This window comes from Amblyraja radiata, chromosome 7 (genome assembly GCF_010909765.2).
Source record: "Amblyraja radiata isolate CabotCenter1 chromosome 7, sAmbRad1.1.pri, whole genome shotgun sequence".
Lineage (NCBI taxonomy): Eukaryota > Metazoa > Chordata > Chondrichthyes > Rajiformes > Rajidae > Amblyraja > Amblyraja radiata.
Genome location: NC_045962.1, coordinates 2,775,996 through 2,920,174, shown reverse-complemented (window position 1 = coordinate 2,920,174; position 144,179 = coordinate 2,775,996). Strand labels below are relative to the sequence as shown.

The window sequence follows — 144,179 nt, the reverse complement described above, 5'->3', positions numbered from 1 at the left end:
ATCTGCATTCAAAAGTGAAATATGATATAGAAATATAAAATGCCCGAGACTGGTAAACAGCCAAGATTTCAAGCCAATACCTTTCCATTGGTAATTCTACATTGCCTATTGTGGGATCTCCTGCATTAGTAACTCTGAACACATTCGGTAACAGCTAAAACTGCTACGTGTCATTTTCAAGTCTCTGTCCCTCTCTTTGTCGGCACTTCACTTCATTTGAACCATGTGAAATTAATTAACAACTCATTGTTCTCGAAGCATTTTGCAACCCTTTGGCATCAAGGTCTAATAATCGTCAAGTCAATATTAACTAGCTGTAATTTCTGTTCTGGTGACATGGAATTGTATTTGAGAGAGGGACTGGATTTCTAAGATTGAGATGTAGAAGCAATTTGATAGTTAGACTCTGACACACCCTTGATTATATATATGTTGGGAATTTATACTAGGTTTTCGGGGTCCTGTAGATGACTCCACCTGACACTAATTCCCCCCCCCCCTCCTACTAAATAGTTCATGTTCCTCATTTAAAAAAAAAATGCTTTTTGTATTATTATGCCTATTTTCTTGTCTCCCAGTAATATTCAATTAATTTAATGTTCTGCAAACAATTGCTTTTGAATATCCTCATTTTCTGTGGCCGTTTTTTAACCTATTCTTGTCATTTCAAATTTAAATTCTGATATTTAGTTCTGAGGAAATGATGACAAACATTATTATTTTTTTTTTAATAATGATGCCTGAGCTGTACCATGTTCAGCTGTTTTTAGTTTTCAAACAAACTCTCGAAACTTGCCAGTCCCACCCAATGAGAGTGGGGTGAGAGTTAATGGCAGGAAGCTCAGCCTAAGTATTAGACAATAGACAATAGGTGTAAGAAAGAACTGCAGATGCTGGTTCTTCAAAAGGGTCTCGACCCGAAACGTCGCCCATTTCATTCTCTCCAGAGATGCTGCCTCACCTGCTGAGTTACTCCAGCATTTTGTGTCGACCAATAGACAATAGTTCACGCATGAGAAAAATGTTGGATGTTAGTATGCATACAATAGACAATAGGTGCAGCAGTTGGCCATTTGGCCCTTCGAGCCAGCACCACCATTCAATGTGATCATGGCTGATCATCCCAAATCAGTACCCCGTTCCTGCCTTCACCCCATATCCCCTGACTCCGCTATTTTAAGAGCCCTATCTAGCTCTCTCTTGAAAGCATCCAGAGAACCTGCCTCTACTGCCCTCTGAGGCAGAGAATTCCACAGACTCACAACTCTCTGTGAGAAAAAGTATTTGCTCGTCTCCGTTCTAAATGGCTTGCGCCTTATTCTTAAACTGTGGCCCCTGGTTCTGGACTCCCCCAACAATGACACACAAGTACCAATACTATACAATGAATTAATTATTCCACAGGACAATCTTTGAAGGTACTTGCCTGTATAAAAAGCAGACACACAAGGAACTGCAGATGCTGGAATCTTGAGCAAAGCACTCGAGTGTTGGAATAACTCAGTGGGTCAGGCAGCATCTGCGGAGGGAATGGGCGGGTGAGAATTTGGGTTGGGACCCTTCAATTGGCCTGAACAAGGGTCTCGACCCAAAATGTTGCCTGCCCTTTCCCCCAACGGATGCTGCCTGACTCGCTGAGTTACTCCCGCATTTTGTGTTTTGTTTGTAAAAATGCATTTGTGTTTGCATTGCACCTTTAATTACACCTTTGGTATCAGAACATCTACAAAATGAATCACATCATGTGCCTGAGAGGAGAACAGGATTGTATAGAAGTCATGCCAGCATTTTTAAAAAAGTTACCTTTTTTTATTGGTTTGATTTTTTTTTTTTACATTCTTAAAGGATGTTTTAGAAAGCAACCTTTTCTTGAGAAAGTGCAAATTCAAATAAAAACTATGCTTTGAATTGGAGAAGGATGGTCTTGTTCAATTTCCTATTAACCTAGATGGTTAATCATAGATGAACATTTTCAGAGTTCTGAGGACTTATGAAGTGCTGAAAATGATGTTTAATGTGAAAGAATCTGTCTCATTTATGACAAACTGGAATTACATTTTCCTTTATGGTTTCCACTTTAGCTGTGCATATGTAGGCTAAATGATAAACAATCTATTGATCGGTGTTATCTATACTTGAATAGGTTTTGTCTGATGAAGAGAAGAGGAAACAGTATGATATGTATGGTGAAGAGGGTTTGAAGGAAGGCCGTCAAGGTTCTCATGATGACATCTTTTCACAGTAAGTAGTGCACTTTGCAGTCTTGATGTCAGAGCTTAGGATGCTTTAGTCTTATGCATGAAATGTGTTCTCCCTCTGTGGGGCTCGACTCTTACCATTGTGCTTTCTGTATATCATTTTGCAATTGGCATGGGAAGCAAGCTTTAAGTGTCTTTGTTTTATTCCCTATTGCTCGGGTGGCACAGCAGTTGAGTTGCTGCCTTACAGCGCAAGAGACCCGGGTTCAATCCCGACAAGGGGTGCTGTCTGTATGGAGTTTGTAGGTTCTCCCTGTGACTGTGTGGGTTTTCTCCGAGATCTTCAGTATCCTCCCACACTCCAAAGACGTACAAGTTTGTCGGTTAATTGGCTTGGTGTATGTGTAAATTGTCCCTAGTGTGTGCAGGGTAGTGTTAGTGTGCGGGAATTGTTGGTCGGCACTGAACTACCAAAAAAAAGTAAAATTGCTACAATTTACCGTTTGTCGTTAAAGCTAATTCTTGCACAAGAGTTTATCTGCAATGATCAGGATTGGGAACCATTTGTGCTAATGCAACCACTCACAGCTGAAAACTGCACCCTGACAATTCTCACTCAGAGCAGCTGTTCGTTAACACAGCAAATGTTGAACATGAGATCTCTAAACATCAAAACTGTGATTCCCTTTGAGATAACTATTTTGACCAAATGTAAAGTAGACTGAAAATTCCATTTGGAAAAAGTAACAGTAAGACACTTTTTTAGTTTTTGCTTTTTCTCGACAAATTGTTTTATTTTTTTTAATTGTAGCTTCTTTGGAGACTTTGGTTTCATGTTTGGAGGAAGTCCACGACAACAAGACCGGAACATTCCTCGAGGAAGTGACATAGTAGTGGACCTGGAAGTTACACTCGAAGAAGTGTATTCGGGCAATTTTGTAGAAGTAAGTAGTTAACAGAAACCCATCACAAACCTGTTAATTGTTGCATTTGTGTAACCACTCCCTCCTGCCCAGTTAACAAAGCGGAAAGGAGTTCAACATTGCCTTGAGAGCCAAGTCAAAAGTGCTGTAGGGCCTTATCAGAGAGTATACCAGCCTCCTGTACCTCGGAATACCTCTGGTACTCTCGCAAATACCTGCACATGTTAAAAGATGAGTGAGGCAGCGACAGTGGGAGGTGCAGCTTTTGTACTGTGGTGATCTCAGCATCAATACCAGGCTGCTGGTGATTGTGGAGCTTAGATGTGTGTATCTGTCAGCAACCTCCAGTACCACACTATCTGTGCACTATACGGTGTAGCAGCAGCCCGGGCCATGGCATTCAGCTTCCCGATGCTGATGTGCAGGAAGGAACTGCAGATGCTGGTTTCCACCGAAGATTGGCGCAAAATGCTGGTTTAACTCGGGGGGGGGGGGGGGGGTCAGGCCGCATCTCTGGAGAAAAGGAATAGGTGTCGTTTTGGGTCGAGACCCTTCTTCAGACTCCTAATCTGACCCAAAAGGTCGGGTCTTGACCTGAAACATCACCCATTCCTTTTCTCCAGAGATGTGCCTGATCTGCTGTTACTCCAGCATTTTGTGTCTATCTTGATGTTGATGGCTCCTTGCAGGAGTGAGAGCGTCTGTCCATTAGCGAGACTGGTTCAGCATCATCTGTTCAAGAAGGAACTGCAGATGCTGGAAAATCGAAAGTATACAAAAGTGCTGGAGAAACTCAGTGGGTGCAGCAGCATCTATGGAACGAAGGAAATAGGCAATGTTTCGGGCAGAATTTCGGGCCGTCTGAAGAAGGGCTTTGGCCCGAAACGTTGCCTATTTCCTTCGCTCCATAGATGCTGCCGCACCCGCTGAGTTTCTCCAGCACTTTTGTCCAAATATCCTATAGCAAGCAAGATAGATCACTCGACAAAAAAGACAGTCATGGGCAGATTCATGGGTAATTTTCGGCCCCATTTCTGTATCCGGCTTCCGTCTTCGCACCAAAGATCCCATAGGATACTAGTGCTGAGACGGAAGCCAGTTACGGAAACATCCTCGTAAAAATAAAAGTTACTTGGGAAAAATCTTCTCCTCGTCTTCAGAATTATAATTTATTAACACAAACTGTTCCCCCGCAACGCTGATTACACTACGGGTCGGGTCGGGTTATGGAAATGGATGAAAAAAAGGCCCACGTTCCGCTCCGTTGCGTACTACATGTCAGTCCATTGCATTTAGAAGGAGTGGTCTATCTTGCTCCACTATAGGGTCTTTGATTTTGATTACCTTCAGCATCATCTGTGTGGGGGCCATCTCTCCAATGAGGACCTGCTTCACCTTTGGTGGGCTCCCGGAGTAAGGTTGAGCTGCTTTCCACTGGGCCCGGTGTGTAGATAGGCTCTGTGTGGATGGGCTGGAGACACATGAGAGCAGAAATGAGAGGAATATGCCGAATAGCATGGACACTGATTTAACCCAATGTAACCCTGCTGTGGTTGGAGAGGATTTCCAGCGTAGACCTTGTAGATCACCCTGTGCAGCTCCAGACAGCCACATGTTTTCAGCAGTTTGAATAAACCGCTCCTACTGACACCGTCCTCGGTGAGGTTGATAAAGGCAACATCTAACGGCCTTCACTCTCGGCACTTCTTGTGCAGCTGCCACACTGAGGTGGTCGTCTGGGTTGTGGATCTCCCAGTTGTAAACCCACCCTGGGATTTGGGTAAGTACTGTAGCCTGGCCTCGACCACAAGGGCAATTACTCTCGCCTTGATATCCAGTGGGGAAATGTTTTGTTAATTGTCGCAATCCCTGCAGTTGCGTGTTCTTATGTAAGGTCATGATCTTGGCATCCCACCTGTCCAGCAGCACAGTGCTGTCCCTCTAACAGCTTCAGAAGTTCTTGCAGATGCTCCAGAAGCCTCGGCATCTTGTGCTAGATGTGTCCAGGCAGAATGCATAATGGACCCTTTCCCATGACAAGCAAGTTGATCACTTACATGACACGGAGACACTCTCTGGAGTCAAAAATCCTCATTAGTTATAACCATTCTTCTGGAGTACAGAGTAATGTTTCCTTCTCAACCCCCAATCTGTTCGACTGTACATTGAAAGCAGTATTCAGTTTGAAATTAAAAGGTCAGCTTTGTAAGCAGTTTGTCTACTGACATAATCATAACCCATTCACACCATTCTGATGGAGATGAAGGAAGCTTCCAGACCAGATTTATTTGTCATTTGGCACATCGAGCATGGTCATAGGCATATTTGCCGGTTGATCAATAATTGCTGTATTTGTGTATATGCATGGGTCAGCCCTCATAACACTAATTTGGGGGCATTTAGGTTCCCTGGCCTCAAAATTTTAGACCTTCCATTTGAAATATTATGAAAAGGTATTCAGAGGGCATCCATTTCTTCTCTCCAGAGATGCTGCCTGTCCCACTGAGTTACTCCAGAATTTTGTGTCCATTATTATTCAGAGGTATCTTGGTAGCTACAATATTCTCAAATTGTAAATGTGTAGTTCTGCAAAGTTACTTGTCTACACTCAAAATGTTAAAGACATAGCTGTAGTTAACTGTTTATTGTTGTCTTTGTGTTCAAATCATGGTCAAACGTGATGTACTTGGGGTTTAGAGATTCTAACAAGAAGGTCTGCAAGAGAATGTCTGTTTCTCTTCATTATCAACCAGCCTCAGGGTGACTCCGATCAAAACATGCACAACTCCTTTAACGGACTGAATCTTTTTTGTCCTAGCCCAAGTCATTCACTCCTTCCTCTATCAAAATATGGACATTCGGTATTCCCTTCTACTGCTGCTAAAAGTCTGAAGAAGGGTCTCAACCTGAAACATCAACCTTTCCCTCTCTTCAGAGATGCTGCTTGTCCCACTGAGTTACTCCAGCATTTTTTGTCTACGGTGTAAACCAGTATCTGCCGTTCCTTCCTACACGCTAAAAGATTATCGTCATGTTGAAGGGCAAATGTTGATACAGTGAGGGGAGCTTCTTTGCTGACTGGAGTTGTTTTAAGGGTGCATAGGATATCTAATAGGTTTATTACATTCAATAATTCAATCATTTATTCCTGGCAAAGTTAATCAGAAGTATAAGCTTTTAAAGGTACAAAGTGGACAATCAAGGCAGTGTCCAAATTGGGGGGTGGTTTTCACAGAGATTTAAATTAAACCTACAGCACCAGCGCCTAGTTTATGGAATGGGTGAAGACTTTTCCCACTGCTTCCAAGTATTGAGTTGCTAAATTCCACGACAAAGGATTGGAGCATGATACCTAGTAGAAGGCAGAAATTGTAGTTAATTGCAGTTTTGAAAACTTGTGCAATAAAGCATAATATTTTTGGGGTGTTTCCCTGAGTCATGATGTTAGCTGTGAAGCGGCGAGATCCGTGGAGGAGCATTGAACTTTGACGGCAGCTGTGAGATTTTTACGCCACTCATGCATGAAAATCCCCGTGTTGCTGTTAGATTTGCAACAAATTGCACTCTGCCGTTAATACAGCTGCAAATTTTGGGTGAATGTTTCCGGTTGAACATGCTGTCCTTCTGTCAACGAACATCCTATTCTTGAAATGCATTGACCATGAAAGCAAAGTAACACCAGCAAGATAGCTTTGAGAGACATGGATGGGTGAGTTTTTGTGTGGTTACACCTGTGATCTGTTGATGGGATGTAAAATTATTTCCATCAGTAATTTACGGCTCATAGCAGGCTTTTTAAAAATTTTTTTTAAAGGGGTGGTTACTGTGTCTATTTAGAATTTTTGAATTGGTGTAAAAAGTTGTAGCAATCTCTGCTTTCTGTTGATCAAAGGTTTAAATTAAAACTCAGTTGCATAATATAAAATACAAGCATTGGGGATAGGATCATGTCATTGCGAAGAAGTTCATAGCCAGTTTTCTTGTAAATAAGGAATCGTGCATTAAAGTTCACTTACTTAATAGATTGCTTAGTTTTTAATTTTTAATGTCACCAATTTTTGTTCTTGCATCTCTATTTTCCTCAAAACTTTGCTGGGAATAGTTTTATATTCACCCTCTGGGCGACACAGTGGCAAAGCGGTAGAGTTGCTGCCTTACAGTGCCAGAGACCTGGGTTCCATCCTGACTACGAGTGCTGTCTGCACTGAGTTTGCATTTTTTCCCTGTGGCCGCGTGGATTTTCTATGGGCTCTGGTTTTCTCCCACATTCCAAAGATGCGCAGGTCTGTAGGTTAATTTTGCTTCTGCAAATTGTACTTTGGGTGTAGGGTAGAACTAGTGAACGGTCTGATTGTTGGTCGATGCGGACTTGATGGGCCAACATTCATGCTGTGTCTCTAAACTCTACAGAAACGTTTTTTTACTTTTTAAGTTTGATATGTGGTGGATGTTGTCTGTGGGCATCAGGCATTTCTGGACAGTGATGAACAATAATAGTCTTTCTACCCACCACCTCTATTATCATGCGTTCATAACGTAGGATAATAATTAGGTCATTCGGCCCATCGCGTCCGCTATGACATTCAATCATGGATTATCTATCTTTCCCTCTAAATCCCATTCTCCTGCCTTCTCCCCGTAACCTTTATCCTGGCTCAATATGAATAACTCGCCAAAAATCATCCTGGTCCATTTTTCTGCTTAACCACACAGTTATACTTATCCATTAAGCCAAGGATAAGAGTATTCATTACCAATTTTACCGATATATTGGTGTTACTTTGCTTTCATGGATAATGGATTTTTAAAAATATGCAATCGTTTAAATCATTGATAACTTGATGAAGCTAAACGTTGGTAAATTTTACAGGTTGTACGAAACAAGCCAGTGGCAAAGCAGGCTCCAGGAAAGAGGAAATGCAACTGTAGACAGGAAATGAGAACCACACAGTTGGGTCCTGGAAGATTCCAAATGACCCAAGAGATGGTTTGTGATGAGTGTCCCAATGTTAAGTAAGTACTGCTTTTCATATTTTGTATTTTGTCATTGAGGAGCCTGCGGGGCCAGTAAACAAAAAATGGCTGACTTTATAAAATTTTAAGCAATTAAAATATTTTAAGCAAAAAAAAAGCATTTGTTGCTCTTGGTGTTTTAGATTATACTACGACGGACACTGTAGTTCAACAACTATCTATCTTTTGAGTTGGAACATTATGATCATCTTTGTATGACAAAATTCTCATATGAAAATGTATAAATTGAATCCTGAAGAGTATGAAGTGACAATTCATTTAAAACATAAGGAATAATGTTTTTTCGTATGAGTGAGAGTTCTCTAAATGTAGTCAATCCTATTTATTGGATATATCTGGTAGGCTTTGTTGTGGGAAAGTTGTAATCACAAAGCTCAGTCTTGACACCAATCAAATGAATGAATATTTTAAATTGTTTTAATTTAAATTTCAGGCTTGTAAATGAGGAGAGAACACTTGAGGTGGAGATAGAACCTGGAGTCAGAGATGGAATGGAATATCCTTTCATTGGAGAAGGTATGATCATACAGTGACATATTGTGTTCCATTTAGTACTAACAACAGGCTGCATGGGGGGGGGGGGGGGTTGGATAATGTTATTTAGGCATGTCTTTCAAAGTTTTGAGTAAGATACTTTATGCTCTTTGAAGTAAAAAGATAAAATTACGGTTTGCATCATCCTTTTCTTGAATGGAAGAAATCTTTTGGTCCATTTTTTTCCATCTCTTCAAAATGACGTTCTGGGGACTGCAATGTTGCTGGCTTGACTGGCTGACATGCAATAGCATCTCCCTTTCGCACATGATTATAAGATTTTTGTTTTTATTATTTTTATTCATGGAATGACAGCATCCTTAACTTTCCTTCTACTGAGTGATTTGCCAAGTCATTTTAAACGTCAACATTCCCCTGGCCACTGCATTCATGATGTCTGTCCTGCCCTGGTTTAATTTCCCAAAATACATGATATTGCATTCTTTATACATTTCAAGACGTCCAGTACCTTTGATTGTGTTAATGCTCCAGGAAGTTACTCTTCCCTCATTTAAACTCACTAATGTCCATATTATTCTCCGCAGTAAATAAATTGGAGTCTGCATTTACGGTGAAGAAGGATAAAGAAGTTAGATCATTTCCTGAACTTACGCTCTCCCTGGCTTTAATATTGACATAATCCGTTCAAATTCTCCTTTATCTTGGGTAGATACCAAATGCTGGAGTAACTCAGTGGGACAGGCAGCATCTCTGGAAAGAAGGATTGGGTGACATTTCAGATCGAGACCCTTCTTCAGACCTTTATCTTGCCTGCCAGAGATATCGCTTCATCCTCCTAATTTCCTTCTTGTATGTATTCCTATTTCCATTTTAAATTTGAGGGTCTCCCTTGAGAGAAGGAATGGGTGACGTATTGGGTCGAGACCCTTCTTCAGACAAAGAGTCAGGGGAGAGGGAGACACGGTGATATGGAAGGATAAGGTGTGAAAACGAGACATAAAGAAAATGTAGAATTTATCATTAGCTAGGAGAAGGTGACAACGAAGCATACAAAAATAAAATTTCTGGTCCCGTCTGACTCCCGACGTCTCTGGCCACCCCCGGGCTTGGGGGGGGGGGGGGGGGGGGGGGGGCGGGCGGCACTCGGGTGGGGACGGGGATGGTCCAGTGGTGGTTCGGCAGTGATTGCAGCACTGGAGACCCGGGATCGATCCTGGCTGCGGATGAGGCGCAGGTCTGTGTCCAGGGCTGCCGAGAGTGTTTTTCGCTTGTGACCTATGACCTGGGCATGCAATTCAAGCTCCGCTCATTGATCTTTGCTTCACCGGGACGTCTCCCTCCAATCATCGCGCTGAATCATCATGGCCCCTGCCCATTGCCTGCTGACTGACATCGCTCTCGTCCAAGCGGCGCCCTCGATCAGCAGTCCCACCCCCACTGTCTCGCGGAGAGTGGAGATTTCAATTGGTTTTAAAATCCGGATTACAAAAAATGGGGGGGTCGTCCCCCACCTCTCAAAACGGGACGGGGGGGGGGGCGGGTGACACGTTTATCCCTTGGCCCCTCCCTGGGATTTCCGCCCATGCTTCTGAAAGCCCAAATGAGTTTGAATTCATCTCACCTTCTCAACCAATGCCAGCACCGATCTGTTGGTGCTTTATGGCACAAATGTTCATAAAGATGAATGTATCCATAAATCAAAATATATTAAAGTAAGATTCTGCATTTTGCTATTGTAAAATGGTGACAAATGATAACTAAAATTGCCAACTTTATTGTGCAGAAATGAAGTTGTACATTCTCTTTTCTCTATAGGTGAACCACATATAGATGGAGAGCCAGGTGACCTGAAATTCAAAATAAAGGTTTTAAAGTGAGAGCTCTTTTATTTACTTTATTTAAGACTGTTGGTGGATTTCCTTTCTTTTATCTCAATTTTGTCAGCCAAGATGCAGAGAGGTAGATTTTCAATCCAATGGGTGGAGGAAATATAAATTAAATAGTACAATTTTAAATAAAAAATATAGGAACAGAGGTTACGATGTCGGGATGTGTATATCTTTGTAAATATTAGAAGGTGGAGTAAATTCACATTTAAAAAAAAAGCTTGGTAATAAGTAAATAGTTTTTTTTTAAAGAAAAAAAATTGTCGTATACTGTTGGGTTTCTGCTGGAAAAATATATCCAGTTTGGGGCACAACAGTTGACAGATAGAGAAGTTTTAAAATTATATAGAAGAGGTTTACCAGAATGATAACAGAGATGGAGGACTTGATTGTGTAGGAAAGAACTGCAGATGCTGGTTTAAATCGAAGGTGGACACAAAATGCTGGAGTAACTCAGCGGGACAGGCAGCATCTCTGGAGAGAAGGAATGAGTGATGCTTCAGGTCACTGAAGCATCTGAAACCTCACCCATTCCTTCTCTCCAGAGATGCTGCCTGTCCCGCTGAGTTAATTCAGCAGATTGGGTATCTCGACTCTGGTGCAAGCTCTATGCAAAATGGTTCTGTTTAATGCAATTTAACGTGGTAAGTTATACTAAGTAATTCTTTAATCTCATCAGTTGCTTTCTTTTACTTTAGGCACCCCGTATTTGAAAGACGGGGTGATGACCTCTATACAAATGTCACAATTTCATTAGTGGAAGCACTCATAGGTTTTGAAATGGATATTTCACATTTGGATGGGCACAAGGTATGGAGTTCAAATTCATCGTCAAACTTTTAATAGACCATTCTAACAAGTTTTGTTATACTCTTCACAATTAAGTCTGTAATTTTCTTTAAAGTAGAAAATAATTGTACTTTAAGATTGTATTAAGAAAATTTAATATTATCTCTGGAAAATTGTTTTAATTTTATCTTGCATCTTTTCCCAGGTTCATGTAGTTAGAGACAAGATTACAAAACCCGGTGCAAAACTATGGAAGAAAGGAGAGGGATTACCAAATTTTGACAATAACAACATTAGGGGTTCCCTAATAATAACATTTGATGTGGATTTTCCCAAGGATAAACTTACTGACAATCAGAAAGAAGGCAAGTATTTATTGTTAAATTGTTACATTCTGGTTTAGTTTTTGGTATAGTTGGAGATAATAATGGATGGGATTTATATAGCGCCTTTCTAATACAGCATGAAAACAGGCCCTTCAACCCACGTTAACACTATACTGCACACTAGGGACAATTTACATTTTATACCAAGCCAATTAACCTACAAACCTGTACGGCTTTGGAGTGTGGGAGAAAACCGATGATCTCGGAGAAAGCCCACACTGTCATGGGGAGAACGTACAAACTCCGTACAGGCAGCATCCATAGTCTGGATCTAACCCAGGTCTCTGGCGCTGTAAGTGTGGTAATGCAGCAACTCTACTCCTGCGCCACTGTGCTGTCCTTTACATTCCAGACATAATACTCACATTTTATTTTTCATTGTTCACTTGTCATATAAGTATTGTTGCCACTGGTGAAGGGAAGAAAACTGATGAGAAAGTAGGACATTTCTGGCATCCTTGGTCTACTCTGTTGTAGAAATTAGCTCTTCTTTCATCCGTTGTCGAAATGAGCTTTTTCACTCGACTCCATTATAAATCTACCACAAAGTGTGACTCGTGAGAATTATTAGATGAAAAATATCTACCTATGATCTATTTCGTGCACCTTTGGGATTTAATCAGTTGCATTATACAAGCATAATGGCATTGATGACCAAAGATGGTAATTAATCTGTCAGGTCGTATTGCAGTTCTGGTCATTCCTCTCTGTCTCTGCCAGATAATGAAGGAAATTCTGGGACTTTGACTTTTTAGGTCTGGACATCAATTAACTATGTTAAAGCCTGTGAGAAATAGTCACTGATGACTGAGAAATATTTAATATAACTAAGATCATTTGCTGTCAGTGGTTCTGGCTCTATCTAATTCAGAGAACCAAATACAATAAATTGTACATAAGAAATATTTAGATAATCAGAATGTGGAGCAGTCCAGCACAGGAACAGGCTCAATGGCAGGCGATGTTTGTGGTGATGATGATGCCAAATGCAAAATTGCACATCTGCATAAATTTGCCTCGTAAATCTCTTTTAGACCTTCCCTCTTACCTCATGCCTGTTGGTATTTAGTTTGGAAATAAGCCCTTTGGCCCACCGAGTCCACGCCGACCAGCAATCCCCGCATATTAACACTACCCTACACATTAGGGGCAATTTTATATTTTTTATACAAAGCCAATTAACCTACAAACCTATACATCTTTGGAGTGTGGGAGGAAACCTAAGATCTCAGAGAAAACCCACAGGGAGAACATATAAACTCCGTAGGGACAGCACCTGTTATCGGGATTGAACCCGCGTCTCTGGCGCTGAAAGTGCTGTAAAGCAACAACTGTGCCGCTGCACCACTGTGCTGCCCATTTGACATTTCCAACCTGAGAAAAAACCTTTATAACTATCTACCCTGTGTATGCCTCATTATTTTTTTTATTTTTTTTATACTTCTACTGGGACACCCTTCGGTCTCTGACATTCCAGAGAAAACAATCAAAGTTAGCCCAATGTCTTCTTATATTTAATACACTCTCTAATCAGGCAGCATCCTGGTGAACCTCTTGTGCGCCCTCGCCAGAGCCTCCACATGCTACCTGTAATGAAACAACCAGAGCTGCATGCAGTACTCGAAATGAAACCTCGCCAACATTTTAGACAGCTGCAACATGACCTTTCTGGCTTTTATACATAGCGCCATGAACAAGAAAGGCAAGCATTTCAAATGCCACCTTTGCCACCCTGTCTGCTAGTGGAACCACTTTCAGGGCACCGTGGACTTTCACCTCAAGACCTCTCTGTTCTTCAATGCTCAGAAGGGTCCTGTGATTCTCTTCTATTTGATCTCCCAATTGCAACACTACATGGTTCTCCAGATTAAATTCCACCTGCCATTTCTCTGCCCATATTTCCAACTGGCCCACAAGTCGCAGACCCCCCTTTAGAATAACACTCCTCCACCACTACCTTCTGTCTTTTATGACCAAGCCAATTTTGAATCCAGTCTACCTAATTTCCATGGATCCCATGTGTCTTAATCTTCTGGATTAATCTACCATGAGGGACCTTGTTCAAAGTTGTACTGATGTTCGTATATAGATAACTAGACCAAGTGCAGACTTGGGCGGTTGTGGGGGGGGAGGCGGCATGCAGCGTCACACACATTAACTATCTCCCCCCCCCCCCCCCCCGCACACATGCTACTTATCCCCCTTGATATTATATTAATATTATTAATTTGCTCCTTTTACTCCATAACCACCCTATCTACTAACGCATAGCCCCAAACTTGCAGTCACATCTAGACGGGGTGGGGCGCGGGGGCAGAGGGTGAGGGCAGAGAGAGAAGGGGCAGAGACAGACGGGGAGAGGGGCAAGAGGGTGAGGGGTTGGAGGGGAGGATAAGAGGGAGGGTGGGTGAGAGATAGGGGGTGCTGAGGGGGGAGAGGTGGGGAGCAGGGAGGGTGGAGGGTAGGGGCCAGGGAGGGAGGATGGGGGAGGGTGTGGAGGAGGAGAGAAAGAGGGGAGAGAGGGGGAGGGGAGGATGGGGGGAGAGGGGGGGAGAGAGGGTGCTGAGTGACGGGGAGAGAGAGGGGGTGCTGAGAGAGGGGGAGCAGGGAGGGTGGAGGGAAGGGGATAGGGGGGTGTGGAGGGGAGAGAGGGTGGGGGAGGGGGAGAAAATTAGGGGAGAGAGAGAGGGGGGGTGGAGAGAGGGGAGGGGGTAGAGGTGGGGGAGGGGGTAGAGGTGGGGGAGGGGAGAGAGAGGAGGAGAGAGAGAGTGCCTTTTTACTTCAACCCAAACCTCCCAAACAACCATTTGTAAGCATGCCTTTTTACTTCATACCAACCATATTTTCATTTTCAAACCACATTAAGGGCACTCACAGTTTAGTAGACATGTGTTCAGTGTTATTCAGAGCTCAGAGAGACGTGACCCCCATCTTGCAGAGACTGATTGAGGCACACCACTTCCTGGTTTTATAGTCCCTCCCCCTCCCTCCAGCAGGGGCAGCAGAGAGAATGGTGATTTAAAAAAACCCCATTAATATCTCTGATTTTTCATCGATGGGAAAAATCCTCTGGTTCAGGAAGGCAGACGTGGGCTCTGAGCGAGGTGGCCAAAAATGACGGCCTTAGGTGGCGGCTTTTTCTCGGAAATCGCAGCACAGTGGGCCAAAAGCGGTCAAGATCAGACTTTTAATAATATAGATATCCACTGACCTACCCTCATCAATCATTTTCATCACCTTCTTTATAAAAATAAAAAAAAGAATCAAATTTGTAAAAACTCTCCTACAAAGCCATGCTGACTATCCTCAATAAGTCCGTGCTTTCCAAATGTGAGTAGATCCTATCCTTAAGTACTTATAATAGTTTCCCTGAGGTAAGGCACATTGGCCGATACTATCCAGGTTTATCAGTATTTCTACTCTTAAACACACATTGACTATTCTCCAGTCCTGCTCCTGTCAAGGCCCAGCAATCTCCTTTTGCTCCGCTCAATACCCTGGGATATATCCCACCTCAATTCTCTTCAAGAGAACCAGCACCACCACCTTTATATCAACATGCCTAGAATATCAACATAACCCATACTGATCTCACTATCCTCCAGACCACCATAATGAATACCAATGTGAAGTACTTGTTTAGAACCTCGCCCATTCCGACTTCTCCTGATTTACCCTCCTGATTTACCCTCCTGTGTTTAATATATGATACAATAGAACTTTATTTAGCCCAAGAGGGAAATTGGTCTGCCAACCGTCATACAACACAAAATACATGAAAGATGAAATTAAAGTGATGAGTGGAGAGTCCAGAATTGGGGTTGTGCAAAGATTGTGGGGGGGGGGGGGGGGAGAGGGTCGGTCTACCCCATGACAGAAGGGGGAGGAATTGTACAGTTTGAAAGCCACAGGGGAAAAGGATCTCCTGCGGCGTTCTTATGCTGTATGGATAAAATGACGGGATTCCCTTTAATCATACTCATCAATTACATATTCATAACTTTTTTTTAATAATATTTTTATTAGAAGCATATACAAGCATATATTAGAAGATATTTTGTTTATCAATTACATATTGTTAATAGTTGGGATCCCAGCTATCAAAATAGTTGAGGTCCTCATTTATCAATTACATATTAACACAGCTTATATTTGTTTATTTTTTTTATAGATAGGAAGAAAGGAGAAAAAAAAATGATTAAAAAGAATAGAATAAATTACCAATAATACAACTTTGGAGATAGGTCCGTAGATTATAAAACATAACTATTCATCTAATCCTGGGTTCAAGCTTCAGTCGGGCTTCCGTGCCGGACCAATTTACCCTTTCAGAAAATCAATAAATGGAGAACATATTCTAGCAAATAATTCTTGTTTGTCAATTAAGACAAGTCTAGTTCTTTCCAAATGTAAGGTCTCCGACATCTCCATAATCCACATTTTAATTGTGGGGGTTGTTGGATTTTTCCCAAAATTTTAATATTAATTTTTTCCCAGTTATTATACTATAATCAAGGAAGTTCCTTTGGCTTGTTGTAAGTTTTAGACTTTGTTCTGATATTCCTAATATTATTAGTTTTGAGTCGGGATCCAATTGGATATTAACAACTTCAGAAATTATTCTAAAAATATCCGTCCAGAAATTTTAGATTTTTATACAATTTACAAAAGTATGACTCTTTTTAAACTTCCTTATTTCTCTTGCTTCTTTATATTCCTCAGAACCCTGATGGATTTCAGCGTCCTAAACCTTGTACTTTTTCTTTTTGACTTGCGTCTGCAACATATCTCCTTGTCTAAGGTACCCAAACCTTGTCCTCCTTCCTCACTGGCACATGTTGGTCCTGAATCCTATCCAGCTGCTCTTTACAACTCCAGCAGGTCAGGTGGGGATTTGCCCAAGAAAATGGCCACGCCCAACCTACTCTCCCCACTTCTGCCTAATGCTGTTGTAATTAGCCTTTCCTCAAGGTGGCATTAACCCCCCCCCCCCCTCGGATCGATTTGTATCCTTGTCCACAACTATCTGATAACTTAGTTATGATAACTTCCAAAATTTCCCCCCCACTGAAATTCCATTCACCTGGCTAGGCTCATTTCCCAATACATGCCCTCTTCTTTGGTTAGATAATCAACTCGCTGTATAAAGAAACTCTACTTGATGCATCTTACAAACTCTGCCCCATCTAATTCTCTCACACTAAGGGAGTCCTAGTACATTTTGGGGAAATTAAAGTAACCCAGTGCAACTGCCTTGTTGCTTTCACATCTTTCCACAATAGATCTTCATCTTTACCTCCATCTCCTGTTGGCTATTTGGGTGGGGGGGGGGGGGGGGGGTACGACTGTAGTATAACCCTATGATGATTGTCTATTCTTATCCTGAAATCTACCATCATTGCCTCACTGGATGAGCCCTCCAAGATGTCTTGCTTTTTAGCTTTCTGCAAATTCCTTAAATTCCCTTCCTGCCTATGTCATTAGTATCAATGTAGACCATGACTTCTGATTGCTTTCAGAATCTCTCGTGTTGGCTTAGACTTTCTTGACCCTGGCACCAAGGAAGCGATACACTATCCTGGAATCGTGTTAGCGGCCACAGAAATGGCCATCTGTGCCCTTGACTAAAGAATCCCTTGTCATTCTTGCGTGCCTAGTCCTTGACCTATGGTGCCGTACAACAGCGACAGTCATGGTGCTACCGGTCTGGCTGCTGCTGTCATTTTATCCCGAGAGTTCATATCGACCTCTCGAAAATCCTTTCCCTCCTCTGCTAACAGTCACCCATGTATCTGACTGAAACTTTGGTCTGACCATTGTCATCAGGGACCCCCCCCCCCCCTCTCCCCGAAAGCTCCTTGCTGTCTCGTGTATTAAGTGAAGTGTGCCATCACTGCCCCTTTAAACAACTAGTGCAACCCAGAAAATGAACAATTTTCCTTTCCCTGTTCACTATTGCTGCTTTGCCTCAACAAAGCTCTGGGTTCCCAAAATCCATACTTTGACTTCGACATCAACACTTCAACCTCATGTTAGCCTTCCTCAAAATACCTAAATAGGATACAAGTTCCCGACGGTTTATGCAATCACTCGTTCCAAGTTAGTTTAATTTTGAATGTTAAATTAAATCGTAATTATTATGGATGAAATCCAGATAAGTAATGGATTCTTTTTTTAAGCAATAAAAGTTTCAATGAAAATTTGCATTTTTTTAAACTGAATTTTAACTCCCCAAAAATAGATGGTGAATTGTCAGGAACTGTTTTGGTCAAAATTGGAACCAAGGACCAAGCTGTCTCTTGTTATTTTTAATGGGAAGTGGTGGTTCCAGGCCTTCAGAAAGCTAGCGGCTGAAAGCTGAGGTGTGGATCTGGATCAATGATGCAAGTTCCTTTTCAGGAGTATTGTCGATCATCAAGAGCAAGCGTCAAGGCCAACAAGCTGCTCTGCTGTCACCACCCACTAGCTCTTAAATGTGTTCTGAGCCAGGCTTCCTACTCAATAATCTGCACCTTATCAGTTGTTTACAACACTCGCATAAAAAAGCCTAGATTTAAATTCTGCAGGAATTTTAGAAAGTTTGCATAATGACAAAGCTGCAGCGACCAGAGAGGAAATTACTGGGGATTTCACCTGCATTTCCCACTGTGGCTGGGGACACAGCATTTTATGACAATTTCATTTTATCACATAAAATTTTCATGTGTTTATTCTTCACATTATGTTTGTCAGAGGAGCTTACTTTATTTTTTATTGGCAGAAGATACTTTGCTTTCTTGTACAGAGCAAATTGACTTTAATGGGAAAACCAGTCTTTGGGTTTCTTGACCACAGCAGGCCCTGCATCCCAACATTCCCCAAGAAAAGCCTCTCCAAAGCTAAAATCCAGGGGGTTGTTCTCTTTATACATGGTGTTTGATTGATGTTTATGTGCAAAAATTGATAGCTCTCCGTGGATGAGATTCGGACTCTTGTCCATCCGAGAGCCGTGCGTACATTCTCTCGCACCTTAATGAGTAAAATAAGGCAATGTTGATTATGAATTCAAAAAATAGATGATTTTTTTTTTTTAATCCTTTAGATGTAAAGAATATGCTTAAACAAGGACCAGTGAAGAAAGTCTACAATGGGCTTCAGGGATATTGATGGAAACACAAAAACAGACTTTTATGTGAAAATGAAAATTTAATTATTTATTATCTGAGGTTTCTAATGTTGAATGTATTCCTTATTTTGGGCTTGGGAGGGTGGGAAATTGCTAATCTTTTAAAAACTGAAATCTGTGTATGTGTGTTTCTAACCAACACCAGATTATAGTCTTTTTAAATTGTTCCTATTTCTGTCTGCCTTTCCACATTATTTCTCTTGCCTTCAACCTAAATCTAAAAGAAACAGTTGACTGACCAGAAGAGGAGTAATGTATTTTTTAAGGTGAATGGATGTCTTTAAATGCTCTTCAAAGCAGAAAAGTTGAATGCAACTTCACTTCACCATTAAAAAGTGCTCTTGGCTTGTAAAATACTAGATGTTTAATTTTGAATATTGTATGAATCAAATATGCAGATTACAGTACACTGAGAATTTTTCAGATACTTTCATTTAAACTTCCTGTGTTTCTTTTGAGGTATTTGGTAGCCAAATACTGCTCAAGGTTAAAGTAATTGGTTTTGTAGCCTCTTATGGGCTGCGAAGAATGCAACATTATACATCTCAGATATATCATTTGGGATTAATCTATTCCTACTCAAAGTCTGTGAATTACGATTAATGTTTTCTGAAACTTTTGAGGGAACAGTTTGAGTGACTGCAAAACAATTCATTTACTGTACAGCGCACAATTCATGACTAAAATTGTCAAATGGAAAATTACATTTTTGGAAATGTGCAGTGTTGACATTATTGTAAATTAAATTCATTAACTAAAATTGTTTGGGAAGAAAGTGCATCTGCCCCATGCAGCAGGATTGTTGCGTCTTTTTTTTTGTGTGCGCATTATTATAATTGGAGAATTGAGCAATCAATTTTTTTTCCAGAAACTGGGTTGTCTCAACATGCTTAAAGTACAGCATAAAAATTTGATTTGAAACTGGACTGTGATATGTTTGGATATCGGAAGAGATAAATGCTGACTAATATGCTCTTTGCATACATCGTAACAAGATTACGCAATTGTCTCTGCCACTGATTAGTCTTCCTCACAAAAGCTATAGTTATTTTAGAATGACAGATGGCAAAATTATTGAACCGTTCATTGTTATCTTTGAAGTAGAAAGAATCGTTTTTTTGGCATTTGTTTGATTATTCTGCACATGAGATGCACAACTTCAAAGGAATTTGTATGCTTCCTCTGTATTTTCACGTGATGCTCCATTTATTTATAAAAAATGAGGCAATGTTGCCTATTCATTTTTGAATTTAAAACTACAGGCATACAACTTTTTAAAAATATTGCTGTTTTCATAATTCAGGATTGCAAAATTGTGATCTGTTTTTGGATCAGTAAAATGCCGTATGTTTCTTTTGATCGGTTCTCACACATCCCACTGTTTTAATGCAAATGTTTCCTCATGATTTCTATTACTGAACAAAAATACCAAAAAAAATATTTTAAAAAGTTTTTGGTGTGACAGAAGACAGACCGCTTTAAGATAAAACAATTTGTTTTTTGTATATATAGTTAAATAAAAATGGTTAGTGTTCTGTTAAGACATCTTTTTTGAAACAAACATATTTTCACAATTAAAATCACTAAATGTGCACAGAAAATTTCCTTGTCTGGATAATGTAGATCTATGGAGTGACAGATGGTTTGTTGTTTGAACACTAATGGATTCAACTTACTTTCAAAATCTCACGTTATAGGAGTAGAATTAGGCTATTCAGCTCATCGAGTCTACATCGCCATTCAATCATGGCTGATCTCTGCTTCCTAATCCCATTTCCTGCCTTCTCCCCATAACCTTTGACACCCGTAATAATCATGAATTTGTCTATATCTGCCGTAAAATTATCCACTGACTTGGCCTCCACAGCCCTCTGTGGCAATGAGTTCCACAGATTACCCTCTGACTAAAGAAGTTCTTTCTCATCTCCTTTCTAAAAGAGTGCCCTTTAATTCTGAGGTGATAACATCTAGTGCTAGACTCTCCCACCAGTGGGAATCTTTCGTTCCACATCCACTCTATGCCTTTCATTTGTTCTGTAAGTTTCAATGAGTTTCCCCTCAACCTTCTAAACTCCAGCGAGTACAGGTGCAATGCTGTCAAGCGCTCTTCATATGCTAACCCACTCATTTCTGGAATAATTCTTATAATCCTCTGGGCCCTCCATATGGGGCCCAAATTTGCTCTAAATACGGCCTGACCAGTGCCTTGTAGACCCTCAGTGTTACATCTCTGTTTTTGTATTCCAGTCCTGTTGATATAAATCCCAGCATTGAATTTGCCTTCCTTACTACCGATTCGACTTGTAAATTAACTTTTTGGGAGTCCTGCACCAGCACTCCTAAGTTTCTTCGCACCTCCGATTTCTGGATTTTCTCTCCATTTAGAAAACTCTTGGTAAATGGAACAATGCTAAATTACTGCCTTCAAGCTTAATCTGTTTTATACATTTAAAATGAGTGCAGGAGTTGAGTGTTTTATTGTCATATGTCCCAAAAGAGAGCAATTCTTTCTTGCAGTAGCACAACATATATGTGAATAAGGTACTCTGCAAACACCATAATAAACACAAAAAAGTTCAGTATATTTAAAAAAAACAATAGTAGTGCAAAGACAAAAATAATGCCCCCATGCCTATGTAGTTGGGAGCTTAGTTGGAGGTTGTAGTATTTAATAGCCTGATGGTTGTTGGGAAGAAGCTGTTTCTGAGCCTGGACGTTAGTTTTCCGGCTCCATTGCAGGAGTGAAATGAGAGTGTGGTGAGAGTTTCTGATGCTGGCTACTTTTTTGAGGAACCTGTAGATCCCTTTGATATGGAGATTGTAATAGGAAAAAAAAATCACATGTGGTTAAAGTGCACATTGTCAGATTTTAATAAAAGGTAAATTTATACATTTTGGTTTCACTATGTAGAAATTATAGCAGTGTTTATAAATTGTCCCTCTCCCACCCCCCCCCCCCATTTCAGGGCACCATAATGTTTGGGATACAGCAATGTCATGTTAATGAAAGTAGTCATGTTTGGTATTTTGTTGCATATCCTTTGCATGCAATGACTGCTTGAAGTCTGCGATTCATGTTTTGGGGGCTAGTGCCTTTCAGTTTTCTCTTCGGCATATAAAAGGCATGCTCAATTGGGTTCAGATCGGGTGATTGACTTGGCCGCTCAAGAATTTATCATTTATTAGCTTTGGAAGAACTCCTTTGTTGCTTTAGCAGTATGTTTGAGATCAATGTCTTGCTGTAGAATGATCCGTCGACCAATGAGTTTTGAGGCATTTGTTTGAACTTGAGCAGATAGGATGTGTCCATACACTTCAGAATTCATTATGCTACTGCCGAGAGCTCTCATATGCCTGCATTAAGGAGGCATTTAAACACACCTGAGCTATTACAAACACCTATGAAGCCATGTGCCCCAAACATTATGGTGCCCTGAAATTTGAGGGGAGGAGGGAGGAGGGGGGGGGGGGGGGGATTATGTATAAACACAGCTGTAATTTTTACAGGGTGAAACAACAATGTATAAAAATACCCTTTAATAAAATCTGACAATGTGCACTTTAACCACACTTGATTTTTTTCTATTACAAATCTCAAATTGTGGAGAACAGAGGCAAGTAAATAAATAAATAAGTGAGGCAAATAAATAAATGAGGGGTCTTTGTCCCAAACATTATGTTTGGGCATTGTAGTTTAGAGATACAAGGCGGAAACATGCCCTTCGGCCCACCTGGTCCACACCTTCCAGCGATCCCCGCATATTACCACAACCCTACAATCTGACATGGATAGAGAAGTGGTTGGCAGACGGGAAATAAAGAGTAGGAATTAACGGGTCCCTTTCCAAATGGCAGGCAGTAACTGGTGGGGTACCGCAAGGCTTGGTGCTGGGACCGCAGCTATTTACAATATACAAGGGATTCAAAGTAACATTAGCAAATTTGCAGATGACACAAAACTGGGTGGCAGTGTGAACTGTGAGGTGGATGCTATGAGAATGCAGGGTGACTTGGACAGGTTGGGGGAGTGGGCAGATGCATGGCACATGCAGTTTAATGCGGATAAATGTGAGGTTATCCACTTTGGTAGCAAAAACAGGAAGGCAGATTACTATCTAAATGGCGTCAAGTTGGGAAAAGGGGAAGTTCAACGGATTCCAGGGGTCCTTGTACATCAGTCTATGAAAGTAAGCATGCAGGTACAGCAGGCAGAGAAGAAAATGAATGGCATGTTGGCCTTTATAACACGAGGAATTGAATATAGGAGCAAAGAGGTCCTTCGGCAGTTGTACAGAGCCCTAGAGACCACACCTGGATTTGAGGAAGGACATTCTTGCTATTGAGGGAGTGCAGCGTAGGTTTACAAGGGTAATTCCCGGGATGGCTGGACTGTCATATGCTGAGAGAATGGAGCAGCTGGGCTTGTACTCTGGAGTTTAGAAGGATGAGAGGGAATCTCATTGAACAACCAGGTTCAGGAATAGCTACTCCCCCACAGCCATCAGGCTATTAAACCTGGCTCGGAGAAAACTCTGATTATTGGTGGTCCATTATCTGCTATTTGCACTTCATCAGTTTATTTGTTTAAGCGTGTATATATTTATATTGTGGTATATGGACACACTGATCTGTTTTGTAGTAAATGCCTACTATGTTCTGTGTGCTAAGCAAAGCAAGAATTTCATTGTCCTATCAGGGACACATGACATTAAACTCACTTTAACTTGAACTTGAAACATATAAGATTGTTTAGGGTTTGGACTCGCTAGAGGCAGGAAACATGCTCCCGATGTTGGGGGAGTCCAGAACCAGGGGCCACAGTTTAAGAATAAGGAGTAAGCCATTTAGAATGGAGACGAGGAAACACTTTTTCTCAGAGAGTGGTGAGTCTGTGGAATTCACTGCCTCAGAGGGCGGTGGAGGCAGGTTCTCTGGATGCTTTCAAGGGAGAGCTAGATAGTGCTCTTAAAAATAGCAGTCAGGGGATATGGGGAGAAGGCAAGAACGGGGTACTGATTGGAGATAATCAGCCATGATCACATTGAATGGCGGTGCTGGCTCGAAGGGCCGAATGGCCTACTCCTGCATCTATTGTTTATTGTCTATTGAAACGTCACCTATTCCTTCGCTCCATAGATGCTGCCTCACCCGCTGAGTTTCTCTAGCATTTTCTCTAGCTTTTTTCCAGCATCTGCAGTTCCTTCTTAAATAGATTTGGCTTAATATTTTATCTTGTAGGCTGGAATAGAGTGGACTATTAAAATGTATAAAGCTGATCTGAATAATTGTGAAAACAAATATTGACAGAACATTTGCAGTTACAGTCTTGGTACAAATATTGTTTTCTGATTTGTTGCACTGTCATTTGGCTTGTACATTGCCAAAGAGCTCCATGTAGAAAAAAAAAGTTGTATCTTTAAATTAGTCAAGAAACTTTTCTAAATTATTCTGCACCAAACAACTTGTGCACTTCAACTTTAAAGTAAAAATTTGTGAGGGTGTTTGGGATAAAATATTGATATTGAATGTTTAAATTTAGAACAAAGTCCTGCATGTGTGAATGCCTAGTTAGAATGCATTTCACAGCCATCTGGTGGTAGCCGCAAGCAATGTTGTGCAGATACGAATCCAAATGTATTTGAATATAACTCCATATTTTGGTATGGTTCATGCTGCAGTTATCCATGATTGCGTTTCCAAACATCATAATACTGTATGATTAGAAGTTTTTTCATCCCAAAACTTAAATTTATATCATCATTCTAATAACAGGATAAAAGAGGAAAAGGGAACAAAATGATGAATAGTTTTTTTCCCTTGGACAATTTATTTTTAATTATTGAGTAGATATGAGGAGAATCTGTAAGAACGGAGTTCATACAGGAGACTCGATGGGATTGTGATAGTTTGGGTGTCCGATGGTTTTTAGTTAACATTTAAATTTAACCAAGGGAGGAATAATGGTGCAGCGGTAGAGTTGCTGCCTTACATTGCTGGAGACCCGGGTTTGATCCTGAGTACGGATGCTCCCTATACTGACTTAGTATGTTCTTCATAATCACATTACAAGTCCTGGAATGATCAATACAGCCAAATAGCAGTTTACAAACACCAATCAAGCAATTGTCAAATTACAACAGTATAATCAGTAAGCATGATGAACTGGATCCTGTCGTGACCCGCGTTCACAAACTGCCTCTCGGACAGGCAGTTGATTCAGGCAGGCCACTCGAATGCTCGCTGCCTGGACCCTTGAAGAAGGGTCTCGAACCGAAAAACGTCACCATTCCTTCTCTCCAGAGATGCTGCCTGTCCCACTGAGTTACTCCAGCATTTTGTGTCTATCTTCCTTTCAATGGCTATTGCGGCCAGGCCCAGGAGCAAACTGGCAGTGAGAATCCTCCACCAGCCACTGTCCCTCTCCTTTCTGTACCAGTTGACCAAATATCAAGAGTGACTCGACAAAGGTTTCAATATTTTACAAATCAAAATCTTATTGCTGTTACTGTAAATAATGCATTGCTAGTTAGAATCACGGTTAGAAGTAGTGGAGAGATCTAAGCTGCCAATTAGCGGTTTCAAACTGTGGATTTTCTCTGGGTGCTCCGGATTCCTCCCATATTGTGAGCAAGTTTGGGCACCCTATCTGAGGATGTGCTGGCTCTGGAGAGGGTCCAGTGGAGGTTTACAAGAATGATTCCGGGAACGAGTGGGTTAACATATGATGAGCGTTTGATGGCACTGGGCCTGTACTAGCTAGAGTTTAGAAGGATGAGAGAGGACCTCATTGAAACTTACAGAATAGTGAAAGGCTTGGATAGAGTGGATGTGGTGAAGACGTTTCCATGGAAGATAGACACAAAGCTGGAGTAACTCAGCGGGACAGGCAGCATCTCTGGAGAGAAGGAATGGGTGACGTTTCTGGTCAAGACCCTTCTTCAATCCCTTTCCATTAATGGGAAAGTCTAGGACTAGAGGTCACAGCCTCAGAAATAAAGGACCTTCCTTTAGGAAGGAGATGAGGAGGAATGTCTTTAGTCAGAGGGTGGTGAATCTGTGGAATTCTTTGCCACAGAAGGCTGTGGAGGCCAAGTCAATGGATATTTTTAAGGCAGAGATTCTTGATGAGTGCCAGTGTCAGAGGTTATGGGGAGAAGGCAGGAGAATGGGGTTAGGAGGGAGAGATAGATCAGCCACGATTGAATGGCGGAGTAGACTTGATGGGCCGAATGGCCTAATTCTGCCATCACTCATGACCATATTCCAAAGATGTGCGGATTTGTAGATGAATCGGCCCCTAGTGTGCAGGACGTAGAACAAGTGAATCTTGGAAGGGCTGGGTATCTTCCACGCTGTATCTCCAAAAGTAAACTATTTCCAAGTATGTAGACAGATTCATGGAAGGAGGGGGGGGGGGGGGGGGGGGGGGGGTGGAGGAGGAGCGCGGCGCGTGGGAGCACAGGTGTTGGGGAGTGGAGGGGATGGGCGCGCGGGGGAGGAGGATGGTTGGACGCGTGCGCGGGGAAGGGGTTGGGGACGTGAGGGGGGGGGGTAGTTGGGCGCGCGGTGAGACGACGGTTGGGCGCGCGGGAGGTTGAGCGGGGACGCGCGGCGAGTTGGGCGCGCGCTGGGGTCGGTGGGTTGCGCGCCGGGGGGAGAGGACGGTTGGACGCGTGCGCGGGAGGGAGGCGCGCGGGGGAATTGAGGGGACGCGGGGGGCGGGGCGCGCGGTGCGGCTGTCAACAGGGGCGGGAGGACGCCATGGACAACTTCCAGAAGGTGGAGAAGATCGGAGAGGGCACCTACGGTGTGGTCTACAAGGCTATGAATAAAGTGACGGGAGAGATGGTGGCTCTGAAAAAGATAAGACTGGACGCGTAAGTCAATGCCAGGGCCCGCAAGGTTTACTGGCCTTTCAAGGGACGACACAAAGCGCCAGAGTTACTCCAGCACTTTGTGTCACTGATGGTTCCCTGGTGGCTTCAGAGTTTCGTGCTAATCCTCTGAAACTGCATTTGGAAACAATAAGGAGCAAGTACATATTCTCCCTGAAGTCGCCTATAAACAGGACATTCTCATTTTATGCCTGCACTAATTCTCCCAGAATGGTATCAACGTGACATTCACGGAAATTGATAATTAAAAAAAAATCCAATGTCTCCATCCCGACGCTTGCATTAAAAAAAAGTACATAAACAACGTAACTTTTGACAATTATCAAACGTCAGTTGCTTGACTATGAAAATCGTACAGACATTTTCCTCTGCAACATGATCTGGATCAGTTGGGAAGGTTGTGCCAAGGAATGGTACGTTGAATTTAACACTGAGAAGTGAGAGATATTACACTTTGATATGTCAAACCAGATCAGGAGTTGCACAGTTAAATGGTAGAGCCCTGGAAAGTATAGTAGATTGGAGCTGGGAGCAGGCAAATGGGACGAGCCCAGTATGTCAACTTGGTCGGCATGGACAAGATGAGCCGAAGGGGCTGATTCCATTCTGTATAGCTCAATGAGTCTATCGTCCTTTAGGTACATGGTACGATACGATAGAACTTTATTTATCCCAGGAGGAGAACCGATCTGCCAACAGTCATAAATACACAAAATACATGAAACATGAAATTAAAGTGACGAGTGGAAAGGCTTGGGGGATGTGCAAAGATTGGGGAGGGGGGAGGGAGGGAGGAGAGTAGGCATTAGTCTACCCCCCACCCTCTCCCCGATAGAAGGGGAAGGAGTTGTAAAGTTTGAAAGCCTTTACAACTCCTTTAGGTTCCCTGAAAGTGATAAGGTCTAATGGACAGGGTAGTGAAGAAAGCATTTGCCATGTATGCCATTATTGGGACTGGTATTGAGTACAAAAGTTGGGAAATCATTATACAGCTGTAAAACCATTGGTGAGAGCTCGTGAGGAGTACTGTGTGTAGTTCCGGTCACCCAGTTCCGGTCACCCAAAGGAAGATAGAGTCACTCAGCTATACAGGACATAAACATGCCTTTTTGCTCATCTTGTACATGCCAGCCAACTTGGCTAGTCCCGTTTGCCTACACTTGATCCATAAACCTCGAAATCCTTCCTATCCATGTATCTGTTCTAATTTTTTTTGAAAGTTGTAATTGTATCTGCATCTATAGCTTCCCCTGGCAGTTCATTCCTGATAAGGACGACCCTCTGAGTGCAAAAGGTGTCCCCGAATCCCCTCTTAAATCGCCGTCTTCTCAGCTTAAGTATATGCACATGAATTTTAGAATCCTCTACTGGGAAAGAGTGTAAGCATTCACTTTATTGGTGCACTTCGTGATCTTATACACCTCAATAAAGTCATCTCTCAGCCTCCTATGCTCCAAAAGAAAAAAAGCCATGGCCTATCCACCTCTCACTATAACTTAAGTACAGGTAACATCCCGATGAATTTCTTCTGCACCGTTTCCAAATTAATGACATCCTTTCTATGCTGGGCGATCAGAACACAATATTCTCACCAACAGCTTGTACAGCTGCATCATGTTTCAACTTTTGTACATAATACCCTTCCCTATGAAGGCAAGTATGGCAAATGCCTACTTCACCAAATCGTCCACCTGAATCGTCACCTTCAGTCACTCATGCATCCTGTTGTAAACAAATATTATTTCTTGCTATACCGTCATATTATAGGCCAATTTAGTGAAAATGGTATTTAAACTACAGTAAACCCTCATTTTTAAGGACCTCTTTTTAACGGATTTCGGTCATAGCGGACTGACTTCCCGACGTTCACTGCCAGGCAGAGCTTCCGACGTTCACTGCCAGGCAGAGCTTCCGACCTTTGCCACTACTCCAGCCAATCCTTCCACCGTAGCCGCTATGGCTACCACTGCAGTTTCCACCACTACCTCTGCACTAGCACCATCACCTACGCCACTACCATCACTGCTGCAGTCGCCACACCCATCACCACTACCTCCACCACCACCGCCACCAACATTACCACCATCACTGCCGCTGCTGCCCCTTAGCTGCATTCCGGCCGCCACCAATGACTGCGTGGATCCTTGCCTCTCTCCTGGCCATCAACTCACCTGAATTCCAGGTCCAGTTCCAGACCAAGAGCCTGAAGAAGTGCCTGGACCCAAGACGGGAGATGCCTTGTTCTCCAGCCTGACTCGCTGATATACTCCAGCACTTTATGCCCTTTTTTGTATTAACCAGGAACTGTAGTTGTTTGATCGGTCTGAAGAAGGGTCTCGACCCGATTCCTTCTCTCCAGAGATGCTACCTGCCCCGCTGAGTTACTCCAGCATTTTATGTCTATATCTTCGATTTAAACCAGCATCTGCAGTTCTTTCCTACACACTGTAGTTGTTTGTTTCTGCTAGTTACACAATTACTCGGTTATAGCGGACAATTGTCAAAAACGGACACCTTCTTCTCCCCTTTGGTCCGTTATAACGATGGTTTATTGTATTTATTTTTCTCTTGACACAATCTTACTTTTCCTCTTTATTGCCCTTTATGATAACTGATTTGATTCCTAAATCGTTAGCCTTGTTTGTTTCATTCCTTCTTTTGATCCTTGTGTTCCTATAGTTATGAATTATGATTTTGGTTCAGTAATAAGGCAGATGAAATACATAGGTATGCAAATTGGAAAGACTAAATGAGTTTATGCTGCTTTAAAAAACTGTTTATGGTCCTTTGCCATTTGGTGGTTCACCTCTACCAAGTGCAGGGGAGAGAAAAGGGGATAGAGGAGGACTAAGTATTCCCTGTTTGCTATAATCAGCAAACAGAAAAAATAAATAGATCTCATTGTTTCCATCACAGGAAACAGACTATTGACCGACATCTTCTACAAATCTACTGACTCCCATTGCTGTCTTGACTACACTTCTTCCCACCCTGCTTCCTGTAAAGTCTCTATCCCCTACTCCCAGTTCCTCCGTCTATGCCACATCTGTGCCCAGGATGAGGTGTTCTATGCCATGTCCTCATTCTTTAGGAAATAGGGGTTCCCCTCTTCCATTATAGATGAAGCTCTCACTCGATATCACGCAGCTTTGCTCTTGTTCCCCCTCCCCCCATTCGCAACAAGGACAAAGTCCCCCTTGTCCTCTTCTTCCATCCCATCAGCCGTCGCATACAACATATAATCGAACACTTTCACCACCTCCAAGGGGATCCCACTACTGGCCACATCTTCCCATCTACACCCCTTTCTGCTCTCCGCAACTCCCTGGTCAACTCATTCATTCCCACCCAAACCACCCCCTTCCCAGGTACTTTCCCCTGCAATCGCAGGGGATGCAACACCTGTCCCTTTACCTCCCCCCCTTGATCCCATTCAAGGATCCAAACAGTCTTTCCAGGTGAGGCAGAGGTTCACTTGAAAGTAAGCATGCAGGTACAGCAGGCAGTGAAGAAAGCGAATGGCATATTGGCCTTCATAACAAGAGGAGTAGAGTAGATAGATAGATAGATATAATTTATTGCCACACAACCAGGGTTGGTGGAAATTTGGGTTGTCGTATAGGAGCAAAGAGGTTCTTCCACAGTTGTATAGGGCCCTAGTGAGACCACACCTTGAGTATTGTGTGCAGTTTTGGTCCCCTAATTTGAGGAAGGACATTCTTGCTATTGAGGGAGTGCAGCGTAGGTTTACAAGGTTAATTTCCGGGATGGCGGGACTGTCATATGCTGAAAGAATGGAGCGCTGGAGTTGTATACTCTTGAGTTTAGAAGGATGAGAGGGGATCTTATTGAAACATATAAGATTATTAAGGGTTTGGACATGCTAGAGGCAGGAAACATGTTCCCGATGTTGGGGAAGTCCAGAACCAGGGGCCACAGTTTAAGAATAAGGAGTAAGCCATTTAAAACGGAGACGAGGAAACACTTCTTCACACAGGGAGTTGTGAGTCTGTGGAATTCTCTGCCTCAGAACACGGTGAAGGCCTGGATACTTTCAAGAGAGAGCTAGATAGGGAGTCAGGATATGGGGAGAAGGCAGGAACGGGGTACGGATTTGGGATGATCAGCCATGATCATGTTGAATGGCGGTGCTGGCTCGAAGGGCCGAATGGCCTACTCCTGCACCTATTGTTTATTGTCTATTGTCCTCTAACCTCATCTACTGCATCCGCTGTTCCAGTTGTCAACTTCTCTCCATCGGCGAGACCAAGCACAGGCTCGGCGATCGTTTCGCTGAACACCTCTGCTCAGTCCGTCTTAACTTACCTGAACTCCCGGTGACTCAGCACTTCAACTCCCCCTCCCATTTCCAATCTGACCTTTCTGTCCTGGGCCTCCTCCATTGTCAGAGTGAGGCCCAGTGCAAATTGGAGGTACATCATCTCATATTTTGCTTGGGTAGCTTAAACCCCAGCGGTATGAACATCGACCTCTAACTTCAGATAGCCCTTGCTTTCACTCTCTATTCCCCCCCCCCCCCTTCACAGTTCTCCCACTAGTCTTTCTATCTCCGACTACATTCTATCTTTGTCCCACCCGACTTCATTCTATCTTTGTCCCAACAGTCTGAAGAAGGGTCTCGACCCGAAACGTCGCCCATTCCTTCTCTCCAGAGATGCTGCCTGACCCGCTGAATTACTCCAGCATGTTGTGTCTACCTTAGAAAAATAAATATCAATGAGTAACTTTGATATGATATATTTTCTACCTTTGGCATTTAAAATGCTCTTTTTAAATTATTTGGATATGTGAATGTACATATTTTGTTTATAGATTTATGTGTTGTCAGACGTTAAAATAATCCTTTTTTTATATATTTGAGGTTTTTCCTGGTAAACACAATTTTTTAAAACATTAAAAAATTTGAGAACTTTCAGTATTATTTACATTAACTTTTATAAATTCTTACCCGTTATCTCTTTAGCATTATCGAGATGTAATTAAACTATCATTCACTGGGGTATTGCATAACATCAGTTTTGGAATTCCTGGCTGTTTGGCCTGCACTGCACGGGAGCCTTTGTGTGCGAAATAGCTGCGTCACCTTATTTTACAAACAGCTACAAGTATTGCTATTGGACCGTATAATAAAAATGCAAAGTAAAAATAATAACCTATTGTATGAACTTTAAAATGGAACTTTAAAATAAATGTCATTTATTCCCACAGCCTAATTCTACTTCAGCTAAAGAGTGTATATACTTGCACTTGATTTTTATTCAGGCAATGCCATTATTTCAGGCATGCAGAAGGAGCAAGAAAATCTTTTTCAAATGTAGCAAGGATATGGGGATGATTAGAAGGAAAAAGGGAAATCTTACGGATAACTCCAATAAGGATGACTATAAGGAAAGAACAGGCAAATAACTTTAGAGGATATAAATAAAGAGGAACTACTTAAAAGGGTAGCACTGCATGAAATAAAAACTGGTAGAATTAAAAGAGGTTCTTGGGTGCAGTCTTTCAATCTGTTGATAATGCGGATACTGCTAAAAGACTGGAGGATTGAAAATGTTATTCTGTTTTTAAAAAGACAGAGAAATAAACCCAGTAATTATAGAGGTGTAAACCTGATGTTTTGGGAACATTTCTGGAGACTACAACTACTTTTCATTTAAAATAAAACATGGATTAGTTAATTACAACTTACAGATTTTTATTGAGGCTAATATTGTATGACATGCTTGATTCAATTCTCCGGTGAAATAATCAAGGGTATTAAAGTAGTGTAATTGATACTTTGTATAAACACATTCCCAAATAATTCAAAGCATACCCTATAATGTTGGCATTGGTAGAACTGAGCCCAAGGAATGCAACAAGCATTAGCCATGGCAGCATTGATACACTTTGCTGCAGAACAGAAAGCAGTATATGGTAAATGGATGTTTTTCAGATTAGTGGCAGGCATTTGCTTGTTAATAACACAAATCTAATAATTGTAGCCTACTTCAGAAGGCCATGGACTGATGATCTAAATCAATTGAAGGCAGAACAGAGTGGTGAAATATAAACCACATTTTTTGTGAATTGTTTGTTCTGAACAAAAATGTAATAACCTTTCAGTTAAATTAAATTATTTTATTCTGATAAAGCGGTGTCACAGGTAGATAGGATGGTAAAGAATGTTTTTGGTACATTGGCCTTCATCACCCAGGGTATTGAATATGAATGTTGGGACATTATGTTACAGTTGTACAAGATATTGGCGAGGCTGCATTTGAAGTATTGTGTTCAGTTTTGGTCACACTGCTAGAGAAAAGATGCCATTCGGCTGGAAAGAATGCAGAGAAGATTTATGAGGATGTTGCCAGGACTGAGCCATAAGAAGAAGTTGGGCAGGCTAGAACTTTATTCCTTAGAGCTTAGGAGGCTGACGATGATCTTATGGAGTTACAAAACCAAGCGAAGAATCAAGTAGCATCAAGAATTAGAGGATTTAGGTTTACGGCAGGAGAAGAAAGCTTTACTAGGAATTTAAGGGGCTACCTTTTCACTCGATACTATAACAGCATTTAAAAGACACTTAGACAGGTACATGGATGGGAAGGGTTTAGAGCAGTGGTTCCCAACCTTTTTTTGGCCATGCCCCACCTAATCACCTCTAAAATCCTGATGTCCCCCCCCCCCCCCCCCTTTTTTACCCAAAAAAAATTATTTACTCAAAATAACATCTGAAACATAAACTACATATGTTTACCTGATGGAAAATCCAAAAAAATAAAAATCGAAAATTTGGACCCAGACCTCCTCAGTCGAATTGCCCCCCTTAAAAATCAAATTGCCCCCCTGTGGGGCGTACGTCCCACGTTGGGAACCACTGGTTTAGAGGGATATGGACGAACAAATGGAATTAGCTTAGATGAGGCATTAGATAGCCAAGATGGGCTGAAGGACCTGTTTCCTTGTTGTATTACTATATGTGGATGAGAATCGGTTTTCCTCGCTATATTTGGAGAGCTCCTGTTAAGAATAATTTTTGCAATGATTAATTATTTTAGGAATCAGGATAATTAGCTTGTTTGATAGTTGGGAGAATTCAATGGGAAAATCCCAAAGATAGAATTGAAAAAGAAAGAAAGGTTATTGCATAAGACCAAGGTGTGAAAGTAAATGTAAAATATATATAAATGTTCATTATTCTTAAATATAGGGAAATGGAAGGAGTGCCCAGTACTGCTATTCGAGAAATATCATTGTTAAAAGAATTAAATCATCGAAATATTGTGAGGTAAGAAAAATATTTTTGATTGGGTGAGAAAATGATTAACTTATTATGATTTTTAATTATTCTCCATCTTAAGTAAATGATGTTGTTTTCTTCATAGAATTTCTTAGTATTGCAGCACCCTTTATTGCTGCTGTTCAAACATAAGAAGGTAATAGATATTTACCAAATCCACGGTTCGGGAACAGACAAGTATTGTTAGTTGGGTTTGAAAGCAGTACTCATGAACAATAGGCATTCAAAATGATCTATAGTTATGGTAAGCATAAAGTAGGGATGCACTATTTTATACATGTGGTAATCTGAGGCAACATTTCCGCCAAACAGTGTTTTTCCTTGAAGTGGTTTTAAGTTTCTTTTATTATGGAAGATATCAAAACCATTTGGCTACTTACTGAAAGACACCAAACACAATGGAAGAACAAAGGCTTGTGCCCTACATAGTTCTTCTAATATCTTTAAACTTTCTTTCAGCTCTTCTTGGCTCTTTTTATTTCTTGGCTTTGACTAAGATTAATACTTATGTGTACTTGCTTCCTCTGTTCTTTAATAGCTCATGCATGTTCTTTTTACCGGCCATGTTTTATTAGAATCTTAATTAATTAAGACTAATTCTATTTTGTCACACCCTTTACATTAGAGTCATAGAGAAATACAGCATAGAAACAGGCCTGCTAGGCAACCAACTCCAACAATAATCCAATCAATTCTATTCTCTGCACATTCTATTGCCAGATTCTATCACTCACCTACACACTCGGGGCAATTTATAGGGGCCAATTATCCTACTGACCTGCACACCTTTGAGATGAGTACAAATGCAAGCCTGAACCTATTTGTAGATCATAAATCAGAGATATTAGCCACTTATCAACTTAACTGGTGAATTCTGAAGCCTTCTCTTGTTATATTAACAAACATTTTAGTCTGAAGAAGGGTTTCGGCCCGAAACGTTGCCTATTTCCTTCGCTCCAGAGATGCTGCTGCACCTGCTGAGTTTCTCCAGCATTTTTGTGTACCTTCGATTTTCCAGCATCTGCAGTTCCTTCTTAAACATTTTAGTTTAGTTTAGTTTAGAGATACAGTGCGGAAACAGGCCCTTCAGCCCACTGAGTCCACACCGACCAGTGATCCCCGCACACTCACACTATCCTACACACACTAGGGAAAATTTACACATGCACCAAGCCAATTAACCTACATACCTGTACGTCTTTGGAGTTTTGGAGGAAACCGAAAATCTCGGAGAAAACTCATGCGGTCACGGGGGGAACGTAAAACTTCGTACAGGCAGCACCTGTAGTTAGGATCGAACCCTGTTCTCCGGCACTCTAAGCACTGCAAGGCAGCAACTCTACTGCTGCGCCCTTAGTTTTATTAAAAGTGTGTTCAAGAACTGGAACTTTAATCTTTATACCTGATTGTCGGGGTTTATAGATTGACCTTTCACTCAAGGATTCACTCAATAAACAGCAGGGAAGGTAGTGCATCCGTGGATAAAAAGGGAAATCAGGGATAGTATCAAAACAAAAGATGAAGCGTACAAATTAGCCAGAAAAAGCAGCCTACCAGAGGACTGGGAGAAATTCAGCAGAGGAGGACATAATTCAGCAGAGAGTCCAGCAGAGGAGGACATAATTAGGAAAGGGAAAATAGATTATGAAAGAAAACTGGCAGGGAACATAAAAACTGACTGCAAACGTTTTTATAGATATGTGAAGAGAAAGAGATTAGTTAAAACAAATGTAGGTCCTTTGCAGTCAGAAACAGGTGAATTGATCATGGACATGGCAGACCAATTGAATAACTACTTTGGTTCTGTCTTCACTAAGGAAGACATAAATAATCTGCTGGAAATAGCAGGGGACCGCGGGTCAAATGAGATGGAGGAACTGAGTGAAATCCAGGTTAGTGGGAAGTGGTGTTAGGTAAATTGAATGGATTAAAGGCCGATAAATCCCCAGGGCCAGATAGGCTGCATCCCAGAGTACTTAAGGAAGTAGCCCCAGAAATAGTGGATGCATTAGTGATAATTTTTCAAAACTCCTTAGATTCTGGAGTAGTTCCTGAGGATTGGAGGGTAGCTAATGTAACCCCACTTTTTAAAAAGGGAGGGAGAGAGAAAACGGGGAATTACAGACCAGTTAGTCTAACATCGGTAGTGGGGAAACTGCTAGAGTCAGTTATTAAAGATGGGATAGCAGCACATTTGGAAAGTGGTGAAATCATTGGGCAAAGTAAGCATGGATTTACGAAAGGAAAATCATGTCTGACGAATCTTATAGAATTTTTCGAGGATGTAACTAGTCGAGTGGATAAGAGAGAACCAGTGGATGTGTTATATCTGGACTTTCAGAAGGCTTTCGACAAGGTCCCACATAAGAGATTAGTATACAAACTTAAAGCACAAGGTATTGGGGGTTCAGTATTGATGTGGATAGAGAACTGGCTGGCAAACAGGAAGCAAAGAGTAGGAGTAAACGGGTCCTTTTCAGAATGGCAGGCAGTGACTAGTGGGGTACCGCAAGGCTCAGTGCTGGGACCCCAGCTATTTACAATATATATTAATGATTTGGATGAGGGAATTGAATGCAACATCTCCAAGTTTGCGGATGACACGAAGTTGGGGGGCAGTGTTAGCTGTGAGGAGGATGCTAGGAGGCTGCAAGGTGACTTGGATAGGCTGGGTGAGTGGGCAAATGCATGGCAGATGCGGTATTATGTGGATAAATGTGAGGTTATCCACTTTGGTGACAAAAACAGGAAAGTAGACTATTATCTAAATGGTGGCCGATTAGGAAAAGGGGAGATGCAACGAGACCTGGGTGTCATGGTACACCAGTCATTGAAAGTAGGTGCAGCAGGCAGTGAAGAAAGCGAATGGTATGTTAGCATTCATAGCAAAAGGATTTGAGTATAGGAGCAGGGAGGTTCTACTGCAGTTGTACAGGGTCTTGGTGAGACCACACCTGGAGTACTGCATACAGTTTTGGTCTCCAAATCTGAGGAAAGACATTCTTGCCATAGAGGGAGTACAGAGAAGGTTCACCAGACTGATTCCTGGGATGTCAGGACTTTCATATGAAGAAAGACTGGATAGACTTGGCTTATACTCGCTAGAATTTAGAAGATTGAGGGGAGATCTTATAGAAACTTACAAAATTCTTAAGGGGTTAGGTGCAGGAAGATTGTTCCCGATGTTGGGGAAGTCCAGGACAAGGGGTCACAATTTAAGGATAAAGGGGAAATCCTTTAGGACCGAGATGAGAAAAACATTTTTCACACAGAGTGGTGAATCTCTGGAACTCTGCCACAGAAGGTAGTTGAGGCCAGTTCATTGGCTATATTTTTAAGAGGGAGTTAGATGTGGTCCTTGTGGCTAAAGGGATCAGGGGGTATGGAGAGAAGGCGGGTACAGGATACTGAGTTGGATGATCAGCCATGATCATATTGAATGGCGGTGCAGGCTCGAAGGGCCGAATGGCCTACTCCTGCACCTATTTTCTATGTTTCTAAGGTCTCTTATTTTGCCAACAAAAACTATAATCCAGACCCTCATTTTTGAGGCTAAAGATGTGAAGAATTTGTGCATTTTATTTCCATTAAATTATGATATTGTGATGAACCCATCAAAGTAATAAGAATAATTTGTGTACATTTACTCTAGACTGCTAGATGTTATCCACAGTGAAAAGAAATTGTACTTGGTGTTTGAATTTCTCAATCAAGATCTGAAGAAGTATATGGACTCTGCTCCACCTACTGGACTCCCTTTGCAATTAGTTAAGGTAATTAAAAGTTAGTTGTTTTTCAGTATGTAATTAGTCTGAAGAAGGGTGTCGATTCGAAACGTCACCCATTCCTTCTCCAGAGATGCTGCCTGTCCCGCTGAGTTACTCCAGCATTTTGTGTTTACCTAGTTGTTTTTCAATTGTGTCTTCTATAAAATACAGTAACACACACCCACACATAAACACACACCAACACACACCAACACACACACACACACACCAAACCATTGTAGCTCTCCCACTGCTCGAGTGAATCTATGCATGTTTTTCAGGGTTGATAAGCAGTCAACCTTTTTTTTTTGATATACTGGGTGACGTAATTTGGAACGTGACATGTTGCAATTAATGGAGATAGACTTAAAAAATAATGTTTACCAATATTACACTTTGCAGCATCATTATGTTTAAATTTTAAAGCCTTTAAAACAAAAGAACTGATTTTCAGTTTAACTCAAATAGAACTCTGGATGCAGGGTGAAATCTTGTTCAAACTGGACTAAGCATATGAACATTAATGTACATTTGTCTATTTGGCTTTATAATGCTGACAACTTTGTAATTGAAGATCTTTTTGGTCTGTTTTTTTCATCTCTATCAACTTTATACCTTGGATCTAACTTTTTGGTGAATTGTTATTGAAAGCATCTTTTCCCTAAACATCATTTATAGGAGAGCCATGAAAGAGGATTCCTTTACAGATTGCGGGAGGAAGACATGGAGGGGTGTAGATCTGGAGATTTAAGTCCACAACATGCATACATTATTGTAGCAGATATACATCTAGAAACTAGCCAAATTGATGGGTTCCATTAGGGAATACTCCAGGGGAGGCTTAAACACTGGATCTTCTAGGTTTTCTGCTACTCAACAAGATATCTCTGTGAAGAATATACAAAATAGTTTGAATGGTTAGCAGTAGGGGGTCGGGAGGGTGGGTGGGTGTGGAGGGAACTGTTGTGGGGAGATGGGGGAGAATGAGTGGTTTGATTTATATGGAGTGGAAGTGGATTTATTTGGGGATGAGGTTGGAATATCACTGGTTTTCCTAGCTCACAGCATTACAGAAAAGCACATTATCCATGTAACAGTCCACTTGTATATTTAATTGCTGTTTTCCCCATATCCTGGGTGACCTGGCCAGCAAATATTAAGCCAGAAAAATAGATAAAATCTGAGACTCAGCATTGTTAAAATATTTAAATGAATCACCGGTCTCCAGGGAACAGTTTACTTCCTTGTACCCTGTTAAATCCAAATTGGGCAGGTTGGAGGTAGTTTAGATTTGAGATCTTTCTTATTCTTTAATATTTCCACCCATCTATAGCTACCTTTTTAAAAAAATTAAAATTACCTGTAACATTAGGGCCATGGAATAGGAGCACCTTGAAATTACTTTTTGATTCTGGAGGAGAGAGCTCTATAACTTGTCTCAGTATGAGAACCAGCTGATAAATAAGACACTCATGTCTCATTTATCAGCTGTCTGCATGTTTGTTTACTCCTGAATCATTGGTGTACACATGTTACTCTCATTTTGTATAACAGGAATGATTGAGCGGATTTTTATGTGCAATAATAGGGATTGCTTGATAGAAATATAGAAATTTGCCTGCAGTAGATAACTGAATTGTTTATTTCTGGATGCAAAATGTTCAAATAATGAAACCCCTCTTTTGGCAGAGTTATCTATTCCAGCTGCTTCAAGGTGTCGCATTCTGTCACTCTCACAGAGTTCTTCATCGAGATCTGAAACCACAAAACTTGCTCATTAATGATGGTGGTGCAATCAAGTTGGCAGATTTTGGATTGGCAAGGGCTTTCGGAGTTCCTGTGCGCACATATACTCACGAGGTAGCAAAGATTTATGTAATAGTTCGTAAAATGTATATTTAGATTCTCCCTTTTTAAATAATTTAGCCCCTGCTTACAAGTGACCAGTTTTGAAATGGTTACTTATTCAGTAAATATGAATATTCTAAAAACAGAAAGCGGGCCAGCGGCTGCGTCAGCAGGACTGGTGGGCGGCAGCTTCGACCACCCCGGGCGCGGTGTTTGAGCCGCGGGACTGTTGTAACATCGCCCGGGGGGTATCGCCTCAGCGCAGAGGGAGAAGAGGAGGGAAGAGACTGGAGACCTAAGACTTTTGCCTCCATCACAGTGAGGAGATGTTGGGTGGACTCACTGTGGTGGATGTTAATATGTGTTTATTGTTGTTTTTTATTGTATTGTATGTATGACTGCTTCAATTTCGTTCAGACTTCGGTCTGAATGACAATAAAGGCTATTTAATCTAATCTAATCTAATGACTTTATAAGAAAAGATTATAGGAGGCCTTAAGAAGAAAGCTGGCTTTAATGACACTATTTTTAATTTTGAGTCAATTCCTGTTCTAGTTTGCAGTAAGCAAACTGCATGCAATTCTAACAGTAATGATGTATACCTACAGAAGCCGATGGAAGCATTTGAGGAATGACGTTAAGGCCAATAAGATTGTCCCATTTTTAGAAATATTTATTCTAAGATGAGAAGATTCAAGATTAAAAAAAACCTCATTGAAAATTTAAAGTTCAGAAAAGAATAATAGGCCAGATTTTGCTGGTGTGAATCCCAACTAGAAATGTCATCTTGCTGCTTTTATAATTGTTTTTAGCATCACTGATCTAGGAAAATAAAAAATGGCCACACCTTCTATTCCTGATCTGTCGTCAGTGATGCTCTTCAGATATTTCATCTGTATGGACATTGACGCAGATTCATCTGTAAAGCTTCCTGAAACAAACTCAGAGACCATAATCACTAGGAGGCTGAGAAAGCATTATGTTATCTGCCATCAGAAGAAATTCACAAAACCTAGATAACTATAGCTCTGCCTTCAACACCATAACATCTGTATGATGTTCCAGATCTACTGGAACTATGAAATCAGCATCCCCTCTGCTACTGTTTCCGTGACTTTCTGACCCACAGACCACAATCAGTGAGGTTAGGTGCCAGCCTATCTTCCAGTGTGAAAAATATACATCTTCAAGATGCGCTTGGGACGCATCCTCAGTGATGTGACCTGGGTTCATCGGGTGTTTCGGGTCTCACAACATCAGACACCTGTAGATTAGTGGCTCATGCTATGAGTCATGCATGTATAGTTACGCCCACTAGCTTGTTAGCGTCGTGGTCTGCTGCATTCCATTAGTCTTAAAGTGAAATCTCAAGTGAGAAGTTGTATTGCTGGTTCCAAATAAACTCGATATAACCTGACATGGTGTGAGGCCACTGTTATTATAAGGGCCACAAATCGACATGGTGTCAGAAGTGGGATTCAAACCCACGCCTCCAATCGGAGACCAGAACATGTACGATAGAGGCCATCTCCATTCATTTTCTCTGGGGAAAGAGCAGGCGATTTCACCGCCGTGGGGGAGTGGACCAACACCTCTGGATCGAAGAAGGAGATTGCGGCGCAGATGGCCGAAGCAACTGTATTCACAGTGCTAGGTGCCAAGAATTCATTCTGGAAGATTCCACTGGAACATAAATCCTCCAAGCTGACAACTTTCAATACTCCGTTCGGACTTTATAAATTTTTGAGGATGCCCTTTGGTATAAGTTCTGCCAGTGAAGTATTTCAACAATCCATGGAGCAATTGTTTGCCGGATACCCATGCTCCATCGTAATGGACGATATCCTTATTGCTGGAAAAACGATCGAGGAACACAATGCCAATCTAACAAAAGTAATGAATGGTGCCGATGCCATCCACCTCAAACTCAATCCAAAAAAAATGCAGATTCAGAGTGAATGAGGTAAAATACCTAGGCCATATATTTACCAAGGACGGCCTGAAAACTGATCCAGTGAAAACCAGTGCTATTAATGAGCTTCCAGCACCCACGGATGTGCCCAGCTTGCAGAGGTTCCTTGGCATGGCGAACTATTTGAGCAAATTTATTCCAGATTTCAGCAAAATATCAGCCCCATTGCACCGTCTCACACACAAAGACGCATGGGCCTGGCATGAGCAACAACAGACAGCATTTGACACTCTTAAATGGCAGATGTCGGCCACCTCTACTCTAGCGTACTTTGATCCCAGACTGCCTGTTACACTTACATGTGACGCCTCACAACACGGCCTGGGCACTGCATGCCTTCAGAATGATGGCCATGGCAATAAGCCTGTCGTCCATGCCTCGCGCACCATGTCTGACACAGAACAACGATATGCTCAAATCGAAAAAGAGCTGTTAGCGGTTGTGTTCGCCTGCAAAAAGTTCAACGGTTTCATCTTTGGTAGCACTATTACATTTGAAACCGACCACCAACCTCTTATCAGCATTTGCAATAATACTATTCATAACTCTCCTGCGCGCCTTCAACGGATGTTACTACAACTTCAAAAATATGACATCGTCCTGACCTACAAACGCGGTAAGGATATGCACCTGGCTGACATTCTTTCACGTGCACCTCGTAAGACCTGCGGGGATCTGCCCTTGCAGGATGATGACTTTATCGTGATGACTGTATCCTTCATCCCTTCATCTTGGATGGAGGACCTGGTTGCCCACACAGTCACTGACAAGACCCTACGATTGCTAACTTCTGTCATTAAGCGCGGCTGGCCAGACAAGCACGACAACGTTCCGTTGCCAGTCCGACCTTTCTTCCCTGTTCGAGACGAACTGGTGCTACAAGACAGCATTGTTTTAAAAGGACACAAGGCCGTGGTTCCTGTTTCGCTGCATCACCGGTATTTTGACGCTGTCCATGCAGGTCACCCAGGTGCTGAAGCCACTGTTTCACGGGCGAAAAGTATGTTTTATTGGCCTGGTATGGCTGAACACATCAACGAAAATGTGGCAGCTTGTGCGGTGTGCAATAGCCTGGCGCCTCATCAACGAAAGCAACCACTTCTGCCACATCCTGTACCTGTGCTCCCATGGTCTACAGTGGCAGCTGTTTTATTTGAATGACACGGCAAGCAGTACCTGGTGCTCGTGGATTCAAATTCAGGATGGTTCGACATTGATTTTCTCAGCAGCCCCACTTCCAGCGGTGTGATTTCGAAATTATCTCGTCATTTTTCAGTCCACGGATCTCCAGGCAAGCTGTTGAATGACAATGGCAGTCAGTTCACCAGCCAACAATTCAGAGAGTTTGCCAGACGCTGGAATTTTCACCACATCACCAGCAGCCATGAATATCCACAGTCTAACAGGCTGGCTGAACGGGCTGTCAGAAGTGCAAAACAACTCATGGAGCGTTCTCACAGGGCTAAATCTGACACATTCCTGGATTTGCTCAACTTACGCAACATTTCCCGTGACCCTGCCTTGGGTTCACCTGCTCAACGATTATTGTCAAGGCAGACCTGTACCCCGCTGCCCGTAGCAGAGCAAACGTTAATCCCACTTGTCTTTCCACCCGAGGAGGTTCAATCCAGGTTGCACCAGAAGCTTCTGCCGCCATTGACCAAAGGACAGGTGGTTCGTTACAGACTGACAAAGGCCATGACCGTATTGGGGTGGTTTCAGGTCCCGCCTCGGAGCCACACTCTTACATTGTTAGAGCCAATGGCGGTGCCTACCGACGCAACAGACAACATCTTCTGCCTGTCCCTCCTCCTTATTATCCGGATCGTACAAGTTCATTTCAATCTGCATCTAGTGACCCTCGCATGCTCTTGCCAGCACAACAATCCATGCCTGCGACAGTTCCTCTGTCTGTTCCATCTTCGCCTGCGCCACAGTCTCCTGCTTCGACTCCAGAGGCGTTGGTCCACTCCCACACGGCGGTGAAATCGCCTGCTCTTTTCCCGAAGAAAAAGAATGGAGATGGCCTCTATCGTACACGTGCCGTTCGTTTTTGCAGGCTGGTGGTGAAGTATCCGGACTATGTTTGACTTTCCACCAGTCTGTCATTGGTTGTGATATTTGCTTTGCTTAGTTATGGGTATACATCGTTATTGATTCTTTCAGAGGGGGGATGTAGATTAGTGGCTCATGCTATGAGTTATGCATTTGTGGTTACGCCCACTAGCTTGTCTGCTGTATTCCGTTAGTCTTAAAGTGAACTCTCAAGTGAGAAGTTGTATTGCTGGTTCCTAATAAACTCCTAATAAACTCTATATAACCTGACATGGTGTGAGGCCACAGTTATTATAAGGGCCACAAATCGACAACACCCTCGCCCAGGCAACCCAGCCAGGATTGATCAGGCCCCGACTTGCGTCCCAGCAGCAACCGTCCACGGATCAGCCATCTTAATAACTACTCTGCAGGTTTGGGCGACTCTAGTGCGTGGAGGGACTGGGCTCTGTGGGGTGAGTCCTGGCCGGGCTCCTCCTGCTTCTCACCAGGTTCAAGGCCTGTGCGCTGCACCTCTTTCTCCTTCTCCGAGCATTTCATTCTCGCCTGATGGATTTTTAGGCCACAGCGGTTCATTAGGTCTTTCCGTAGCTTTATTGGGTGTCTTTCTCACGAACAACACAGACTGGGGTGCTAACCCAGCCTGTCCCGGGTGCCGTCTTTCCGTGCCGTCAACTGTCTTTCCAGTAGTCACCAAACTATTCTTGGTTGTCTCGAAGTCTATTCCGAGGTGCCACTGACTGAGCCAGACTTCAGTGTGAAAAATATACATCTTCGAGATGCGCTGGGACACATCCTCAGTGATGTGACCTGGGGTCATCGTGTGTTTCGGGTCTTACAACATCAGACACCCTCGCCCAGGCGACCCAGCCGGGGTTGATCAGGGCCCGACTTGCGTCCCAGGAACAACCGCACACAGATCAGCCATCTTAATAACTACTCTGCAGGGGTTGGGAGACTGTAGTGCGTTACAATAATTCTCAAAGCTGGTGCCCTGTAAGGATACATTCTCAGACCCCTACTATACTCCCTATACAATCAGAACTGAGCAGCCAAATTCCAACTGCAAGTTTGCAGATTACATCACTGCGGTGGGCCGGATCATGAACAATGATGAGAAGGAGTACAGCTTGGGGATAGAGAAATTAGCAACGCAGTGTCAGGACAACAACCTCTCTCTCATTGTTAGCAAGACGAAGGATCTTGTTGACTTCAGGAAGCATGGTGGAGTACATGCCCCAATCAGCAAGAATGGTGCTGAAGTGCAAAGGGATGAGAGCTTTAAGTTCCGTGGTGTTAATATTACCAACAATCTATCATGGACCAACCACATTGAAGCAACTGCCAAGAAGACATACCAGCTCCTCTTCTTCCTTAGAAGACTGAGAAAATTCAGCATGATTCTTACAAACTGCTACAGATACACCATACTGTTGGGTTTCATCACAGCTTGGTTTGGGAACAGCGTTGCCCAAAACAGCAAGTAATGGCAGAGTTGTAGACGTAGCCCAATCTATCACACAGACCAGATTCCCCATCATTGACTCCATCTACATTTTACACCGCCTCGGCAGAGCAAGACGTGTCCTACCCCTGTCATTCCTTCTCTCTGCTGCTGACTGGCAGAAGGTATGGTAGCTTGAAAGCACACAACACTAGACTCAGGAACAGCTTTATCCCATCTGTTATCAGGCTTTGAACAGTGCTTTCATAAGCTAGTATACTATCCAATTCACCTCTACCCCATTGTGGACATTTGACTTTGTCTTTAGAACTGAAGTGCTACTTTGTTGAGAACTATATTCTGCAATCTATACCTTCTCCTTTATACTTGAGTTCTACTTGATTATATTTTTGTATAGTATTATTTGATCTGATTGGCTAGCATGCAAAACAAAGCTTTTCACTTGATAGACGTGACAATAATAAACCTAAATTTAAACAGTTTGTTCAGTAGAATGGAATGCCGCTTTATTTTATCATAGCAAATTGAAACAAAGCTTCATGATTTATCTATCTCTTAGTTATTGAAATTTATGAACCAAACAATTACCAGTTTAATGTAGAAACTGAAAAAGGATCCCGATTAGAAACATCACCTAATTACGTTCTCCAGAGATGCTAGCTAACCCACTGAGTTACTCCAGCAATTTGTGCCTTCAATTACCAGTTTAATCAACGCCAGTCCTAAAAGGAGATAGATGTCAGTTTGAACATTAACTTGACTATCTGCACTAGAAAAGACTGTAAGGTAGTAAAAAGGTAGATGGCATAATTATATTTATATAAATGAATATTGGGATACATGTAGATCTCTATTGACTTAATAATGACACCTGTAACATCACTAAAATCCATTGATGCTTGTTGCTCATATTATACTCTGATCAGTCGTGTGCACCAAAAATGTTTTATGCTGCGATTGTTTGGGGGATTTGGATTCAAATAATTACTACTAAAATGTTTCCTTTATATTTTGTTTTTAGGTTGTAACTTTGTGGTATAGAGCACCCGAAATTTTAATGGGATGCAAATTTTACTCAACGGCGGTGGATGTTTGGAGCATCGGATGCATTTTTGCAGAAATGGTATTTATCTCAGATTGCAAAAAATGTATAACTTGTATTTTGGTTTATACTTTACAAACACTATCACATTATTAGTTTATTTAAATTCTTGACAGATGAAAACATTGCAAAAAATTGACAAAATCTGACTGCTGAATTTCCATTTCCATATCTCCTAAGGGTTTTGAATATGATTTATAGTAATGATATTTATCCAGCTTACTTACTGTTATGCTTTGCCAATCGCTATCTCAAATGTTAGCAAGTCACATTTTATATAAACATTTATGATGTGAAAACCTATATCAGTTAGGAATATTTTCCTCTCTCTTTGCTACTGGAACAATGAAACGCTCAAATTGCTTAACGAAAAACACATTAACAACTTTTTTCAATAATTAAAATGCTTATTGCCCAAATAATGTTTTAAACAAACTAAAATTCAACAAGTTGCATGATTCATAAAAACCTTTAAAATATATGCAGCAAATTACCTGATTACTTTCAGTCCTATCAGAAAGTTTTATTGTAAGACCTCATCAACTTCCATTGGTCTGTTGCAGGAGGGACAGTTGTCCTGCAAAATGAGGGAAAGTCGTTTAAAATCGAGTTGCATAGGAATTTCTCATAGATGATGGTGAATCTATGGAATTCTCTATACCAAATGTTTGTGGAGGCTAGATCATTTGGTTATTTCAAGTGAAATGTGAAAACCGAGCCTATTTTAGCTATTCAAGCCTATTTTATCTATCTATATTACTAAAACTCTTTGTTTGTGCCGGCAATGTGTTACTCTGCTCTGCTTTTTCCTATCTTCTTCCAAACGCTACACCACAGCCTTCCCATTTCCCATATTCTACTCACATTTTCCCCATCAAAGCGATAAACATCTTCCCGTCACATTCCTACCTATATTTTCGAAGTTATTCATGATTTAAAGTTTCAAAAAAAGCAAAAACCGCTTTCTCAGAGAGCGTCCAGTGATGATGTCACAATGTCTCTCACAGTGCACCATTCACAATGGGCTCTCAAGCTGCCTGCCGACTGCCACAATGACATCACAATAGGACGTTGCCAACCTTAACAATGGCCTCTCAAGCTGGCTGCCTCTCACAGTGCACCAATCACAATGGGCTCTCAAGCTGTCCAGACCCTGGCATTTCTCTATGACCTGGGTAGGTCCTGGGGCAGGGAATGGGAGTGAGGGAGGAGGATGAAGGAATTGAGGAGGGAGATGGGGTAGGGTCACCAGTTGACCTTTATAATTGAGGGTGGGAGCGGAGGGCACGTAATCCCTCATCGTAACTCCTCATAAAATAAAGATCAAACTTCAAACTGGTAAGTTCTCGTTTAATCTTACTATTTTACTTCGGAGTCACGTGAGTGACTACGTGAAGATTTTAAAGCTCTGTGATTTCAAACCGTGTAACAGTCCATGCTTCACTCACTGCCGAAGTCATCCAAGGGAGGAAGTATGTTATCGTAATCAAACATGAATCAGTTTTTTAAAAAACAATAACAATATTTATTTTAAACAAAGAAAAATAACGCTCCCCCGGGCTTAAATTATATATTTGCAGAATTTTAAATCCTTTCTGCAAATAATACAGGTTTAGCAATCGGCTTATTATAGAACGTTTGGAAAGTTATTTCCGTGGACCACCCCGCTGTTGCCAGGATATGGTCCAATGGCATGTCCATATGGTCCAATGGCACGTCCATTCCGTAAGTGGCGGCGCTGTGAAACGGCTGCGGCTCGCCTGCAGTCTGTCTGTTTTTACTTTTTTGTGTTCTTTTTTTTGTCTTGTTCAGTTAAACTTTTGGTTATTAGGTTGTGTTATGTGTGTGGGGGGGTGAAACAGGGCTTTCTGTCTCTCCCTTCGGGGGAATGCGACTTTCTTGTCGTATCCCCCTTCTCTTCCCCCGTCTGAGCTGAGGCCTAATGGCGACGCTGGCGGCCTCCAACCTGCGACCGACCTCGAGGCTTCGGAGGTAGAGCCAGCCAGTACAAACCAACGCGAGGCTGGCCGTCTTCGAGCTGCGGCGGCGTTCGGGCAGCGGCATGACTCGGCGCTCCAGTGAGGGTGGACGGCTCGGGGCTGAGACACTCCTGTGAGGGCGGCCCGGCTCCCGGCTGGAAGGTGCTCCCGTGTGGGCAGCCCAGCTCCCGGCTGGAAGGCGCTCCCGTGTGGGCGGCCCAGCTCCCGGCTGGAAGGTGCTCCCGTGTGGGCGGCCCGGCTCCCGGCTGGAAGGCGCTCCCGTGTGGGCGGCCTGGCTCCCGGCTGGAAGGTGCTCCCGTGTGGGCTGCCCGGCTCCCGGCTGGAAGGTGCTCCCGTGTGGGCGGCCCAGCTCCCGGCTGGAAGGCGCTCCCGTGGGGGCGGCCCGGTTCGGGGCTGAGACGCTCCCGTGGGTGCGGCCCGGTGCGGGGCGGAGACGGTGCTCCGGTGGCTGAGGCGGCGTTCTGGCGGCGGTGACCTGAATCCGGGGCTCGGCCGCGGGCCAGTGGATGACATCGTCGGGAGCTCGCGGGTCACAGGTTGAAGCCTGTTTTCCGGAGCTCCCGTGGCAACAACTGCGTCCGCTGGACTGGAGGGCGGCAGCTTAGACCACCCTCGGGCCCACGGAGCTTGAACCGCGGGACTGACTTACCATCGACCGGTGGGGTATCGCCTCAGCGCAGAGGGAGAAGAGGAGGGAAGAGACAGCAACCCTAAGACTTTTGCCTCCATCACAGTGAGGAGGTGCTTGGTGAACTCACTGTGGTGGATGTTAAGTTGTGTTTATTGTGTGTTGTTTATTATTACATGTATGGCTGCAGGCAACGACATTTCGTTCAGACCGAAAGGTCTGAATGACAAATAAAGGATTCAATTCAATATTCCTAGCCGCCGATGTAGCTGCTGCCCTGGTGGAGTGAGATGTAAAAATGTCAGTACCCACCCCAGCAGCTCCCAATACCTGTCTGAGCCAATCTAGAGATGGTTTGTACCGACACCCGACCATGTGGCTTTTTGTAGCTGACCCATAGTGCCTTTTCTCTCCCTCTGGATTCTTTGGTTGTGTTGAGATATTGCAGCAAATGTGTCATGACACATAAACGGGGGTCAGGTGGGTACGCCCGGAATTCCATAGTTAGTCCTGAAGTTCCCGGTCTGCTCTGCTTAACCAGCTCCCAGATAGTAAATGTAACTTGGTCAGCTGATATGACCATGTTGTCCAGTCTGAGAAGGTGTAGGGACTGGACCCTTTAGGCTGAGACTAAAGCCATCAGCATTACCGTTTTCAGGGTGAGCTGTTCCAGAGTCAGGGATCTGGCTGATGACCATCCCCTTAGAAATGACAGGACGACACTTACGTCCCAGATCTGGATGTACCTTGGTTTAGGGGGGTTGGTATTAAGGATGCCTTTCATTAATTTGGCCACCAGCGGATGTGATCCTATGGACTGTTGTCCTGGTGCCTGCCATAGATAGGCTGACAGAGCACTCCTAGCACAATTAATTGTACTGTAACTCAGACCTTCATCGTAGTGAAGGCTGGACAGGAACTCCAGTACGTTCGTTATGGTGGCTGTTCTATATGTTGTCCCTGTTTTTGAACAGTACGCTTCCCACTTCCTGATGCTGGTGAGGTACTGTTTCTTGGTGGATTGTCGGTGAGATGCTGTCATCATGTCCATGGTCCTGTTTGACAGTCCCAGGTCCAATAATGGTCTTTTTAAATTCTGCAACCCAACAGATTTATTCTGTCATGGCACGGATGACTCTCGCCTGTGACAGGGTGGACCAACAGATCTGGTCTCCTGGGAATGGTCATGGGTGGTTTAGTGACCATGTCAAGGACCACAGGGAACCATGGCTGTGTAGGCCAGTCGGGTACTACCAAAATACCTGAAGCAGAGTCCATCTGTATTTTGCGTAGTACCCGACTGATGAGGCAGAAGGGGGGAAAGGCATAGAAAAACAATTTTCCCCAGTTCAGCGAGAATGCGTCCATCGCTGCTGCCTCAGGGTCTGGTTCCCATGTGACATATGTTGATACCTGGTGATTCAGTTGGGATGCGAAGAGGTCGATATCTGGTGTTCCATATTGCTTTGTAATTTCAGCAAATACTTTGGGGTTTAACATCCATTCGGTGTTATTGAATTTTCGTGACCTGGTGTCTGCCACTGTATTAAGCTTACCTGGTAGGTAAGTTGCTGATAGCCAAATATGTCTGTCGATACACCATTGCCAGATTGTGTTGACCAGATTATCACATGATATCGATTTTATCCCGCCCATATGATTAATATAGGCCACCACTGTGGTATTGTCAATTTGTAGGAGGACATGCAAATGGTGCTTAGCTGAACAGTAAGCTTTTAGCCCATAAAACGCACCCAACATTTCCAAATAGTTTATACACAGGGTCTGTAGTAGTGATGATTCTTGTATGTTCCATCTACCACCCGTACTAGATATAGTGTTAGTTGCTCCCCAGCCTTGAGCACTAGCATCCGTTTGTATCGTGAATGTTGGGTTATTGATAACGATGGGGCTGGAACTATGCCAAATGTTCACTTTCCACCATTGTAATTCTGATATTGCTTTAGCTGGTAATTTCATGGTTCGATCAAAATGACCTGCATGTTGTTTTAGCGCTTGCACCTTTGCTCTTTGTAAGTTTTGGTAATGCAAAGGTCCAAGCTGGGTAGCTGGAAATGCTGCTACTAATTTCCCAATTACTCTTGCCACCTGTCGAATAGTTGGTTGATTGGCAATCATTAATTTGTTGCAGGCTTGTGCCAATTCTGCTGCTTTTTATTTTGGCAACGTTACAGACATGTGGACTGAGTTAATTGTGAATCCCAGATAGTCCATAGTTGTGGATGGCGTCAACTTAGATTTATCTGAATGTAAGACAAACCCCAGAGTTTCAAATAAATGTTTGGTAGCTAATACTGCTGATTTAGCTAATTCTAAGGTTTTGCCCACTATCAAAATATCATCAAGATATGCCATGACAATATGTTTTTGTTTTCTTAGTATTGCCAGGGCCGGTTTTAATATCTTGGTAAATAGTCTTGGGGCTGATGTTAGACCATTAGGCAACGCTTTATACTGCCATATTGGCCCCATCCAGTTAAACTTTAGGTATCTACGATGATCCTTATGAATGGGTACTGAATAGTATGCATCTTTTAAATCGATACATGCCATGAAGTATCCTCTGGAAATCAATTGTTTGGCAATAACAAATGTTTCCATTTTGAAATGTATATACTTGACAAAAGTATTCAATGTCGTTAAGTCAATGATGATGCGACATCCACCATCTCTTTTGGTTTTTGTAAAGATATTTGATACAAATTCCAAAGGGTCATGTTCCGATTTCTCTATGACTCCTTTTGTATGTAGTCTCACCAGTTCTGCCTGTCCCTCGCATTTTTATTTTTGTGAGAGGGTAAACTCCCTGTGGGGTGCATGCTGAACTGGCGGCATACTTTATTGAACAAACTCAATTTTGTATCCCTGAATACTTTGTAGTATATAATTATCGAGAGTGATAGCCCTCCATGCTTCCAAAAACAGGTGTAACCTTCCCCCTGTTAGTAAAGGCCCTGCACCTTTTATGTTCTGGAAGGAACCAGACCCACCTACCTCCATTGTTACCGGTAGAATATTCATTTCTTGGGTTTCCGGCTCTTCATCTGTCGAGGTGTTGCTGTGTGGGGTTGGCGCATCTTCCATGGGGTCCGCTCTGGGCCCTGTCCTAAAAAAGACCTCCGGGGATGATATGCGTGCCCCATGCTTTCACCAGTACCATGATGTAGATGCCTACTGGTGGATGCGTTGGGGTGCTGCCGTCTGGGTTGCATGGCCTTGCTCGTTCCGGGGCCTGCCCTAATGAGTCCAAGTGCTTTAGACTCCTCGTCCAGATCTTTTACCTGCTTTGGCAGGTCTTTACCAAATAGCAGGATTTGAGGTTGTGAGGTCGGCGGTTTGCACAACCCTGCAAATTTGGGATTGAGGGCAGGTCTTATGGCTTCTTTCCGTAGGTTGTTGATTTCGTACTGTGTATTACACAGCAGAGCCAGGGTGTCTTGTTGGTTGTTGGTCATTTCGACACCATCCACGGAACGAGCATATGATGTTATGGCTGACGTCAGGAGCTTCAGAATTTTTTGGAGTTTTAGTTCTTGGGTTTGAATGCCCAACCCAATGTACCCCCAGATTTGATTATTGACGGCCGGTACATTGAGCGAAATACAATTCTCCGGTGGCGTGTATAATTCCAACGCCTCATTGACTACCTGTTCTTGGAGTGGGTTGAAGGACAGATAGTCAATGCTAGCCGCCAGTTTGGGCTGTAACGGCTGTCCCGCTCGCGGTGTTACAGCGTAGCGGTTTACCATTCCCAGCAGCTCTTCCTGTTCCTGCACCCCTAGCATACTGCTGTTGTCTTCAGCCAAAGACCCCTCTTCTTGACCAGCCCAGCCCTGGTCACCAACGCTCCCCTCTGCTGAGGGAGATGCGATGGCCAGTGCTGGATATTGCACTGTAGCGGGTGTGCTTGCACTCCCTTGGCGGGCTTGCCCCATCTCCCGGAGCAAGTCCCGCAGGAGCATTTGCTCCATCAACCGCTCCATGCGGGACAAACGGTCACCTTTGCCGCTCTCCGGCGGTGTGTCTTCCATGCCGGACTCATCGGAGTCTACCGGCCGGTCCGACTTCTGTTTTGCCTTGCCTCCAACCTGCTGCGGTGGTTCGAGCTGAGCAGCTTGCGGCGTTGGGCTCGGCTCTACAGAAATTTTGTCGGTAACTGTGGACCGCAGCGAGTGCGGTCCAGGTGCCGCCGAGCGCCCCCCACTGCTGGAACCCTCCTGGGCCATCGCAGTCGGACGGGGTGCGACCTTCTTTGTTTTCCTGCCCTTGTCCATGTTCTCTATGAAACAGAGCACAACAAGGGTTTTTCAAATATGACCTCAGAATAAGTTTTACTTACCTAGAGGTCCCGTTTTAAACTCTGTTGCGGGAGAGCTCGTTCTCCCGCCCGTCGCTGTTGCACTGCGTGAGACGCTATGTCGCGCATGCGTGCTGGCGGGGTCTTCACGTAGTCACTCACGTGACTCCGAAGTAAAACTATGTTTCTTTTTTTTCCATTGGCTAATTTGATTTGCAATTTGGGATCTTATTGTTAGCCTTAACATCGCTAGATTAGAAAGGGAGCAGAAAAGGCAGGGGTTCCTCTATAGTAGTAATCTAGTGACAAAACAAACAAAATGCTTAATGGATATTGTGAGGGCAGATCTGGTCTTAGATATTATATTACATTAATTTACTGACAAATAGGAAGAATTATTTGGAACCTTTGGAACTGTATAGCAATATAAATCATTGTCAATGGAGAAGGAGGGAAAATAATTTTATAAATGAATAATGGCCTTCAACAGTCAATGCTTCCAATTATGTTTTTCAATTATAGGTTACAAGAAAACCTTTGTTTCCTGGAGATTCTGAAATTGACCAGCTTTTCAGAATTTTCCGCACACTTGGCACACCGAATGAGTCTGTGTGGCCTGGAGTTACTCAACTACCTGACTATAAAGCAAATTTTCCGCGGTGGAGCAGACAAGATTTCAGCAAGATACTACCCAATCTGGACATAGATGGCAAAGATCTGCTGATGGTTTGTAGAATTTATGAATAAATTATTAATTGTAATATTTGTAAAGTTGTACCACATTTAGATGCCACATTTAAGGAATGAGTTTGTACTGATACATTGTTACCATTCTTCTGAAATCATGTTTTTGTAATGGTTGACCCAGTTGTCGGAAGTGTTGGGCTAAAGGTCTCGCATTTTGATTTGAATCATAACACTCATAATTCAAAAATTTCAACAGTGTAATTAGAGAAGTGCTCACTTTTAAAACTGAAATAGAATAAAACAGCAGAGCCATTTGGGGGTTCAGATATACGTCTTTAAAAGCTTGTAACCGTGTTAAGAAAAACAAAGATTAATGATAATAATTACAGTGATTGATACAAATACCGATAGATGCTCCTGAACACATCATCAGTGATGTAACCTGGGGTCATTGGGTGTTTCGGGTCTTTCAACATCAGACACCCTCACCCAGGCGACCCAGCCGTGGTTGACCAGACCATGACTTGTGTTCAGGTGGCATTCGGCATGGACCTCCTCTCCTGATCCAGAGCCATCTCGAGGCCTTCTCCGCTGCCTCTGTGGTGTTCTTGATGGCCCTTCTCCTCGCCACTCCGTTGATGCCCAGTGCACTCAAGGCTTTGTAGAACGATTGCCCTGCAAAACCTCTGTAGCCAACCTCGATGGGCATACACCTTGCCTTCCAGCCCTGCTTGCGGCAGTCTATGACCAGTTCTTCATATTTGGCCATCTTCCTCTCGTGGGCCTCCTCCAGACGGTCCTCCCACGGCATTGTCAGTTCCAACAAGACAATGTTTTTGGTCGCCTCTGAGACCAGGAGGATATCTGGCCTCAGGGTGGTCGTGGCAATGTGCTGTGGGAACTTCAGCTGTTTCACCAGGTCTACGGAAAGCTGCCAGTCCTGCGCAGTCGCCAGGATTCCTGACGGATTCCTGGCTGCTGTGGTTCTTGGCAGCTGCACTCCGGCCTTCACGAAGGTGATCATCTGGGTGGTGGGGCGTTCTCGTCTGCAGCTGCTGATTCCCATGCTGATGGCTTCTGCAATGGGTTTGAGAACCTGGTCGTGATGCCATGTGTACCGGCCCTGCCCAAGAGCCTTTGGGCAACAGCTCAGGATGTGTTCCAACGTCCCCTTGCCTGAGCATTGCGGGCAATCTGGAGATTCCGCCTTGCCCCAGATGAAGAGGTTCGATGGGCTGGGCAGGACATCATACACTGCCTGGACCAGGAACTTGATGCGCTGTGGTTCAGCCTGCCAGAGCTCAGTCCATGTGACTTTTCGGTCAATGGCCTGCTCCCACCTTGTCCAGACTCCCTGCTGCTCTGGTACACCTTTCCTCCTCCAGCCTGCGCCTCTCCTTCCCCTTGGCCTTGTCAAACTGGGGAGATGAGAAGATTCCCAGGCCTGCTCTTCCCCGAGTCACTGCTCCCACCAGGACTCTGTGGCGTATCCGGGACTCTGCTTGCAGCACGGCTTCGCCGGCTCTCCACTTCCTCCCAGTATTCACCTCCACCCCTGCTTGAGCCACCTTGGGGTCGCTGGAGTCCCTGTACAGCATCACCTCTCTGGCCCGAGTCACCTTAAACTCCTCCTCCAGGGACTTCAGGGGCAGCAGGAGCTTGGTGTTATTTCCGTAAAGAGCGATGCTGCTAAGGCTCCTGGGCAGTCTCAGCCACCTTCTGGGAAAGCTGCTGACTTTCCTCTCCAATCTCTCTACGATGGATATTGGGACTTCGTAGACAAGCAGTGGCCAGAGTATCCTTGGCAGGATACCATGCTGGTAAATCCATGCCTTGAACTTGCCCGGAAGCCCCGACCGGTCCACTGCTCTCAACCAGCTCTCCAGCTCCTGACAGGTTGCCTGGACAGATGCTGTATCCTTCAGGCTGCTGTTAAACACCTTGCCAAGACTCTTCACTGGCCTTTCGGAGACAGTTGGGATTGGTGTCCCTTCGATGCTGAAGCGGAACCTGTCCATGACTTTGCCCTTCTTCAGCACCAGTGACCTTGATTTCCTGGCTTAAACCTCATCCTTGCCCATCCAATCAGTTTCTCCAACCCCTGCAGGATCCACCTGCCTCCTGGCACTGACTCAGTGGTGACAGTCAGGTCGTCCATGAAGGCTCTGATTGGTGGTTGGCGCATTCCTGACTTGGTCCGAGGGCCCCGGCACTCTGGCTCAGCAGACTTGACGATCATGTTCATCGCCAAGGCAAAAAGGATCACAGAGATGGTACAGCCTGTGATGATCCCAACCTCCAGTCTGTGTCATTCTGATGTTACTGACCCTGATGAGACTCTCATGCTGAACTGGTTGTAATAGTCCAGGATGAGATCTGCCACTTGGCCCGGCACATGATGCTTGGCCATGACTGTCTGGATCAGCTTGTGCGGGATGGAGCCGTAGGCGTTGGCCAGGTCAAGCCAGAGCACTGTCAGGTCTCCCTTGTTCTCCCTGGCTTCTCTGATGAGCTGGGTCACCACTCCCGTGTGCTCTAGACACCCCGGCACTCCAGATAAGCCTCCCTTTTGCACTGAGCTGTCGATGTAACCATTGCTGGAGAGGAAGTTGGTCAGCCGCCTCGCCACTATGCAGAGGACACTTTGAACCATAATATAAAATGGATGAATGGATGGACTGATAATGAGACAAAGGATCAAGAGTCAAGATTGTTTACTTGTCATATGCAGCAGCAATGGAACAATAAAATTCATTGTTGTAGCTTTACAGGTACATTAACGCAACACAACAAATAAATACAAAATAATCAATTGTACAATAAAACAATAGTACAATAAAACAATAATCACATCATTTAGCATCACACAGTGTGGAAACAGGCCCTACGGCCCAACTTGTCAACACCAATTAAGATACTCCATCTACATTAATCCCACCTGCCCGCGTTTGACATATATCCTTCTAAACCTATCCTATCCATGTACCTGTCCAAATATCTATTAAGTGTTGTGATAGTCCCTGCCTTATCTACCTCCTTTGGAATCACCTCCGTGGATTGTCACCTTGTCGTGGTGGAGAAGCTTGTGTGGACCTGAGATCCTGAGAGCGATGCCCTCTGGAGCTCCTGGTAGGGCCACCCATGGCGGTAGGGTTGAGGGTGAGGTCCCTGACAAAGAGCAATCCAACCAGTGCTGGGACCCCAGCTATTTACAATATATATATTAATGATTTGGACGAGGAAATTGAATGCAACATCTCCAAGTTTGCGGATGACACAATGCTGGGGGGCAGTGTTAGCTTTGAAGAGGATGCTAGGAGGCTGCAAGGTGACTTGGGTAGGCTGGGTGAGTGGGCAAATGTATGGCAGATGCAGTATTATGTGGATAAATGTGAGGTTATCCACGTTGGTGGTAAAAACAGGAAAGTAGACTATTATCTGAATGGTGGCCGATTAGGAAAAGGGGAGATGCAACGAGACCTGGGTGTCATGGTACACCAGTCATTGAAAGTAGGCATGCAGGTGCAGCAGGCAGTGAAGAAAGCAAATGGTATGTTAGCATTCATAGCAAAAGGATTTGAGTATAAGAGCAGGGAGGTTCTACTGCAGTTGTACAGGGTCTTGGTGAGACCACACCTGGAGTATTGCGTACAGTTTTGGTCTCCTAATCTGAGGAAAGACATTCTTGCCATCGAGGGAGTACAGAGAAGGTTCACCAGACTGATTCCTGGGATGGCAGGACTTTCATATGAAGAAAGACTGGATAGACTCGGCTTGTACACGCTAGCATTTAGAAGATTGAGGGGGGATCTTATAGAAACGTACAAAATTCTTAAGGGGTTGGACAGGCTAGATGCAGGAAGATTATTCCCGATGTTGGGGAAGTCCAGAACTAGGGGTCACAGTTTAAGGATAAGAGGGAAGTCTTTTAGGACCGAGATGAGAAAATCATTTTTTACACAGAGAGTGGTGAATCTGTGGAATTCTCTGCCACAGAAGGTAGTTGAGGCCAGTTCATTGGCTATATTTAAGAGGGTGTTAGATGTGGCCCTTGTGGCTAAAGGGATCAGGGGGTATGGAGAGAAGGCAGGGATGGGATACTGAGTTGGATGATCAGCCATGATCATATTGAATGGCGGTGCAGGCTCGAAGGGCCGAATGGCCTACTCCTGCACCTATTTTCTATGTTTCTATGTAAACCTCACCTGTTCAGGTACCTGTCAAGTTAAATCGAGTTTATTGTCATGCACAAGTACTGTGAGGTCCAATATAATGGAAATTTTACCGGCAATCGCATCACAGGCACATAGACTTAGACAACATACAAAACATAAGTTATTCATAAATTATACAACACTCAAAGAGTGCAAAACAAGACATGCCCAGAAGTCTTTTGAATGTTCTAATTGTACCGCATCCACCACTTCCTTTGGCAGCTCCATTTACTCACCATCCTTTGTGTGAAAAAAATTGGTTCTTAGATCCCCTTTACTCAAACCTGTGCCAAATAGTTTTGGACTTCCCTATCCTGGGAGAAAGACTATAACAATCTGAGTTATTTATTTCCTTCATGATTCTTTAAACCTCTGTAAGATCACCGCTCAGCCTCCATTGCTGCAGTGAAAACAGTCCCAGCCTATTCAGTCTCTGCTTATAACACACCCTCCAGTCTTGGCAACATCCTCGTGAATCTTTTCTACAGCCACTCGTGCTTAATCACATCCTCCCTATAGTAATGCAACCAGAACTGCACACAATATTCCAGGTGCAGTCTCAACAACATCTTGTACAGCTGTCCCATAACATATTGAAGATATGTTCTGAAGAAGGGTCTCGACCCGAAATGTCACCCATTCCTTCTCTCCAGAAATGCTGCCTGTCCTGCTGAGTTACTCCAGCATTTTGTGTCTACCTTCGATTTAAACCAGCATCTGCAGTTTTTTCCTACATGTAACATGTTGTGCCTTGTCTAATGAAGGCAAACATGCCATATGAATTCTTCACCACCTTTTCCATCCATGTCACCATTTTCAGCGAACTAAGTACTTGTTCCCCCAAGTTTCTCTGTTCTATAATATTCCCCAGGGCCCCCTCATTTAGTAAGTCCTGCCCAAATTTAACTTCCCAAAATCCATTACTTTCCACATGTCTGAGTTAAATTTTATCTGCCCACTCTCCCAGTTGCCCTAGATCCTGCTAGCCTTAGGCAATCTTCTTTACTGTACACCACACCATCAATCTTGGTGTCATCCGCAAACTTATTCTCATTCAAATTGTCAATATACGTTACAAACAGTATTGATCCCAGACCTCCAACCTGAAAAACAACCCCCCCCTACCAACACCCTGTCTCTTTCTACCAGGCCAATTTTGCGTCCATTTGGCTAGCTCATCCTGCATCTCATGATCTAAACTCTCAGACCAGCCAACAAAGCGGGACCTTGTCAAAAATCCTGCAAAAGTCTACGTAGATAATATCCACTGCACTGCGTTTGTCAGTGCTCTTTGTCACGTCTTTAAAGAAGCTCACTCAAACATTATTTCCTACACATAAAGTCAGGCTGGGTAATTAGACCTTGCCTATCAAATGCAGATAGGCCCTGCCTCTCAAAATCGCCTCTAATAACTTACCCACCATTGATGGAAGCCTCACCTTGGCTTGGTATCCTGGCTTGTCCTTGCAGCCATTCTTAAAATAAAGGCACAATGTTTGCTATCCTCCAATTTTCCAGTACCCATGGCTATCGATGATACACATATCTCGGCCAGAGCCCTTACAATTTCTTCCCTTGCTTCCCATAACTTCCTAGAATATACATGGAATATACTTGATCAGTTCACAGGGGTTTATCCACCTTTATGTGCTTCAACACCACCAGCAACACCTCTTTCACAATGTTAATATGTTTCAAAACATCCCTGTTCTCTTTTCTGAATCCCCTAGCCTCCAATAACTTTTCCACGGTAAATCCGGACAAGAAGTACTTATTTAAGACCTTGTCCATCTCCTGCGCCTCGACACGTTGACAACCGCACTGATGGGATCTAATCTCTCCCTGGTTACTCTGGTCTTAATACACTTATGGAACTTCTTATGATTCTCCTTTACATTATCTGCCAAGGATATCTCATGTCCCCTTTTTGCCTTCCTAATAAGTATCTGGGTTACAGTCAGTTGTTTGGAGATGCTGGTTAAGAATGTGTAATTAGCACCATTTTTAAAATTCAAGTACAGGTACTAAAATGTTCCACTTACCTATTTAATGACACTTTAGTAAGCAAGTTGTGAAATAGATTCATTTTTATTTCTAGCAAATGCTCCAGTATGATCCTAACAAGCGAATTTCTGCGAAAGTTGCTATAAGTCATCGATTTTTCCGTGATGTAACTATTCAGCTACCACATTTACAGCTGTAGAGTGATCTTCAATCCGAAAATAAAGAAAACAGCTTATTTACTTGCTTTATATATTTTTTTAATGCACTATTTACCTAGCAATTATGCTATTTATCAGAAATTGAGAATTGCACTTGTATTTTGTCAAGTGTGCAGATTAAATAAAAATTTGTCATAATCTCTGAAGACAATGAAAAATACAGATATGTATTGCATTGTGTGCAGCGGTTCAGTAAGTTTAAAATGTTTTATTTAGATTTTCTAAAATGTTATCTGTGAAATCCCATGTTTTAATAAAAACAACTTGGAAATATAATAGGAAATAGGTTGATATTTAAATGGATATAAATTGGTATACAATAAAGGAATAAAAGATCCTGTAAACCTGGTTTATTTATTTTTATTTTTAACATATTTTAAGGCTTAACCCCAATTCTATGCCTAGGTAAAGAAAATAACAGCTGTCTAGATTTGCTGGTTTTCTAATTAATGAAAAATTCAAATATTCATTTCTTTATCAAACCATAGAATCGGAGAATTCCATTTAATCCATGGTCTACATTGAATTAGATAATTGAAACAGGGCCCCTATGGATATTGAAAATTGATCCATACTCCCATTCACTATCCATTAATCCAAAATACATATCTGGATATTGAATGTGCATATCCAGGACCTTCCATGTGTTTAAACGAACAAAAGATGTCACGCTTAAAAAAAATTACGAGAATATTTGCTCATAGTAAAATTATAGGTGTTCATGTTACATAGAAAGGAGAAAGAAAGAAATTCTAAACAAATAATCACATGTATCCTCTTGGTTAATAGTTGAAACCAGTCTTGGTTGGGATTGCATGCTTTGATTTTTCTTTCCCCTTCTGCAAGGACGTGGCTGAAATCCTACTGAGCATGTCACCATATGTTTCTTCAATTTATGAGTTCTCATTGTGTATTTAATACCAAAGAGGTGACCAAGTTGCCTTGGGGAAATTGTTTTGCCATGTTGTTTATTTTTTAATTATTGATTTTGTAGTTTGAGTAATAGTATAAATAAATACCATTGAATGTAAATACTGGTTTGTGAATTACAAGTTATTTAGCATTGTGATTCTTTATTTTCTAATCCATAAATTGTAATAGTATCCATAGACAAAAAGAAACAAATAGATTTCTACTGTTTTCTTTAAACTACTCTTGGACTGAAGTTTGGTAGTTGTACAGCACTTTATTTAGTTTTGTTTTCGTTTAGAGATACAGCACTGAAACAGGCCCTTCGGCCCACCGAGTCCGCACCGACCAGCGATCCCCACACATTAACACGATCCTACACACACTAAGGACAATTTACACTACACCAAGCCAATTAACCTAAAACCCGTATGTCTCTTTGGAGTGTGGGAGGAAGCCGAAGATCTCAGAGAAAATCCATGCGGTCACGGGAGAGAACGTACAAACTCCATACAGAAAGCACCCATAGTCGGGATCAAACCCGGGCGTCCGGCGCTGTAAGGCAGCAACTCTACCACTGCACCACCATGTTGCAAGTGATCCCGTGATAGTATGTTAAATTGCTAACTGAGTCAAAATCCATAGCGTGCATAATAATTGTGGAATTCATTGAATTAACTCATTGAACTATGCCAAATGGAGCAGTGCCTTGAAAAGCAGCAGCATCTGGCAAGATATTTTTACACTTGCCCATTTGCTTTAATAGTGGGTGTTCTATTTTAAGTTTATACAATATTAAATGTCCAAGTATAATACAGAAGAAATGTGAAATACAACATCTAACAGTAAAAAAAACTAGAACACGGTCAATATTTTCAGATGGTTGCTATTGTCTGCAGTTTCCAACCTCATTCTAAAGTGAAACAGGTCATAGCTATTTTTTTCAACAATCCTTACTGGAACATACTTAATTGGAGGTCCTGACAGTAAAATCACATCTGGTAATAGACAATAGGCAGGAGTAGACAATTCGGTCCTTCGAGTGTGATTATGGCTGATCATCCCCAATCAGTACCCGGTTCCTGCCTTCTCCCCATATCCCCTGACTCCGCTATCTTTAAGCAGGGCCGGCCTTAGGAGGTGCGGGGCCTAATTGGGAATTCCCCTCCCGTAGAAATATATAAATAAATAATTAAGATTGAGTCACGTGTCGTGAGTAACATGACAATCCGGGAGAGAGTTCCTTTCACAGCGTGTGGGGAATCTAGCCAGGGATAAAGTTGCGAGGAGGAAGGAGCGTTGAGAAGGAGAGGGTCGGGTTCATGCCAGTAACACTCACTCACCGCTACCGCGGCGCCACCGCATTGTGGCCGGGGAGAGAAGCAGCTCACATAGCTACGAGTGGCCTCCATCACTAGACAGCGGAACCGACTGCCATCTCAACGCCTTCTGCCGGCCCGCTCACCTCTGGCAGTGCTCCGTCTGAACAGTGAGGGGACCAGCTCAAGAGCAAAGATCATAGAGCGGAGTGGGTCAGCAGGTGATGGATAACATCCACAGCGGGCGGTGGAGCTTACTCCTGTGTCAGCGCGAACAAGGGATCAATTGAGGTTACGCGCAGCGACTCTGGAGAAAAGACCCTTCTTTAGACTGAACTCTCGACGGTGAGAGTATTTGTGATTGTCTGAAGAAGGGTCTCGACCAGAACCGCAACCCTCTCCCCAGAGCCCCTGCCCGTCCCGCTGAGCCACCACAGACAGGGAGTTGAAAACATAGAAATTAGGTGCAGGAGTAGGCCATTCGGCCCTTCGAGCCTGCACCGCCATTCAATATGATCATGGCTGATCATCCAACTCAGTATCCCGTACCTGCCTTCTCTCCATACCCGCTGATCCCCTTAGCCACAAGGGCCACATCTAACTCCCTCTTAAATATAGCCAATGAACTGGCCTCGACTACCCTCTGTGGCAGAGAGTTCCAGAGATTCACCACTCTCTGTGTGAAAAAAGTTCTTCTCATCTCGGTTTTAAAGGATTTCCCCCTTATCCTTAAGCTGTGACCCCTTGTCCTGGACTTCCCCAACATCGGGAGCAATCTTCCTGCATCTAGCCTGTCCAACCCCTTAAGAATTTTGTAGGTTTCTATAAAATCCCCTCTCAATCTCCTAAATTCTAGAGAGTATAAACCAAGTCTATCCAGTCTTTCTTCATAAGACAGTCCTGACATCCCAGGAATCAGTCTGGTGAACCTTCTCTGCACTCCCTCTATGGCAATAATGTCCTTCCTCAGATTTGGAGACCAAAACTGTACGCAATACTCCAGGTGTGGTCTCACCAAGACCCTGTACAACTGCAGTAGAACCTCCCTGCTCCTATACTCAAATCCTTTTGCTATGAAAGCTAACATACCATTCGCTTTCTTCACTGCCTGCTGCACCTGCATGCCTACTTTCAATGACTGGTGTACCATGACACCCAGGTCTCGCTGCATCTCCCCTTTTCCTAATCGGCCACCATTTAGATAAGTCTGCTTTCCTGTTTTTGCCACCAAAACGGATAACCTCACATTTATCCACATTATACTGCATCAGCCAAACATTTGCCCACTCACCCAGCCTATCCAAGTCACCTTGCAGTCTCCTAGCATCCTCCTCACAGCTAACCCTGCCCCCCAGCTTAGTGTCATCCGCAAACTTGGAGATATTGCCTTCAATTCCCTCATCCAGATCATTAATATATATTGTAAATAGCTGGGGTCCCAGCACTGAGCCTTGCGGTACCCCACTAGTCACTGCCTGCCATTGTGAAAAGGACCCGTTTACTCCTACTCTTTGCTTCCTGTTTGCCAGCCAGTTCTCTATCCACATCAATACTGAACCCCCAATGCCGTGTGCTTTAAGTTTGTATACTAATCTCTTATGTGGGACCTTGTCGGAAAGCCTTCTGGAAGTCCAGATACACCACATCCACTGGTTCTCCCCTATCCACTCTACTAGTTACATCCTCGAAGAATTCTATAAGATTCGTCAGACATGATTTACCTTTTGTAAATCCATGCTGACTTTGTCCAATGATTTCACCACTTTCCAAATGTGCTGCTATCCCATCTTTAATAACTGACTCTAGCAGTTTCCCCACTACCGATGTTAGACTAACTGGTCCGTAATTCCCCGTTTTCTCTCTCCCTCCCTTCTTAAAAAGTGGGGTTACGTTTGCTACCCGCCAATCCTCAGGAACTACTCCAGAATCTAAAGAGTTTTGAAAGATTATTACTAATGCATCCACTATTTCTGGAGCTACTTCCTTAAGTACTCTGGGATGCAGCCTATCTGGCCCTGGGGATTTATCGGCCTTTAATCCATTCAATTTACCCAACACCACTTCCCGGCTAACCTGGATTTCACTCAATTCCTCCAACTCCTTTGACCCACGGTCCCCTGCTATTTCCGGCAGATTATTTATGTCTTCCTTAGTGAAGACGGAACCAAAGTAGTTATTCAATTGGTCCGCCATATCCTTGTTCCCCATGATCAACTCACCTGTTTCTGACTGCAAGGGACCTACATTTGTTTTAACTAATCTCTTTCTTTTCACATATCTATAAAAACTTTTGCAGTCAGTTTTTATGTTCCCTGCCAGTTTTCTTTCATAATCTATGTTCCTCTACAAGGTAGACACAGGGGGGTCCACCTTCAACTTCAGAGCCAAACAAAAAACACAGAGTGCTGGAGGAACTCAGTGGGCAAGGCAGCACCCGCGGAGGGAACATATCACTTATCAGGAGCCGCCACGGGCCAGGACTTCTCCCCCCAACAGAAAGGAACCGCAGATGGAGCCATCACCGCAAAACGTCTAAGAATTAACTGTAGATGCTGGAAAATCGAAGGTAGACAAAAATGCTGGAGAAACTCAGCTGGAGCGGGTGTGAGGCAGCATCTGTGGAGCGAAGGAAATAGCCAACGTTTCGGGCCGGGTCTAAAGAAGGGTTTCGACCCGAAACGTTGCATATTTCCTTCGCTCCATAGAGAGGAGGAGGAGGTCATGGAGAGAACCACCCAACAAAACAGGTAGTACAGGAGTGCTGGGAGAGAGGGGTGGCTCAGTCTGGAAGCTTCGGCTGGGTTGGAGGAGGTGTGGCAAGGGACATGGAAGTAGAGGACAAAGAGTTCTGCCCTGCAGTATTGTGGCCATCTGTCCCAATATGGTTACTGAACATCCCAAAAGTTGATCTGGAGATATGGGAGGCAAAAAGGAGGGAAAAAATTCGGACCTAAAAACAGAATACCATAACCATTATACATAATAGATACAGGGAACACCTCTTAATTTTCACAGATGGATCAAAGGACCCAGTAGCTGAAACAACAGGGGCAGCTGTGGTAGTGCAAGGGATGAATGTTGAGATTTGCAAAAGAACAAATAACTATTTGGCAGTATATACAGTGGAACTGTACGCTATTTTGATGGCGGTTCGGTGGATAGAACAGGTGCAACCATGCAAAGTATTAATATGTAGCGACTCATTGTCTGCAATCCAGAGTATTGGGTCTGGTGCATCCCATAGGCTGCCTGACCTAGTGTATGAAATTCTACTACTAGTTAAGCCAAGTAACAAGGAAGGGCAGTGACGTGACTTTGTTGTGGGTCCCAGCACACATTGGTGTGCTAGGAAATGAAAAAGTGGATAAATTAGCAAAAGAGGCCGTTAAAAAAGAGAACATAGAGGTAAACCTACAATTATCCAAATCTGAAGGAAGACACATTGTGTGGAAGAAAATAAATCAGGAATGGCAACAATACTGGGAACAGGAGACAAAGAGGAGACACCTCTATTCGCTACAAAACAGAGTGGGCATTACAGCAAGATAGGGGGGAACAGGAGAGAACAGGTAGTATTAGCAAGATTAAGGATAGGACACACTCACCTGAACAGCACATTAAAAATGTTGGGAAAACACCCTACTGGGATGTGTGAGGAATGCCATCAGCCGGAAACAGTTCAGCATGCTCTAGTTGCATGTAGAAGATATGAAACAGAAAGAAGAGTTTTGATCAGTGAAATGAAGAAAATTGGAATGACAGATATATCAGAAAAGAACATTCCAGAGTATGGAGGGGAAGGAAAAGGAGTAAAGGTGTTGTTTAATTTCTTGAGGGCCTCTGGCCTTATAAAAAGGATATAATGTAAAGACATGAGGACTGTGGAGTGAAGCCAGAAGGTGGCAGCAATGCAACATTGTGGATGCCGGCTGCCGTAACACACATACACAGACAGACAGACACCAATGTTAACACAGACTCAAACCTCCAACCAGGTCTGCTGTTGTACGGCACCGAACGAGTTAACACAACCCCCCTCCCCCTCCCTTACACACGGCCCGCCTGCCTGCTCCTGGCGTTTAGCGTTGAATACTGACGGCTGAGTTCGCTGCGGTGCTGGGGCTTGCTGCCCTGTAGACTCCCAACCCCCCCGGGTCTGCTCCGGCGGCAGCGAGTGACACAATATAACGCATTTACTGAGGAATGCATTGATTAACTACTTGCTAACTACTGCCTGTTTACAAGTGTTACAACAGCAGTTAACACATCGTTTGTTATCCATGTTCGTTTTGTAAAAAAATCCATATGGCAAATTAAAAAAAAATCTTTATTTAACATAGCGAATTTGTATTTCCATATGAAATACGGAAAAATTAACACGGGGCCCAATTTGGAAAAATCGGTAAATCGGCCTAGGGCCGGCCCTGTCTTTAAGAGCCCTATCTAGCTCTCTCTTGAAAGTATCCAGAGAACCGGCCTCCACCCACCTCTGAGGCAGAGAATTCCACAGACTCACAACTCTCTGCGTGAAAAGGTTGTGAGTAACAAATAGAATCGTGAAAATTTGTTGTTTGGTTTCTCCCGATTGAGGCTAAAAGAGAAAATAAATAACTAAATCAGTGTTTAATAAGTCTCAAGTAAATATCTCTTAAAAGGTAAAGATATGTCAGGTTTCCATGCATAAACTATTGATCCATAATTCATAATGAGTTAGGTAGACAAAAGTGCTGGAGAAACTCAGCGGGTGCAGCAGCATCTATGGAGCAGAAATAGGCAACATTTCGGGCCGAAACCCTTCTTCAGACTGAGCTTAAATAGTTAACTCATGGAAAGGAGGAAAATGTGATGGTGGACTGTTGCTGTCAGTTGACCCCTTGCTTCTCAATATGGTGTACTGTTGCATTCTGCCAAAGAAATTACTGCAGAAACTAAATTCAACTTTTGATAAACAATTGCAAATAAAAATGTCAAGAAAGAGTGTTTTGTTATCTTAGGTTCATGATGATTCATTATTTTTTTAAATAAAATATACCTACAATTAGAAGATGTTACTTCCTGATTCAGTTTTTATCCAGCATTTTTTTTTGTTCCTGATTAACTATTCCAAGATCATAATATAGTAATAATATAGTTCATATACAGTTTATAATATAGTGATAAAATAAAGCAGGTCAGAAGGAAAGTGCATGAAGCTGATGGTTTTTGAAGAAGTTAACCAAATTATTCCCACTCTACTGTTCTTAGTCCAGACCTTTACTTCAATTTCAAGAATTTATCCAATACTCTTTTGAGATATATGTATCCGATTCCACCATATTTTTAAATATATTCTCCATGTAACTGTTTCTTCTGCAAAATTGACCATCTTGCAGCTGGCTCCAACTTCCTGTAACAAATCCATTAATGTTATTTTAACAATGCTTCTCTGCTCTTGGAGAAAAACTTCAGTTTTTTCTAGTCCCTTCACGTAACAGAATGCATTTTATGCAAATGCAAGGAACTGCAAATGTTGAAATCTTGGGCAAAGCACAACGTGCTGGAAGAAGTCAGCAAGTCAGGGAGCATCTGTGGAGGTAAAACCAGACAATGTATTGGGTAAGGACACGACTTCAGACTAGGGAGAAGTAGTAGAAGAAAACTGGATAAGAGAGATGATAGTGAGACAAAGACTGTTAAGTGGTAGCTGGATACAGGAGAGGGAGGTCTGATTGGCAGATGGGTCGAGTAAGTGACTAAGGTTAGAGACAAAAAAGGCACAAAACGTTTGTCAGAGAAGAAGAGTGAAATGTAAAGCCAGAGGGAGGGATATCAGGGGGGATGCGAATGAGTGGCCAAAAAAGAAAATTAGATGGAGGAGGAAGGAGCAGGGTAACTGCACGGTGGTGCGAGAAATGGGTGTGCACCAGAATTGGGGGGGGGGGGGGGGGTGGGGTGGGGGGTGGGGAGATGTCACAGGAAAGCGACAGGGAGTAAGGGGATATTACTTGAAATTGGAGAATTCATTACTCAATGTTCATATTGTTGGTTGTAAGCTACCCAAGTTGAATATGAGGTGTGGTTTACTCTGGAGGAGACCAAGGACGGAAAGGTCAGAATAGGAAGGGGACTTAGAATGGTTAGCAAACTGGGGGCTCCTACGTGTCTTTGTTGACAGAACGCACATGTACGGCTAAACGGTCGCCTGATCTATGCTGGGTCTTGCCGATGTACAGGAATGCCACTTTGGGAACACCGAATACAATAAACAAAGTCGGTAGAGGTGCACGTGAACTTCTGTCTCACCTGTCTTCCCCCTCCCCTTGTCCCCTTCCACTCATTTCACTCCTCCTTTCCACATATGACACGTTTGTCTCCTTTTTACCTCTACCTCATGATCTTACTCCATGCATTTGCAAATCTGCCTCTCCCCACACCTGTATCCACATACCTCTTGCCAGGCTTTACCTCACCTCCATCTTATCCTAAACTTTCTCCCCTACTTCATCAGTCTGAAGAAGGGTCCGGACACGAAACGCCAGCTGTCCCTTCCCTCCACAGATGCTGCTTGACCTGCCTGGAGTTTCTCCAGCTCTTTAGTTAAGAATCCAACCTCTGCAGTTTCTTGTGTTTCCATTATGCAAATCAGCAATGAGTTCTTAAACTTGAGCAACTTACACTGACTGAAAGTTAAAGTGTAGGAAGGAACTGCAGATGCTGGTTTACACCGAAGATAGACACAATATGCTGGAGTAACTCAGCGGGACAGGCAGCATCTCTGGAGAGAAGGAATGGGTGACGTTTTGAGTCAAGACCCATCTTCAGACTTAAAGTAGTTGATTCAATAATGCTGATAATTAACAACTGAAATAATAATAGAATCTGTAATCTCCCTCCAAACCAATGCATGTGTTCCCATTCATGAAATGTTATGTCACAACTAATTTAATACTGGACCCAAGCAGTCGTTCCAGGTGCGACAGAGGTTCACCTGTATCTCCTCCAACCTCATCTCCTGCATCCGCTGCTCTAGATGTCAGCTGATCTACATCGGTGAGACTAGCGGAGGTTGGGCGATCGTTTCGCCGAACACCTCCTCTCGGTCCGCAAGAACCTACCTGACCTCCCGGTGGCTCAGCACTTCAACTCCCCCTCCCATTCCCCGTCCGACCTCTCTGTCCTGGGTCTCCTCCAGGCCAGAGTAAGCAACACCGGAAATTGGAGGAACAGCACCTCATATTCTGCTTGGGGAGCTGCATCCTGCGGGCATGAACATTGAATTCTCCCAATTTTGTTAGCCCTTGCTGTCTCCTCCCCTTCCTCAGCCCTCGGGCTGTCTCCTCCCATCCCCCAGCCCTCGGGCTCCTCCTCCTTTTTCCTTCCCCCCGCCACCCCCTATTAGTCTGAAGAAGGGTTTCGGCCCAAAACGTTGCCTACGTTAATTATCAGCATACACCTCTGCACATCGATGGAGCTGATGTGGAAAGGGTCAGCAGCGTGAAGTTCCTAGGACTCCACCTGTCAGATGACCTGATGTCCACAACCAACACCACAGCACTGGTCAAGAGAGCCCAGCAGCGACTACACCCTCTCCGAAGACTACGTAAAGCAGGTCTCCCCACTACACATCTACAAACTTTTTATAGGGGGACAATTGAGAGCACATTAACCAACGGCATCACTTCCTGGTTCGGGTGCTGCAAAGCGTACGAACGGCACCAACTTGACAGGATTGTGAAGACCGCCAGCAGGATTATTGGTGCTCCACTCCCTTTCTTGCTGGACATATACAGGAAGAGATGTATCAACAGAGCCATCTCCATCATCAAAGACCCCTACCACCCATCGCATCACATATTCTCCATCCTGCTATCTGGGAAGAGGTACAGGAGCATTAGCTGCAAAACCAGCAGGATGCTCCTCAGCTTCTTCCCGCAGGCTATAAGACTGTTAAACGGACTTTGCCCCCTGCCAAAGTATCGCGCACGAACCATCAACCTGGACAGAGCCACTGTCGTGCCGCTGCCGATCGGAACGCCTGTTGATGTTTAGTTGAGAGTAGTGTTAAACTTGTTCATGATATATGTATTTTTATTTCTATTTATTTATTTTTTACTGCACACTGAATGGACACTGGTTTGAGTAACGTTTTTTTGTTTCCTCTGGGTATGCGAGTACTCAGGAAAATAACAATAAAGATATACAATACAATACAATACAATACTATGTCCTTCGCTCCATAGATGCTGCTGCACCCGCTGAGTTTCTCCAGCATTTTTGTGTACCTACCATTCAGATAATAATCTGCCTTACTGTTCTTGCCACCAAAGTGGATAACCTCACATTTATCCACATTATACTGCATCAACCATGCATCTGCCGATTCACCCAACCTGTCCAAGTCACCCTGCATCCTCATAGCATTCTCTTAACAGTTCACACTGCCACCCAGCTTTGTGTCATCTGCAAATTTGGGGGAGGTGATAGGGGGATGGGGGGAGGTGGTAGGGGGATGGGGGGAGTGGGATGGAGGGGAGGTGGAGTGAGATGGGGGAGGTGTGGGATTGGGATGGGGTGGAGTGGGATGGGCAAGTGGGATGGGGAGGGGAGGTGGAGTGATATGGGGAGTGGGATGGGGATGGGAGTGTGATGGGGGGAGTGGGATGGGGGGAGTGTGATAGGGGGAGTGGAGGTGGAGTGAGATGGGGGGGAGTGGGATGGGGTGGAGTGGGATGGGCAAGGGTGGGATGGGGGGTGGGATGGGGATGGGGGGAGTGGGATGGGGATGGGGGGAGTGGGATGGGCAAGTGGGATGGTGATGGGGGGGTGGAATGGGCAAGTGGGATGGGGATGGGGGGAAGTGTGATGGGGGGGGGAGGTGGAGTGAGATGGGGGAGTGGGATGGGGGGAGAGGAGGTGGAGTGAGATGGGGGGCGTGGGAAAGGGGCAGTGAGCAAAGATCATAGAGCTCCTCTATGATCTTTGGCAGTGAGTGTGGGATGGGGGAGGGAGGTGGGAGGTCAACGTTGCTGCAGGAGTGGGCGGCCGGCCGGCGGCGTCGCTGTCGCGGGCGGGTGAGGTTGCTGCCGCACCGTCACTGTCGAGCACAGATCTCTAGCATCCTTGCTGCCGAGCGGGGTCGGGGTCGGGGTCGGGGCCTCCCAGAGCCTCCAGCAGCGGCGGCGGCCATGGCGTTCGTCACGGCCAACTGGAACCCGCTGGGGGATGTGTTTTACAGGTCGGTGTCTCCGGTGAGGGGCTGCGGCTCTTCCCTCCCCTCCCTCTCTCCGTGCCCCGGCCTGAGGCCGCTCGGCCCCTCACCGGCCCGGCCCTCCCGCCAGCACAAACTTACTCCAGCAGGTTCGGTGTAAAGCAGCATCTGCAGCCCCTCCCTCTAATACCGTGCTAATACTAATAACTGCTGGTAAACAGGCACCGGGGAGAGCGGCGGAGCTGGTTGTCAGGGTCTAGTGGCTGAACAAATGCAACACTTCATGTTACGGCTCATTCCCGAGCAGCTGATGTTGAACTGTAGTTGGACACAAAGTGCTGGATGGAGTAACTCAGCGGGACAGGCAGCATCTGTGGAGAGAAGGAATGGGGTCGAGACCCTTCTTCAGTGTTGTTTGTCACTGTGGGTTTCCAGCGCGGACTGTTCTGACAGTTGAAGGAAACGAATGGATATTCAGGCTGTTTGATGGAGAAGAATCAAAAACGAGAAATGCCACCTCAACGTTGCTGCTGCTGCTTCCCCTACCTGGGGCATCCTTATATATGTATATACAAAGCAAAACAAAGCTCAGGTCATGGCCACCCTGTCTGTAGTTATTTTGCTGTAAACAAGAAATCCTTAATGGGATATCAACAAAATCAAAACATTGCAATGGAGGAACAAGCAATTGTAGATGCTGGTTTACAAAACAAATACAAAGTGATGGAGTAACTCAGCTGAAGATAGACACATAAAACTGGAGTAACTCAGTGGGACAGGCAGCATCTTGAGAGAAGGAATGGGTGACATTTCGGGTTGAGACCCTTCTTCAGGATGGTTAGGGATAAGGGAAATGAGAGATATAGACGGTGATGTGGTGAGATAAAGGACAATGAGTGAAAGATATGCAAAAAAGTAACGATGATAAAGGAAACAGGCCATTGTTAGCTGTTTGTAGGGTTTAAATGAGAAGCTAGTGCGACTTGGGTGGGGGAGGGATAGAGAGAGAGGGAATGCCGGGGCTATCTGAAGTGAGAGAAATCAATATTCATACAACTGGGCTGTAAGCTGCCCAAGCAAAATATGAAATATGGGTTCCTCCAATGTAACTCAGCGGGTCAGGCTGCATCTCTGGCATGTCTAACCATGTTTCCCAGAGATGCTGCCTGATCCACTGAGCTACTCAAAAAGCACTGTCTTTTTTTGTAAAATCATTGCATTTATTGGCTTGATGTTCACAACGTTTCTGCTTTGGTAACTCTGTTTTGTACTCTGCGCAGGAAGTTTGCCCTGTATTCCGAATGGAAGCTGAAGGAGGATATCAGTAACTCTTTAATTGCAGCCGCACCATATGGTGGTCCGATTGGTAAGATCAATGCACCTTCCAGCTCCTTTCTCACATTTTAAGCAATTCTTTGTTGCAAAACTCTTGTTAACATTGTCATAAATGTCTGTTGTAGCCTTGATGATCAATGAATCCCGAAAGGAGAGGTCTCCAAGTTTCCGTCCAGTCATGGAAATATACTCTTCTTCAGGAAATCGAATAGTTTCTTTTCCGGTAAGCTTTACATTTCTATTATTTTTGATGCACTGTTTTGAAGCCAAATTTGGCAAATAAATAACAGCTTGTGGAAAATATATGTTAATGGTGTGATTTATATGAGTACTGCTTAAAGTTCTATCAGTCTGAAGAAGGGTCTCGACCCGAAACGTCACCCATTCCTTCTCTCCAAAGATGCTGCCTGTCCCGCTGAGTTACTCCAGCTTTTTGTGGCTATCTTTAAAGTACCATCCATTGGATGGATTACAAAGGGCAGAACGGTGTAGAATTGCTGTCCCACTGCACCCGGGTTCGATCTTGACTATGGGTGCTGTTTGTTCGTTCTCTCCGTGTCCTGCGTGGGTTTTCTCCGGGTCCTCCCACACTCCAAAGATGTACAGGTTTGTAGGCCATTTGGCTTGGTAAAATTGTAAATTGTCCCGTGCGCGTGTAGGATAGTGTTAGCATGCAAGAATCGCTGGTCGGCACGGTCTCCATGGGCCGAAGGTCTTGTTTCCATGCTGTGTCTTGAAATTAAACTAATCTAAACTGGACTACCATAGGAAATTAATCCCTCCCATTCCCAATCTGACCTTTCTGTTCTCGGCCTCCTCCATTGTCAGAGTGAGGCCCAGCGAAAATTGGAGGAACAGCATCTCATATTTCGCTTGGGTACTTTACACCCCAGCGATATGAACATCTAACTTCAGATAGCCCTTGCTTTTTCTCTCTATCCCCTTCCCCTTCCCAGTTCTCCCACTAGTCTTACTGTCTCTGCCTACATTCTATCTTTGTCCTGCCCCCTCCCCTACCATCAGTTTCAAGAAGGGTCTCGACTCGAAATGTCACCCATTCCTTCTCTCCAGAGATGCTGCCTCACCCGCTGAGTTACTCCAGCTTTTTGTGTCTACCTTGGAAAATAATCGTCTTAGCCCCACACAAACGTGGATAGAGAGAGGGGGAATAATTGTAGAAACACAGAACTGCAGATGCTTGTTATACCAAAGAAAGACACAAAGTGCTGGAGTAACTCAGTGGGTCAAGGAGAAAAAGGATGGGTGACAGTTTGGGTCAAGACCCTTCTTCAGACTGAAAGGGGGAACAATTGATCTCTCAGCAAGTTATGATTCCTTTCCAATCTACTTACTTACGTACTTACTGCCTATTATGCCCCCTGACATGTAGGGCAGCAACGGAGGTCCTTCACTCCTGTGTGTTCTGGGCTAGCTTCTGGACACTACCCCAGGTCAGGTAGCCCTGGAAGTCCATCACGCCCAGTAGTGTTGATTCCTCCATTTGCTGTTTCCGTAACATATTTGTTTTACGAGACAGGGTTGTTAGCCCTGTGCTCAACCTCCAACCAGGAGGACCAGTGGATCGCTCTTCGTCTCGCCTCTACCCTTCGACCCGTCCAGCATGGGAGACCCTAACAGGAGACGAATCTCCCGCTGGCATAGCTCTAGGGGTCACTGAGACACACAAGCTCCCCGAGCACGACAAGGTTGCAATCCAATGGGGAGCTTTCCAATCTAGCAAGGTTTTTTTTTAAAATTCTAAATTAAATATCTAAGTGTAAACATGACTAGCTATAAAATATTATTATGGATAAATATGGACCTTTCTATGTTTATGTTTGAATTAAAGTTAAACTAATTCAGAAGCGAAATATTAAAACTTTATGGTACTTTTGTCTCTGCAGTGGAAAAGTGGTATAGTGGTTCACATTGGATGGACTACAAATGAGGATCTTCTCTGTATACAAGATGATGGAACTGTTCTAATCCATAATATTTTTGGCACATTTAAGAGACACTTCAGCATGGGTAATGTAAGTTCCTGTCAAACATTACCATACAAATTAGATCATTCTCATAAAGAGATCGCAGATAGAATTACGGTATTCATTGCTCCCACGAATCTTCATCTATTTTCCTTTACACACTTAAGTCAGTCCTCAGCAGACTGGCATTTTATCTGAAGACTTACTTATTTTTAGATTTAATTATTGGGTATTCTCTTATGTAGTTAGCAGGCCGAATCTATTGATTGGGTCATGGGATGACTAACTTCCAGTTTCATTCCTTGGTTTACTATATCAAGATGTGATATCAAGATACTATATCAAGTATTGGGTATAGAAGTTGGGAGGTCATGTTGCAGTTGTACCAAACGTTGGTGAGGCCGTTTTGCTGAACTTCAAGGATTTGCTGAAGTTCAAGGATTGCTGAACTTTGCTTTGGCAAGGATGAGGGAGGTAGAATCATTCTTTCTAGTAGCTCCTATGAAAACTGAACACAATTAATAAAGTGTTAATTTAAAAAGTTAAAATGAAAAGTTAAATTAAACTGACAATTAAAAGTTGTGTTATTCGAGCAGAAAATATATTGTTCGATAGAGCAGTAGATGCTTGTACCTTGTAGAACTATATTTCATGATGAAGAAAGGGAATTGAAAGGGGATTGGGCTGAGGGGAGTTGAGTGGAGGATTTACGAGGAGCTAAGTTGTTGAATGATGGATTTTTAATTAAGCCTTAAATATTTTAGCCACGTGATTAGAAGAGGAGACATTGCCTTGCTATCTTTTACATTTATACTTTGGTCAATATATAGATTGATAGGTTACCCAAAGTCATAGAGTTATAGAATCATACAGCATGGGAACAGGCCCTTCCGCCCAACTTGTCCACGCCGACCAACATGTCCCATCTGCACTAGTTCCACCTGCCTGCGTTTAACTCGTATCCCTTTAACCCTATCCTATCTATGTAACTGTTTGAATGTTTCTTATACATTACATTTGTGCCTGCCTCAACTACCTCCTCCAGCAGCTCATTCCATACACTCACTACACTTTGTGCAAAAAGGTTACCCCTCGGCTTCCAACTATATCTTTCTCCCCCCCCCCCCCCCTCACCATAAACCCATATCCTCTTGTTCTCGTTTCCCCTACTCTGGGCAAGAGACTTTGCACTTCTGTCCGATCTATTTCTCTAGTGATTTTGCACACCTCCTTAAGATCATCGCTCATCCTCCTGCGCTCCAAGAAATAGGGTCATAGTCTGCTCAACTTCTCCCAATAGCTCAGGCCCTCGAGTCCTGGCAACATCATGGAGAATCTTCTCTGAACCCTTTCTAGCTTGACAACATCCTTTCTATAACATGGCGCCCTGAACTGAACACAATACTCGAAAAACGGCCTCACCAACGTCTGGTACAACTGCAACATGACCTCCCAACTTCTATACCCAATACTCTGACTGATGAAGGCCAATGTGCCAAAAGCCTTTTTGACCACCTTATCTACCTATGACCCCCAATTTCAAGGAGCCATGTACCTGCACTCCTAGTTCCCTCTGCTTTACAACATTCTCCAGAGCCCTACCCCTCACTGTGTAGGTCCTGACCAGTGAATGTGCTCCCAAAATGGAACACCTCACATATCCCTGTATTAAATTCCATCAACCATTCCTCCACCCACATGGCCAACAGATCAAAATCCTACTGCAATTTTTGACAACCATCTTCACCTTCTGCAATACCACCCACTTTTGTGTCATCTACAAACTTGTTAACCATGCCATGTACATTCTCATCCAAATCATTGATATAAGATAACCTTGTTGAATGCCTTGTTGAAATCCATATATACAACATCTATATGTGTAGGATAGAACTGTGGATGCTGGTTTACACCGAAGTTAGACGCAAAATGCTGGAGTAACAGCAGAACAGGCAGCATCTCTGGAGAGAAAGAATGGGTGACATTTTGGGTCGAGACCCTTCTGGAGAAGGGTCTCAACCCGAAACATCACCCATTGCTTCTATCCAGAGATGCTGCCTGTCCTGCTGAGTTACTCCAGCATTTTGTGTCTATCTTTGATATACAACATCTACAGCTCTGCCTTCATCAACCTTTTTGGTCACATCTTAAAAAAAAAAAGCTCAATCAAATTCCTGAGGCACGATTTCCCACGTGCAAAACCATGTTGACTATCCATACTCAGCCTTGTCCATGTAATGCATGTATATCTTATCCCTCAGAATACTCTCCAGTAACTTATTCATTGTTTCCGGATCATAGTTTGCACACCTAGATGCTAATTTATGATTCAATGTGGTAATTGCGCTTGAATGTAGCTTGTAAAATAAGATGAAATTTTATCAATATTATTCCATTACCTTGCCTTACCCCAGTCCTTGTATAGCATGTTAATGAGTAGTGGTTGCTTTACTCTGCCGATGACATGTGCTATTCTGATTTGGAAGTCTTACAAAACTCTTCATTCAGCTAAGAAATGTGTTGTTTTGAACACGTGTTTTTAATTCAAATATAATTTGGTTGAAGTTCAAGTTCAAAAGGGGGAGATGCAACGAGACCTGGGTGTCATGGTACACCAGTCATTGAAAGTAGGCATGCAGGTGCAGCAGGCAGTGAAGAAAGCGAATGGTATGTTAGCATTCATAGCAAAAGAATTTGAGTATAGGAGCAGGGAGGTTCTACTGCAGTTGTACAGGGTCTTGGTGAGACCACACCTGGAGTATTGCGTACAGTTTTGGTCTCCAAATCTGAGGAAAGACATTCTTGCAATAGAGGGAGTACAGAGAAGGTTCACCAGACTGATTCCTGGAATGTTAGGACTTTCATATGAAGAAAGACTGGATAGACTCGGCTTGTACTCGCTAGAATTTAGAAGATTGAGGGGGGATCTTATAGAAACTTATAAAATTCTTAAGGGGTTGGACAGGATAGATGCAGGAAGATTGTTCCCGATGTTGGGGAAGTCCAGAACAAGGGATCACAGTTTAAGGATAAGGGGGAAATCTTTTAGGACCGAGATGAGGAAAACATATTTCACACAGAGAGTGGTGAATCTGTGGAATTCTCTGCCACAGAAGGTAGTTGAGGCCAGTTCATTAGCTATATTTAAGAGGGAGTTAGATGGGCTGGCAGGTACAGGATACTGAGTTGGATGATCAGCCATGATCATATTGAATGGCGGTGCAGGCTCGAAGGGCCGAATGGCCTACTCCTGCACCTATTTTCTATGTTTCTATGTTTCTAAAAGGCCAGGCTGCGAATTTCAGTTTTCGAAATGGAACAGGAATAACATTGAAACATTTTTAGTGTATTTATTTTTGCAGGTACAGTGGTAGTGGAATACATTTTTGCAAAAGGATTTAGTAGGGACCTCAAAAAGTGGATCCATTGTTGAGTTGACTTTAAAAAAAAAAAAAAGTAATTCCTTCAAATTTGCCAATACCAATGAATTGAGAATTGAGTTACAACTGCATCTCAAGCAGGCTGTATTCAATTTGTTTAAATATTGCATAATTGTTACTGATTGTTGTGCAAACCAAAACAATGATGTTTTGCATTGCCCTGATTTTTGAAGGAGGTGCTACAGAATCGAGTTATGGAGGCCAAAGTTTTCCACTCTGCTTATGGCTCAGGAATTGCTATACTTACTGGTGCTTTTCGTTTCACACTTGCCACAAATATAGATGATCTCAAACTCCGTCGATTTCCTGAAATTCCAGGTAAACGCTGACATTCCATATTGGAATCGAGCTGCAGTGTTCAATTTACTTCAGATTCTTACATTTAAGTAATTTTAGTAAAAATAATACCCTTAAAACTTTGAAATGTAGAAATTAAACATGTTTTAAGGTGCAGAGAAGGGTGGATAAAGAGGGCAAATGTAATGTCTGTGATAGAGACATAGAGGTACTGAATAGCTCAGTGGCAGTGTTGGCAGAGAGGGTGATAGACATTTTAATCACAAATTATCTGCACGTATTTCCTCTATATTTTGATGGAAAAAATCTAATTAATCCTTACTGTACAAAGGTAGATTGAACCTTGATGCAAAGAGGTGATCAACATTTCAGGTGGAGACCCTGCATCAGCACTTGCTCCAGATTCAGCATTTACAGTCTATTGTGTGTGCGTGTGTCTCACTGTCTGAAAGGGAAGTTAGTTAACTGTGAGGAAGAAATCTAGAAACATTTTTGTAAATTTATTTTTGAAAAATCAAATGCAAAGTGGACTAGATGTGATTGTCTTTTTTAGATGTGATATTGTCTTATTTCAGCCATGAGCAGTTAACTTTACATTGCAAGTGAGCATTTAGGCATCCACCACAATTTTTCTTTGGCACAGCCCTGGTTTGCTGAATGCTCCCACTCAGCTGTTGCAAGGGGATTCTCTCTGGAGAAAGAGAGCAGACTGCAGCAGCTACATTAAAAGGACAGTTTGGCATGGGCCGGGACTTGGTGATTGTCGGTGAACGTGATTGCTGCAGAGGTTTTGGGGAAGTGGTCTGCCTTGCTGTTAAAGGAACCAGTTGCTGGGGTTAGATTGGGCTGATGTACAGGCCGAGATGTGAAAGGCAGTGAAACACCCCACCTGCAGCCGCTGCATGAATCCATCTAAGTACAGATTATTATTATTAATGTCAATGTGATGCTCCCACAATTTTGTTTGTCTTCGTCCATTATTCAATGGCAACTTTAAATTTCCTCCTGCCGTTTATGGATCCCCATAGTTATAATAATACTAGCCTAGTGAAACCAATGTGTGGTGTTTCATCTTTATTCAGATAAGTTATATATGAGTGAAAATGTTCTAGATTAAAATATTTGATTTAAAGTTATATTAAAATATTTTTCCAACAGGATTAAAATGTCCACCAACATGTTGGGCTGTATTAATGGAAGATCGACAAACTAAAATTATTCTGGCTACTGGGAAGGATTTGTACGTCTTAGATAATGCATCCTACAAATCTGTGGTAAGCAGAAAATCTGCCTGAGCATTGTAAGCGATGTAGTTTACACAATAAGCTAAATCATGATTCAAATATGTCCAACATTTGTCAAGTTGATAGCGTATAAGTGGCTTGGACAACCAAATGGCATTTGAATGCTGCTGTTGGATGGCAAATGGGCTACAATCCTGTGTACGAATGAACTGCAGATGTTGGTCTATAGGGAGGTTGCACGGCAGTTGATGTCACGACCCTTGACCCGCATTGTTGCCACGCAACGCCAATTGGAGTACCCGCGGTGAACTGCCGGTAAGCACCTACCATTGTTTCCAGGGTCGCGGACCTGTTAAAAACCACAGAAATGGTCAATTTTTGCGCTGTAAATAATTATGGAAATCGGGGTAAGCTTGAGAGACATTTATCCTACTTCAGAATTCCAAAAGTGAAGAGAAATGATGGTAGAGAGAAGCAGCAGCTGAAGGGCCAACAACAGCTAAAGTGATTGGCGAACATTGCAGATATCATGATTGAAAATATTGGGAATTATCGCGTTTGCTCACTGCATTTCATCAACAGTAAGGCATAATTTGTGTTTTTTCTTGATTGTTATCTAAAAAGTTTCAGAAGTGATAAATCGTTTTTTTGTTTTTTTTGTTTATTTTATTAGAAGTTAATACAATACAAAACAATACAGTGGCACCTAATTTTAGGTGCCAACTATGTCATACCGTAATCCATTCTATGTACAACCTCTAGTTTTATGTTATGAGTAGGCAAGACAAGAAAAAGAAAACAATAGAAAGGGGAAAGAGTGGAAAAATAGATGGTAGAGAGTAGAAAAATGTGAAGTGTGGATATAAAAAATAAAAATAAAAAAATAAAATAAAAAAGAAAAGGTGGAAAGTAGAAATAGAAGAAAAGGCCCCTTAAAAGAGAATTTTTCAAATCTATATTCGGAGATGTAGATCTATCCACGTCATGAACTGAAATCAGCAATCCTTATGGTACCGCTGCATCACATGATTCCAAAAAGTCGATGAAAGGAGACCAACTCCTTAAGAATTGGTCATATTTATCTATTAGTCGGAGTCTCATTTCTTCAAGGCGTGCTATGTCCATCATATTCCTAATCCACATTTTAACAGTTGGTATGGTTGTATTTTTCCAAAATTTAAGTATCAATTTCTTTCTAATTATTAAACCATAATTAAAAAAAACATTTTGGTCTTTATTTAAATTGGTATCTTCTCCTATTATTCCAAATATAATCCATTCCATTTTGGGTTCTATTCTTGACTTGAAGAGCTTTGTAAATATATCAAATATATCACTCCAAAATTTATTCAACTTTGTACATCCTACAAATGAATGTGTTATATTAGCGTTTTGAAACAAACATTTATCGCATCTGGGAGAGACGTTTGGATAAAATTTATTCAACCTCGTTTTTGAATAATATAGTCTATGTAATAATTTGAATTGAATTAAATTATGTCTTGTATTAATAGAACAGTTATGTGTATTCATCAAATACTTTTCCCATCTATCCTTCGAGATCTTTATCATTAGCTCATGTTCCCAATCTTCCCTTAGTGCTTCTGTTGAGGGTGATTCTCTATCTAATATATTATTATAAAAGTATGAAATTAATTTTTGTGAATCAGCCTTAATATTCATTGCTTCTTCTAAAGGGTCTAAAAATATAGTTTGAAATCTATGTATATATTTCTTCATAAAGTCACATACCTGTATATATTTAAAATATTGATTATCCTTCAATTTAAATTTAAATTTTAATTGTTGAAATGATAACAGTTTACCCAATTCATACATATCCCCTACTTTCCTAATCCCCAGTCTATCCCATTGTTGATATGTGTTGTCGATGAGAGAAGGTTTGAATGCGGGGTTGTTCAATAGTGGGGTTAGTACTGATAAATTATTTAATTTCAAGGATACTTTTATTTGTTTCCAAATTCTTATTATATTGTGAATAATTGGGTTCTTCTTATATATTATACTATTCAATTTTATCGGTGAGAGCAGGATCGTTCCTATATCGTGCGGATAGCACTCCTCTTTCTCCATTCTTATCCACTCCAACTGCTGAGTGGAACTATCCAGCCAGTACATTATGTTCTTAATATGCACTGCCCAGTAGTAATACATAAAGTTAGGTAATGATAAACCCCCAACTTCTTTAGATTTGCACAAATGCTTTCGTTGAATTCTATGTGTTCTGTAATCCCATATAAAATTAGTAACAGTGGAATCTAGTTTTTTAAAAAAATATTTTGGAATATATATTGGGATCGCTTGAAACAAATATATTAATTGTGGTAAGAAAGTCATTTTTATAGCGTTGATTCTACCTATCAATGAGAGCGGAAGTGTTTTCCAAAATTTAATCATATCATTCAGTTTATTTAATAGTGGTATAAAATTGGCACTAAATAATGATTTGTGTCTTCTTGTAATTTGAATACCCAGATACTTGAATTTTTCTGTTGCAATTTTGAAGGGGAATTTTAGTAAATGTCTCGAATCCTGTGGTTTTAAAGACATAATTTCGCTTTTATCCCAATTTATTCTATATCCTGAAAAAGAGCCGAATTCCTCAATTAGTGTTAATAAGGTGGGTATACTCGTTTGTGTATTAGTAATATATAAAAGAATATCATCAGCATATAGTGAAATTTTATTCTTTGAATCCTTAGTGTTATATCCGTGAATATTCGGGTGATTTCTAATCCTTTCGGCCAACGGTTCTATCATAAGGGCAAATAGCAATGGTGATAAGGCACACCCTTGCCTATTACCCCTTGATAAGTAAAATTTTGGAGATAGCGTATTGTTAGTTAATATTCTTGCCGTAGGTCTATCGTAAAGTAGTTTAACCCATCTAATAAAATTCTCTCCCATATTGAATTTTTGGAGTACCTTGTATAGGTATGTTGCAAAGCCTACCTGAAGCGTCTTTGAAAATCTGCCGCTACGGGTGTGCGCGATTTTGGCGCCGTTTAGAGGGGGCGGGTTTAAAACGCGATTTTCTCTAGGCTGTTCAAATCGAAGATGTTCAGCCTAGTTAATTATTAACGAAAAATCGCTGGAAGACCCCGTCGCAAAAGCTATTATTAGGTTTAAAGGCCTTGAATAATAGTTATAGTAGTTTAAAAATCAATCTCTAAACCCGCGACCGCCAGCAACCGCAGGGTCTCATAAAGCAGACAGCTGAAGGTAGGTTGTATATTTTTACATTAAAAAGGGCTTCTAAAGATCCCGTTATACAAAGTTTACTATTGCGAGTAGCTCATTTTGGCCCCATTATATCGCGCAGTATTTTTCTGGGCATTTGAGGGCACAAATCTACCGCAATGTGAACGTTCTAAACCAGCGCGTTCCACAGGGACCCACTGGAAAGCTGATTTAAATGGGCATTTATTTACAGCAATTGAACACTGAATTCCTTCCATTTGGCCTATAAATTAATGTAAATGAGATTTAAAAATCATGTTTTATTGTGATTTATTTGTGAATATTATTTGGACATTTAGGCTATTTAAAAATGTTAATCATTTATTAAGAAATGGATAGATGTTTAGATCTAGTAATTGAAGTCTGAAATTAGCTACAATTAGGTAACTAACTAATTATATGCTTTAATTTCAGGTCATCCAAGTAAGATTATTTTATATTTGTTTCAGAATGCTTCAATCTATGATAACTGAAAATTTCATTCAGTTCTCTTAATTTTTAAGAAAGTTATGGGCTTTTGACTGTTCACGATCACAACTTTTTTGTTATGTCCATAGAAAATCAATAGGGAACAAGATGCTCATTTCCGAGTATGAAAATGGCCATAACTTTTTTAATACTTGAGATATGAAAGTGAATTAGGTGTCAAATTAAACTTATTTTTATGCTTTATCTGATGGGATAAATTACAGACTTGATTTTTAAAATCTCAAAATTTTGTAACATTGCTACCTTGTATAAATACTGCCATCAGAAGTGATAAATCTGGTTGTAAAATTTTAAAATCACCCATGGTTCTCAAGTGGGTTTTTACACGCAAAAAGAAAACGCTGCTGAAGCAAAATTTATAATTTAAAAAAATCGCAAACCATGTGTGGGTTTTGAATTACATATTACTCAGATGCAAGCCAAGGAATGGCATAATTGTCAGCTGTTAATTGGACATAATATAAGCAAATTGACAATATCTTTGAAAGGGAGTGGGTGTTTAAGCTGTCAGGACATTTTATTATTTGCCAAAATATACATCTTAGTAGCATAATGATAGAAAACTTACTTTTCCACACACCACTCGTAAGTCTGGGGATTTTTTTAATGATAAATTTAGCTTCAGAAGTGTTTTCTTTTTGCATGTAAAAACCCACTTCAGAACCATGGGCAATTAAAAAATTTTACAGCCAGATTTATCACTTCTGAACATTTTAGATACCAAAGGAATGAAGAAAACACACAAATAATGCCTTACTGTTGATGAAATGCAGTGAGCAAATGCAGTAATTGCCAATATTTTCAATCTTGATATCTGCATGGCCAATGTTCGCCAACCACGTTAGCTGTTGTTGTCCCTTTAGCTGGCACTTCTCTCCACCATAATTTCTCCTCACTTTTGCAATTCTGAAGTAGGATAAATGTCTCTCATGCTTACCCCGATTTCCACAATTATTTACAGCACAAAAAATGACAATTTTGGCGGTTTTTAACGGGTAAGAAAGTACGCGTTTCGTGCATTAACTGTCTATGGTGGAAGCTGCCATGTACTCCACATGGATTGAGCTGCTCTGTGCGTCACGCCCTTTGACCCGATGACCTTACGTGCAACCCTCCCATAGGCCAAATCGATGGCTTTGGGGATGTGTTTAGACTGAAGACCAAGAGCACTTGAACAGATCAGCTATTTGCACGCTGATCTAAGCAGGGTCCCAGTGTACAGCAACATAATTATCAGTAAGTCCTTAGCCAAGTAACAAAGTTAGGTGGTAGTAACTAAAATGTAGAAGAGAAATGGTTTATTGCCGTGATCTTTCTAAAGTGACCTAAACTGAGAAGTACACAAAATTGCTGGGGAAACTCAGCGGGTGCAGCAGCATCTATGGAGCGAAGGAAATAGGCGACGTTTCGGGCCGAAACCCTTCTTCAGACTGATGGGGGGTGGGGGAAAGAAAGAAGGAAAAGGGGAGGAGGAGGAGGAGCCCGAGGGCGGGCGGATGGGAGGGTGGGAGGAGACAGCTAGAGGGTTAAGGAAGGGGAGGAGACAGCAAGGGCTAGCCAAATTGGGAGAATTCTATGTTAATGCCATAAGGATGCAAGGTCCCCAGACGGAATATGAGGTGCTGTTCCTCCAATTTCCGCTGTTGCTCACTCTGGCAATGGAGGAGACCCAGGACAGAGAGGTCGGATTGGGAATGGGAGGGGGAGTTGAAGTGCTGAGCCACCGGGAGGTCAGGTAGGTTATTGCGGACTGAGCGGAGGTGTTCGGCGAAACGATCGCCCAACCTACGCTTGGTCTCACCGATGTAAATCAGCTGGCATCTAGAGCAGCGGATGCAGTAGATGAGGTTGGAGGAGATACAGGTGAACCTTTGTCGCACCTGGAACGACTGAGAAGGACTCAGAATAAACTGAGAAGTATATTGGATCTGCAGGATAATTTAAAGAATGTTATAAAGTACAATGGTGCATCATAATATCATGTTCCTGATATTTCTGGTACATGACAATTAGCCACGAGTTGGTAAGAGACAGTTGCTTAACTAAATGCAGCATGAAGTTACTTCCCACTGCTCACTGTGATGTTATTTTACAGTAGAGAAAATTGGAGAATAAGTATAAACACAAGATCTATGCATGAGGCATATAATTAAACAAAAACAAAGAGATGTTTAATGTTAAGAAACTAGAGAGAAAAGTCGTTGACGAAAAAATAATAATTTACTTAATGTAATTTGCTTAATGTAAATGTTTTCTATTACAGAGTCCTCCTGGTCTTGGTCCTCAAGTAGGTGGATTTACCCAAATTGCCATTTCATTCAATTATAAATGGCTCGCTCTGTTCACAGACACTGGCAGTATTTGGCTGGGCTCTTCTTCATTGAAGGTGAGTCAAAATATGATAGAACACAGTCCATTCTGCCGGGCTCCATTGAATTCTCCAATTCTGGATAACTCATTCATTCACTATGTTTATGTAAGAGCCATTTTGTTTGCCATCCTTTTATCTTTTCCTCTATATGTACAGTCTCGGTGCTGGACATTTCTAAGTATTTTAGGACCACATGAGCAACATTATATCGCCATGGTAGCATAATCTGTTCCCATGTGCTGCATTTGCTGCACAATTTTACTCTCTGAGAATGTTCCTTTGTTCTACCTTCCACATCTACTCTGCTACTGCGACAAACTTTGTTTCTTCCTTTCTCACTTCTGTTGAAGACTCCCTCATCGGAAATGATTTTTTTACAAGCAGATGCACCTGACCTGCTCAGTATTTCCAACATTTTACATTTTCTGTTTTTAGATCACATTTTATTATGTTATATTTATTTTCCCACTGATGCTGCCAGATCAGATTTTATTTACAATTTCCAACATAATTGGAATGATTTTCTTGTAATGGTGTGGCGTTTAAACACAATAATTGAGTGAAATTCTGAATGAAAAAGTTGCAGAAACTGGAACACGAAATAAAAACAATATGCTGAAAATTTCAGCAGATTAATTGTCATCTGGAATGCTATGTGATGGATAAATTTAGATTGAAGTGGGCACGAAGGAAGGTAGGAGAAAGTTAGAAGAAGCAAGTTCAGGCTGCAATGAGGGAAATCTGTAGAGTGTGGTGGCTCCCAAAGGTCGTGCCATCATACTGTCGAACCCCTCGGCACGGGAGTGGTTCAGTCCGGAGGCGGCCCTTAGCCAGAGGGTTTAAAGGCAGGGGTTTGGGTGCCATCTTTCTCTTGTTTGGCCTTCCCTACAACCGGGAGGAACATAATTAAAGGTGCCTCTCAAAACACTGGTGCTTCCTTTTGAGACCCACGCACCACATTGGTGACTCCCGACGCTCCATTGGCCAACATTTCGGAGTATACAACATCTATCCGCTACATCGAGGGGAAAGAGAACCGGGTGGCCGACGCATTGTCCCGCCCCGCTATCAACGCCGTGTCGAGGTGGCGCCCGGAATTGACTATTCTGCTCTGGCGGAGGCGCAGCTCACGGACGATGAGATGCCCGCCTACCGGACTGCCATCTCCGGCCTCCGCCTTGAGGATGTCCCTCTCGGTCCTGGAGGAGTGACAATCCTGTGCGATGTGTCGTCCGGTCAGCCGCGCCCCATCGTCCCTGCCACCTGGCCCCGGAGGGTGTTCGAGGTGATCCACGGACTGGCTCACCCATCAATCCGGGCGACAACGGCACTAGTGGCCGCTCGTTTCATGTGGCACGGTCTGCGCAAGCAGGTTGGCCATTGGGCTCGCACCTGCATTCCGTGCCAGACGGTGAAAATCCAGCGCCATGTCCGTGCGCCTCTCCAGGAGTTTGGTCTACCTCACCGGCGATTCGACCATCTCCACGTAGACATTGTAGGGCCTCTCCCGCCGTCCCGGGGCATCACCCACCTGCTTACAATGGTGGACCGCTTCACGCGGTGGCCGGAGGCCATTCCGCTGGCTGATACTTCAACGGCTACGTGTGCTCATGCGTTGTCCGCGCACCGGATTGCTCGCTTCGGGGTGCCGGCTCGCTTCGGGGTGCCGGCGCACATCTCAGACCGGGGGCCACAGTTCACCTCCGAGCTGTGGTCAGCCATGGCTCGCTTGCTGGGGGTGCGGCTACACCACACCACGGCTTACCACCCGCAAGCTAACGGTCTGGTGGAGAGGTTCCACCGGCAGCTAAAGGCAGCACTGAAGGCACGACTCTCCAGCCCGGACTGGATGGACGAGTTGCCGTGGGTCATGCTGGGCATCCGGACTGCTCCCAAAGAGGACTTGGCCTCATCATCGGCGGAGCTCGTGTACGGCTCGCCACTCACGGTGCTCCGGGAGTATGTGCCGTCGGCGTCGGGGCAGCAGGGAACGCCCTCATCCACCCTAAAGTGCCTTCGCGAGCGAGTTTGCAGGCACCAGTCCCGACGTCCCGCCATGGGACATTTCGCCCACACGTGCCATCAGCCCTCAGGGACTGCCCATACGTCTTCCTGCGCCGTGATGCCCACCAGACGCCACTCCAGAGGCCGTACGAGGGCCTGTTCCGGGTGCTGGAACACGGGCAGTCGACTTTTATCCTGGACATGGGGGGCCGGCCGGAGGCAATGTCGATTGACCAGTTGAAGCCGGCACACCTGAACATTGACCAGCCGGTGCTGGTTGCCCAACCTCGGCCTCGAGGGCGCCCCCCTTCACGACTCCCTCCGCCTGTCACTCCACCTGTCTACCCGCCGGTCCCTCGACCATTCCCTCGACCTGTCCCTCCACCTATGCCTCCGCCAGCCCCACGATCGGATGACTTCCGCACACGGGCCGGCCGGGTTGTGCGCCCGCCGGTGCGTTTTGTGCCTCTGGTTCTGGGGGGGGGGGGGGGTCCTGTGGTGGCTCCCAAGGGTCGTGCCATCATACTGTCGAACCCCTCGGCACGGGAGTGGTTCAGTCCGGAGGCGGCCCTTAGCCAGAGGGTTTAAAGGCAGGGGTTTGGGTGCCATCTTTCTCTTGTTTGGTCTTCCCTACAACCGGGAGGAACATAATTAAAGGTGCCTCTCAAAACACTGGACTTCGTGCTTCCTTTTGAGACCCACGCACCACAAGAGGATATTTGGCTGGTGGGTTGGAAATGGAGGGAAAAATAGCACTGGTAGCTGATGACCTAGCCTCAGTCTTACTGACAAAGAAGTTCATGAGTTCCTCACATTTGGAGCTGAAATTGGAGTGCAGGCAGCATCTGGGGAGGGAATGAAAAGGCAATGTTTCCAATTAGGACATTTCGTGAGAAGAAATCCATGCTCTGCATAGACGTGTGCAAATTTAATAGAAGCTGCTATTTCTGCTCCATTTCCAAAATTTTGGTCCATGATCAACAGAATATAATATCAAGTGTTCCATAATGCACATTAGGCATACTCTACAAGGGCTGAATTTCTGTTCAATGTATTTTTCTTATAACTCTACCTTGTACAAAGATTTTATAGTTGGGTATTTCACAGTTAATTGTATTTTGAGCATGAGAAATTATCTTATGAAAGAGTGGAAAAGGGTTGGACAATCCAGGACAGGGCGAAAACTAATGAATTACGAAAAGGGAAATACAGGGAGTTCTGCAAAACAAATTTAATGTAATGCAAGTGATGAATTAGGGAACACTATTTGCATTGAAGTAGAGAACCATTTAAAAGTTATTTTGGAAATTGTAAGAGCAGGAAATAAAGCTGTCTTGGATTAAAACAGTTCAGGGAAACAATATTTTCCCTCAATAATCAGAAAACATTGTCTGATTAAATGGTTTAACCCTGGGTTGCCATTAAAATTGGCAGGCAATTTCTTCTATTGACATTTGTGCAACAAAACCTATTACACAATGTAACACACAGCCTTTAGTATTTTTAGCTTGCAGTACCTAAATTGTTAATGTCATAGGAGCAGAATTAGGCTTTTCAGCCCATCGCGTCTACTCCACCATTTAATAATAATATATTTTATTGTCATTGCACATAAGTGCAACGAGATTTGGGTATGCAGCTTCCATCCGACTTCATAACTTAAATTATGACTGATCTATCTTTCCCTCTCAACCCCATTCTTCTGCCTTTTCATAACCTTTGACATCCTTATTAATTAAGAACCTGTCAATCTCGGCTTGAAAATCAAACTTATGGCTATTGAAAATACCGTTTTTGTTTGAAAATCCTATGAAATTAGCTTTGTTTTTGCAAGCCTACAACTCTTTTGCCCCTAACTCTCTTTCTCCCATTGACACCATTGTCTTCAGAACCAGATTTTCTGCAGCATGAGTTTTCTAGGAACATAACTCACATTTGAGCAGCACTATCTGTAAAAGGGAAGTTTTGTTTGGTATGCTGAATGTTTATGTATCTGCTTTATTGATCTAGTTACATAAATATGTAAACAAGGTTTCTATTATACAAAATTAAATGTGTCCCATGCATTTTTCCAGGACATGCTGTGCATGATTGACACGAATTTCCAAACAGCACCTAAACAGTTTGTCTGGTAAGTTGCAAGGTGGCATGGTGTTGCCAGATGTGACTCATGGTTAATTGGATTAATTTTTAGATCTGTTGATAAGTCTATACATAAGTTGATAGTGGCCAACTGAGGACTTTTCATCACTAGCAGTTCGACATTTTCTGAGTAAGGATACTGAGGGCATGTGTGAACAATCTGGCGTGATTCTCCCAATGCTCCCTGCAGAAAAGTAGCAAACGCACCAGAATACTGCCTGCAACCTAGCACGGTGGCGCAGTGGTAGATTTGCTGCCTTACAGCGCTTGCAGCACCAGAGACCCAGGTTTGATCCCAACTATGGGTGCTGTCTGTACAGAATTTGTACGTTCTCCCCGTGACCCCGTGGGTTTTCTCCAAGATCTTCAGTTTTCTCCCACTCCAAAGAGGTGCAGGTTTGTAGGTGAATTGGATTGGTATAAATGTATATTGTCCTTAGTGTGTGTAGGATAGTGTTAATTTGCGGGGATTGCTGGTTGGTGCGGACTCGGTGGGCCAAAGGGCCTGTTTCTGCGCTTCATCTCTAAACTAAATTAAAATTAGATTGTTTCTGCTACAGGGAGAGGTTTGATTAACATGGATTGTTCTCTCTGGAACATCAGAGGTTGAGGGGAAACTTGAAAGAAGTATATATAATTAAGAGAGCCCTAGATAGGGTAGACAGCCAGAACCTTTTTCCCCAGGATGGAAATGTCCAACATAGCTTAGCTATGAGGTGAGAGGGGAAAAGATTAATGGAGATGTGCGGGGCACGTTTTTTACCCAGAGAGTGGTGGGGGCCTGGAACACGCTGCCAGGAGTGGTGGTGGAGGCAGATACGATGACATTTAAGAGGCTTTTGGACAGGCACATGGAAGTTCAGGAAATAGCGGCTATGGATCATGTGCCGGCCCCTTCCTGTGCTGCACTGCGCTGGGTTCCATCTGCTCAGTTCTCTCAGTAATGGCACTTTAGTACTGATCCTCTCCATATGAAGATGCAGCTAAAAATCTCTGCCAATCATAATAGTGTTGAGTGTATAAAGATGTTCTTTGTCACCTGATTCCTTTTAAATTTGTTTTATCCACTCTACCCCGTGAAGGCTGAGCCTCTATTTAATATCTCATTAAAAAGCAGAGAAATGTGGTGCTCTTCCTGATCTGCAGTGAGCCCAACTAGGAGCAAGATTGCTATTGGACTTGTCCAGGATGTTCCTGTCACTGATCCAAGGTCACATCTTCAGAGGAACAGAATTTGAGGGAGAGCCTCCCTAATACATCGCTTAAAGGTTACAAGATGAAAGATGCTGGGTGGTCGTTCCTTGGCTGTGCTCAGAGTTCAGAAATGAATGTTAAAAGCTGGATAAGAAGTGGTGTGAATCATAGAATAATGATGTTACATATCATCTCAATGCCAGGTCTCTATCAGAGCAACTTGCTAAATCCATTCCGACCCTTTCTCTGTTGCGTTTCAAGTTTTGCCTCTCCATCTGAAGGCACTTAAAAAAAACTGTTATGTTCTAACTGTTTCGTAAAACGAAAGGAAGGTGCACAGGTCCTGGAGGGAAGATAGTATTATGGATAGAAGGTTAGCTGAATGGGAGAAGGCAAAGAGTGGGAATAAAGTGGGCCTTTACTGGCTGGCTGCCGGTGACATGGTGTTCCGCAGGGGTCAGTGTTGGTTCCACTACTTTTCATTTTGTATATCAATGATTTGGATGATGGAATTGATGCCTCTGTGGCCACATTTGTGGGTGATACAAAGATAGATACCGTAGAGGAAGCAGGGAGTCTGCAGAAGGACTTGGACAGGTTGGGAGAGTGGGCAGAGAAGTGGCAGAAGGAATACAGGATAGCAAATATGCAGTCATGCCCTTTGGTAATAGGAATGAAGAAGTAGATACTTTCTAAATTTGCAGAGGATTCAGAAATCGGAGGTGCAAAGGGACTTGGGAGTGCTGGTGCAGGAGTACCAAAAAGTGAATTTGCTGGTTAAATTGGTAGTTATTTCGAGAGAACGATAATATAAAAACAGGGATGTAATGCTGAGGCTTTATGAGGCACTGGTCAGACTGCATTGTAAGCAGTTTTGGACACCATATCTGAGGAAGGATGTGCTGGCATTGGAGAGGGTCCAGAGGAGGTTCATGAGAATGATCCCGGGGATAATTGGGTAAACATATGAGGAGCGTTTGACGACTCTGGGTCTGTGCTCGCTGTTTAGAAGGATGAGGGAGGATCTCATTGAAACTTACCAAATAATGAAAGGCTTGGACAGAATGGATGTGGAGAGGATGTTTCCTCTCGGAGGAAGTGTAGGACAAGAGGGCACAGCCTCAGAATAAAAGGGCGCACCTTTAAATAGGAGATGAGGAAGCCTGTGGGTGCCAAGTCTGTGAGTATTTTTAAAGCGAAGATTGATGGGTTCTTGATGGGCAAGGGTGTCAAAAGTTACGGGGAGAAGGCAGGAAAATGGGGTCGACAGGGAAAGATAGATCAGCCATGATTGAAATGCAGAGTAGACTCAATGGACGGAATGGGCTAATTCTCCTCCTGTGACTTAAGAGCTTATGTTTTATTGCATTTATTTATTTTGTTTTAATCTGCACAGGTCATGTGTTTGAACTGTGCTATTACATCTTCTGAGGAAGATTTCTGTGGAGTGGTTTTCAGTAGTTAATAATTGAATAAATATGTTAAATACCCCACAACAATAGTAATTAGTCAATTTTGGCCAGTCATAATCAATGTGAATTAAAATATGTCTAAATTTACAGTGAACCAGTGTTTAACAACAAAAAAAACACACAATGCTCAACAGTATCTCCATTACCTTAATTATGTTTGAATGTGTGTAAGAAAAGAATGTTAGCTTTGATAACCCTTTGTTTTGCTTTTTCAGGTGTAACAGACCAAAAAGCAGCAATCCTACAGTAATTGGAATCTGGGATAAATTGCTTTTCATAGCTGGAAGAGCGGAGGAGACCATCAAGTATCCTTATGCTGTTGCTGCAAATGATCGATCTAATGTTTATGTCGTGCTTTTGAAACGTAGGAATATGTGAGGTTGAAAAGGCACAGATAGCATAGGACAACACAGAAACCATAGAATATACAGAATTTATTCACCACCTTCTTAACTTTAAAGCAACGTGGCAGCGGTTGGCCGTATTTTACAAACCAGAGTTTCCTCAGCTAAGTGTGTAGAACATTTTATAGTTTGTGGAGGCATTGGAACAACTGGCTAGGGAGAACGTCAAACAAAATACATGTAACTACAGAGTATTTATGCTAAAGTTTCAAACTTGAGTGCTTGTCATAAGAATGAGTAATTTGTAAATTGAAGATGGAACAAAGAAAATATTCACTTAGTTTTGCATTCAATTTAAAAAAAAATAGCATTGTTTCTAATTTACAGCCACATGGAGTAGTTTGCTCAGTGAAAATGTAATCGCATGTGATGATTTATTTATGGACTAACATTAACTATTCATAAGCGCTGAATATATTTAAATCCTAAACTAAAACTCAGATTTTATCTCGATGAGGATGTTCATTTAGTACCTGAGATCGATGGGGTTCGTATTATTAGCTCAAACGCTCATGAGTTTCTACATGAGGTCCCACGTAAGTACTGTGTTCAATACAAAAATCATCACTTGGGTTAAATATTATGTTACTCGTAAACTGGGAACTTTTCAATAAAACAATGTTGGAAATGCAAAAAGGGAGATGGATGCAGAAATACTTAATGTTTTCGTGTCACAGTCTTTACATTTAAAAATAGATCTATTTTTACCTGATAGAGTGATTTTGTACATATTTATATAATATTTTATATATATCTCTATTCTCATTCTCCATCATTTCCACCACCTTTCCGCATGATCCGACATATTCCCATCCCACCCCTTTACACCTTCTGCAGAAACCGCTCCCTTCGCAGGGTTCTTCTGAATAAGGGTCTCGACCCGAAACGTGACCCATTCCTTCTCTCCAGAGATGCTGCCTGTCCCGCTGAGTTACTCCAGCATTTTGTATCTGTCTCCCTTCGCGACCCCTGGTTCATTCATCCTTTCCTACCCAACCCATCCCCTCCCTAGGTACTTTCCCCTTTACCACTTCCCTCGCATCCATCCAGGGGCTCCAGCAGTCCTGCCAGGTGATGCAGAGGTTCACATGCAACTATTGTAACCTCATCTACTGCATTCAGTGTTGCCGATGTGTCCTCCTTTACATCGGCGAGACCAAGAGTATATACGGTGACAGTTTCACTGAGCATTTGCATTCGGCCTGCCCGTGCCTGCTGGACTTCCCAGTTACTAACCGTTTTAACTCCTCTTCCCATTCGAGTACTTTGTGTCCTGGGCCTTCTCCATTACCAAAATCAAGTCATGCACAAACTGGAGGAACATCACCTCGTATTCCATTTGGATAGCTGACAACCAAATGTTATGAACATTGAATTCTCCAATGGTAGCTAACCTACAAACAACCCCTTTTTTCCCTTTCCCCTTCCATACCTCTCTTCCCTGTGTCCCACCTGGACTTGCTCCCATTTCTGGCCTTCACCTGGCCCTTCCACCTACACTTTTCTCCCTTGGCGTCACAATTTACACCTGTTTTATGCATATCTCACACCTTTTGTCTTTTAATCTCCGGCCTTTACCTATCAAAAATATTCCTCGCATCTATCCACTTCCAGGCTTTGTATTCTCCTTTCTTCCAACTTTCTCCCCTCCCCTGCCCCATCACCAGCACAATCAGCCTGAAGAAGGGTTCTGACCCCAAACATCACCTGTTTATGTTCTCTAGAGATGCTGCCCGATCGCTGAGTTACTCCAGCACTTTGTGGGGTTTTTTGTAAATCAGCATCTGCTGTTCCTTGTATCAACTATTTTTTTAATCTAATTTAGTGGTGCAAGCAATGTGATTTTGTGAGCTTTTAGTCATTATTGATTTACTTTGTTTTCAGCTGCCTGCCAAGATATTTTTAAAATTGCATCCATGGCACCTGGCGCACTACTGCTGGAAGCTCATAAAGAATATGAGGTATATATTGCTCTTAGTCTTTCCATCAGTTTTATATTTAGAATAATTGTTTCTTAATCAGAATTTAGAATAATTTAATGTTGATGATCGAAGTTAGGGCAAATAACGTGCTTCATCCTCCATCTTCTGCAAATAGATTAAATCCTTTATGACCAGCCTTGTCACTCATCTTTAATTTTGTTTAAATCCTTTTGTGACCTAATTTCTCCCCATCTCAGTGCTACAGATTTACGATCTTCAGGATTCTCCTCCATGATCTAACTCTTGGTCATCTCTCCTTTGGTTTCACATCATATTTCGCGCACGCCATTCTGAAATATCTCCTGTCTTTTTTTTACTCTCTTTCTGTGCTCCCACCTATTAGAGATCTCTATTTATATTTAGAGTTCATAATTGCTATTAAGAATCAAAACTGCTTTTGTAAGCTTTCCTTGCTCTGGCCATTTCCACGAGTTCACATTTTATATTCTGTTGCAGTGCACTCTATTGCCATTCGTCCACCTACTCTCACAGTCTGCGCAATGTTTGTTTTTTTACATTTTTCACACAGAGTGGTGAATCTGTGGAATTCTCTGCCACAGAAGGTAGTTGAGGCCAGTTCATTGGTTATATTTAAGAGGGAGTTAGATGTGGCCCTTGTGGCTAAAGGGATCAGGGGGTATGGAGAGAAGGCAAGGATGGGATACTGAGTTGGATGATCAGCCATGATCATATCGAATGGCGGTGCAGGCTCGAAGGGCCGAATGGCCTACTCCTGCACCTATTTTCTATGTTTCTATGTTATCTTGCAATACTTCCCTTTTAACTTCAATACTTTGGAATCATTTATAATCTCGATGAGTCATTAATGTCTACAAAAATATTATAGACAATAGGTGCAGGAGTAGGCCTTCGAGTCAGCACTGTCATTCAATGTGATCATTGAATTATGTTACCATTAAGCATCAAAATCCCTTCTAAATATGAATTTAGCACTATTTCCATTGTCCTTGCCATCTCACGAGACTTGTTGATTCTTTTACAAATGTTCATAAATTTTCATGTTACCATTTACCACAGTTTCCTCAAATTTAAATGCAATTAAATTATGATTATAAATCTAGGCCGTGTCTGAAGTTTCCACTAATTCAGTGTGCAATAGAAACTCCATTATTATTTCACTCGTAACCTACGGGTAAAATAATAATGAAGGCCAATCATTTTGAGCAGAACCTCCATCGCTCCATAAATGCACATAACCTTTCCCTGGTGTTCCAGCTCATAGCCTGGGAAGTCAATGTGGTAATCCTAAATTGTGCACAAATGATTATTTCCATGAAATATAATATACTGCATAAGAAAAGCCAAATGGCCAACATCTCCTTCAATGCTGATTCTCCGTTTTGCTGCTTCATTTTCCAAATCTCTTTTATGTTCCTTGTGTTCAGATTGTGGGCACAAGAGGTGGTTTAGAAGTGTAGGTACTTAATTAACTTCAGGGCATTGTGCCAGAGGGAAGTCTCTTGGATACTTAACAAGTCAAGTCACCCGTTCCTTCTCTCCAGAGATGCTGCCTGTCCCACTGAGTTACTCCAGCATTTTGTGTCTTACTCTGGTGTAAATCAGCATCTGCAGTTCCTTCCTGACTTGTGCGATCCTGTTATCCAGATGGTCCAGAGCAGAATGGAGAGCTAGAGAGAATGGAGAGCCGGAGAGATGGCGTCTGCTATTGACCTGTTGTGATAATAGGCAAATTGAAGTCATTTCTGAGGCAAGATTTGATTTGCCCCATAACCAGCCTGTGGATGAAAGTACTACTGGACGGTGCTCATTAAGGCAGGTCATCACGCACTTCTTGGGGACTGTGATGATGTGTCCTATTGAAGCAGGTGGGAGGCTCCAACTGCAGAGATAAGTTGAAGATGTCCTTGTGTACCCCGAGTAGCCAGTCGGTCTGCATGGATCTTTATCACTCGGCCATATACGCCTTGTGAGCTGGACTGTGTGTGTGAATTCACCCTCGGAGACTGAGATCACAAGGTTGGCATAGTCTGTAGGGGGTTGTGTATATGTGTCATTGTTCTACCTTTAAAACGAGCATAAAGGCATTCTCACCTGGAAGTAGTGCGTTGTGGTCGCGTATGCTACCCTGGTTTTGCTTTGAAGAAAGTGATAGCGTGCAATCCCTGCCACAACTGTCAAGCATCCCTCTGTGAGTCCACTTAGTCCAGACTTGTCTCTTCATTCCCATGATGGCCTTCACATGGTTATACCTGGACCTCTTGTATGAATCTGGATTACCAGTCCTACATGCTACAGATGTAGACCTCCGCAGATTATAAGTCTTCCGTTTCGTGGTTTTGTGTTCGGGAAAACTGGGAATTTTTTTTTGTAAGTTCATACCTATACATTTCTCTATGAAGTCAATACCGACTGTGCCGTATTCATTCAGATCCACTGATGAATCCTTGAACATGGCTCAGTCCACTGATTCAAAGCAGTACTGATCACCTTTGGAACATTCTGCCATTTTTTTTTTACAGAACCCGTTCAATTAATGAAATTTAATTCTGAAAGGTTGTCTAATATTATTTGGGTTTTATTGTTCCAATCATGGAAAAAAAATGACATCTATATTTTGGCACGTGAATAACCACATGAAATCATTTTGGAGACCATATACATAACTTTGCCTGTTAGATTATAATGCAATCTTCATTTCTACTCACAGAAAGAGAGCCAGAAAGCTGATGAATATTTACGAGAGATAAAGGAACAAAACCTCTTGTATGAGGCTGTGGAGCAATGCATTGAGGCGGCAGGCAATGAGTATGAACCCCAGATGCAGAAGGCCTTGCTGAGGGTAAGATTCAACTGTATATACCTCTCGTGCTTGGAACACAGCACCAAAGAGCAAGGAAATCTTCATGTCCTTTGTAAAATACATCTCCACCACTTTAATGCACCTTAAAACCAATGAATGCTTTCAGTGTACGACAGATTATTATTTAATATAATTCATTTTGATGAAAGTTATTCCCAACTAATTTCATAATTGAACAAAGTATGAGTTCATGTCTGAATAAAGGAATGGGTCTAATGAGAACCTTATTATTCAGCCGAATAAACTTTCCAGAAATACCATTAACACTTCAAGCAGTTGATAGTTGTGAACTTTAAAATCTCTTGTTCTTTTAGGAGTCTTCCAAACCAAATGTATAATGTTGATTTTAAAATGTTGATGTGTAAATTAAAAACAGTGGTATTGATGTACATGTTGGCAAAAGTACTGGTTGTGAAAAAAACCGGAATAAGCTGGTTAATTTACACAAGGATTCCATAAAATGTTCGGATTCCTTTAAGCTTTATTCCAAACTTTATTTTACTGTTGTATTCCTCTAATAACGTAACACACACACATTTGGAAATGTAGTTTAGTTTAGAAATACAGTGTGGAAACGGACTAATGATCACCACGTACACTAGTTCTATCCTACACACTAGGGACAATTAACCTGCAAACCTGCACGTTCTTGGAATGTGGGAGGAAGCCGGAGCACCCAGAGAAAACCCACATGGCCACAGGGAGAAGGTACAAACTCAGTACAGACAGCACCTGTAATCGGGATTGAACCCAGGCCTCGGGCGCTGTAAGTCAGCAACTCTACTGCTGCGCCACCGTGCCGCCCCTAATTGAGGCAATGATGATTTTGCTTTGGATAAACAATTACTTTTCAGATATTAGCTTGAGGAATTCAAGATAGCGTGGCAACAAATGGATAAATAAATAAGCAGAGCAGAGCTACGATCTTCCCTTAATAGCAATTAATGTTGCAGACTAAAATATTTATTGCTCCTTAAACATCATGAGCTGTTCAACAATTTCTCCCATTTTGGCTTTCCTATTAACATCTAAAAAATGAAATAATTGCTCCTTTTCAATATCAAAAATAATGACAATAAGGATGATTAGGATTTATAAAACTCACGGGGTCTGTTTCACAACAGATTTAGTTAAGTTATGTATCGTCATGGCCACCTGTTGCATTTATTTTTTATTCAGAAAATGAAATTAAATAAAATCACAGCAAATGTACAATATGTATTGACCTTCTGTTTACTTTGGACACAGGCAGCCTCTTTTGGTAAATGCTTTATCAGCAACTTTCCTCCAGATACATTTGTGAAGATGGCTCGAGATCTACGGGTGTTGAACGCCATTCGTGACTATGCTGTTGGCATCCCCCTCAGTTATCCTCAGTATCCTTGCATGTAATTTGGGTCAGGTTCGTTCTGTCGCAAAACTCTTCAGAAAAGACTCTTGTAACTGTTTGTGCGAATTTAGAGCTGCAGAAATTGCAACTAGAATTTATTTTAGAAATATAGAAAATAGGTGCAGAATGTAGGCCATTCGGCCCTTCGAGCCAGCACAGCCATTCAATATGATCATGGCTGATCATCCTAAATCAGTACCCCGTTACTGCTTTCTCCCTATATCCCTTGATTTTGTTAGCCCTAAGAGCTATATCTAACACAACATTTTTAATTATTTGCAGTTGAATGCATTAATTTCTTCCGTTATTTCAGTGGTTTCAGTGCAAGATATCCTTCAAGTTTACTGTTGTTAATAATGGACATTTTTGTTTATTTTGAAGTTCAAAATGCATGGAAAATTGAAAATAAAATAAACCAGGAGACAGCTCAGTATATAAAATAGTGCTGGAGGACTCAACTCAGCAAGTGAGGCAACATCTGTGAAGGAAAATGAACAGCCATTTTTTTGGGTTAGGACTCTTCTTCACACTAATTAGTAGCAGCAGCAATATTATTTGTTAACCTTCCCACTCAATCCATCTTCTCCTCGGGGACTTTGCTTTACAACCGCAGGAGATGTGACACTTGTCCCCACGCCCCTTCTCTCTCTTCCATCCAGGGACTCCTGTAGCTATTTCAGGTGAAACCACTTCATATTAGGGGCAGACACAAATTGCTGGAGTAACTCAGCGGGACAGGCAACATCTCTGGATAGAAGGAATGGGAGACGTTTCAGGTCTAGACAGTTACAGAAATAAGGAAGTGTAAGAGATCAAAAGAGATGCAGATTAAGAAAAATGTAGAATCAACCATTGTTAGCTCGGAGAAGGTGACACCAAAGCAAACAGAGATACAATGTAAGGTACACAAAATTGCTGGGGAAACTCAGCGGGTGCAGCAGCATCTATGGAGCGAAGGAAATAGGCAACGTTTCGGGCCGAAACCCTTCTTCAAACCCTACAATGTAATCAGGAGGACAGTCAGAATGGTTGGAGAACTGGGAAGGGGGAGGGATGGAGTGAGGGAAAGCAAGGGCTATTTGAAGTTGGAGAAGTCAATGTTCATACCACTGGGGTGTAAGCTACCCAAGCAAAATATGAGGTGCTGTTCCTCCAATTTGCCTCCAATGAGGGGGAGTTGAAGTGTTTAGCGGGAGATCAGGTAGGTTTAGGCAAACTGAGCGGAGGTGTTCAAACCAGCATCTGCAGTTCCTTCCTACACATTTCAATGGGGGACACCTCTTCTAACCTCATCTATTGCATTTGGTGCTCCCAATATTCCCCCTGCACATCAGCGAGACCAATTATACACGAGGCGATAGTTTCACCCAACACTTCTGTGGCAAAAATAAGGGCAATTTGCCACTTGAAGATTGATTTTCAGCTAGTGACTTTCAAAGACCTGCTGGAGCTTCAGTTTGCTGACCATTTTAACCCCTTCCCATTGCCGCACTGAGCTATCTATCCTCGGCCTCCTTCTTTGTCAGAGTAAGGCCACATGCAGATTGGAAGAATCGCACCTAGTATTCCACTGGAAGAGCTTACAGCCCAACAGTGTCATATTGAATGATCCAATTTCAAATAACAACCCCCATCGCCATCATGCGTACACATTTCTCCCACGCCCTTATAGCTCTGCTTTTGTATCCTGCTCCGCCACACTCATCTCCCATCCATCAGTCCCATATTTTAATTCTAGCCCCTTCCCACATCCCCTTCCACCCATATCCTTCTGTCCGGATTTGCATTTCATACCCCCTCTTCTCTCCTCATCTGACACCCTTTTTTATCCTTTTCATCTCTAGCCTTTGTCACTTACTTCATCCATCTACCAATCACCTCCATTCACCTGTATCCACCCATCACTTGCCAGACTTGGCCCCATCCCTACCTCTCTCCTCCAGCTTTCTTCCCCATCTCCATCAGTCTGAAGAAGGATGCCAATCTGGAACATAGCAAATTCCCACAACAGATGGTGCACCGTGTGTTTTGCTCCAGATTCCAACTTCTGTCATTTCCTGTGTCTCTAGCAGTATTGTTTACTGATTCCATCCCATGAAGAAGCAACATCCTGTAAAATATTCAGTTCAGACAAAAATTATTAAGGGGAAATAATATTTTGTTGAATGCTGAATCCAACAACAGGTACAAACCAAAACAAATCTGATAATTTGAAGACCTTACGAATAATTAAGATGGCATCAAACATAGAGTGATGAGAACTTTTAATCCAACAAACAATTGGATCATTACCATAGCTCTTTCTTCAAGTCACATGAAATTTCAACAACTGGCCCTATGCCAATAATATAATGTATCAAAGGCCATATTAACACATGCTGATATTGCTGGTCTGAAGAAGGGTCTCGACCCGAAACGTCGCCCATTTCTTCTCTCCAGAGATGCTGCCTGTCCCCCTGCTGAGTTACTCCAGCATTTTGTGTCTACCTAACATTGCTGGTATTTGGTATGTCTATTGAGTGATAAAACAGAACTACAGCTGTATAGCATCATACTCATTTATTTATGCCCGTTCTGTCTGAATTTGGGACTTTGAAAAAGAACATTGTATATCCTAGTATTTAATTAGTTTGTGTCTCAGATAGTTTAGAGTCCCTGTAGTTGGGCTTTTATTGCATATTCAAGAAAATAAGCACTTTTGAATCTTGAATCTATGTTTCTATGATTATTTTTAAATTGATCTTTGACTTGCATTTTAGATATAAACAACTCACTATTGAAATTCTAATCGATAGGTAAGTTGTTTCTTTAATTTTTTTTCAAGATGCAATAAGGAATAGAGTTGCCTCTTTTTGTTTTAAATATTACTCAAATAGTAACTGATTTGATCCGAGCTCTCTTCTAATGCTAATGAGCCAATGCTGAACTATGTGAGTGTGCTCTTTGATAATGTTCTTAGATTTTCCTGATATTTTGTCTCTCTAATACTGTCTAATATCATCTTTCTAATATTTCTTCTGAAGTGATGGAGTTAACCAGAAACCTGCCATACAATTATTCTTTGACAATATTTGACAAGAGTGGTAGGTAGAGTTGCTGCCCTATAGCGCCAGAGTCCTGGGTTCAATCCTGACTATGGGTGCTGTCTGGATGGAGTTTGTACGTTCTCACTATGACCACATGGGTTTTCTCCGGGTGCTCTGGCTTCCTCCCACATTCCAAATATGTAAAGGTTTGTAGGTTAATCGGCTTCGATAAAATGATAAGTTGTCCGTAGTATATAGGATAGTGTTAGTGTGTGGGGATCACTGGTCTGCAGGGACTTGGTACAGACCCTAAGGGGCTGTTTCCATGCTGTATCTCTAAACTAAACTAATATTATGCATAAGAACATATTAAACAGAAGCAGGGGTAGTGTATACAGTTTTTAGTGCTTGCTTCATCATTCAGTGAAATCAAGAGTGATCTTTTGCCCCATTACAATTTTCCTGCACTAATCTTTGACTCCCTTACATTTTATATAGCACTGCCACTCTCTGATTTGGTCTGCATTTGGTCCCTCCATCAATATATAATTTTAAGTGTTAACTTGTAATTTACCTAATTGAGCAAGTGTCATGAATGAATTGTTTATTTATTTATTTAAAACATGTTTATTAGAAGTACAATACAGTGGTACTTTTTTTCAGGTGCCAAATATATGTACACTTTAAAAAAAAATTTTTTTAAAGAAATGAGAGCGAGAAAAATAATAGAGAGTAGCAAAACGTGTAGTGTGTGTAAAAAGAGAAAGAGAGAGTGAGGAAGAAAAGTAAGAAAGAAAAAAGAGCAAGAGAGAGTAGCAAATAGGAGATAGGAGATGAGTATTTGTATTCTTGACCATCTTTCACCCAGACCTGACACACTTGGTTTTTACGATTCTGTTGCACCACATGCATCCAAGAAGTCAATAAATGGAGACCAACTCGTTAAGAATTGGTCTGGTTTATCTATTAGGAGGAGTCTCATTTCTTCAAGATGTGCTGTGTCCAACCTATTTATAATCCACATTTTAAGTGTTGGTATGGGTGTATTTTTGCAAAATTTGAGTATGAGTTTTAAATTAATGTAATGAGTAATTAAAAAATGAATTTTGAAATGTGTTTAATTTGTTTCCGTCTCCCGTTACTCCAAGTATAATCATTTCAGTGTTGGGCTCCATTTTTATCTTGAATAATTCTGTGAATATATCAAAAATATCGCACCAAAATTTATAAAGGTTTATGCAGGAAAGTTTTATGTGTTATATTGGCATTTTGAGGTAGACATTTGTCGCAAATGGGAGAAATATTTGGATAAAATTTATTCAGTCTAGTTTTTGAATAATATAATCTATGTAGAATTTTGAATTGAATTAAGTTGAGTCTTACATTAATCGAACATTTATGTATATATATCAAATACTTTTCCCATGTTTCTTTCGTGATTTTTATCATTAATTCTCGTTCCCAGTCTTCTCTAAGTGCCTCTGTTGATGGTAGTTCTCTATTTAAGATACTATTATATAGATATGGCATTAATTTCTGTGAGTCAGCCTTAATATTCATTGCTTCTTCCAGTGGGCCTAAAATTATAGTTTGATGTCTTTATATATATTTCTTCATAAAATCACAAATCTGGAGATATTTAAAGTATTGGTTGTTATTCAGCTTAAACTTTAATTTTAATTGTTGGAATGATAACAATTTCATACATGTTGCCTACCCTTTTAATTCCCATTCTTTCCCATTGTTTGTATGTTTTATCAATAAGGGATGGTTTAAATGAAGGATTATTCACTATTGGCGTTAACACTGATAGATTTCTTAATTTTAAAGTAAATTTTATTTGTTTCCAAATTCTTATTGTATTATGGATAATTGGGTTATTCTTATATATTGTGTTATTCAATTTTATCGGGGAGAAGAGAACTGCTCCTATATCACAGGGAGAACAATCCTCTTTCTCCATTCTTATCCATTCTGAATTGTTTCAATCCCTGTTTATTTCCCTTATCTCTTCAGATTAATTTTACGTAAATTGTATCCGCTGGCAATAAAGATTTGTGAGTATATGAAAATATCGGAATTTCAAGGAGCAAGTCGGATATTGGCTCATTGGGCTTGTTATAAGGTAAACGACTCATTTTTATTTACCTGTTGAAAAAAAATAATCTTCCGTAATCATCCTTCAATTAAATTAAAATGTCTATTTTTTCCTCTTACCCCATCTCATGCATAGCATATCCCTCATACTTCGGTCATTTTTCTTGCCTTGTCTTGGATAGACAACATCAGTAGATATCTAACCATTGGGATAATTGATAGCCAGGACCACATTGCTCATTGTGCATGAGGACATGCACAATGTCCTCAAGAGTAATCAAGTGATCAAGAGTACAACTGGCTAATTCTGTGCTTGTTTTTAAACTATTCCCACTTTTGCTCAGGCTGAAATCTGCCCATTCAGCGCATACCAGTAGATATCAGTAGGGTGGGCTGAGATCCTGTGAGACTGACTCGGGTACCTAAATATCATTTTCCTCATTAATAAAAATAGAAAATTCAGGAAAAGCTCAGCAGGTCAGGTTGCATCTGTGTTTTCGCATCTGTGCATCTGTGTTTTCAATTCTTATTTTGGATTTCCACGATTTTATTTGAAATTCCCTGTCACCAATTATGTTGAGTCCAGGAGTTTTGATTTTTTTTTTTTGGCATGCCTTGAATTTGGACATATTCTTCTATTGTTGGGCTAGACTAGAGCTGAAAATTTTTTTTCATGCCAGTAACATGGGAAAATAAGGAAATGACAGGAAATAATAAGCTGCATCCACCCTGCCCCCCACAGATGTGATGTCTTATTCAGCACAACACGTGTGATCTGGCTTGAAACCTATAAAATCTTTAGAGAGAAGAAATTATGAGGAAAAGCCTCCAGAGAGAGAAATCCAGGATAATTAGTGCTATAATTGGAAGATTCCCATGTGACCCTTTCAGGTTTTGAAGGTGATTTTTTTTTCTCCTTTTTTCCCCCCCCCCCTTTCCCCTAAGCCTTTGCAAGTGTCCCTGACTGTTCATACGTTCACCTTCTCAAGAAGAAGAGACACCTTGCAACCAATTAGATCTGCCCTTGTAGTTAGTGGAGTATTTTTAAGTGTGACTTCACTGGAAAGGATGCATGCAATTTAGTGAGATTCTGGTAGTACTTCCATCATTTTATAATTCTTCTGCTGCTTTATTTTCATTCCTTACCACCCTGTGTTTGTTTCAGAACTGTAGGCAAGATAAGAACACTGTATTGATACTGAATCTGACAAGGATGGGAGTACTGGGACGGAGGAGAGAACTAAGCGTTTGGCCTCTAGTGCTTCAAGTAGACCTCTTTGTGGACTCGCAGGGCAGAATTGGGCCATTCAGTCCAGTGTGCTTTCACCAGCTCTTTGGCAGAGATTTAAAATTAGCATCACTCGCCTGCAGTTTCCCATAGCCCTGCAACTGTTCCTCCTTGAAAATAAAAAGGCATAGAAGTTTCTTCTTAGCATCAATTACCTTCTATAATCCACAGGTACAACAGAAGGAAGAACCTGATGATAGCATTGCTCGAGCAATCAACCACAAACTTGGGGACACTCCTGGCATTTCTTATTCTGAGATTGCTGCCAAAGCTTATGATTGTGGCAGAACAGAGCTAGCGATAAAGGCAAGTGAAATTCAGCACTATTGTTTACTTTAAATTGTAATAAAACTTCTAATGGAGAACTCCGCTCAATTTCAATCTTCTTGTATAATAGTGTGTTTTCTTTGAGAGCAAACTGCAGGACTTGCATGAAGAAGCATTGATTTTAAACATGTAAAAATGTATTTAATGATGAGATTAATCTTCAATGATGAATGTCAAGAAACTAAGAGCAGCTTTAAATAAAATCTGTTTTCTGTAAATTAATGTAATCTGGATAAAATATTACCAAAACTGAGGTAATTTTTTAATCTAGTGTCAGCAATGAGACATTATTATGGTTAATAGATGACTTCTCAGCATCCATTGATCCATGTGATTTGCTTTTCTTTCCCAGGAATGGTTTGCTTATTAGGTTTTATCCATACATGGTTCATTCTATGTAACTTTGCCCTGTCAAGTTTAGCTAAGCCCTTGCTAGGTTTGGTCAAACGGTATTCTCAACAGTCATGTCATTTGCAAGCAGCCCACTGGGTATGAATGAGTTTGAAAAATCATGTGTGGCAGAATACAAGTCTCTTGTTCACAGTTTAATTCTTTATTGAATATATGATAAAGGAGTAAATACCATTGGTAATTACAATGTATAATAGTGTGGAGTCATAGAGTGAAACAGTGTGGAAACAGGCCCTTCAGCCCAACTTGCCCACACTGGTCAACATGTCCCAGCTGCACTAGTCCCACCTGCCTGCATTTGGTCCATATCCCTCCAAACGTGTCCTATCCATGAACCTGTTTAACTGTTTCTTAAACGTGATTTAAGTGTAATTCTAATTAAAGATATAAGTATGGGTCAAAGTGATTATAAGGAAAAAGCTTTAATAGAAATAGATTGCTAGAAATGATCAATAAGCCTCTTTGAGTGAAATTTCACATTTCTAGTTGATTCTTTTTTACATGCAACTGGCAAAAGTAAGTGGCACAACTGGCATTAACCAAGTACTGATTTTTTTTTTTTTTAATATTTTTTTATTGGAGATGGGTACATAACCTATTTACATCATTACAGTCTTACATTTTTAAATTGATAATATTGTCAATTATTATTACATTGTCTCCAATACTTTTTGCTTTTTTTTTTTTTTAAACTAGATAGAACTAAAGAGATAGATGAAGTAAAGAAAGAAAAGAAAGAGAAGAAAAACAAAAACAAAAACAAAAAAAAAAAAAGGAAAAAGATAGTTAAAGAAGAATGGAAAAATTTATTAAAATAAAAAAGACTTCATTCGAGATATATTCGTACATTTCAGAGTATAGTATTTCATCCATTCTTTAGCCCGCGTGCTAGTCAGGTTCCTGTGCTGAACCATTCTGACCCTTTAAGTAATCAATAAAAGGAGACCATGTTCCAACGAATAATTCCTGTTTGTCCAACAGGGAAAATCTGATTCTTTCCACGTTTAAGGTCTCCGTCATTTCTATAATCCACATTTTGATTGTGGGGGCCGTAGGGCCTTTCCAAAATTTTAGAATTAATTTTTTTCCTGTTATTAAACTATAATCAATAAAGTTTCTTTGTGTTGTTCTAAGTGTTTAATTTAATTCTAATATTCCGAGTATTATTAATTTTGGATCTGGGTCCAATTGTGTGCTGGTTACTTTAGATATTATACTAAAAATATTTACCCAGAATTTTTTAATTTTTATACAGTTTGCAAACATATGAGATAATGTAGCTTCTAAATGTTGACATTTATCACATATAGGTGAGATATGTTGAAAAATTTTATGTAGTTTTGTTTTTGAATAATGTAACCTATGTATTACTTTAAATTGTATTAGAGAATGTCTGGCGTTTAGTGAACACTGATGTATGTGTTGCAAACTTTCTTCCCAAGTATCTTTCGTTATTACTTGATTTAATTCTTTTTCCCATGTTTGTCTGTGTAAGTCCGTCGAATGAATGTCACTGTCTAATAAGATATTATATATATAAGATATTAATTTTTCTGTATTAGGATGTTTGTTCCAACATTCATCAAGAATTTCTGAATTTCTAATTCGAAAATTTTGGGAGTTCGATTTTACATAATCTCTAAATTGAAGATATCTGAAATAATCATTTCCTCGAAGTCCATAAGTCTGTTGCAACTCCTGAAATGTCAGAAAAGTGCCTTCCTTGTAAAGTTGTCCCATATTTTTAATTCCATAATTCTTCCATTGTGTAAAACCCCCGTCCAACCATGAAGGCTTAAACAAAGGATTATTCACAATTGGAAGAAAAAGTGATAAATTATCTAATTTTAATGTCTTTTTTAATTGTTTCCAAATTCGTATAGCACTAAATATTATAGGGTTTTCCCTATAAATTTTTTTGTTTAATTTAGACGTAGCAAATAATATCGAACCGATATCAAAAGGTAAACAATCTTCCTTTTCCATTTTTAACCAGTCTGGTTGATGATCTATTTCTTCCAACCAGAAATTCATATTTTTAATGTTAACTGCCCAGAAATAAAACAAAAAATTGGGTAAAACCAAGCCTCCATTTATTTTTGATTTACACAAGTGTCTTTTGTTTATCCTATGATTCTTATAATCCCAGATAAAATCATTAACAATAGAGTCCAATTTTTTTTTAAAGTTTTTTGCCAGATATATCGGAATTGTCTGAAAAAGATATAATATTTGCGGTAAAAAAATCATTTTTATGGCATTGATTTTGCCTACCATTGAGATAGGAAGTGTTTTCCAGTATTGAATATTCTTATGTAGTTTGTTCAGTAATGGGGGGAAATTTGCTTTAAATAATGATGTATATATCTTAGTTACATAAATACATTTCTAGTTGATTCTTTTTTACATGCAACTGGCAAAAGTAAGTGGCACAACTGGCATTAACCAAGTACTGATTTAAGAGAAGCTTCAGTAGGTAGTGAGATGTCAATAGATTCAGTGACAGCCATTCTACCCGATGCGTTAAGCCCTTAAAAATGCTGTTTTGCACATGTTTTATGTAGTGGTAAGTGGATTACAATTGACGTTCAGGAAGTTAATAATTTTGTTGAACTATTGTGATTATAAATATAAAATATGGTCAAGTTGAGAGTCAAGTCGACCTGCCTGCAATGGTACAAAAGCCAGATTTCTTATGCACAATTCAAATTGTGAGGGACTTGAGATTGGTACCCAATAGCAAGAATACAAGAGAGGTGGTGTAGATGCTGAGGAGACAAACAGACAGCTTGATTCAAGCAACAGTTGGAGATTATATGAAGAAGGAAGCTATGCTGAGCTGCAGCGGGCCAGTGATGCAGTCTACATTCATTGAAAAGGAAGAAAAACTTTGAAGTGGTGATGGGAGCAGCGACCAATTACAGTGACTGTGTCCAATAACATATGGAAAGATGTCAAAGGAATAAAGTATAATAAATTATATCAATATGACAATGGGAAGCAGAAACATAATTTTGAAATGGATCACTTCAAATTCAATCAAAAATCGATCAATGGTTAAATCCAGGTGATAGCTAATACAGCTGTTATAATACCACAAATGATTGCACAATAAATTAAACTTATACATAGCAACTTATAATGAATGGGAAATTGTAGGAAGCATTTGAACAGGAAGTTGAAATACCACAGATAAAATATTTTCAGCATTTTTATTTTTTAAAGCAGTTAATGTCCTCAAAAGGGATCTGAAACACCATGAACATGGCAAGAAACTCCATCTTAATAAACAATTAATTATAAAGAAATAATGCATTGTCTAAACAAGGTAATTAAATTTTGTATAGAAAAACAAGAAAGAAAAGTGGAGAAATAACGCTTGGCTTGATGCAGCCTTTTTTAGTTTGGTTATTTAAATATTAAAAGATGTTAAAAATGAAGGAACAGAACTCGTAAACTCGTACATCTCAATGAATTACTTAGCAGTAATTAAAACTTAATGGTGATGGGAAAGGAATGGAGGGTTATGGTCTGAGTGCAGGTAGATAGGACTAGGGGTAAATAATTGTTCAGCTCGGACTTGTAGGGCCGAGATGGCCTGTTTCCGTGCTGTAATTGTTATATGGTTATATGGTGATGTTACATAGAATTAAATAAATAAATATGTGGTAAATTTAATTCATGTCTTCCATTCAAGTACGGGATCAACTACATGAATCAGTTGATTTTCAAGATGAGTCAGACAAAAGTAGTGGTAAATTTCAGACATTGACTTTTGATTATTTTGTATCTCATCTACATCTGCTCTTGACCAAGGTTCTGTGTAATTTTCACAAGTAAAGTGGTAAAATTGTTGGCCCTGTCATTTTAACAGCAAATCCCATATGATGTAACTTACTTCCAAAAGTACAGTTTGGTTACTTAACATGGAACTGCACTTAGAGAATCCCCAAATAAATTTGCCATGTGTAGGAAGGAACTACAGATGCTGGTTTAAACCGAAGATAGATATACAAATCTGGAGTAGCTCAGATCAGACAGCATCTCTGGAGAAAAGGAATAGATGAGGTTTCAGGTCGAGACACATCATCAGACTGAGGGGAAAGGGAAACGAGATATTGAGACAGTGATATAGAGAGAGAGATATCGAACAAATTAATGAAAGATATGCAAAGACTTAACGATGATAAAGATAACAGGCCATTGTTAACTGTTATTATACTTTATTTGCACATGTTTTATGTAGTGATAAGTGGATTACAATTGACGTTCAGGAAGTTAATAATTTTGTTGAGTATAGAAGCTGGGATGTAATGTTAAAATTGTACAAGGCATTGGTGAGACCAAATCTGGAGTATGGTGTACAATTTTGGTCGCCCAATTATAGGAAGGATGTCAACAAAATAGAGAGAGTACAGAGGAGATTTACTAGAATGTTGCCTGGGTTTCAACAACTAAGTTACAGAGATAGGTTGAATAAGTTAGGTCTTTATTCTCTGGAGCGCAGAAGGTTAAGGGGGGACTTGATAGAGGTCTTTAAAATGATGAGAGGGATAGACAGAGTTGATGTGATCAAGCTTTTCCCTTTGAGAATAGGGAAGATTCAAACAAGAGGACATGACTTCAGAATTAAGGGACAGAAGTTTAGGGGTAACATGAGGGGGAACTTCTTTACTCAGAGAGTGGTAGCGGTGTGGAATGAGCTTCCAGTGGAAGTGGTGGCGGCAGGTTCGTTGGTATCATTTAAAAATAAATTGGATAGGCATATGGATGAGAAGGGAATGGAGGGTTATGGTATGAGTGCAGGCAGGTGGGACTAAGGGAAAAAAGTCGTTCGGCACGGACTTGTAGGGCCGAGATGGCCTGTTTCCCTGCTGTAATTGTTATATGGTTATATGGTGTGCTAGGTGAGGACGTTTCCAGACAATGAGACGACTGAAGCTGGTCCAACCTGGGTGGGAGAGGGATGGAGAAAGAGGGAATGCGGGGGTTACTTTGGAAGTTAGAGAAATCAAGATTAATACCGATGGGTTGTAAGCTGCCTAAGCGAAATATGAGATGCTGTTCCTCCAATTTGCTTTTGGCCTCATTCTGACAATGGAGGCAGCCTAGGACAGAAAGGTCAGTGTTGGAATGGGAAGGAGAATTAAGGTATTTGGCAACCAGGAGATCAGGTAGGTTCAGGCGGTCTGGGTGAAGGTATTCAGCAAAACGATCACCCAGCCAATCTTTGATTTTGCCAATGTATAAGAGTCCACACCTTGAACAATGGATTATAATGAGTTGCCATGATTTCCATTGTATTTATAATTTATGTTTTGTTCTAGCTTCTAGAGTATGAACCAAGGTCTGGCGAGCAGGTGCCCCTGTTGTTAAAGATGAAAAGAAGTCAGCTGGCACTACTTAAAGCAATAGAAAGTGGAGACACTGATTTAGGTAAATGAAATGTTCTGTAAGTGAAATGTTATGTAAGTTGGTAGGCATTATGTTGGTTTATTTTCCTCGTTGTTCTTTCAATGTTTTTCTCATGCCTGACAATTCCTGTAGTCAATCTTAAAATATGAGGGAAGTAGTTCCTTCATATCCTGGTATTCCCTCATTGCCTCACACCCTGGTAAAACCACTGATATCTACGGGAGAAACATGCAGAGTGAATGGTTGGATGTTATTGTGACAAGTTGTTTTGAACCCAGTTTGCTGCTCATGGTACCCACTTGGCCACAAGCAGAGGGGACTGAACAAGCTGACCCATCTTTCGTGCACATACCCCTCTCCCCCCCCCCCCCCCCCCCCCCATCCTCCATCACTGCCTTTTGCACCTGACAGGCATCAAATGATGCAGAGTGGATGCCTGGCTATCTGGATATTTGAGAATATGTTTCTGATCAGAGGCATAATAATAAAATGAAAAAAATGAAAACAAACTATTTAAATCCAATTTAGTTTAATTAAAAGCACATTAAATTACAAAAGAAAAGAAAACATGGCTGGTACAAAAGCAGAGCATCTAAGTGCATTAACATTATCCACAAGAATAAAAGGACATACCTTTAGAAAATAGACGAGGAGGAATTTCTTTAGTCAGAGGGAGGTGAATCTGTGGAATTCTTTGCCACAGAAGGATGTGGAGGCCAAGTCATTGGATATTTTTAAGGCAGAGATCGATCAATTCTTGATTAGCACGTGTCGGGAGAAGGCCGGAGAATGGAGTTGAGATGGAAAGATAGATCAGCCATGATTTAATGGTGGAGTAGACTAGATGGGCTGAATGGCCTAATTCTGCTCATACAACTTATGCATTTATGAGGATTGGCAATCTCTTCAGATGCCATTCTTCCTGGTCTGAAGCAGAGTGAATCTGAACCCTTTATTTGCAATATCACCACTCGCCAGGTCTGTGGTGAGTTCAGCAGGAGAGCAGCCTTTTGCCTTTCACGTAACGTGTGTGGAAGTCCATATAGAACCTCTGTCAGTCATAACCATTATGATGGATATTTGTTAGGCGGATCAGATTATGGCTCTTTGGATGAGATGATAGAAGAAGTTTAATTGCCATTGGTAATATATACAGTGGCTTGCAAAAGTATTCATACCCCTTGAACTTTTCCACATTTTGTCACGTTACAACCACAAACGTAAATGTATTTTATTGGGATTTTGTGTGATAGACCAACACAAAGTGGCGCATAATTGTGAAGTTGAAGGAAAATGATACATGGTTTTCAAATTTTTTTACAAATAAAAAACTGAAAAGTGTGGCGTGCAAAGGTATTCAGCCCCCTTTACTCTGATACCCCTAAATAAAATCCAGTGCAACCAATTGCCTTCAGAAGTCACCTAATTAGTAAATAGAGTCCACTTGTGTGTAATCTAATCTCAGTATACATACAGCTGTTCTGTGAAGGCCTCAGAGGTTTGTTAGAGAACATTAGTGAACAAACAGCATCATGAAGCCCAAGGAACACACCAGACAGGTCAGGGATAAAGTTGTGGAGAAGTTTAAAGCAGTGTTAGGTTATAAAAAAATATCCCAAGCTTTGAACATCTCACGGAGCACTGATCAATCCATCATCCGAAAATGGAAAGAGTATGGCACAACTGCAAACCTACCAAGACGTGGCCGTCCACCTAAACTGACAGGCCGGGCAAGGAGAGCATTGATCAGAGAAGCAGCCAAGAGGCCCATGGTAACTCTGGAGGATCTGCAGAGATCCACAGCTCAGGTGGGAGAATCTGTCCACAGGACAACTATTAGTCGTGCACTCCACAAATCGGGCCTTTATGGAAGAGTGGCAAGAAGAAAGCCATTGTTGAAAAAAAGCCATAAGAAGTCCCGTTTGCAGTTTGCCACAAGCCATGTGGGGGACACAGCAAACATGTGGAGGAAGGTGCTCTGGTCAGATGAGACCAAAATTGAAGTTTTTGGCCTAAATGCAAAACGCTATGTGTGGCGGAAAACTAACACTGCACATCACCCTGAACACACCATCTCCACTGTGAAACATGGTGGTGGCAGCATCATGCTGTGGGGATGCTTTTCTTCAGCAGGGACAGGGAAGCTGGTCAGAGTTGATGGGAAGATGGATGGAGCCAAATACAGGGCAATCTTGGAAGAAAACCTGTTAGAGTCTGCAAAAGACTTGAGACTGGGGCGGAGGTTCACCTTCCAGCAGGACAACGACCCTAAACATACAGCCAGAGCTACAATGGAATGGTTTAGATCAAAGCATATTCATGTGTTAGAATGGCCCAGTCAAAGTCCAGACCTAAATCCAATTGAGAATCTCTGGCAAGACTTGAAAATTGCTGTTCACAGACGCTCTCCATCCAATCTGACTGAGCTTGAGCTATTTTGCAAAGAAGAATGGGCAAAAATTTCAGTCTCTAGATGTGTAAAGCTGGTAGAGACATACCCCAAAAGACTTGCAGCTGTAATTGCAGCGAAAGGTGGTTCTACAAAGTATTGACTCGGGAGGGCTGAATACTTTTGCACGCCACACTTTTCAGTTTTTTATTTGTAAAAAAATTTGAAAACCATGTATCATTTTCCTTCCACTTCACAATTATGCACCACTTTGTGTTGGTCTATCACATAAAATCCCAATAAAATACATTTACGTTTGTGGTTGTAACGTGACAAAATGTGGAAAAGTTCAAGGGGTATGAAAACTTTTGCAAGCCACTGTATATGATGGTTGCTTTCCAGTTGCTGGTTGAATCAGAGCTGCCTGCCCCTTCTTCAATTGTAAAACTTGGGTTTGAATGAAGCTGGCTGATTCAAACTTATCCTGTTAGCTTGCCAAAAGGCTAATAATTGAGGCTTTTCAGATGTGTATGAGGAATAAGCGAGTTCGGTATTCGGAAAAACGCAAGCAATCATGGGATTTGTCAAAGGTCGTACGCTATAAATAAAAATCGAACGAAGCGCTGTAGATTCAGTGAGTATAGTTTGGGTACGATTTTTTGTGTGGTCTTTTTTCAGTGGGAGACCCGGGGGGGGGGAGAATGGACCAGCTCTCATCCGCAGAACCGCGCCTTATTTGCAGCCAGGATCGAACCCGTGTCCCTGGCGTCGCAAGCGCTGCTGTACCGCAACTGGACCGTGTGTCCCACTCGAGTGTCCCATTCCCGCCTGGGGGTGGCTGGAGACGTCCGGACCAACGGCACACCAGCCTCCAAGCCCACTGCCAGCACGTAGAACCCACAGAGCCACAGCCAACTCCTGCCCAACCCCGCTCCAACTCTAGAGGAACCAGATGGGCCGCTACGGCGACAAGTGCCAGTTTGCCCACGGCCTGGCTGAGCTACGTTCCCTCAGCCGCCACCCCAAGTACAAGACGTACCTATCCCTACATCCAGCCGGCGGCTGCCCATCTTCAGCAGGATCTCGGTGTCTGACTGAGTGGAGGGGAGTGGAGGTGGAGGGCTGTCGGCCAACCCGGCAGGACAGGCAGAGCCGAGCTGGAGCCAGCGGCTGCAAGTCCGGTGCCCCCCGCCAGCCCAGGGCCACCGGGGATGGGGACGGCCCAGCAGCAGCTCAAAAGCACCCGCAGTGACGTAGAGCCGGGGCTGGTCTCGACCCCGACCCCGGACAAAACGCAAGCCTGCACACAATGTAGCACCATCGTTACCGAGACTTTACAGCTAGTGACCTATGACCTGGGCATGCACAGTCGGAATACCCAAATCGCTTATTCCTGAGGTAGGGAAAGAAGAAAATGGTTAATGGTGCAGGGTGGTTGAGGAGGTGGGGATGGGTGAAGTAAGAGGTTGTGTGGAAAACAAACTACAATTTGCTGCTCAGTGTTGGAATAATTTCTGCTGCTTAGTTTCATTCTCATCTCTTGTGTGAACACCTCCAAAATTGCCTTTGATCCTGGAATCAAATAGCTAGTCACTTCATGGGGTCACCAGCAACATGGCACCTTTAGACAAAAAAGAGCAATTGCTTCTCAATGTTTTTGAATGTTCATCTGTTATTAGTTTTATTTTGTTTAGTTTTAGTTTGGAGATACAGCGTGGAAACAGGCCTTTTGGCCCACCGAGTCCGCGCCGACCAGCGATCCCCGCACATGAATATTCTCCTTTACACACTAGGGATAATTTTATACTTATACAAAGCCAATTAACTTACAAACCTGTACATCTTTGGAGTGTGGGAGGAAACCGAAGATCTCAGTGAAAACTTACGTGAACCTGTGGAATTCTCTGCCGCAGAAGGCGGTGGAGGCCACTTTGCTGGATGTTTTCAAGAGAGAGTTAGATTTAGCTCTTTGGGCGAGAAGAATCAAGAGATATGGGGGGAAAGCAGGAGCAGGGTACTGTTTTTGGATGGTCAGCCATGATAATATTGAATGGCTCGAAGGGCTGAATGGCCTATTTCACCTATTTTTCTATGTGGTCATGAGGAGAAAGTACAGATAGCACCCGTAGTCGGGATCTAACCCAGGTCTCCGGCACTGCAAGGCAGCAACTCTACTGCTGCGCCACTGTGCTGCCCTTTATTTTATTGGTAAAATTAATCTGGGGTCAAGAAGACCTGTCTCTGATATATTTGTTTAACCTTCTTCTGTGGCATGGTGATTATCATGTTTTCTTTGCAAACCTTTCACATGAACATATCGCAAATCTCTTGAGTATCACTTAAATATGAAATTGCCAACACCTGGGTTGATCCAGTTTTTAAAGATATTTGCAATCTCATTAGTAGGTGGGATCAGATTGTGATGTCTGTGAAGTAGCTGTGATTCTTACCTCATTACACCTATGAAATTGAATGAAGTAATTTCACGGTCTATATTGGGCAATGTGATAATGACTAACAATTGAGCAAATATCTTTCTAAACCAAAATGGATAACATTGTAAGGAGTGTTAGGGTTTTTAAACTTTGATCTTGTAATGTTGACACTTCCCTTCTGTTTTCATTTCAGTATATACTGTTGTGGCACATCTAAAAAATGAAATGAACAGAGGAGATTTTTTTATGACTCTACAGAATCAGCCTGTGGCATTGAGTCTTTACCGTCAGGTACGGACAAATGGTGTTTGTCTATGGCAGAGGTTTTGCAATTTCTGGGAGTTCAGCACCAAAGATCCCATAGCGAGCAAGATAGTCCACTCAACGAAAAAGACGTAGTACGGTCATGGGCAGATTCATGGGTAGTTTTCGGCCCCATTTCCGTAACCGGCTCCCGTCTCCGCACCAAAGATCCTGAAAAAGCTACTTTCTTAACTACTAAACCAGGTTCGCTTCTTAATAAACAGACACCACACAAACTGTTTGGTAGACCAGATCAAAACTTTACTTAACATCGGCCGATGGAAGGAGGGAGGACTCCAGTCAAGTGACCATTACAGACACTTGACCGTCCTCCGTTCACCTTCTTTGAACAACAGAATTACATTGCCTTAAATAGGGTTTTTTTGTCCCCTTAGCACATTTCAGACATTAGTCATGGTCAGAGGTACAGGAAAGGGTTTCCACAGAATGCATCACATCAAAGGCCTTTGTTTACATAGTACAAGATAACATTGGCCATTTGGTTTACGACATTTTATCTTTCCACTTCCCTGTTCCTCTCTCGTCCTTCATAAACATTGGCTATTTGGATAATGCCATTTTATCTTCACAGAGATCACCCTAGCTGTTTCGCTGCTTCCTCGCTGTCATTTGGTCCCTCATAAACATAGGCCATTTGGTTTATGGCATCTTACTTCAAAGATGTGACTAGCTGTTTCTCTCTTCCTTTCTCGCCTCCTCCCCCATAACATTGGCCATTTGGTTTATGGCATCTTACTTCAAAGAGATCTCTCTAGCTTCTCCTCTCTGCTTGTCACTTGGGAGACAATGTTATGGTGTTTATTATCCCACACACTGCAACCTGAGGCAAGCCTAATTTGAGACTAAATATAAGCTGTAAGCTAGCCCAGAAACCTATTTTAATATCTTCTTATATTTTAACTAAAATTCAGCTTCATCATTCCATCCTTTTATCAAATTTTTGATAACAACTACAGTCCTTGCTGAGTACATACGAAAACCATAACATCTCATCAGACAAATTAATAGTACACTAGTAACACAATCATTTCATAGTGGACAATCGTTCCACAAGTCCCTCCAAACATTTTAAATGGCCACCAACCTCCCCCGAACGTGACACTAAGATACTACCATAGGACAGGAAAAGGATCATAAAAATTGCTCAGCCTTTATTCGGCTTCGCTTGGAATTCCCCGTGTGCTGGTGTAACTGGTTCATGCTTCTCTTGTGTGGCACTGCATTTGCAACATAACAATGCCTGTCACAAATATACTGTTTCCTAAAAATACACCAGTGCCTTGGTTGTGGCAAAAACAGGTAGATTTAACTGGCCTTTGCAGACCTCTTACTGTCTGTAGTCAGGATATCTTTGCTGCGCTTGTCATGTTTGACTTCAATCTTGTTTAAAAGGAGGTGCGTACCATCCTTTAAATGTGGGTTAGTCCGCAAGTTTGCCATTCTGAAGAAAGTTCAGTCCATGTGGGCTGGGCCACCCCAGAATAAAGGGTGCATCAATAGCCCATAGTCCTTGTTTCCACAAACTGTTCAGTCAATCAAATGTATCCAGCGACGATGATCTTCAATCTTTACAGCAGTTCATGTTGTTAGCAACACTTGGTTGTTCTTTTCAATACAGTCTCAATTTCTTCTTGTCCCAGCACCATCATCGTATAGCTTTTATGGCTTCCAGCAAAGCTCCTCCATCCTGAGAATGTAGATCTGGCAAGACATGGGTTAATTTCCATCCATACATAATTAGTTAATTGCCCAGGGCCTGTAAGTGGCTTCCCCCCACTCTCCAGGGGGTGGACACAGCAGCTTTTCCTGTATCAATCTTGTTCCCAGCTGAGTTTCTCCAGCACTTTTGTCTTCCTTTGATCTCTCAGCATCTCCAGTTCCTTCCTAACACTTCCCTGTGAATTTATTCTTTAATCCAATTATATCCGAAGAGGCTCTCCCCACCTAAATATTCAATTCTCCAAATATGTTCTCTTCCCCAATCTACTTCCCTCAAACCCCCTTTTGTAAGTCATAAGACAATTTTTCATCTACCTAATTTCCCTCACACAGCACATGCTTCAACATCTTTTTGTTTGCTTGAAAACAGTAATCTTGCTTCATTTGCATTTTAAAAGACAACCTCTGTTATCACATCAAAACAATCTTTCCTAAAAGAACTCACTCGGAATCAGTAATCAATAATACATTTTCTTTTTCTCTGTAATTTTGACATTTCCAATCTCATTTAACACTTTAATCGGGATGAGTCTTTTTTAAACTTGGTTCAAAAGATTTATAATCAACCAACACATTTTATCATTCGAGTATAGCTCCGCCCCCCCATTCATGCCTGTTTCTTAACGGAGCACACCATAAACTGCATTCCATTTGCATTTTAAAGGACAAACTTCTTAAAGTGACACACAACTTTGCTCATTGCTTTGAATTTCACACATTCCACATAAAAAACATTGTTTTACAAGCAGTACATATACAAAAACATTGTTTTACCAGCAGTATATAATATTTCATCTTCAAAGACGTCTCTTTGTAATTTACTTTCCCTTTTTCTGACAAGAGTTCTGTTTACCAAAATCCTGGTTACCTAACCCTAATTGGACATTGATCCAGATCATGATTAGTCAGACTCCCCTTGACTTTTCAGTCTCCCTAGCTCTTTCCTCATTTCTCCATCAAATTTTCCTTCATCCCCAATTTTTTATAACATAGTTGCCTGTCAGAAAAAGGATTTACCTCCGGGGTAATTTTATTTTGCAATCCTCATTGACTCTTTCCACCATCCCAGATGCCTGTGGGTGGTGTACACAGTGAAATTGCTGTTGAATATTACAATGTGCACATATTTCCTTATTAATAGTGGTTAAAATGAGGACCATTGTCTGAGTTTATGACATTAGGTAGGCCAAACCTGGGAATAACTTCTCTTAACAACAATGTTACCATAGTTTCAGCAGTATTATTAGTGGTTGGTAGAGCTTCACTCCACCTGCTAAATAAATCTAAAATCACTAAGCAATATTTATAACACTGGGCCCTTGGTATTTCAATAAAATCAATCTGTATGCATTCAAACGGTCGTGATGGCATTGGCGTCACCGCTGAGGGTATCTTAAATGGTTTGTCTGGATTACTTTGTTGGCAAATTTTACATTCAGAGGCCTGCCACCACGTTTCCTTTGTTATCCTATCATTCCCTCCTTACCAGCATGGGTAAGACGAGTAAAAATGTATCGAATACACCAACTTGTCCAAGCGGGGTGTGCTGAATCAATGGCACAGCCCTCTTGTTTCCATAGTTATTTTTATATATGAGAGGCGTCCCTCTGTAATGTACATACCTCCTTCATGTTTGGCAGGACCGTTCTATTTGCTAGCATCTGTTTAGCTGCTGACACTACGCATTTGGATGTACAGGCTGCCCTGTTTGGATACACTATCAACAACCTATTTAACAATGACCAGCTGTTCTGGTAGCATCAATGCGTTAAACAAATTACGCACAGAAAGGCATTCCCTTGCTCCCAATCCTGGGGAGCTTTGTAAGGTCAGAACTTCAAGGTATAGGGATGTTACTGACGGAACTGTCCCAGGTAAAGATGCCATTGCTACTGGTAGGGCATAGGGATGTGGACATCTCCCAAGATTACCTAACTCCTCATCTTATTACCAAATAGGGTCGTCGTGCCAGACATGAAGTCTCCTCCAGAGGATTTACCAGTACTGGGTTTATTTTTTACTAACCATCACCTGTTTCTCACCTCCTGTCTGTCTTTTAATTATTTCCTCTTGTTCCTCTGCCCATTGGCATTCTAGTTGCAATACGTTCCATCCTTTCCGAGTGCTATCCTTGTTTCTTAACTCTATCCCCTTCTTACATACAGTATCCATCCAACTTCAAACTCTATACTCTCCTCATGCTTCTTCACTGCTTCTGCTTCCCATGTTTTAATTCCTTTCTTCCATTTCTTTCCTGCCTTCCTTTCCCATATCAACATTTCTGCTTTTTTAATTGTCTCGACATTCCATGTTCCCCCTACTGGCCAGGCTTCATCCCCTAACCGTTTGGTCAACTTGTAACTTAACATTTTAAATTTCTTATTATACCTAGGATTCAAATAACACATATGTTGGACTGTTATCCAGAGCATTCCCCATAGATAGATAGAAAGAAAGAGAAAACAGACTTCTTAATTCCGAATCGTTCCAAATATATCAACCAGGCCGACTCACTACTCGAGACCCCAGTTTCTCAATTTGGCTGACTTTTTAACCCTTTAATATACGACCCAAGTGTCTCAACGAGGCCAACTCGATAACCGATACCCCAGTGTCAACCTGGCAGACGTTTTAAACTTAATATACAACGCCACTTATTTCTCAATCCGACAACTCTTCAGATGTCTCAATAAGCCAGACGCACACCTCACCCCCCATTCTCAACCCGACAAATCACGGATGTCTCAATGAGGCCTATGAGCCCTTAGTAGAGATAGAGAAAAAGAGAAAACAAAGAGAGATAGAAAGAGAAACCGCTCAAGTCCTTCTTAAAAATATACACAAGCCCTTCTTAAAAATACATGCACAATTCTGTCTTAAAAATACATACACAATTCTGTCTTAAAAATACATACACAATTCTGTCTTAAAAATACATACACAATCCCTTCTTAAAAAAAAAACCCCATATAAAGCCCAACTGGTCTTACCTTTGTCTGTTGCTAAGAACCTCGGCAGGGAACCAATTCAATGTCTGATGAAGGATCACAGATGTTCCCGGGAGTTTCTAGGGAGTCGGTCTTACAAGGGGGCCGATAGAGCTCAGTTATCTCCCTTCCAATCCCGGCAACCTCTGCAACCTCTTGCACAGTCAGCCGTTGATGTGGTCCCAGCGAGGCCTGCATAACTACGCCAATGAAAAAGCTACTTTCTTAACTACTAAACCAGGTTCGCTTCTTAATAAACAGACACCACACAAACTGTTTGGTAGACCAGATCAAAACTTTACTTAACATCGGCCGATGGAAGGAGGGAGGACTCCAGTCAAGTGACCATTACAGACACTTGACCGTCCTCCGTTCACCTTCTTTGAACAACAGAATTACATTGCCTTAAATAGGGTTTTTTTGTCCCCTTAGCACATTTCAGACATTAGTCATGGTCAGAGGTACAGGAAAGGGTTTCCACAGAATGCATCACATCAAAGGCCTTTGTTTACATAGTACAAGATAACATTGGCCATTTGGTTTACGACATTTTATCTTTCCACTTCCCTGTTCCTCTCTCGTCCTTCATAAACATTGGCTATTTGGATAATGCCATTTTATCTTCACAGAGATCACCCTAGCTGTTTCGCTGCTTCCTCGCTGTCATTTGGTCCCTCATAAACATAGGCCATTTGGTTTATGGCATCTTACTTCAAAGATGTGACTAGCTGTTTCTCTCTTCCTTTCTCGCCTCCTCCCCCATAACATTGGCCATTTGGTTTATGGCATCTTACTTCAAAGAGATCTCTCTAGCTTCTCCTCTCTGCTTGTCACTTGGGAGACAATGTTATGGTGTTTATTATCCCACACACTGCAACCTGAGGCAAGCCTAATTTGAGACTAAATATAAGCTGTAAGCTAGCCCAGAAACCTATTTTAATATCTTCTTATATTTTAACTAAAATTCAGCTTCATCAATCCCATAGCGGAGCAAAGATACTAGTGCGGAGACGGAAGCATCCTCATAAAAATAAAGGTTATTTGGGAAAAATCTCATTTTCAGAATTTTAATTTATTAACACAAACTGTTCCCCCGCAACGTTGATTACACTGCGAGTCGGGTTGGGTCTAGTTACTGAAATGAATGAAAAAAAGGCACCTGTTCCACTCCGTTGCGTACTACACGTCAGCCCATTGCATTTAGAAGTAGTGGTCTATCTTGTTTGCTATAGGATCTTTGTTCAGCACTGTGGTAATATTTTCTACGCTGATTGGTTTATAATGAGTGACACCAAATGCAATCTGCAAACAGGAACTCAAGCTCTCAACCACCTGCCACCTTGATTCCTTACTGACCCGTGTGTCCTTGGGCTTCTTCACACTGTTACAGTAAAGCTCAACATCATATAACACCTGATTTTGAATGGACGTTGTCTAGAATCAACACTCATCTTTGCAGTAATGAATCTGAGTAGCACTCCGGTTGACAAGCACAAAATGCTGGAGTAACTCAGATGGACAGGCAGCGTCGCCGAAAAGAAGGAATGGGTGACGTTTCGGGTCAAGACCTTTCTTCAGGCTGAGAGTTAGGGGAGAGGGAGACACAGAGATAAGGAAGGGCAAGGTGTGAAAACGAGACATCAAAGGGTTGTTTCCATGCACACCACCTCTGTTATTGTCTGACTCTTTAATTGTTCAATTACTCCATCCCCTTCACTGCACCATTATCCTATCTTTTATTTAGTCTCTTGCATTTTACTATATCACAAACCTTTTATTTACTTTTATCCTTTAGTTGAATCTCTCACTTTTTACAGTTTGGATGTAAAGTGATTGAGCCCAAAATATTAACTTTTGTTACTCTGGGGCGATGCTGCTTGACTCATTGGGTGGTGCTAGTATTTTCTGTTCTTGTGTTCTTGGTTTGTTTGTTTATTGTGTTACTTTTAAATTAAGTTGAAGGGAAGGCATGGGATACTTTTCCACTTTTGATACTTTATATGGGGGATACCATGGACTCGAGATTGGGTGCAAAGAAAAATTCCTAAATATCAAGCTAACAATATTTTGAAGATTCCTACTTCTAACACGTAATTTCTTCCCACAACACTATTCCACTAATAGTGGTAGAATGATTGTGGATTGTTGTGAGATATTTTGTGAAGTATAATAAGATGAGGTATTTTGTCCATTTTTCTATGAATATTTATTGTTTTTGCCTCTCATTAGGAGTAAATAGTTTCAACGATTATGTGGTTCGTGTGTTTTGATCATTTTATGATGTGACTTCTGATAATTCACTTAATGTTAAATAGAATAGCTTGTATTTTGGAGTTGTGCATCTTTTTGACTGGTGAATGTTTGTTTGTAGTTCTGTAAGCACCAGGAGCCCGAGACACTCAAGGATCTATTCAATCAGGATGACAACCATCAGGAACTTGGCAACTTCTATGTGCGTTCCAGTTACTGTAATGAAACGGTAGGAAGAGTTCTGTTTCTACCAACATCGAGTGGGACCTGTACAAAGTAGATTTTCTTCAGGACTGTAGAGCAATGGTAAAGGTCAAAACACTGGGGAGAAAAAATCGAGTGCCAGTCGAGCAGTGAAATCATATAAATAGAATACACATTCACAAGGACAGGGCCGTTCACCCTTCACAACAACAGGCCAAATGTCAGCCTCGCCCACATCAACCTCACCCACTCCCACCCTCTCGCCCGTGTCCTCCCCCCCCCCGGCAATGCTGCTGAATTCCATCATTATAACATGTCTTGACTCCTTGTTGCTGAAATTCATCTCCTAACTTATGCACCTGAATTTTTTAGTAACCCCACTTTGTGCTCTAGATGTTTACAATCGTTTAGAACTGTGTTGCCTGTGTCCTGACCCATATTCATTTGACTATCGCCTTTGTGCTTGATGGCTTTTGGTGGTTCCCGATTAAGCAAAAGGGTGATTTTCAAATTATCCCAGTCTTCAAATCATTCTCTATTCTAGTTCCCCCACCAACCTTAACCCCAGTACTGGCCTCTTGCCCATCCTGGTTTAAATTGCCACTTTATTGACAATCAAGCCCCCATATGCTAAGGCCTTAACCCATAAATGTCCTCCTTTAAACCTCTTCCTTTTTTTTAATACTGTTTTTGATTCTCTTTAAAACTTGCCTCTCTGGATAGACCTTCAGTCATTGCTCGAAGATGGACACTAAAAGCTGGAGTAACTCAGCGGGTCAGACAGCATCACTGGAGAAAAGGAGTAGGTGACATTTCGGGTCGAGACCCTTCTTCAGATTGAGTTTGAAGAAAAGACTTGAATCTGAAGAAGCGTCTTGACCCAAAACATCACCCATTCCTTTTCTCCAGAGATGCAGTCTGTCCCGCTGAGTTACTCCAGCTTTTAGTGTCCATCTTCAGTTTAAACCTGTATCTGCGGTTTCTTCTTAAGCGGCTTTTTCACGGGGCGACTTGACGCAAGAGTTAACCAGAGTTTAACATCGTGGGAACCTCGTGCGATAACAGTACGGCATTCGTGGACCACCGTGGCTCTAATGGCAGGTAATCGTGTAACTTGGTGACTCGGGAGAAAATTCAAGCAAGTTTGAATTTCTCCAAGAGTGACTTGTACACTTGTGGTTGAGCATTGCAACATTATATGAACGTAGTGGCCAGTGCGATATCCGTATATCCGTAACTCTTGCGGTTACCGTGGGAACTCCTGCGAACGGTGAACCCGGAAGCTGGACAGAGGGGACAGAAGGTGAGTAAAAATTGTCTTCTGTGGGATTGAATTTAAAAAATAAAGATTTGCATCCGCATATGGACATCAACTTATTCATGAGTTATGTTAATGAGATTCAAGAAAATAACTATAATCTTTAAAAGGGACTTTAAAAGGGACTTTACTGAAAGGTCCCGCATTTTTATGGTCCGTGAGGAATTTTTCACATGTACTTCTTTGAGAGATACAGCTCGGAGTCCTCGCCGACTAGCGATCGATGCCTTTCCGAAGCAGGGTCCGGAACGCTACCAATCAATGTTCTCCAGAGACCCGTGTAAGGAGTGAACTGCACATGCTGGTTTAAACCGAAGACAGACACAAAAAGCTGGAGTAACTCAGCGAGTCAAGCAGCATCTCTGGAGAAAAATAGCTGATGTTTCGGGACGAGACACATCTTCAGACTCAATTCCGATTAGGATGTCTGAAGAAGGGTTCCAATTCGAATCGCCACCTATTCTTTTTCTCCAGAGATGCTGCCTGACCCGCTGACTTACTCCAGCTTTTTATGTTTTTCTTCCCAGATCTGACTTACCTGCTGAGTTACACCAACATTTTGTGTCCTTTTGTGCGTATTAACCAGCATCTGCAGTTCCTTTAGACATTACCTAACTTCAGATTTTAGAGATATAGCGCGGAAACAGGCCCTTCGGCCCACCGAGTCCGCGCCGACCACCTATTCTTATCCGGCTTCAGAATGGTTCTTCCTTCCATTCGTTTGGGCACTGACCCGACCTACCAACCTACCTCAATGCGGACATTGGACTTTTTCCCCCTGGAACTGTCCTGAAAACATATATTCTGAACTCTGGTATTTTCCTCTTCGCTCTACCTGGTGTTCTTGTGCATGTGTTGGAGGGAACAGCAGATGCCGGTTTAAAGAGAATGCTGGAGTAACTCGACGGTTCAAAATGCTGGAGTAACTCAACGGGACATGCAGCATCTCTAAAGAGAAGGAACGGGTGACGTTTCGGGTCGAGGCCCTTCTTCAGACTGTACGTGGCTTGGTTATATTCATGTATAGCATTATCTGATATGATTGTATAGCACGCAAACAAAAGTTTATTCCCTGCATAGAATCATACAGCGTAGAAACAGGCCCTTCGACCCAACTTGCCCACACCGACCAATATGTCCCATCTACACTAGTCCCACTTGCCCGCGTTTGGCCCATAACCATCTAAACCTATCCTATCCATGCTTCAGTCTAATGCTTCTTAAACATTGCGACAGTACCTGCCTCAACTACCTTAACGGATAGCTCATTCCATACACCCACCACCCTTTGCGTAAAATAGTTACCCCTTAGGCTCTCATTAAATCATTCCTCCCGAACCTAAACCTGTATCTGCTGGTTCTCGATATGAGACAATAATAACAAACCAAAGCGAGTTAGGACATCAACGGGGAGATCCTGGATAAACCCAAGGTAGACACAAAATGGAGGAACTCAGCGCAACAGGCAGCATCTCTGGGGAGAAGGAATGGGTGACATTTCGGGTCGAGACCCTTCTGATATGCTGCCTGTCCCGCTGAGCTACATGTTGTGTCTATCTTCGTTTTAATCCAGCATCTGCAGTTCCTTCCTGGCCGAACCCGATTGAAAGATGAGAGGCTGGGCGATAGAGCACTGGGTGTGACAAGGATCAGGCTTCAGTAAGCAAAGTAAAGAGAGGTGGCAACGTTATGGAAATGAAGCGGGTAATCCGAGTGATGGCGAGACGGTATCCTCTAATGTGTCGGAAAGAACTGTAGATGTTGGTTTGCGCCGATGATAGATACAGTAATACTGGAGACAGACATAAAATACTGGACGGGCAGCATCTGGATAAAAGGAATGGGTGACGTTTCGGGACGAGACTCTGAAGAAGGGTCTCGAACCGAAACGTCACACATTTCTTCTCTCCAGAGATGCTGCCCATCCCGCTGTGTTACTCCAGCATTTCGTGTCTATCTTCCGTATGCTCTGTGATGGTCATCTCGGAGTCAAGTGGCAACTCTGGTCTGTAGACACGAGGAACTGCAGATGGAGGAATCACGAGCAAAACACAGAGCGTTGGACGAGCCTGACCCTTTGAGTTCCTCCATCACTTTGTGTTGAAGTCAGGTCTGGACATTGCTTGGCTCAGTCTCAGGCGCCGGCTAACTAGGAAGGTCGAGTCAAAGTCCAGCACTAACACTCAAGAAATAACGTTTGCGGCCTGATGGTCCCAATATTTAATTGAAATCATTAATAAAGTAAATAAATAGATACCGGTCTAATCAGTATCTACGGGATTGGACAGGCTAGATGCAGGAAGAATGTTCCCGATGTTGGGGGAGTCCAGAACCAGGGTCCCAGTTTTACAGTCTACCGTGGGAACTCTTTAACTCAGTAAAGTAAAGTAAAGTAGCCTTTATTGTCATATCAGCGCACAGGCAGCAGTTGATTGTTGCTCTATTCAGTTTCCCAGGGGGTCGGGACGGTACTGGAGTTGGGAGGGAAAGGTGGGGGAGTCGAGGGAGAGGAGGGGGAGACAGATGGGGGTGTCTTCATTTACTGGCGGCGGGTGTCTGTCACTGAAACAGGCAGGTGAGATTTCACATCCACCTTGTGTGTGCCTCTCTCTCTCTCTCCCTCCCTCCCTCTTACACAGGCTGAGAGACTCTGCCTCTGTGAGTGTACGTCTCTTTCTCCCCCTCTCCCACACACAGTAAGACCGAGGTACTGTGCTCAGTCCATCTGTGTCTCCCACATACACAGTAAAACATGTTTCCAAATGAGCCAATTCAACCAAGGGAGGATATTTATAGTGTGTGGAAAAAAAGTGACATCATTTGTGCCACGTGATGATTTAACAACACTTCACAATGTTCATTCAAGATTTAACGGGAAAGCTCGGGAGACGGACAAGTCACTCGCACAAATAACAGAAATGCCGAGTACCGTGGGAACTCTTTATCTACCCCCCGTTATATCGTGTGATATCGTGCTAGACCACGACCACTTCACTCTGGTTACATCTTGCGTCAAGTCGCCCCGTGAAAAAGCCGCTTTACACATTCAGTCATTAGTTCTGTGTTGCATGATATCAGACTTTGTGAAACACATTGAAATATTATTTCTTCAGATTTAAATTACACCTACTCTATCCTATTTAAAATTGCTTTAACTTTTCCTATTTCCTAGGGACGACAGATGGCACAATGGGCTAAGTGTTCGGCTGGCAACCGGAAGGTAGCTGGTTCGAATCCTGCTTGGAGTGCATACTGTCGTTGTGTCCTTGGGCAAGATACTTCACCCACCTTTGCCTGTGTGTGTCCTTGGGCAAGACACTTCACCCACCTTTGCCTGTGTGTGTGGATGTAATTATGTGAAGCACTTTGGGGTCAATGCAAGTTGACTAAAAATGTGCTATATAAATAAAGAAATTTAATTTAAATTTAATTTAATTTATTTTTGTTCAACAGACAATCGAGGGGCGAGTAGCCAATTTGCAGAGTGCAGTGGATGAATACAATAAAGCTAAGCATGAAATCGCTGCCAAGGTTTGTGCTGAACCCGTTGAAAGTGCAAGTTTAAATGTAAAAAATCCAAAACATTTGTATCACTGGAGCCACAAATGGGTCTTCAGTGAGGTGTAATCGTGTATTGTCTTTCTGCTGATTGGATAGCACGCAACAAAAGCTTTTCACTGTGCCTCGGTACACGTGACAATAAACTAAACAAACTCTGCTTTCAGTGCTAGGGTTGTTTGTCAGGCTTAACCCCACATGATGCAGTACTTTAAAATGAACATTCACCTTTTGTGGTAACGAGAAGGGGGGAAAATAAGGGGCGGGAGGTGGGTGGTTGTAATCTACCTCCTTTTGCCATACTGACCTTTCTGTCTTGGGCCTCTATTGCCAGAGTAAAGCCATACACAAACTGGAGCACCCCATTCTCCTTTGGTAGCTTACAACCCAGTGGTATGAACATTGAATTCTCCAATTATAGAAACAAACTCTCCCTTTATACCCCCTCATTTCCCTGTGCCCCACCTCGTTCCGCCCTTCCCCCACGTCCCCTTCCACCTATATCTCACGCCTCTACTTTTTCTTTGTTTTAAAGTCTTTCATCTTTTCATCTCTGTTCTTTGTCCAACCAATTAAAGCCTCTTCACCTGTAACTCGTCATGTTTGGCCCACCCCACTACATTTCTTCTACACTACAAACACTGAAGAAGGATCCTGACCCAAAACTTCGCTTATCTGTGTTCTTCACAGATGCTGCTCTCCTCTGCCTCCTCCACTGACACAGTGGAGCCAAATGCTAATTGGAAGAAAACCATTTTGACTTGCCTTTGGGTAGCGGTAGTATGAATATTGAACTTCTCTATGTTGTGTTTCCACATCCTCTGTGCTCTCCTCCCACACACGTTCACCTGCCCACACAGTTCTTTTCTCCCTTTATTCAGTTCTCCCATCTCCTCCCAACATTGATCAATCTGCCCATTATCCCCTCTCAATATGGTTCCACCCGTCACATACAAATCTTACAAACGTACAAAGTGGCGGCATGGAGGCCTTACAGTGCTTACAGCGCCGGAGATCCGGGTTCCATCCTGGCCACAGGTGCTTGTCTGTACGGAGTTTGTACGTTGTCCCCGTGACTGCATGGGGGTTTTATTTCCGAGAACTTTGGTTTCCTCCCACATTCCAAAGGCTACATGTTTGTAGGTTAATTGGCTTGGTATAAATGTTTTAAAAAATTGTCCCTAGTGTAGTATTAATGTGCGGGGATCGCTGGTCGGTGCGGAATCGATGGGCTGAAGGGCCTGTTTCCACACTAACTCTGAACTAAACTACACTTTATCCCAGCCTCCCCAACGTAATACTGTGTTCTGGCAATCCTGATGCAGGGTCTCGACCCAAAATGTTGGTCTGCATCATTTTCCAACACTTGCTGTAGGCCCGCTGAACTTTCCCAATGTTCTGATTCTCTTGTTTCTAGCACATGCAGTCCCTTTTGTCTACTTGCTACAAGTTACCGATTAATTGATCAACTGAAAATGATAAATTTATTACTGCACTGGTTTTCTGTCAATGATAGTATTGTCTCTTGCAACGTATCCCCAATGCTGTGCACTCTTCTTGTGCAGCCACCTTTATGCAGCACTTTGAAACTCAAATACTTTACAAATGCTGATTCATTGAAATATATAGTATCGATACAGGCCCTTCAGCCCAACGAGACCCTGCCAATTATCGATTACCCATTCATACATGTTCTATGTTATTGCACTTTCGCATCAATTTATAGCGGCCAAAACCTACAAATGCACGCATCTATGGGATGTGGGAAGAAACAAGCATCCCAAAGAAATCCACGTGGTCATTGGGTGAACATGCAAACTCTTCACAGATAACAGCCGAGGTCAGGATAAAGCCTGTCACTGGTGCTATGAGGCAACTGTGCAGCCCTATCTGCTTCCACTTTATCCACTCTGTTTATTACCATCTTAAAGAACGCTTGCAAAATTGTAGACTCTGCTGTATTGATTTATGATTTTGTAAATATTCTGCTATTATCTCCTTAATGTATTACATCGTTTTACTAACGACATATGTTAGGCTAATTAGCCTACTTGATCATGTGATGGGAGCACTTATCCTGTTCATAAGTGATAGGAGCAGAATGAGGCCATTCGGTCCATCAAGTCTACCCCGCCATTCAATCATGACTGATCTATCTCTCCCACCTAACCCCATTCTCCTGCCTTCTCCCCATAACCCCTGACACCCATACTAATCAAGAACTATCAATCTCTGCCTTAAAATATCCATTAACTTAGCCTCCACAGCCTTCTGTGGTGTTGGTGTGTGGTAGTGAGCACAGGTTCACTGTATAACACTGTAGGACAGTTCATGGGCATATGTCTGTCACAGTATTGCAGAGTACTAGTCTGGCCCGAAGGAGCACTGGAGATGAGGCAAGTTCCACAGTAGGGGGGGTGCGAGTGGACCAGTGGCGAGACAAGTAGCAACAGTGGGTTGAGCAAGTTGAACTGTGACATTTGCAATTCAAATGTGACCAAAAATATTAGTATCTGTTCTATGTATAGTAAAACAATGTTTCTTGTGAGTGGCCTCATAGAACTATAAATACTAATCCATCGTGCAAAAAGCTGGTGAGCATTGTCAGAAGTTAAATGTACCCCATCAAATGCAAGTTGAGGTAATGAAAATAGACACAAAAAGCTGGAGTAACTCAGCGGGACAGGCAGCATCTCTGGAGATAAGGAATGGGTGACATTTTGGGTCGAGACCCTTCTTCTGAAGATCCAAAACGTCACCCATACCTTCTCTCCGGAGATGCTGCTTGTTCTGCTGAGTTACTCCAGCATTTTGTGTCTATCTTCGGTTTAAGTCAGCATCTGCAGTTCCTTGCTACACATTGTGGTAATGAAAACTTGGCTTACAATGGAAGATGCTGTACAGGATGTTTTCTATACAAAGGTTGCTGTACTTTGTCATTGAACCAGTGCCCCAACACGAGCACTGGTTTAACATTTTGGAAAAGCAAACATAAAATGTATTGTCTAGTAGAATACTGAAAAATATATCTGGAGTCATTGTCAAATACAATTACTTTAAGTATAACTATAAAATGCTTGGCAGTTTTAAGTACCTTGAAAACTTGTGGTATATAAGTGTTGGCTGGAATTCCCTTGTGGTAATTAATTTCTTACTATATACTTTGGCAGATTACTGTGAGACGTTTCAGAGTATCGGATTATGTAATCAAAATACTTCTGCTTCTGCAAAATCTTCGGGAACAATTACATTTTGAATCAAGCTCATAAGTTATCGGACACCATATTTCCTTACAACATAAGAAGAAGCCATTTTGGCTTATTGAGTCAATGCTGGCTACTAATTTCCCCCATCATATAACCTCCTCATTACCTCCAGGTGTTGTTTCACTATATCTTGTGGCATAAATCTAAGACAGACCCAGCTGAACACCAAAGTCTGAAGAAGGGTCTCGATTCTAAACATCACCCACTCCTTCTATCCAGCGATGCTGCATGTCCAGCCGAGCTGCTCCAGCATTTTGTATCTACGGTGTAAACCAGCATAGAATCATAGAATCATAGAAAGTAGGTGCGAGAGTAGACCATCAGGTCCGTCGAGCCCGCATCTGCAGTTCCTTCCTACACCAGCTGAACAGCAACAATCTCCTTTGGTCTTATGGTGTCAAATATTTACCCATTGGTTTTCTCTTCCTTTCAAAAGCCAGATAGACAAGGGCCATTGAATTATGAAGTATTATAGCACAGATACAGGTCCTCCGACCTCGCATAGCCGCACGGACTGTCAAGCACCCTTCCACACTAACTGCATCTATCCTTTTGCATTCGCAACCCCAACCCCAGATCCTACTACCATCTCCCTACATTATGGGCGATTTATTGTAGCCAATTAACCTAACAGCCAGCACACGAGGCAGGAGGAAACCAGAGCACCAGGGAAAACCCATACAGCCACAAGGAGAACATTTAAACTCCACATAGGACTCCACAGATCAAACCCAAGCCTCTGGAGCTGTAAGACAGAAGTGCTAACGGCTCTGCCACTGCCCCAGTTGCCATTTTCCATCACTACATTGCCTGAGCAGTAAGTGATACCAGAAACACATTATACCATTGAAAACTGTAAAAAAGGGTATAGACTTTATCCTTGTTTACTATTTAGGCTGCATATAATCCTGATACATTTTAGTGTTTCATGGGATGAAAAATAGAGCAAGACAAATTAACTAGACTATCTTCCTTCTCCAACCACCTCCTATTTTTCTGCATGATTGGCTTTGCAAAGGATTTGCACATTTGCCCTCCAGTAATGGAAATAAAAAGCATTTACATGGTGTGTTTCAAGGACTCAGAACCTTCCAGGTTGTTCCATGGCCAACTAAGTACGTTGAAAGCAATGTGCACCAAGATAATCCAAATGTGGATTTGATTCATGTTCTACATCAGTTTTGTTTGCACAGTAGAAGGGATCTGTAATTGGCCTGATGATAATAATTAGCCAGTAAACGTGTGAGAATATGTATTTTGGGGTTTGTTATCAATGCTCACTGTTTATGTCTATGTGGGAGATAGATTCACTTGGATATAAACTGATGGATTATACTCAAGGATATCCCAACTGATAGCTTTTGGGAAAAGAATGCAGGATCATTGGAGTAGTATAGTTTTTGCACCAGAAATGAGCAGAGGAATCTTCCTTGTTTTGAAAAATGTAAATAGCAATGAAAAAGTGTATTGAAACTTTTTTTTCACTTCATCAAATTTAAGATCACAGAAGACCAAATTAAATTGCTGCGATATCAGTATCGCTTGCAGAAGGAGGTTGGAAAGACATACCTGGATTTATCATTACATGACACTGTCTCCACACTGTTACTGGAAAGCAAGCACAAGCAAGCTGAACAGCTTTACAAAGACTTTAAAATTCCTGACAAAAGGTAACATCAAGACTATTGAAATTGTTCTTTCAGATATTTGTATCAGTTTACATGGTGCTAAAATTAGGATAAGTTGACTTAAAGATAGGTGACTGGAGACACGAGGAACTGCAGATGCTGGAATATTGCGTGGAAGGGGTAGGGAGGGAATAGGTGTGAGTCTCTGTGGGGCTTCAGCAATGGAGAAGGCCTGGGACTGAAAAGTCAGTTTTGGAACTGGGAAGAGGAGTTGAAATGGTTAGCAACCGGGAGATCCAGCAGGCCTTGGCGGGCTAAGTGCGTGTTCAGCGAAATGGTCGGCAAGTCAATGCTTGGTCATGCTGACATACAGGAGACCACATCAATAACATCTTTTAGCAGAGGTGCATGTGAATTGCTGTCTCTCCTGGAAGGACTGCAGGGGTCACTGGATGGAGATGAGGGAAGAGGTTTTGGGATGGTAATTACCACCCTTGCAGTGAAAGGGGAAATAACTTGGGGAGGGGGTGGCTTGGGTGAGAAGGGATGAGTGAACTGAAGAACTGTGGAGGGAATGGTCCCTGTGGAAGGCAGAAAGGGGTTCTCCGGAAATGCTGCCTGACCCACTGAGTTACTCTAGCATTTTGTCTTTTTTGTAAACCAGCCTCTGGAGTTCCTTGTTTCTACATAATTACATGGGTTGATCCCTAGGAATGGCAGAGATTGTTTCCATTCTCTCTGCACTTTCAGTAAGTGTTCTTTATCAGTACTATGTGCTTTTGATGTCGTCATTATAATGGTGTGGAGGTATGGTTACTATATCAACTGCTTTGAGTGCATTTTCCAAAGACAAAATTTACTTTTGGACATCTGTAAAAATGATATCTCTGTTTGCTTTGTTATCACCTTCCCATAGCTAACAATGATCTATTCGACATCTCCTTGATCTACATCCTCTTTGATGTCTCGTTTTCACACCTTACCCTTCCTTATCTCTGTGTCTCCCTCTCCCCTGACTCTCAGTCTGAAGAAGGGACTTGTTCCGAAACATCACACATTCCTTCTCTCCAGAGATGTTGCTGCTGAGTTACTCTTCGGTGTAAACCAGCATCTGCAGTTCCTTCCTACACAAACAGTACACTTAACTGTTTTGTTTTCTCAGACTCAACTTCATCACCCTGCAGGCTAACAGCTTGTGTTTCTTACACTCAGGTTCTGGTGGCTAAAGATTGCCGCACTGGCAGAGAAAGGAGACTGGGAGGAACTCGAAAAATTTTCCAAAAGCAAAAAGTCCCCAATAGGGTATATGGTATGTTATCTTAAATAGCAGTATTTGTGTGTTTCATTGATAAAAGGCCATACTTTTAACTGTTATAAAGCTTTTTCCTTTCCATTTATTAGCCATTTGTAGAAATATGTGTGAAACATCATAACAAGTATGAAGCTAAGAAGTATGTAGCAAAAGTCAACCCAGAGCAGAAAGTGAAAGGACATATAATTGTTGGGTAAGTAGAAATCTAGTCAATATTTCGCAATCCAAACCTATGTTTCTCTTTCAGTGGGTATGACCTAATGAGTGTTTCCAGCATCTTTAGTTTATGTTTCAGATTCCAAAATCTGCATTTTTTTAAAAACCTAATCCCCTCCTCCCTGCTAGATTTCTGGCAACTTCCAAACCTTCCTTAAAACCAAAATCAATGACTGAATTTCATTGTCACCCAACCTCATTGGAATTGGAAGTTCGAGTCATTGTGATTCATACTGGGACTGAACGTTTTAAAAAATGGCATCAATGCAATTTTGACTGCCTTGGAAGTAAACCATAGAACAGTATCCAGAGGTTTATAATCTTAGATTATTACCCAAGTAAATTGGTGCAGGGATAAACAGTTTGGGTGAAGGAGTTGTATGAAAACGATTATTTCATTGCAAGAAACGGGGATAAAAAGACATTTTACCATGGGATGAGTTGCAAGTGGATCAAACGTCTACCAGAAATAATATGTAGGATGCTGGTTTAAACTGAAGATACACACAAGAAGCTGGAGTAACTCAGCGGGACAGGCAGCATCTCGGGAGAGAGGAATGGGTGGCTTTTCGGGTCTGAAGAAGGGTCTCGACCCGAAACGTCACCCATTCCTTCTCTCCAGAGATGCTGCCTGTCCCGCTGAGTTACTACAGCATTTTCTGTGTATCTACCAAAAATAATATGTGGTTCAAGAGCCTAAGTGCAATTGTCTTGTCTTTCTTATTATTTTGGAAAAGACTAATATCTTTGAGATGTGTTATTCATCTATTTTTCCCTGATAACCTGAAAGTTTAACAATGTATTATGGCAATGCAGTGAACCACTGTCAAATCTTTGGGCCTTTCCAACATTTCTCATTGTTATTTGCAATGTCAGTCCTTAAATAATCAGATTTATTGGATATTTCACAACCTACCATTGTGGGATTTGAAATCTTACTCTGTATTTTGCTGGTTTACTTCAGTCAGGAACAAAGTGACATAATTTATTGGAAACATCTATTACAAATATGCATGTAGAAATCTTTGGAAGGTATTGAAAATACCAAAATAAGTTATGTTTGACATTCCCAGCATTGTTTTATATCTTTATTTTCTTGTACTTGTACTTATATTTAAAGAATGGAAGTTAGCCTCAAATTGCTGGAGTAACTGAGCGGGTCAGACAGCATCTCGAGAGAAAAGGATTAGGTGACGTTTTGGGTCGAGACCCTTCTTTAGACTAAGTCAGGGGCAAGAATGTAAGATGGTCTTTGGGAAGCACTATTAATTGTGCTTCAGATGTAGCTCTAATCTGCTTTATCTTTATTCTGTCTCAGAGATCTAGAGCAAGCTGTGGAAGTTGCAACAGAACGCAAAAATGAAAGCGAGTTGAACACAATTCTTTCCAAGTGTACACCAGCTACTGATCAGCGAATTGTGGAGAAAATTAACGCCGCAAAAACACAGATTCTAAAGAAGTGAGATGCAGCTTACAGATGACGAGAGTCCAACTATGGACTAGTTCCCTATTTGTGAAACAGATGTATATTTGTAAATATGTTTATAGTCAGTATCATGGACATTTGCTTGAAACCGATCTTCATGTGGGCATGAAGCACAAAAAGACAAACTGATGAATAGTTATGCTGGAAAAAACAGAAGTACCTTAGTTTAACAATTTGTTGCCATTGAAATGTATATCATGCAAATATTTTTAATGTCTCATCTTGTATAATTAAATATTACTTAAGTTTGATGCCACAGTATATGCACTATATAAACTACTTGGTGTGGAGTTAGTGTTTATCAAAAGAAAGTTGATTAAATTAAATGTACTTGCTCTATTGTTTTTCCAGTGGCCCTGATTTAGCAGTGGATGAAAGTATATCTAAATTTAGTTGTACAGGTGCACAACCTTTTATCCAAAATTCCAAATAACGAAAAGCTCCGAATAGCGGACATTTTTTTGGTCCTTGAAGAAAGGTCCTTGAAGACGTTCACTGAGGGCGGCCCGCAGAGGTGACAGCGGAACCTCCGATCGGTCCTCGAAGAAAGGGGAACTAAATCCCCATTCATAAAAGAGAAGGTGAGGGTATATTGCGCGGGAGGGTTAATAATTGACAATCTGCTGCTGCCTGCCCGCTGAGTTAAAAAGTTCCCACGGTAGACTCACGATACACAGTATATTGTGAGTCTTGCGTGGGAACTTTTTAACTCAGCGGGCAGGCAGCAGCAGATTGTCGCTCCCTTCAGTTTCATCCCCACCTACACCCCTCTGCTTCCCGGCCATGTGTGTGACCCCTTCCCTCCCCTCTCCAGCTCCCCGCCCATTGCACCGGCGCGGGGGCTTTGCACTGTCTTCACGTCGGCGATGCCAGCAGGTCAGTGCCAGTCACCGGAGACGTCAGGACCAACGGGACACCGACCCCCAGGCCCACTGCAAGCACGGAGATCCCAGAGACCCACAGCCAGCAGCAGCCCAGCCCCGTTCCAACTCCAGAGGAACACGCTCCCCGTAGGGACAGAAGCTGATGGTGTACAAGGTACGTCTTGTTCTTGGGGTTGCGGATGAGGGGGCGCAGCTCGGGCTGTGACGTCTCCGGCCACCCCCCTGTACAGGAGCTGAGACTGGGAACTGTACCGCCCTTGCAGGAGAGTGGGGTTGTTTGCAGTTGCAGAGGGAGGGGGCAAGGGCGGTACAGTTCCCAGTCTCAGCTCCTGTCCAGGGGGGTGGCCGGAGACGTCAGGACCAACGGGACACCAACTGCAAGCACGGAGATCCCAGAGACTCACAGCCAGCAGCAACTCTAGCCCAGCCCCGCTCCAACTCCAGAGGAACCAGGGTTGCGGATGAGGGGGCGCAGCTCGGGCTGTGGGCGAACTGCCACTTGTCGCTGTAGCGGCCCATCGGGGAGCGGGTTCCTGTTGGTCCTGACGTCTCCTGCCACCCCCCTGGACAGGAGCTGAGAGACGTCAGGACCACCAGAAGCCGCTCCCCGATGGGCCGCTACAGCGACAAGTGGCAGTTCGCCCACAGCCCGAGCTGCGCCCCCTCATCGGGATACCGACCCCCAGGCCCACTGCAAGCACGGAGATCCCAGATCAGCAACTCCAGCCCAGCCCCGCTCCAACTCCAGAGGAACACGCTCCCCGTAGGGGCAGAAGCTGATGGTGTGCAAGGTACGTCTTGTTCTTGGGGTGGCGCAGCTCGGGCTGTGGGCGAACTGCCACTTGTCGCCGTAGCGGCCCATCGGGGAGCGGATTCCTCTGGAGCTGGAGGGACAGGGAGACACAGCGGCTTTTGAGAATGGTGGGCAATCGCTTCCAAAGTTCTGCCCACACAGTCAGTACACCTCTCCTACACTTGTCTCCCGCACTAAGATCATCTCGCAGAGAATGATCCCAGCCTAACCCTCCCTATTCTCTCCTATTCTGCAAGAAAAAACTACATTGAAGACTCAAACTCGCGACCGAGTAACTGCCGGGATCGAGGCGCAAACTCGCGACCTTGCGGATATGAGCCGAGCACTCTACCACTGAGCCAGCCGTTAAAATCTACGCTAAAAATCTTCCATTCCGAAAGCCGAAAAATTCCGAATTACGAAAAGTGTCTGGTCCCAAGGCTTTCGGATAAAAGGTTGTGCGCCTACAACACAAAATCGTACCCTTTAGCCCACCATGTACATGACAACCTTTTTTGCCCATCAATACTAATCCTATTTGTCCGCATTAGTTCCTTATCCTTCTATGTCTTGCCTATTCAAGTACACACTAAATGCATCTTAAAAATAGTGATCAAAGCTGATTGCATCACCTCCCCTGGCAATGGGTTCCCGATATTAACCACATTTTTTTTTTAAATCCCTCAAATCTCCTTCAAAATGCCTTCCTCTCACCTTAACCCAATTTTGCTTTTGATATCCCTACGATGGAAAACAGATTCTGACCATCCTATCTATGCCTCTTATTTTGTAAACCTCTGTCCTGTTACCACTCGGCCTTCTTCACACCAGAATACAACCTGTCTAACCAATCTACCCAAAACTAAAGACCTCCAATCCTGGCAACTTCCTAAAACGTTCCTCTGCATTCTCCCCAGCATAAGCACATCCTTCCTATATAGTGTGTCAACGGGATCTGCAGACAATAGCCCATTGTTTTGTAAAACTCCATCATAACGTACCAAATGGTATACTCTGTGCATTGACCTATCATGACAAGCAAACCATAGGCCTTCTTCAGCACCCCATCCACCTGGGTCACCACACTTGAAGTAAATAGTCAGAATCAAATACACAGGACAAGATGTTAAGAAGTCCCTTGTGCCAATAGGTGGGGAGCATTTCACGACATTCGTTGATTGTTGAGAGTGGTAGATGCTCAACATCGGTGGGGGGCGGGGGGGGGGGGGGGGGGGGGATACGTATATCTTGGCCTGGGTAACCTTCAGGACAGTTGGGCACAGGACACATCATCAGTAGTGTACCCTTGCATCACTGGGTGTTTCGGCCTTTTAACACTATACACCCTCCACAAGGGTGGCCCGCTGCAGGATGATCAGCCCTCAGCGCGTGTCCCATGTCAAACCGTCCCAAAGATTCACCCTGACGTACACCTGTACTTGGGGCCCAGCATGGGTCGTTCCGCTTGAGCCAAATCCACCGGCTGCTTCTTTCAGCCGCCTCTGAGAGTGATCTTATGGTCTTCCGCAGAGCCTGACCGTGGATTCCAAGCTCCTTCAGCAGTCTGATGGTAGATGACGCAACAAATCCTCTGCATCACACTTCAACTGGATAGACTTTGGTGTTCCAGCCACGCTGCGTTGCCTCTGCTGCAAGCTCTGCGTAGCGCAGCTTCTTACGCTCATAGGCCTCCTCAACAGAGTTCTCCCATGGAACTGTGAGCTCTGATGTAAGCAGTCTTCTGTGAAGGGGACCAGAACACCAAGTCTGGCCTGAGGTCGGTGGAAGCAATTTCAGGTGGAAAAATTAGTTGTCGGCCGATGTCCGCCAGCATCCTCCAGTCACGGGCCCTGCATAGGTTTCCTTCTTCTGCTCTGGTGGAAGGATGTTTAGATGTTTTCTGTCCTTCTCGGACAAAGGTTGTTGCCCTTGGGGGGGGGGGGGGTTGCTTGCTCTCGGAGGCAAGGAGTTGGTCGCACACCGCCTGTTCTCAAGGGCTGATGCCAGGCTTTTTAGTACCTGATTATGCCGCCACGTGTATCTCCCTTGCGTGAGGCTGGTCTTGCAGCCTATAATGATGTGTTTGAGGGTCGTTGGAGTTGGGCAGAGGGCACAGGTTGGATCCTGGGACTGTCAAACAGGACCGTGGACATGATGACAGCATCTCACCGACTATCCACCAAGAAACGATATCTCCAGCATCATGAAATGGGAAGCATACTGTTCAAGAACGGGGACAACATATAGAACAGCAACCATAACTAACATACTAGAGTTCCTGTCCAGCCTTCACCACGATGAAGGTCTGACTTACAGTACAATCAATTGTGCTAGGAGTGCTCTGTCAGCCTATCTATGGCAGGCACCAGGACAACAGTCCATAGGATCTCATCCGCTGGTGGCCAAATTAATGAAAGGCATCTTTTACCTGCTTTGGTAGGTCTTTGCCAAATAGCAGGATTTGAGGTTGTGAGGTCGGCATTTTGCACAACCCTGCAAATTTGGGATTGAGGGCAGGTCTTTTGGCTTCTTTCCGGAGGTTGTTGATTTCATACTGTGTGTTACACAGCAGAGCCAGGGTGTCTTGTTGGTTATTGGTCATTTCGACACCGTCCACGGAACGAGCATATGAGGTTATGGCTGACGTCAGGAGCTTCAGAATGTTTTGTAGTTTTAGTTCTTGGGTTCGGATACCCAGCCCAATGTACCCCCAGATTTGGTTATTGACGGCCGGTACATTGAGCGAAATACAATTCTCCGGTGGCGTGTATAGTTCCAACGCCTCATTGACTACCTGTTCTTGGAGTGGGTTGAAGGACAGATAGTCAATGCTAGCCGCCAGTTTAGGCTGCAACGGCTGTCCCGCTCGCGGTGTTACAGTGTAGCGGTTTACCACTCCCAGCAGCTCTTCCTGTTCCTGCACCCCTAGCATACTGCTGTTGTCTTCAGCCAAAGACCCCTCTTCTTGACCAGCCCAGCCCTGGTCACCAACGCTCCCCTCTGCTGAGGGAGATGCGATGGCCAGTGCTGGGTATTGCACTGTAGTGGGTGTGCTTGCACCCCCTTGGCGGGCCAGGTGCCGCCGGTCGCCCCCCACTGCTGGAACCCTCCTGGGCCATCACAGTCGGACGGGGTACGACCTTCTTCGTTTGTCTTCCCTTGTTCATGTTTTCTATAAAGATAAATCACAACAAGGGTTTTTCAAATACGACCTCAGAATAAGTTTTACTTACCTAGAGGTCCCGTTTTAAACTCTGTTGCGGGAGAGCTCGTTCTCCTGCCAGTCGCTGTTGCACTGCGTGAGACGCTATACAGCAAGGAAGATGAGTAGGTTATAATTTGGCTAACCCCTACAGCTCACATTACTGGGGAAGCATGATGGGGAAAATGGCTAACATAGAATGCAGTTAAAATAGCTAATACAAACATTCTGCTAAAAAGAAGCATGCTTCCTTATCTATTAAGGGGGGGGGGGGAGAGCTTTTATTTTGTGTCTGCCTATCTGAGTAAGGTCAGATTAAGGGTATAGCACACAATTCCCTCCTACAGTGTACCTGCACTTATTTGTCTGTTGCAATCTTGAGATTACAGCTGCTCTTTGTCATTGTGTTTAGCAGGAAAGTTTCCCAAAGGTTAACAAATGACCCCTTTAATGAGTAGACCCCATTTAATGAGGAGAATCAATTCTCCCTACAGGGACATTGACATTTGTGGCATGTATTGTTAGAAATATGGGAGAGAGATTTTCAAAACAGCAAGAAACATAAGGTTAAAGTTAACTCTTGGGAAAGACCAAAATGGAAGGTTACAGCGACATTGATTAATGATTTATTTCAACTCCACAAGTAACCTTGAGGATATAAAAAGGCTATAGTTACCAGGCCCGTACGAAGCTTTTTAAAAAGGGGGGTGGCATGACAGGATTACAAAAACCTTAAAGTGAAATAGTGTGCGCGCTGCACACATCACGAGCACGAAGCGTGGTCCCTCGATGCCAGGGCCCGCTTAAGGGCCCTGGAAGCTCAGGGGTTTTAGATGCTCTCTGATGCATTCTGAGCCTTATTTTGGAGCATTTTTGCACCAAATTTATGACCAATATTTCAGAAATTAACAGGAATCTGAGGTAGCTTTTTCACACAAAGGGTGCTGGGTGTATGTAATGAGCTGCCAGAGGAGGTAGTTAAGGCTGGGACTATCCTAATGTTTAAGAGACATTTGGACACGTACATGGATAGGACAGATTTAGATGGATATGGGCCAAGCGCGTGTGAGTGGGACTAATTTAGATGGGACATGTCGGTCGGTGTGGGCAAGTTGGGCTGAAGGGCCTGTTTCCACACTGCATCATTCTATGACTAAAAAGTGAAGAAGAAAAATGCAAGTAGATAAGTAGAGCAGATTTGAAAGAGGAGTGAAATGTAAAGGCAGAGAGAGGTTTATGGGTGGAAAGGAACATAGGAAAGGATGGGGGAGAGTGGGCTTGGGCAGATGGGTGAAGGGAAAACAGTCACAAAGTGCTGGAGTAACTCAGCGGGTCAGGCAGCATCTGCGGAGAATATGAATAGGCGACGTTTCACAGAATGCTGGAGTAACTCAGCGAGTCAGGCAGCATCTGTGGAGAACATGGATAGGCGATATGTCACAGAGTGCTGGAGTAACTCAGTGGGTCAGGCAGCATCTCTGGAGAAAAGGTATAGATTATATTTCGGGTCTTCAGTAATATTCATGATGTGCCATGCATAGACATTCCTGAATGTTACCCAAACCATCGTGAGCTACTTTGTTACAGTGCTTGCCCTCTCCTATAACATCTCTGCTGCCTTGGGTGATGCAGGACAGGACACAAGCTTTGGGACACGGTGTGAAGCTGTTGTCGTCTGTCCCAGCCTGGTAAAAACCTGGATGGAGTGGGTTTTGGAGAGGATGTTTCCACTAGTGGGAGAGTCTAGGACCAGTGGCCACAGCCTCAGAATTAAAAGACATTCCTTTAGGAAGGAGATGAGCAGGAATTTCTTAAGTCAGAGGGTGGTGAACTGTGGAATTCATTGCCACAGGCAGCTGTGGAGGTCAAGTCAATGGATATTTTTCAGGAGATTGATAGTCATTGATTGATACGGGTGTCAGAGGTAATGGGGAGAGAGCAGGAGAATGGGTTTGAGAGGGAAAGATAGAGTCATAGAGTGATACAGTGTGGAAACAGGCCATTCGGCCCAGCATGCCCCATCTG

General features: G+C 42.6%; 3 protein-coding genes across 3 annotated transcripts in view; all 3 read left to right on the top strand.

Moving 5' to 3' along the window:
• dnajb11 (DnaJ heat shock protein family (Hsp40) member B11) overlaps window positions 1–20,464 on the top strand; it is a 22,008-nt gene extending 1,544 nt beyond the window's left edge. The window contains exons 3-10 of the mRNA XM_033023560.1: window positions 2,144–2,241; window positions 3,010–3,142; window positions 7,992–8,134; window positions 8,589–8,671; window positions 10,466–10,523; window positions 11,235–11,346; window positions 11,531–11,690; window positions 18,793–20,464. Of these exons, the coding sequence (XP_032879451.1) occupies window positions 2,144–2,241; window positions 3,010–3,142; window positions 7,992–8,134; window positions 8,589–8,671; window positions 10,466–10,523; window positions 11,235–11,346; window positions 11,531–11,690; window positions 18,793–18,857 (852 nt within the window). The 3' untranslated portion in view covers window positions 18,858–20,464. The remainder of the gene's footprint in view (window positions 1–2,143; window positions 2,242–3,009; window positions 3,143–7,991; window positions 8,135–8,588; window positions 8,672–10,465; window positions 10,524–11,234; window positions 11,347–11,530; window positions 11,691–18,792) is intronic.
• Window positions 20,465–26,577: 6,113 nt separating this feature from the next.
• Window positions 26,578–61,384, top strand: LOC116974940 (cyclin-dependent kinase 2-like). The gene is made up of 7 exons (XM_033023559.1): window positions 26,578–26,753; window positions 33,985–34,062; window positions 37,727–37,847; window positions 39,531–39,701; window positions 46,203–46,304; window positions 53,752–53,955; window positions 60,229–61,384. The coding sequence occupies exons 1-7, from the start codon at window positions 26,638–26,640 to the stop codon at window positions 60,331–60,333; spliced, it is 897 nt and encodes a 298-aa protein (XP_032879450.1). The 5' UTR covers window positions 26,578–26,637; the 3' UTR covers window positions 60,334–61,384.
• Window positions 61,385–71,644: 10,260 nt separating this feature from the next.
• Window positions 71,645–137,616, top strand: vps16 (VPS16 core subunit of CORVET and HOPS complexes). Its single transcript, XM_033023558.1, has 24 exons — window positions 71,645–71,794; window positions 73,048–73,133; window positions 73,228–73,325; window positions 75,007–75,135; window positions 78,701–78,845; window positions 79,983–80,098; window positions 86,082–86,204; window positions 90,269–90,324; window positions 93,217–93,306; window positions 93,847–93,941; window positions 95,290–95,366; window positions 98,077–98,208; window positions 99,478–99,605; window positions 102,379–102,414; window positions 104,662–104,770; window positions 106,202–106,336; window positions 112,096–112,204; window positions 117,201–117,298; window positions 124,409–124,516; window positions 129,263–129,340; window positions 134,134–134,303; window positions 135,474–135,570; window positions 135,663–135,766; window positions 137,108–137,616. The coding sequence occupies exons 1-24, from the start codon at window positions 71,745–71,747 to the stop codon at window positions 137,250–137,252; spliced, it is 2,514 nt and encodes an 837-aa protein (XP_032879449.1). The 5' UTR covers window positions 71,645–71,744; the 3' UTR covers window positions 137,253–137,616.
• Window positions 137,617–144,179: the final 6,563 nt, after the last annotated feature.

What these genes read in the sequence shown, in the direction of transcription:
- vps16 (XM_033023558.1), top strand. Translation starts at nt 71,745, where the DNA reads ATGGCGTTCGTCACGGCCAACTGGAACCCGCTGGGGGATGTGTTTTAC. An exon ending in ATCCCCCTCAGTTATCCTCA is followed by an intron (nt 99,606 to 102,378) that starts GTATCCTTGCAT and finishes CTTGCATTTTAG; the next exon opens with ATATAAACAACTCACTATTG. An exon ending in GAACAGAGCTAGCGATAAAG is followed by an intron (nt 106,337 to 112,095) that starts GCAAGTGAAATT and finishes GTTTTGTTCTAG; the next exon opens with CTTCTAGAGTATGAACCAAG.
- LOC116974940 (XM_033023559.1), top strand. Translation starts at nt 26,638, where the DNA reads ATGGACAACTTCCAGAAGGTGGAGAAGATCGGAGAGGGCACCTACGGT. An exon ending in AAAAAGATAAGACTGGACGC is followed by an intron (nt 26,754 to 33,984) that starts GTAAGTCAATGC and finishes TCTTAAATATAG; the next exon opens with GGAAATGGAAGGAGTGCCCA. An exon ending in TGCGCACATATACTCACGAG is followed by an intron (nt 39,702 to 46,202) that starts GTAGCAAAGATT and finishes TTTTGTTTTTAG; the next exon opens with GTTGTAACTTTGTGGTATAG.